At 46.7% G+C, this 121,896-nt stretch overlaps 1 protein-coding gene and 1 pseudogene across 6 annotated transcripts; both read right to left on the reverse strand.

The window, feature by feature from the left end:
• Positions 1 to 38,522: 38,522 nt before the first annotated feature.
• On the reverse strand, positions 38,523 to 120,299 carry CAPN8 (calpain 8). 6 transcript variants are annotated; one of them, XM_077938433.1, is made up of 21 exons: positions 119,988 to 120,299; positions 109,088 to 109,157; positions 84,301 to 84,419; positions 83,650 to 83,783; positions 82,628 to 82,796; positions 81,440 to 81,523; positions 78,806 to 78,891; positions 76,165 to 76,239; positions 75,266 to 75,426; positions 71,980 to 72,155; positions 68,260 to 68,271; positions 65,172 to 65,383; positions 63,348 to 63,384; positions 58,287 to 58,355; positions 55,123 to 55,180; positions 53,460 to 53,524; positions 49,382 to 49,450; positions 48,922 to 49,000; positions 48,217 to 48,333; positions 47,253 to 47,311; positions 38,523 to 38,697 (listed from the first exon to the last, which is right to left on the reverse strand). In XM_077938433.1, exons 1-21 carry the CDS (start codon positions 120,222 to 120,224, stop codon positions 38,668 to 38,670), a joined length of 2,118 nt encoding a protein of 705 aa, XP_077794559.1. In that variant the 5' UTR covers positions 120,225 to 120,299; the 3' UTR covers positions 38,523 to 38,667. The 6 variants fall into 6 exon arrangements, 5 of the variants coding, with proteins under 5 accessions (XP_077794559.1, XP_077794573.1, XP_077794589.1 ...); XM_028825909.2 differs by lacking the exon at positions 38,523 to 38,697 and adding an exon at positions 45,782 to 46,025 and having other exon boundaries at positions 119,988 to 120,298; XR_013395205.1 differs by lacking the exon at positions 38,523 to 38,697 and adding an exon at positions 45,946 to 46,025 and having other exon boundaries at positions 48,175 to 48,333.
• Positions 98,622 to 99,184, reverse strand: LOC703285 (small nuclear ribonucleoprotein E pseudogene; annotated as a pseudogene).
• Positions 120,300 to 121,896: the final 1,597 nt, after the last annotated feature.

The following is a 121,896-nucleotide window of genomic DNA, read 5'->3' on the forward strand; positions in this document are numbered from 1 at the left end:
GGGCCTAAGAGTGGCTGGCACTTACTGAGCATGTCTTATGCCCCAGGTCAAGCTGGTCCATGATCCAGCTCATCTACTCCTCACAACAACCTGTGCAGTAGGTCCTTTGTGAACCCACTTACAGGTAAAGAAGTTACTAAGGCTCTGAGACAGTAAGTGACTGGGCTGACAGCCAGAAAGAGTCAGGATGAGGATGCACCCCTGGCTCTCAAACTCCTACCTTCTACATCCAGACAGGTGGGGCAAGGATTCTAGGAGAAAAACTGAGCAGAAAGAGGGGTTGTCGAGAGTTGTTGTTCAAAGGGTATGAAGTTATACAAGACAAGTAAGTTCCAGGGGTCTGCTGTACAGCATAGCACCTATAGTTAATAATAAGGTACAGTATCCCCCCCTTATTTGTGGAGAATATGTTCTGAGACACTCAGTGGATTCCTGATATTGCAAATAGTACTGAACCCTACACATATATTATGTTTTCTCCTATACATCTCTATGTATTACAAAGTTTAGTTTGTAAGTTAGGCACAGTAAGAAATAAACAAAAATAATAATAAAATAGAACAAGTATAACAATATGCCAGAATCACCACTCTTGCAGTTTGGGGAATTTATGAAGTAAAATAAGGGTTGCTTGAACACAAGCACTGTGATACTGAGACAGGTGATCTCATAACTGAGACAGCTACTAATGGCTAAAGGGTAGATGAGGTAGACAGCATGAGTACACTGGACAAAGCAATGATTCGTGTCCCAGGTGGGATGAAGCAGATGATAAGAGACTTCATCATGCTACTCAGAAGCACGATGAAAGGGTGCACAATTTAAAATGTATGAACTGTTTATCTCCGGAATTTTCCATTTAATATTTTCAGACTACAGTTGACCGTGGGTAACTGAAACCACAGAAAGCAATACGGCAGATAAGGAGGGACTGCTGTATTTTTCACCTAAAAATGTGTTAGAAAAGGGAATCTCAAGACAAGCACTCTTAGCATGCACTGAAAAGAAAGGAACCCAAGGAAACTTTTGGAGGTAATAGCTATGTTTATTATCTTGAGTGTGGTATGAGTAACATAAGTGTGTACATATACACTCCCCAAACGTATACATTAATTACGTGTAGTTTTTTTTGTATATCCATTGTACCTCCATAAAGCTACGTGGTGACTAAATGGCCTGCCAGACATGGAGCTCTCAGCAGGCCCTTCCTTTAGCTCAGCATGCAGGGAGTTAGTGGCGTATGTGTGCACTGGGGAGGAGAGGAGTAAAGATCTCTTCCTGGAGGGCAATGCTTCACATCACTGGTTTTCCAGTTAGGGTCTCATGCTGCCACCCAGGTTGGAGTGCAGTGGTGCCATCATAGCTCCCTGAAGCCTCCAACTCTTGAACTCAAGCAATCCTCCTGCCTCAGCCACCCAAGTGGGACTACAGGCGTGCACCCATCATGCCTGACTAATTCTTGTATTTTTTGTAGAGATGAGGTCTCGCCATGTTGCTCAGGTTGGTCTCGAACTCCTGGGCACAAGTGATCTTTCTGCCTCGGCCTCCCAAAGTGCTGAGCGCCTCGCCAATCCTTCACATCTTCCTAGACTTTGGACTGCATGGTGGAGTCTCAGGAGGCTGCCCAAATGTGGTCCTGTCTCCTTCTTCTGGACCTTCCCTCCTTATCTCTTTCTCAGCGTGTGTGCAGCCTGAAGCTCCACACCATTTAGAGCTCAGCAGAGCTCGTCTTCTCTGGTCTTGGTGTTATATCTGTCCTGCTTGCCTAAGATTCCAGGCAGATAATGTCCTCACTGGGACTGAAAATACCCTGGGCACTGGGGCTCTTCAAGGGCCTTCTGCAGGCCTGAGTCTTGGAGCTATGGCCCAAAATAAGAAGGTGTGAGAAAGGCTGAACCTCTACCTTTCCTCCACACACTGGCCTCCTCAGGGAAAGCAGAATTTTTCCATTTGTTTTTCTTTTTCTCGTTTTTTTAAACACTTATGTCTTATAATAGCTGGTATTCTTCAATGTTTACTTTCATCATTATAAAGCACTTATTCCCTAAATGTTTGCTTAACATTTTTTGTAGAGCAAAGGAGGGGGAGCTACCGGCCTCTGCAAACAGATGCTTCTCAAAGGCAAGGGAGGAATGTGCTCACGGGAATCTAAATCCAGAGGGTCTTATCCCTGAGCCCTTGGCTGAACCCTGCAAATTTCTCCGGGCAGTCAGAGGGCTGCAGCTCATTGTGGAGGCTGCAACATTGCTGCCTTCAGAACCACTAATTGACAAGCCGCTAGGGCCTGTGAAGCCCATGGAGGCTTTTAGAGAAAAGGTCATCCCACCTCCCACCCAGAAGCACCACATGGGACGTGCCTGCAAGTGGCTACAACAGTAGGATGGTTCCAGTGATCCATATCCCAGTGAGGCCTCTGCACTCAGGCCTCAGCACGCCGGAAGGTTATTTGGGGAGCTCTGAGACCAGGGCTGGCTCAGGTATATCTCAGATGGTGCCCCAAGCCAGGGATCTCCAGCAACGTCTTGGCTGTCGGATCTGTGACCTCTCCTGTGGCCGCTTCTCTTTGCATTAACTCCCTATATTCACGAACTCCTTGCAGTTTTCAAGACACTCTCACTCACATATTTTATTTGATCCTCACATTTCCCTGGTGGAAGGCAGGTATGGGTGCCATTTTGCAGATGAGTAAACTGAGGCACTGAAAGCTTAATGGCTCGCCTAAGGCCATTTGGCTTCTAAAGAGAACCCTGGGACCAGAAGCTAGGCCTTGGCGCTGCATGCTGGTGTTCTCCCCACCGCACTGAGTGCCTCCATGCCGCCCCAGGATTTATGGCCTTGTTCCCTTTCAGTGAATGGTAAATGGCCCCATTTACCAGCCCCCAAGCCAGAAAACTGGGGATCATCCCCACTCCTCCCTCCTCACCCATCTACCCTAAATATCTCTGCAGTCCATCCCCTGCACTCTGTCCCTGCAGTCACTGCCTAAATTCAGGTCCTTATTTCTCACGTAGAGTAATGCAGCACCTTCCTCACCATCCTCCACCTGATAGTTGGAACACAGACCTGGGTAGGTTTCTTCCTGAGCAATCCTTCAGTGATTCCCCACAGCCCCTAGGAGAAAGCCTACTTCCAGAATAGTCTTCAAGGCCTGCTTCTTTCTCCTCCATCACCCAGCGATGCAACTGCTGATCCTATCCATTCCCTGTGCTGGACAGGCACCCACCCACTATCCACCCTGCTCTCAAAATCTCATTGGACAGCTCCTAGTCAGCCCTCAATGTGGGCCTTGGCCTCACCTCCTCTGGGAAGCCATCCCAGACTCCTCCAGCCTCTGGCAGGGGCTCCCACTGCCCCAGGGGTCTCCCCCGGTTATGAGGCTGCTTGTGCTGTGACATCACTGTGGACGGTCGTTTCTGTCTCTCCTACTGGACCATGAGCTCCACTGTGGGGGCTCTAACCTCTGTATCACCTGGGCCTGGCTTAGGACATGTGTTTAGAAGCACTAAGTAGGTCCAAGGACTTCCATTGGATTACTGAGATGCAGACTCTGTTTAGTGTTAGGATGTTAGAATCCTTCCTCAAATCTTCATTCTGTCTGGGTCTGACTTCGCTTCTTTGAAAAAGTGCTGATGCTGAAGCCAGCCAGCTTCCCAGCCCCCAGCAGCCTCATCCTCACCCACACCCCACCAACCTCCCAGGAATGGACAGAAACAACGCTCCAGGGCCCAGGTGCCACCCTGAGAACAGCCCCGAAGATATACCCCAGGCAACTGCTAGTAAAAGAACACTCAGCTGCTTGGAGATGGGGCTAGAGATAAGAAATGACAATGTCAGCCCAAGTTGACCACTCAGGACCAAGGAAGTGATAAAGGAGTTCAAAAGAAATTATTGAGGCAGGTAGTGAGGGTAAGGAAGTCCTCAGTAAGGTTTTTCTTTTAATAAAAAGCAGCCCGCAAATCATTTTCTTTTCTAACAAAGAGCAGCCAGTAAAATCGAGCTGCAGACATAGACAAGCAAGTTAGAAGCTTGCACTCGCGAATGCCAGCAGTTGTGCCAGTAGGAAAGGGGCTACCTGAGGCTAGGCATGTCCAACATGACGGCTCCATCCTCCCTTCTCTTTGCCAGCCCTGTGTACAAAAAGGAGCAGACAACATGGCGCCCGCCAAGTGGAAAGCCCATTTGCATAATAAGATTATGGTGGGGTGGCCAGCTTCACAGCATGCTATGTAAAGTCACACCTGGTCCAACCAATCTGTGGGCCCCACATAAAGCGGACACCGCTTCCTCAAGCCTGTCTATAAAGTCCGGTGCACGCCGCCAGCCAAAAGTCCCATTCGGGCACCCCTCTCTCTTGCAAGAGACGACGTCTCTTGGCATGAGAAGACAAACCTCAGATATTACCCCAGACAATGATGCTGCTTCAGAAGTGGGGCCAAGTTGGGAGGCCAACATGAAGCCAAGTTGGGAGCTGTGGACCACCTGTTTGAGGATCTCCCTCCACTCTGCAGAGTTGAGGCTGCCTGGTTGGGGACCACATTTCCAAGTCCCCTTTGCATCTCAGAGGAGGCAGTGACCGGGTTCTGAACTATGGAATGAAGATAGAAGTGGTGTTCCTTGTTGGGCCCTTAAAGCCTCCTGCACAGTCCTCCACGCTCTCATTTGCCTCATCTGCCAGCTGGATATTAATACCCAGGGCTTCCATGGGGATGTGCTGGGAGGAGGGCAGACCCCACCAGCCTGGGGCCCTGAATGACTGTAGGACACCACCTCCTCCCCTACCACTAATTGGACTTTCATGTGAACAAAAAAGAAACTCCTATTGTGGTAGGCCCTGGGGATTTGTGGGTTTATTCGCTACTAATGCAGTACAAAAAGCCGGAGCCAGGAAGGCAGAAGTACTCCCAGAATCAGCCACAGCTCCTGGAATGAAGCCTCCTGTCTCTAGTAGTGTAGGAGCTGGTGACTGGGGTGAGCCTGGGGTAAGCTGGTGACAGGGAGGGTCAGGATCCCACCTCTACCATTTACAGAAAGTATGTCCTAGGGCCAGGCACTTGCCCTCCCTGGGCCTCAGTCTTCCTCTATAATGTGGAGATAGTGTTAGAGCATACCTCAGAAGAATGTTCTAGAAGATGCCAGTGAAGGCCCGCCAAGACACCCTTTCTCAGTCTGGGCTGCTAATAGCCCCCAGCCGCACCCTTCTCTGGAAAATTGCCTTTGCCCACTTAAGCCAACTCACCTGGGGATTCCTGAGAAGCTCAGCCCCCAGCCCTACACCCTGCCCACCCATCCCTCCCTCCCACCCACTACTGATAAGAGGAACCAAAGCCATTGCCTCAAGGCAGGGCAACTCCGAGATATCACCCAGGCTGCAGGTTGCCCGGTTGTGTGGGGCTGAGATGAGACTCCAGACGTGGCTCCTCTGTGCCTGGCCTCATCGCCGGTTCTTTCTGGCTTCCCTCACTTTCATGTCAGTTTCTCCTGTTAGCACTCACTCACTCACTCAGCAGGCCACCTGCATGAGAATCTTCATTCAAATCTGCTTCTGAAAAACCCAACCTAAGACAATTGTGAAAATTAGATGTGATTACATGGGTCAACCAGTGCCTGGCATATGGAAGGTGCTTAATAAAAGTGAGCGAGTATGGTTATTATTCCTCCAAGAGGCAGGGCTGAGTTGGAGAGCCTAGCAGCCTCGGGCTGTAATGGTATTGACTGCACCACCCCTGGGAGAGCTCACTGTCAACATTCATTTGTAATGAATGAATGTAAACCCTCAGCGAGGAGGAAAGAAAAATGTGAAACCTGGGTGTCCATGGACACAACTGGTCTCACGAATAAGCCATCAAGTATGAATGATTTGAAGGACTCCAAACTCACAACTTTCTAAAGCCACAGCTTGCCCCAAGCCCCCTACTGTCTTCTGACAAGGTTCCTGAAATGCCTTTGGTGTTGGTAAGACTGGGGTAAGCCGGTCACCAGGATGAGACAGGCAGGGTCAGGATCCTGCCTCTACCACTTACAGAAAGTATGTCCGAGGGCCAGCCACTTGCTCTCCCTGGGCCTCATGTTGAAATGATAGAGGTAGGGCCTCATGGGAGGTGTTTGGACCCTTCGTTGTATGTCTTGGTGGCCTCTTCTCAATAATGAGTGAGTTCTTGCTCTATTAGTTCAGGAAAGAGCTAGTTGTTTAAATAGCCTGGCACCTCCTCCCCTCTCTTGCTCCCTCTCTCACCGTATGCCACACCTGCTGCCCCTTTGTCTTCACCATGAGTAAAAGCTTTCTGAGGCTTCACCAGAAGCCAAGCAGATGATGAAGGCATGCCTGTACAGCCTGCAGAACAGTGAGCCAAATAAAACTATTTTCTTTAAAAATTACCCAGCCTTAGGTATTCCTTTATAGCAACACAAACTAATACAACCCCTGTTCAAGATTGACTCTTTGGAGTTTTGGACATGGCTTTCGAATGAAATGAACCTGGGTTCCACTCTGGGCTCTGCCATCCACAAGAGAAGTGTCAAAATCAAGCTCATGTCTTAAGCAGAACAGGGCTTGGTGCCAAGGAATCTCCATGTGGTATGGGTGGTCTGTACCCTGACCCAGGCTCACCCTGGGCTTAAGTACTTTTGTACCTTTGTACCATTAAAAGAAGTAGCCACAAATTCACAGTGACAGAAAGAACCACAGTGGTTGCCAGGGGCCTGGGGGGAGGGGGAAACAGGGAATTGGTGTTTAATGGGTTTCACTTTAGTATAAATAAAAAAATTCTGAAAATGAAGGGAGGTCATGATTGGACAACAATGTGAATCTAATCAGTACAAGTGAACTGTACACTTAAAAATGGTTAAGATGGTCAATTTTACGTTATGTGTATTTTACCATGATTAAAGAGGGGGAAAAAAAGAATACAATCTGCCAAAGACAAGGTGGCTGTGATGCATGACTTACCGGAGTGGCCCAAAAGGGCATGGCTCAAGGCTCCGGGAGTCCTCAAGGGTAACATCAGAAGCAGCCACTGGGGCCAGGCTTGCCACCCTTTCAGAGGTGCGTGAGGTGCAGGGCAAAGGGTCTGTAAAGGCTGGCAGGGAAGGGGGAAGCAGTGGAGAGCCAGGACCAGCCCTGGGCACCCAGAGGGGTTAGGGACCCTGCCAACCCTCCCAGGTTTCCAAACAAAATGAAGCATCCCAAACAAGGCAGCTGTGCGAGGAGACGAAAAGGAAAAGACCTGGGGCACACTTTCCTGATTTCCTCCAAGGACACAGGACAAATTGCCTGGGGGCTGGGCCTGTGCCTGCCTGGGCTCTGACAGTCAGTCAATGAACAGGCATTTCCAGGTCTGTATCATGCCCCAGGGATACAAGAGCAGTGAGAGTTCCTACCCTCCCTGGATCCTGTGGGGAAGGCTGACAGATACACCAATTCTATGCCATGGGAACTGGGGATGGGGGGAATGACAGGCGGGGGGCATCAGGGTTCTCTGAGAAAGCTTCCCAGAGGAGGTGGTCCCTGGCAGAATTGAAGAAATTGCTAGGAGCTTCTCAACGAGAGCATTAGAAGGGAGTTGGGGGCAGGAAGTGGGTGCTCGGGTCAGGAGAAAAATCCACAAAGGCTTCTCACATGCACTCTGCGCCCTCCTCTCATTTTTCCAGGGTCCTGCTGCCAGCTGTGCGAGCTGCAAGGACGAAAGAGCCCCCTCCTCCAAGGCCTCCACGGTCCACTCAGTCGCCCACTTAAGTATTCACCAAATAAGTAATGACTAAGTCTGACTGGGAGACAATGAAAACTCTCTGTGAGGGGAAAACAAGTTACTCATGCAACCAAGAGCATATCCTTGGCACCCTCCATGAGTGGAGCCACTGCAGGAGGGGGCAGAGAGGAACAAACGGTGGCCCTGAATCATGCAGTGTGCGAGCGCCTTTGTTTCTAAGGCATGTGGTTTCCAGAGAGACCAGGGAACACTGCCTTCAGGTAAACACGCCCACCCACGCTGCTTGGAACAGGCTCTGTCTTCCAGGAGCCCCACTAAAGAGGCCCAGCTGCTTACATTTGTCGTTTGTACCTCTGCAGGGGGGATTTCAAGTGCTAGCTGGCCAAGTCATCCAACGGGTGGCAATGGACCTGCTAGTGGCCAGGAGCAACCTGCCCCGTGCCAGGTCCCTGGCCCCACTCTGCCCACCACCCTTTCACCCCCAGAAGAAGACTCCTCTGGTTGGTGAGTTTGGAAGAAGAGAATTGGTTTGATCAATTCAGCCCTTCTGCTCATGCTGACTCTCCTCCTCCTCCTCTCCCTCCTCCCCTTCTCCTCCTCCCCCTCTTCCCCCTTCTTCTTCTCCCCCTCCTCCTCCCCGTCCTTCTCCTTCTCTTTCTTCCCTTCCTCTTTTCTCTCCTCCTCCTCCTTCTCCTCCTCCTCTCTCCCCTCCTCCTCTTCCCCCTCCTCCTCTTCCTTCATCTGCCCCTTCCCAATTTACTGTCATCAAGTTTGACTTCCCCAGTAGAGAGCTTTACAGCCATAATAACACAGTCCATCTTCTGGAGCTTAAGGCACTTTTACATATTATCTCATTTGTCACATATTATCTCATTTGTCTTGGCAGCGTCTCCGTAAGGTGACGACTTGACACAAATAGTAAAATGGTGAGGGCAGGCTTGGGGCAAGAGCTGTAAAGAGACTTATGTGGGGTTCAGTGCCAAAGCAGGGAAGGACTGGGGGGTCATGGGACTGATGCTCCCAGAGGACCTACTGAGCCAGGACACAGAGCTCCATGACCCCTTCCAATGAGCCTAGGAATGGGCTGCTTTAAAAACAGAAAACGTGGCTAGGCGCGGTGGCTCACGCCTGTAATCCCAGCATTTTGGGAGGCCAAGGTGGGTGGATCACCTGAGATCAGGAGTTGGAGACCAGCCTGGCCAACATGGCAAAACCCCGTCTCTGCTAAAAACACAAAAATTAGCTGGGCATGGTGGTGCGTGCCTGTAATCCCAGCTATTAGTGGGAGCTGAGACAGGAGGATGGCTTGAACCTGGAAGGGGGAGGTGTACAACAGCCTGGGCAACAGAGCGAGACTCCATCTAAAATAAAAGGAAAAAAAAGAAAAAAACAGAAAACGTGCCAGGGAATCAGGGTGAAGGAGGGAATTAACTCTGCCTGCAGCATGCGCTCTGAAATGACAATGTGACATTTTTGCTCAGCCTCGAAAGATTAGTAGTATTTTTCCAGACAGACTCACGGAAGAACAGGAATGCGCTCGACAGAGAGGTGCCAATGTGCCTACTTTTTTGGGCCCCTGGGGCTAGATCATCAGGTGCTCGATGGGGGCCGTGGCCAGTGAGAGGCGTGGCAGTCAGAAGACATGCTCGAATGTCAGTCTGCAGGAGAGAGGAGCTGAGGGAGGATCTGAAAAGCAAAGAGGTGGGACCAGAGGTGTGCTTTCTTTTTTTTTTTTTTTTTTGAGACGGAGTCTGGCTCTGTCGCCCAGGCTGGAGTGCAGTGGCCGGATCTCAGCTCACTGCAAGCCCCGCCCCCCGGGTTCATGCCATTCTCCTGCCTCAGCCTCCCGAGTAGCTGGGACTACAGGCGCCCGCCACCTCGCCCGGCTAATTTTTTATTTTTGTATTTTAGTAGAGACGGGGTTTCACCGTGTTAGCCAGGATGGTCTCGACTCGATCTCCTGACCTCGTGATCCGCCCGTCTCGGCCTCCCAAAGTGCTGGGATTACAGGCTTGAGCCACCGCGCCCGGCCAGAGCTGTGCTTTCTGCTAAGTGATGTGCCAGGAGCCAGCGCTGCCCTGGCCCAGGGAAGACACAATGAGGGCCTACATTAGGGCAGGCTCATGGGAATGAAGATGAGATTCTTCACAGCTCGATGCTGTGAACATACCGCAGGGTTTAGGAAATGGCCCTGCCTACAGGGAGCTCCTAACCTGGGGAAATGTGAGCTGTAAACAGTGACCCATTCAAAGGCAATCAACTTAGCGGGGGTAGCCCTGAGTCCACCTGAATTACAATTTCAGAGAAAGGAAAGATCAAGCATGGGTAAGATAAGTCTAAGAAGTCACATCAGGGAGAGAGGTGAGTGTTAACCAAGTGGGGAAGGAAGGCATTTCTTTCTTTATTTGTTTTACTGAAGGATATCAAGTTGAAATGAAAGCATTTAGATAGACAAAAATGAGGAAGGGCTTTCAGGGGAATAGGGAAGGGGCTGCAGTGAAGGACCAGAGGTGGGAGCAAGTGAGATCTCTTCTCTCAGCATCACATGTGTCCACGAACGGCCCCTTTTTCCTATCCGCCTGCCCTCTATCACCCCATCTTAACCCACACACCTCCCTCTGTTGATATTTGGTGGAAAATAATGAAGGCCATTACGTGTATATGTGTGCGCGTAATATATATATTTTAGAGATGGAGCCTTGCTCTGTCACCCAGGCTGTAGTGTAGTGGCACTATCACAGCTCACTGCAGTCTTAACCTCCCAGGCTCAAGCAATGCTCCTGATTCAGCCTCCCAAGTAACTGAGACTACAGGCATTAGCCAACATGTCCAGCTAATTTTGTTCTTTTTGTTTTTCCTTAGAAACAAAGTCTCACTTTGCCACCCAGGCTAGTCTTGAACTCCTGGCCTCAAGTGATCCTCCTACCTCCACCTCTGAAAGTGCTGGGATTACAGGTATAAGCCACTGTGCCTGGCCTGAAAGTCATTATACCACACATTTTTATTAAATAGTCTACTGTGGTTCCTTTCTTGGTGAAGGAATATGTGACTCATTGAGCATAGAGGGGGCCCAGGTCCCTCAGGAGGAAGATGGAAATTTTGAAAGCCCCCAAACCCGAACTTCTACCTGCCTAGTTCTTTCTACCAGCAAATTTAAGCCCCAGCCTTATTTCTCATGCCTGGAACCACTTGAGAGACACCAGCTGACCCAGGGGACCTCAGAGAACTTGCAACATATTGGTCCTCAACAATTAGTTGTTGAGAGAATGAACGAATGAATGAATGAATGAATGAGTGAATGAATGAATCAGAGCCCTTTCTCTCCCTTCCCCTGCCCATCACAGGCAACTCGTAGTGGTTCTGCCTCCCAGCTGGAGGGTGGGGTAGGGTGGATAATATTTTTATAGATAACAAAATGGGCTGGGTGTGGTGGCTCATGCCTGTAATCCCAGCACTTCGGAAAGCCAAGGTGGACAGATTCCTTGAGCTCAGGAGTTCAAGATCAGCCTGGACCACATGACAAAAAATCCATCTCTACAAAAAATTCAAACATTAGCCTTGTGTGGTGGTGCACACCTGTAGTCCCAGCTACTCAGGAGGCTAAGGTGGGAGGATCACTTGAGCCCTGGAGGCAGAGGTTGCAGTGAGCTGAGATTGCGCCACTGCACTCCAGCCTGAGTGACAGAGCAAGACCTACTCTCAAAAAAACAAAAACAAACCAAAAAACCTCCCACAAAGTGATGCTGGTAATAACCACCCTCATCTCAGGACTAAATGGAAATGACTCTATGTCCTGGGCTGCGGTTTCCTTATTGATAAAGTGGAGGTAATTATGTCTACATACTACTTGGGTTAACGTAAAAGTCAAATGCGAAAATAGATAAGAAAATGACTTATAAATTAAAGGGCACACCCTACATTAGAGGGATTTTCATCTTGGTATATGCCTGGTACAAGGCCCTATTCATTTGCAGAATTAAAAAGTATCTGTGAATGCAGTATAAATTATCCTTTGCTTCACGGAGCATGCTTCAGGTGATAGATACAGTTACAGTTACTGCACTGTCTCCAGAGACCTTGTCTTACTTCTGTGTCCCCAAGATTTTAAACAAGCAGTTAACGAATGCACCTGAATGAATGAAAATAATGAAAGCCATTCTATCTACTCAGCTCTGGCCAAATGCTCTTCTAGGTGCCTTACTTACATTATATCTCACTTCCTCAACAGCCCTGTGCATAGGGGTGTCCACATTTCAGGTCTGAGGAAATGGAAGTTCTGAGAGGTTGTTAATAATATTGACGTTAAGAATATTGTCAATAATAATATCAATGGATGCTAACTCTCACTGACCATTGATTATGTGCCAGGCACTGTCTGAAGGGTGTAACACATCATCCCATTTAATCACAGCAACGCTCTGAGGTCGTGCTAACAGAATTCCCGTTTTAAAGATGAGGAAACTAAGACACAGTCAAGTAATGCATTAAGTTCACACAGCAAGTAAGTGAATGAAGGAGAGAATGAATGGGCACTAAGAAAGCATGTGTGATCAGCAGAAATAGGAAGTCCTTTCAATCCCCATCTTGCACAGTCCAATCCCTGAAGCAGAGGTCTGTGGCCCTGAGTGGTCCTGGACCCCAGCCCCTTCTCCAACTCATGGAGGAAATCATTGCCATTGCTCATGCCTCATGTCCTCCCACCATGGGCACAACCCCCAATGCAGAGCTATAGCTCTTTAGATGACGAAGGGCTCTGGGAACAGCTCCAGGGGAGGAGAGTTAATTAGTTCACAGCAAACAGAGCAGGAGCCTGATTACTCCCACTGCAGGAAGTTGATGGCTTGTGATAAAGGCTGAGCAGGCCCCAGAAAATTCTGTCCTTCTGCATCTGCGCAGGTAGGAGGCGAGGGGCCTCTCATTCCCCCAGGGGCCAGAACCACCACCCAGACAGGGATTAAAGGAGCCTCCCTTGAAGTTGCTCCTGAACCACCCAACCCACTGTTAGCTGGATTACATGGTGACCATCAGCGATCTTCATATGGGTTCCCACCTCACCCTCAGGAGTGGGTAGAGGACAGAAGGCTGAGTTGGCCATCAAGGCACTGGGCTTCTTGTCCTCAATCCTTTTTTTTTTTTTTTTCCTAAATAGAGACAGGGTCTCACTCTTTCACCCAGGCTGGAGTGCTGTGGCACGGTAACAGCTCACTGCAGCCTCGAACTCCTGGGCTCACAGGACCCCCTGCCTCCGCCACCCTGCCTCAGCCTCCCAAGTAGCTAGGACTATAGGTATGCACTATCATGCCAGGCTATTTTTTGTTTGTTTGTTTTTAATTTTTGTAGAGACAGCGTCTCGCTATTTTGCCCAGGTTGGTCTCAAACTCCTGGCCTCAAGTGATCTTCCCACCTCAGCCTCCCAAAGCACTGGGATTATAGGTGTGAGCCACCGCACCCACTCTCCCTGATTCCTTGACCTGATACTATAAGAAACTTATTTGACCTTAGAGAAGGCACCAGGAAGGGCCCAGGTTTGGAGGAAGACAGTCTAGGCTCAAATCTTGGCTTTTCATTGACTAGCTGTGTGACGTTGGCTACATTTCTTAACCTCTGAGCAGATGTTAAATTTTCTTATTTAAAAAAAAAAAAAAGGGGGCCAGGTGCAGTGGCTCACACCTGTAACCCCAGCACTTTCGGAGGCCGAAGCAGGTGGATCACGAGGTCAGGAGATCGAGACCATCCTGGCCAACACAGTGAAACCTCATCTCTAATAAAAATACAAAAAATTAACTGGGTGTGGTGGCGCGTGCCTGTAATCCCGGTTACTCAGGAGGCTGAGGCATGAGAATCACTTGAACTCAGGAGGTGGAGGTTGCAGTGAGCCAGGACTACGCCACTGCACTCCAGCCTGTCGACAGAGCGAGATTCCGTCTCAAAAAAAAAAAAAAAGAGTAAAACTAATGTTGAAAGAACTCAGTAAGACAGCATATATAAAACTATCCAACACAATATTACTCAAAAAAAATTTTCCCTTCTCTATCTATAAAATAGGATTAACCTTGCCTGCCTCTTCCTACCTCCCAGAGCCTGGGTGCTAGTGAACAGAGGTATGTATCCAGCATGCAAGTGCTCTGTGACCCATTATTTACAGGGAGCACAGCTTCCCCACCATGCTTCAGGAAAGTACAAGGTGGACCTCTCAGCACTGTCTGGTGTCTCATGTGTGTGAATGACAGAGGGCCCTGCGGGATAATTTCACCAGTCAGCTCCAAAGCAGGGAGGACAGTGAGGTCTCCAGACTTCTTCTCCAGAAGAAGATGGAGGATGGGGATGGATGGGTTGGAACGAGGCTGATCATGGAGTTCAGAGCAGGAACTAAAAAACCAGAGGGCTCAAGGCCAGAGCAGGACCAAGGTCAGACAAGTGCCCGCGTCCTGCTCCTCTCTTTCTGACAAGCCGTTCTACAACCTTGGGCAAAGGCACTCACCCTTGCCTCTCAGCACCATTTCCTCATTACAAGGCCCGAGAAAATAGTAATTATCTGCTTCAGTTTCAGAAAGTCTTTAAATAATTAACATTTGTGGAACGGCTTTGAACTCCTCGGATATGAGCTGCTGTGAAAATATTATTATTGTTTAAAAAAATAATATGTCTCAAATCATGAGCTGTTGCTAAAGGCTCTGTTATCTTATCCTTGGGGGTAGCTGTTTGCAAGTTGATTAATTAGAACTCAATTTTTCAGACTTTTTAATTTAGATGTTAATAAATTCAATAATTTTATCCATTTATTGTACTAGATAAGATCCTTTGGGAATAACTTCTCATTTACAATAGTGACCTGGGCAAGAAGACTCAGAAACTGTTTTATAAATGCCTGAGATAGGAAATGATGGTGATTGCACTATGAATAAGCAATCTTGAGGCTTCCAAATTATCAGACCCACTACCCAGCCCAAATACCACCACCAAGTTGAATTAATATTCCTACAAGAAACGTAATGCTTGCATCGTCTGATTTTCTGTTTAATTTCTCAACCCAACCGTACTGAATTTTGCATTTCATTGGCTTTGCCTCAATCTTTATCCAAAGGAAGAAATGCATAGAAGCAGAGGGAAAATGATTTCAGTTGTGTCTGTCTCCCCTTCCCCTTTGTCTCTGTCTCCTGCTCCCAGGCTGAGAGGCAGGCCTTCTGGAAGGAGAGACACCGCCCCAGCCATCAGGGGCCTTGGGCGCCAGCACAGGAGGCAGGGAAGAGACCAGCCTACTGCCATGTGAAGGAGGGAACCCTTTCTCTGCATGGAGAAGTATGGAGATGGTGCCTGGGAGCTGGGGATGGTCAGAGATTTGGGGAAGGAGAGGGCATCTGCCACATCCAGGAGGGTTAGCTCACAGCCCACTGTAAGCTCCAGCCCAGAAACTCTCTGGTGTTGACTCTGTCTTAGGACAAGCCAGCAACACAGATCTGCAGTGGGGATGTTCTCATGGGGTGTAATCTTTCTCAAAGAGCTCAACTCCAGGGCCATCTGGGTTGCTAGGACTATTTAGAGAGGACCCCAGCCCTCCTCTGAATGTGTCTGTCCAGCCTCAAAACCTCTGCATGGAGCTACAGGCTGGGGCTTCCATCCAGGGTTCCCCATCCCTCTCCTGTCCTCCAGCCCTCTCCTCCCTCCTGTCACCTGGCCTCTGCTTTCATTCCCCTCCACAGCCCCTTCTAACCTGCAGGCTCTCCTAAGCCAAGTTTGGTTTCTCTTTCCAAGTAGACCTTAACTCCCTAAGCCACAGTAAAGATATGCCCATCAGCTCTCAGTTACCTGTGCCGAGATGGGAGGCAGTAGTCAGGACTCACTTCAAAACCATAGGCTGTGCTATCTGGAATGTGTTGGCAATGGTTTTATAATCTCTACTCCCAGCTGCCTGTGTTAGGTCACTATTAAAATGAACTTCATTCTGCGAGCATGGCCGTGGTATGAGGTAGGTGTTTTGTGGAGATACATGGGGGCCACGTGGCACACCCCTCCCACTGAGTACCCTGTCACAGGTGGGTCATGGAGCCAGCTCTACCCAGCTATGTTCTTCCTCTGGTCTGGTTTTCCTGGGGAGGAACGAATAGCACCAACAGACCCAGGATCCAGTTGGATGCAGAGATTTTCTCTTGAAAGTGAGCAGTAAAATCAGACCATCTGCTGAGAAGAGAGGTGAGAAAATAAATCCCCTTGGACTTAGACACAAGAAAGAGCAGCAAGCATGTTTGGAGCAGAAGGCTCGGGATCTCAGTCACACAGCAGCTTCCCCCAACTGGGTGTACAGAGCCTGCTAACTCATGTCATGGGATGAACCCAGTAGTACCTGCACCTGCACCCTGGGCCACTCCCTACTTCGGGCCCCCACCTGTCACATCTTGGTCTCCACCCCAGCCTCTCTGCTCCCTGTCTCACCTTCAATTCGGTCTCCGTTCCACTCTCACAGTGAACATTCCAAAAGGCAGACCCCACCTTTCCAGGGTACCTTTCTAAGGCTCCATTTTCTTCCAAATAAGATGTAAACTCTCCAGTCATCTAGTGCCAGGGCCCCTCAGGCATTTCCCTCCAGCCATTCTGAACAAAGTGCATCCCCCAAACACTCATCCCTGTCCACACTGTTCCTTCCCTGCCCCCTGCCTGGCTAATTCCTTCTCACCCTTCCAGATTCCCCAGGCAGCCTTCCTTCTCCCGTCCTGAGTCTAGGCTCACTTCCACCTCTCAGGACTCGCTGAAAGCCCTGCAAGGGCTTGAACTCAGAAGTTCGTGACCAGCCTGGGCAACAGAGTGAGATCCCATCTCTACAAAAAATAAAAAAGCCAAGTGTGATGATGTGCACTGGTATCCCAGTTACTCAGGTGGCTGAGACAGGAGGATTGTTTGAGCCCAGGAGGTTGAGGCTGCAGTGAGCCATGACTGCACCACTGCTCTCTAGCCTGGGAGAAGAGCAAGGCCCTGCCTCAAAAACCAACAACAGCAACAAACTATGACTCAATTGACTCCTTCTGAAGCTAACGAGACTTTCTGTCTCATACGCATTTTCATGGCTTTTCTGGAGACACCCTAAAGCTGGGGGTCTCGTGCCATCAGAGCCAATCCCAGTGCAGCAAAAACTTGTGCTTCAAGGAGGCTCAGACCCTGGTCAAATGTGTCCCCCAAACTGCAGGGAAACCATATTGAACTTTCTGGATGATCTATTTCAAAGTTTTCCATCTTGACTTGAGGAGAAGAAAGATGTGCTTCCCATGCCTTATCATATAGGAAAATAGAACCCACTTGTTTTGTTTTGTTTAATTTTTAGACACAGAGTCTATCTCTGTCACCCAGGCTGCAGTGCAGTGGCACAATCGTGGCTCACTATAGCCTCGAACTCCTGGGCTCGCCTCAGCCTCCCTAGTAGCTGGGACTACAGGCACACACCCAGCTTATCACTTTAATTTTAAAAGATGAAACAGTAGAACCTTCTCAGGTTGGCAATACTCCATGGATGTTGTCACGCATCAATACCAGAAGACTAATGCATCCTGACTTTGGGAAGAGAACAGAAGCTCTGCATTTGGAATGTTTCTGGATTCTTCTTTTGACCAGTTTTAATCTGTATCTTTTTCCTGTAATAAATCGTAACCGGGGGTCTAACAGCTTTTCATGAGTTCTGTGAGGCCTTCTAGAAAATAATTTGAGGATTTTTTGGAAACTCCTGAATTTGCGATTGGTGTCAGAGTGAGGGCAGTCAGGCAGGCTGTCCCCTCTAACTTTGCAGTTGGGAGTCAAAAAACTGAAGAAACTGCTGCTGATGTTTGCAGCTGCCCAGCAACCCTAAGGCAAAAGAGTGACTGGGAAAAAAAATGCACTGGAAGAACTCATGTTGGCCAGAGTTAATACATCTGCCACCATGCTGGAAGAGGAAGAATGGCTCAGCCTCCACTCTGGCTTCCTAATATAGCTTCAAGGCACTTGTTGGCAGAATTAAACCATACTCAACACTCTGCAAACAAGGGAGTCCGGGAACAGGCTCCTGAACAGGAGAGAGGTGGAGGAGGTGAACCAATCCCCCATGGGGCTCACCAGGACCCTCTCTGAAAATCCACTTCCTTATTTTCAACTCCGAAGCCTTTGAGGTCCTCACTAAGGATGAGGGGTTTGAGATGTATGTGATGGGATTGTGGAGAGCTCCATGGTAAATTCTGCAAAAAACCTCCCTCTTCCTTTGAATGATGTATTATCCAGGAGTTTCAGCCACAAGCACCATTTTATCATCCCCTTACACCAATCACAGCTAAGGCTACAATAAACACTTGGAATACTAAGATGCAGACACAATTACATGCTTTACCCTTGTCCGGTCTTTGAGAATAACAGACATGGTCACAGAGCCTGGCATTCAGGTGGGGCTTTCCTGAGGACCCTTATTTCCAAAATCTGAAATTACCAGAAGGGTAAATTAAAGAATGAATACTCATTTGGTAAAAAGGATACCTTGTTTACAAAATAATTTTACTTTAATGGTAGGGATTTCCAGATATTTGCCACTTGTCAAACCAGAAGAAAGAAACTCCAAAGTGTTAGGAGCTATTGTTAGTTGAAGACCAATTAAGAATGTAGAAACCGCATCTCAGAAACATTTATGAAATTAATGGAGAATTATAACTTGTATCACACACTGTTTCTATGAATGCATCTCTTTTCTAAAATAAGACCCAGCTGTAAATTATGGGGACCGCGTGGACTGGTAAATGCTCTTTCAGATGCCTGATGGGTGCATTTCCTGTCTCCCCTGGGTGTTAATCTCCTACGTGAGAAGACTCTGTTTTCTGTGTGTATCACCTAGGATGCTTTTGGCTGTGAGTACAGAATATTTCAACTGAAACAGCTTAAACAATAAGGACATTTATTATCTCACAGGTCGAGCTGTCTGGAAACAGGAAGTTCTAGGCTTGGTTAATTCTGTGTGATTAAGTCGTCAGGCACCTGCTGCCTCCTCCCTTTGTACTCTGCCATCCTCAATGTCATCTGATCCCCTCAAGGTGGCCGGATGGCCGCTGACCACTGGTCCTCACACAAGCCCATCAGAAGGAAGGGAGCACAACCTTTCTTTTACGTTTCTCTTGTTGTCAGAGAGATAATCCTCCCTAGCAGTTCTCTAGAAGGCTTCCCTTGCTGGTGCCTTAGTCAACGCTGGGTTCGACGTGCACTCCACGGCTTTGAGGAAGCCTGGAAAGTGAGATGGCATTTGCAGCTGCCTCTATCTTGAGAGTGACGCTCTCAGCCAGAAAGGAAGAAGGAGGTTGGGAAACACTGTTGGTTCAGAAACCAAGTATATCTGCCACAACACCCTGACTCTGCTCTCCACTAAAGCCTTAGGCGAAGGTTCTGGCACAGCAGGTGTTCAGCAAACACAAGCTAAGAAATAAAACATCTAAGAGCCAGTGAAAACCAGTGCTCACTCAATCAATCTCAATTTCCTAACGGGCATTTCCGCCTTTGATATAGAAGCCACCTACACAGACACCAAGAACCGGTCCCCCTTTGCCCACCTCTTGTCCAGGAAGTGGCTGGTCAGGCCAACCCACACCACAAGTAAGGGAGCCTTTTCAGGTTTTGTTGTTATCTTGTTCTCAAGTCATGCCAGAGACGGACTTTCCTGGCAGTGGAAACCTGAAGACCCCCGAAGGAGAAGAGCCACTGCCAGGAGCAAAGCTGTCCCCGTAGAGATGAGAGCCTTTGGATCTGGAAATAGAAGGGTCTTGTTCATGTTCCCAAGGAAATTGAGGAGAACACTCGAGTTAAAACAGATGCTTCACACAGGGCCCTTTAGAGGAGCTAAAACCAGATGGCTTTCACGAGAAGAGAACAGTAGTTCAGAGACAAACTTTGTCAGACGCTTGGAGAGCCCCATCCCCAGCAGGGACCTGTGGGCCAGGACACTCCCTTTTTCCTCAAGATGGAGCTGGGGACTCACTGAAATGTCACAGCCTCTTCAACTTGCAGTTGCGATAAAAACTCACTGATCTCAGCGGCCCCGTGGCCTCTTACCAGCATTCTGTCTGTGCACTCAGCTTCTTCCAGGAAAGCAGAGAAAAGGTAAAGGCTTCACTAGAGATCATATCAAGTGCGGAAATCAGAAAGGGGCTTTGCCACAGATAATTCTGAAGTGAATGCTGTGTGCCTCCCAGGAAGCCACAGGCCACTGGGGCCGGAAGAAATACAAAAGATACTCATTTAATACCTGAAGAAACTGAAGCCCCAGAGAGAGACACACAGTTACTCCGGCTCATTGGAGAAGCTAATGAGCCCACTCTCCACTCCTAATTAGTTGTATCATATTGGACAAGTTGATAACCACTTTGAATATTGGTTTCTTCGTCTGTAAAATGGAGTTAATAACGTTGGCTGCACAGGGCTGCTGTGAGCATCAGACAAGATGAGGCGTGCAGGGGTGGCGCATCCCGGACCGGGAAGTCTCTGACCAGCTTCCCTCCCCCGCCACCTCCCCACACTGCCTCAGGGCTCCTGGGGGTAGCAGGTGGCTGGGCATCCTCACTGTGTGGACACTATACTCTCTCTTCACCCAACTCAGAGGCTGTCAGCACAGGGAGACCAGGCAGGCAGGGGACCCACTCCCAGGATTCCCCACACGGGACTGTGGCCGCCCTGGCCAGTGGGGCTGAGCCCTCTGAGGATGCACAACTCCTCCCTCTCCTGCTTGCTCGGAGCCATCTGTCCTTTGTCCCCATAGAGAGGCCAAGTCCCAGAGCCACGGGGAAGATGGCAGCTGCTGCTGTAAGGGCTGGGGCTCATGCCTCCTGCCACTTCCTTCCAATCCCACCCTGGCCTGCCCTCATGGGGGCTCCTGGGCCTGTTCCCAGGCTCAACCACATGTCAGGAGCAAAGCTGGCCCTCATGGACCAGGGACAGCCTCTCCACCTCCCTCATGCCTACTCCTGGGAAGGGCTGGACAGGACCCATCCTTGTTCTGGGTTCTGGGTAGTCGGTGATTATCTAAATGAGAACAATAGCCACATGGACCATTCTGGAAGAATGTCTTCAGCAAAATCATTGTTCATAGCGACCAGCCGTTCTGCCCCACAGCTCTCCTGGACTCTGGGCACAGGTGGGAAGGGCCTTGGGGTGTCCTAAGCACTATGCCCTGACCAAACACCAGCTACCCGACTTCTAGGCCCTTCCATTCCCTGCTAATCCCTCATTTGAATTGGAAATGACTCCTGCAGAGAAAGCTTCCAGCACAAATAGAGACATCCAGAGCCTGTGGGCAATCCTGGGGTGGCAACCCAGATTCCTACTTGCAACTTCTGGTGGGACATAAGCACGAAGCATTATGCCTCCAGATGCTCTAAAGCTTGATGTGGAGACATGGTCTGCCTCACAAGGGATTGGTAAGGAATAACTGAATAGCAATTGTATTTTTAAAGCACTTTGCAAAGTGCCACATAAATAACTCCTTGTGTAAACGATTGTCACATATATAAAATGCTATCGATGGCAGAAAAAATTATCTCTGGCAGCAGAGACACACATATCTATGCCAGGAAAGCAGGTTTCCAGTGGGGAGGCACCTGCGGTGTACTGAGAATTAAATGTCAGCAGTGACCTGTCCCGTTCTTGATCTCCCCATTGCCACATGCAGACCACAGGAGATGTGTTTATGTGTTTTTTAAATCACCAGCAATGAAATTCACTTAAAATATTGCAACAGCCCTGATGTGGGGAACTTATGATGACATAGATCACACTGATTCCTGCCTTTGATTCTTTGAAGAGTGTGAGAGACTAAAACAAAACTATTATTTTGCAATCTTATCTGTGTTTGCGAATTTTCTTACTCACTCCACATCTACAGAGGCTTCTAAAGGGGAGTAATCCTTCCCCTAATAGCATGGCGTTTGTATTCATTAGACAATTTATTTAATACAAAGGCAGCTTTTGAAGGCCAAACAAGGCTGGGCACCATGGCTCAGACCTGTAATCCCAGCACTTTGGGAGGCCAAAGCAGGTGGATCGCTGGAGCTCAGGAGTTTGAGACCAGCCAGGGCAACATGGCAAAACCCCGTCTCTACAAAAAATACAAAAATTAGCCAGACATAGTGGCACATGCCTGTGGTTCCAGCTACTCTGAGGGCTGAGGCGGGAGGATTGCTTGAGCTTGGGAGGTCGAGGCTGCAGTGAGCCCTAATTGTGCCACTACACTCCAGCCTGGGTGACAGAGTGACCAAAAAAAATGAATAAAATGTTAAAAAAAACAAATAAATAAAGGCCAGACAAAACCACCCAACACACACACACACACACACTTCCCTCCATTTCTGTAGGACGGTTGGGATAGCTTTATTCTTAGGGTGAAGAAAATTTTCAGAAATAAAATACAACAGTGTAAAGCCCACAATCCTTTAGTGTAATAACTTTAGTGTTCTACCTCTGAGCTGAAAACAAGCAAATAAAAGAGTCAAATGCAGAGCCCTGTGACAAGCCAAGCCTGTTCTAAAATAGGGACAAATAGGCCAAAGCTTTGAAACACTGATGATAAAATAGGGACAAGACCCTAAAAAAGTGATCAAAGAGAGAAAGCACAAATAAAATATAATGGAATTAAACAGGCTTTAACTACAAACACAGCAGAGTTGTAAGCATTGTAAGAAAATATAGGAACAACAGCCTTGCGGTGGCTCATGCCTGTAATCCCAGCACTTTGGGAAGCCGTGGCAGATGTATCACTTGAGGTCAGGAGTTCAAGACCAGCCTGGTCAACATGGTGAAACCCCATCTCTACCAAAAATACAAAAATTAGCGTGGTTGGTGGTATGCGCCTGTAATTCCAGCTACTTGGGAGGCTGCGGCATGAGAACGGCTTGAACCTAGGAGGCAGAAGTTGCAGTGAGCTGAGATTGTGCCACTGCACTCCAGCCTGGGCAACAGGGCAAGACTCCGTTTCTAAGAAAAAAAGAAAAAGAAAATATAGGAAAAATTTTGTCTCAATAAAGTTAAAAACGTAAGTGAACTGAAAAATTTCCTAAAAAACCTAACTCACTGATTTAGAAAGAAATAAAAGGCAGGTGTGGGAGCTGGGAGGAGGCTGGCTTTCCTCCACTTCTCTGACAACCTGCTTGACTCAGCAGAGGCAGCCTTAAACCTACTAGGTGAACAACTCTGGTGACCTGGGAATCTCACCCCCATCCCCACAAGACCTGCCTGAGGAGAGTCTGGTTTAGACACACCTAGCCCCGCCCCCACCTGATGGTCTTTCTCTACCCACCCTGGTAGCAGAAGACAAAGGGCATATAATCTTGGGAGTTCTCGGGCCCCACCCACCATACTACCACAGCCAATGTTCTCTGGAAAGCACCACCTCCCAGCAAGAGGCCAACCAGCACAAAAATAGAGCATTAAACCACCAAAGCTAAGAATCCTCATGGAGTCTATTGCAGCACACACACACCCCACCCCCCGGCCCCTGCCACCTCCACCAGGACAGGCACTGGTATCCTCCACGGCTGGGAGACCCATAGACAGTTCACATCATAGGACTCCATGCAGAAACCCCCAGTACCAGCCCAGAGCTGGGTAGACTCACTGGGTGGCTAGACCCAGAAGAGAGACAACAATCACTGCAGTTCAGCTCACAGGAAGCCAAATCCATAGGAAAAGGAGGAGAGTACTACATCAAGGGAACACCCCATGGGACAAAAGAATCTGAACAACAGTCTTCAGCCCTAGACCTTCCCTCTGACAGAGCCTACCCAAATAAGAAGGAACCAGAAAACCAACTCTGGTAATATGACAAAACAAGATTCTTTAACATTCCACAAGAATCACACTAGTTCACCAGTAATGGATCCAAACCAAGAAGAAATCCCTGATTTACCTGAAAAAGAATTCAGGAGGTTAGTTCTTAAGCTAATCAGAGAGGGACCAGAGAAAGGCAAAGCCCAATGGAAGGAAATCCAAAAAAATGATACAAGAAGCAAAGGGAGAAATATTCAAGGAAATAGATAGCTTAAAGAAAAAACAATTTAAAATTCGGGAAACATTGGATGCACGTATAGAAATGCAAAATGCTCTGGGAAGTCTCAACAATATAATTGAACAAGTAGAAGAAAGAAATTCAGAGCTCAAAGACAAAGTCTTTGAATTAGCCCAATCAGACAACAAAGACAAAGAAAATGAGTAAAAAATTACGAACAAAGCCTCCAAGGAGTCTGGGATTATTTTAAATGACCAAACCTAGAATAATCAGTGTCCCTGAGGAAGAAGATAATTCTAAAAGCTTAAAAAACATATTTGGGGGAACAAGCAAGGAAGACTTCCCTGGCCTTGCTAGAGACCTAGACATCCAAATACAAGAAGCACAAAGAACACCTGGGAAATCCATCACAAAAAGATCATCACCTAGGCATATTGTCATCAGATTCTCCAAAGTTAAGACAAAAGAATCTTAAGAGCTGTGAGACAAAAGAACCAAGTAACCCATAAGGGAAAACCTATCAGATTAACAGCAGATTTCTCAGCAGAAACCCCACAAGCTAGAAGAGATTGGGGCCCTATCTTCAGCCTCCTCAAACAAAACAATTATCAGACAAGAATTTTGTATTCAGCAAAACTAAGCATCTTGTATGAAGGAAAGATACAGTCTTTTTCAGACAAATAAATGCTGAGAGAATTTGCCACTACCAAGCCACCACTACCATAACTGCTAAAAGAAACTCTAAATCTTGAAACAAATCCTGGAAACACATCAAAACAGAACCTCTTTAAAGCATAAATCAAACAAGACCTATAAAATAAAAATACAAGTTAAAAAGAAAAAAAACAAAAAACAAAAAAACAAAAATACACAGGCAACAAAGAGTACAACGAAAGCAACAGTACCTCACATTTCAATACTAACCTTACATGTAAATGGCGTAAATGCTCCACTTAAAAGATACAAAACCGCAGAATGGATAAGAACCAACCAACCAACTATCTGCTGCCTTCAGGAGATTCACCTAACACATAAGGACTCACAAAAACTTAAAGTAAAGGGGTGGAGAAAAGGCATTTCATGCAAATGGACACCAAAAGTGAGCAGGGGTAGCTATTCTTACATCAGACAAAACAAAGTTTAAAGCAACAGCCGTTAAAAGAGACAAAGAGGGACGTTATATAATGGTAAAAGGCCTTGTCCAACAGGAAAATATCACAACCCTAAAGATATATGCACCTAACACTGGAGCTCCCAAATTTATAAAACAATTACTGATAGACCTAAGAAATGAGATACACAGCAACACAATAATAGTGGGGGACTTCAATACTCCACTGACAGCACTAGACAGGTCATCAAGACAGAAAGTCAACAATGAAACAACGGATTTAACTATACCTTGGAACAAATGGACTTAACAGGTATATACAGAACATTTCATCCATGCCCAGCACAAGTTATATTTTTAAAATCTTCTAAAATCTATGAGGAATAGATTGTGTCTAGCTTGTTTGCATTTACAATTATTATATTTGGTGAATTAGATGTAAACGAGCCCCTCTTCACACAATATTTTTTAAATGTAATAGAATTCACTTTAAGATGTTTTCAATTTTCATTTCTAATGGAGCTCTAGGCAACTGAATTCTTCAGCAGTCTAGCATCTCTTAGCTTTTATCAGGTTCTGAGAAAAATGAAAAAAAAAAAATTAGAGAGTAGAAGACGTCAACAACATTACCATGACAAAGAAAGTCATATTTTTCTGGACTAAGTGCCTTCTAATGTCAAAAAGAGAAAGACAATGTATTTTTAAAGAACAAAAACATTTCTAGGCTGGGTGCAGTGGCTCACGCCTGTAATCCCAACACTTTGGGAGGCTGAGGCGGGCAGATCTCAAGGTCAAGAGACTGAGACCATCTTGGCCAACATGGTGAAACCCCATCTTTACTAAAAATATAAAAATTAGCTGGGTGTGGTGGCACACGCCTGTAGTCCCAGCTACTCAGGAGGCTGAGGCAGGAGAATCACTTGAACCTGGGAGGCGAAGGTTGCAGTGAGCCAAAATTGTGCCACTGCACTCCAGCCTGGTGATAGAGCCAGACTCCATCTCAAAAACAAAACAAAACAAATATAAAGTTTTTGTATGTGAAGTTTACTTTTAATGCTAAAACCAAGAGGAAGAACTGATGCTTATGGAGTGTGGGCCCAGTGCTCCTCCCTGAACTCAGTGCTGGATGTGCATTAATTCATTCAATTCTTACAGTAACTTAGGTCAGCAGGATCCACTACTAACTACCCCATTTTACAGATGAAGAAATTGAGGGTTGATGACATTAAGTAACTCATCCAAAGTCCCATGGCTAGTAAATGGGTATCCAAAATTTGTCTGACTCATAGCCTGAGTTTTAGCCACTACACATCCTGACTTCTTTCTTTTTCATTTTTGTTTGAGACAGGGTCTGGCTCTGTTGCTCAGGCTGGGGTGCAGTGGCGCTATCTTGGCTCACTGCAAACTCTGCCTCCCAGGCTCAAGTAATTCTCCCATTTCAGCCTCCTGAGTAACTGGGACTACATGCACACACCACCATATCCAGTTAATTTTTGTGGGGTTTTTTGAGTTTTGTTCTTGTTGTTGCCGTTTGTTTGTTTGTTTGTTTGTTTCAGACAGGGTTTCACCATGTTGCCCAGGCTGGTCTCGAACTCCTGGGCTCAAGAGATCCACTCACCTTGGCCTCCCAAAATTCTGGGATTACGGACATGAGCTACCATGCTCGGTCGTATCTGGACATTTTTCTGGAATTTTGTCTACAATTTATCTATTTCTGCTGCCTCTAATACTTCATTTTTTCCAGGCTTAAGGAAACTGAACTTCTGCCCAGACAAAGGAAGAATTTTCTGTCCTTTCAGATACTCCTTTTATTTCTTGAGTCAAAGTGCAAACTTCCAGAAATCGGTTTCTCTGCCAAGGTATGTCAGAGCCCTAAGCACCCAAGCCTTGTTGCCGAATGGCATCAGGATTAAAGACCTGTGACAGTCTAACCATCCTCGTTGTGCTTTCTCGAGAGGCCTATCCTAACACTTTTTCATTTGGCCAACACTGAGACTGAGAAGCACTTGCTGAACTTTAATTAGGGCTTAGGGCTGCTCTCCTGGGATTCTGTTCACAGACAGTCCTTCCCTGGCCTACAGCAGACAGCTCACCCCTCTGGGCTTAGTCAGTGCCCTGGGTCCCCCAGAACACCCTACTCTCATCCTTTCTGGGCACAAAGAAACCTCCCAGGTCATCCATGACCAGCAGTTACCAAATGGGGCCCTAGCAGACCTCCCTACTTTGAGTCCACCCCCCCGCCCTTTTAAGTACTCCACATACCGCAGATAAAGCTGCCACAGTTGCCAGCACATCAGCATAGGAACCGCCGCAGTCTGTCCGCCTTCTCCACACCACCCACTTTGACTGTCCATATCACCAGCTCCCGTTAAACTTGGCTCTTCACATCACTCCTGGGTTCTGCCTTTTCCATCTAACTACGTGATGACCATCTGTTCAACTCAGGCCCTGGCCCCCTCAGACTCTGTTTCCACTGTTTGCTCATTGTCTCTCCTGCACCCCAGCCTCACAGGGCACCCCCACAGCTGTGCAGCCATCCACAGGCCCTTCCCACCTAGAGCGGGAATCCGACAATGGAATCCCATTGGGGAGAGCAGGAAGGAGGATCCATAAAGTGCTAGACGCTTGGCAATTGTCACTTAATCCTCACAACAACTTGTAATTTATTTATCCTCCACTTTATTCCAGAAATGGGTTAAGAAGCCTTATGAGACTACATAAAAGACCAACTTAGCATGAATTAAAAGCAGAATCAAAAGAATAAAGAGAAATAACAGAGCACATAAACCAAAATTAAAGAGCAAAATGTGCTACATAAATTCTTCATTGTGTGTGGCCATAACTTTGTCCCTGATATCCCCTTGTAGCCAAGAAGGGAAGGGGAGCCTGAGTGGTGCCAGGAGGCAGGTATTACCATTTCTGCTTTACACGTAAAGAAGTAGGCCAGAGTTTGAGAGGTTTGCCCAGGGTCACACAGCTGAGAGGTGGCAGATGAGACTTAAATCTAGGCTTACCCAGACAGAAGGCACTGCTTTTTGGGTTTTGTTTTTTTGTTTGTTTTGGTAGAGACGGATCTTGCTATGTTGTCCAGGCTGGTCTTGAGCTCCTGGTCTCAAGCAATCCTCCCTCCTCAGCCCCCTAAAGTGCTAGGATTCCAGGCATGCACCACCGTACCCAGTCTCTGAAGGCATCTTCTAAGTCTTGTATTAATATTTAGGCTCTCCTGAGCTCTGTCCCAGGGGCGCATCTCAGATGTTCTTCTAGGGCCAGAACTTCCTCCCAAATGAGAGGTGTCCATCAGCTGCCATGGCTCTTCTCCAGTCACCGTGGCATCACCTGGACAATGCAATAGGCTTGTCTCTCCTGGGACTGTGGACAGTGGCAGTGGCAGTGAGGGAAGTGGGCTGCTATGGCTGCTCTGTCCTAGTCAGAGCAGAAACCCATCAACCTTCAGCTAAGGCAGGGCCAAGGGAGGGAGAGATAAAGGGGAGGCCCTTCAAGACACCCACGCTTCTGTGTAACGGCCCTGCCCCCTGCTCCACCCCAAGGGCAGCATACAACTAATAGGCTTGTCATCTGGGGCGATAACATTAGCCTCATCATTACCATTTTACTAAATAAGTCATTTCAAATTAATTACCTTGCACTCTTGAAAGAATTAGCTCTGGTTGACTCCTCCATTCCTGCTGATTATCACATTGGCAGAATTCATTAGTGCTGTAGATAAACCGAAGTGGTTGCGTGTGCCCTGGGTACAGACGAACTCTTCTTCCCTGGCACATGTGCCGGGGAGCCCACGTGCATCCAGGAGGCTCGAGTCTGCAGTTCGGCAGCATGGCCATGGGCCCTTTAGTGACATCTCCCAAATCTGGGACCCCTCAACGCTAGGCATTACCTTTGTAGGTTGCAGCAGCCTGTGAATAGCCTTGTCACTAGTTGGCTTTGTCCTTTGCCTCCCTCTTGGGTTCCACGGGAAAATCATGTGAATGAACGTATCAATTGCTTTCTTCTCCATTTGAGAATCTCAAAGAAGGGCCAGAGATCTGAGGGAAGCGGGGAGAAGAGGAGGCATGCATCTTGGGCACCCCACTTTAACCTCTCTAAGCCTCAACTTCCTGAGCAGTCAGTGGGAATGATGGCATCTATCTCATAGGATTATTGTGAAGACTATCATTTGCAGTGTTGATAGCTAATTAACAAACAAACAAACAAAAAAACAGAGATGGGGTCTCACTATGTTGCCCAGACTAGTCTTGAACTCCTGGGCTCACACTTGAGTTGAGCCCAGCAACCTGCCCATTTTAGCCTCCCACAGTGCTGGGATTACAGGCATGATCCACCATGCCTGACTGGCAGCTAAATTTTAATGGCATATTTACCATATTCTGGACACTGTTCTGAACACATAGACCAATTCACTTCATCTTGACCATAACACAGAGGTAGGTACAATAATTATTCCCATTTTCATATGAGAAAACTTAGGGACAGGAAGGTCAAAAATAGCCAGTTGGCCCATGGCCACACAGCCAGTGAGTGGCAGAGATAGACTCTGAAGCTGGATGGTCACCTTTACAACCCTGCTCCTAGCTGTTAAGCTTTGTGGATTAAATGAGATAATACATAAAACATTTAGTAGACATTCTGGCACTTAGAAAAACTCAGTAATTGTCAGCTATTATTGTGGTTAATTATGCATAATAAAAATAGTAGGATGGAGGTAAAATAGCCAAACGGGGGTAAAAACACACAAGTTTTTGATTGGAAGAGACCTTGATGATGCAGGGCAGGTAAGCCTCATTTTTGGGCTCAGCCCAGGAGGGCTCTTGGCTTCTCTCAGGAAAGGATTCAAGAGCAAGCTGGTGGTAGAAGAAAGCAGGTTGACCGAAGAAGCAGCAGTGTACAGTGGCTGCTCCCTGTGGAGTGGGGTTAACCCATAGGCAGTGCACTCAGAGTAGCAGCACACGGACTGTTAGCTGGCAATGTTTATACTTACTTCTTGATTATGTACTAAATATGTGGTGAACCGTTCATGAGTTTTCTGGGAAAGGGGTGGAAAATTCCCAGAGTCCTCCCCCTTTTAAACCATGTATGATAACTTCCAGACGTTGCCATAGCATTTGTAAACAGTCCCGGTGCTGGTGGGAGTTTCCTTCAGCATGTTAATGCATTATAATTAGCATATAATGAACAGTGAGGAGAACCAGAGGTCGCTTTCATCACCATCTTGATTCTGGCTGGTCTCAGCTGGCTTCTTCACTGCATTCTGTTTTATCAGCAGGGGTCTTTGTGACCTAAGCCTTCAGAAACAAGTTCTGCCAAATCCCTGTCTCATTACACCCTAGGCTCCTAGCTTTACGGGCTTCCCGTTTTTGCCCAAGACATCCCTGTTGAAAGAGGTCATAGTATTGAATCCCATTTCAGAAGGTGCCCCCTTCATAGACACTAGTAATTTTCCCAAACACAGATTATTAGTTTTGGAGAGCTGGAAAGAATGCTGAGTGACCATCTAACCCAACTCCCCTTACATTACAGATGAGGAAACTGAGGCCTGGAAAAGTCACTGAGCCTGTGAGAACAGAGCCCGGCAGGGAGTCTGAGTCCCCTGACAGTTCAGAGTTTTTTCTCTACAGCATGCTGGAAATCCTACACTCTTATTTGCATGTCGCTTTCCATAAATTTGCATGTTGGTCTCCAAAGACTCAGTATGTGAAACAAAATAAAAGAATGTGGGCACTGCATTTAAACTTAATAATCAACACTCTTGAAATGCAGAACAGAGCCCCAGGCTTCAAGGAAGGGAGGACAGCAGCTGGGATGCAGCCTCTCTCAATGTACAAGCAGGCAGGTCTTTATGATGGAGGGAGCCAATCACCTCGGTGGCCAGCATGACCCAGGAGCTGCTACAGGAGCCACCAGAAGAAGCCCTCCACAAAGCCCACCCAGAACTAGAACACAGGTCCATGACACAAGGTCTCCGAGAGCAGCCTTCACCGGCACTGTGGCCCAGAGAGGTGAAGGGACTTCCCTAAGATCACTGAACTGTCAGCAACACAGCCTGGACCACGATCCACATCTCCTAACTCCCAGCCTTACAAATTGTTGCCATCTTCAGGGTGAAGCTGCCTCAAGGCCCTACTGAAACACACTCTCCTCCCTAGCTGGACAGGAGGAGCCTCAGGATAGCCACTAAGCTATCTGTATTGGCTCAAATCTGTTTCTCCTTGGAAAACCCAGAGGCCAGGAGCAGCCAGTCCCAAGGACAGTAGGTGCTGGGGCTGTAGGGACATATCCTGGGTGGTCCCCGGGGGCATATCCCTGGGGTGCATAGGCTCTAATCCTGGTCTGCTTGGTCTGGCGGATAGGAAGTGAGGCAGGGGGAGGGAGAGAAATAAAAATACCCACTAAAGTGCAAATGGGGAAAAAAGCCAATGAAGCAACCACAGCTCTGGCTGGGGGAAGAACAGCCAGGACTGGGGGTCCGGGAGTAGGCAGCTCTCTCCTCCGGAGCCCCAGCAGGAGCAGAGATGACAGAGGAACACAAGACTGGGCTGTGCCCTGCCCCAGCTGGCAAAAGAGATCCAGGGAAGCTGACCTGAGAGATGTGCTAAAGAGAGGCTGGATTGGGGACCTGGGGACACCAAGAACTCAGTAGAGGCTCTTCTCCTTCTTGAAAACAAAAACTGAGGTCACAGCCAGCCTGGAAGATGCACCCTTCAGTCTGCAGTGGCTTGGCTTTGCAGATACTTGGCTGAATACAAGGAACTTAGCGGTTAATTCCATACAAAGGCCTGCCCATTGCAGACTTCAGGGAAATGCCTCCTTCTCCAGAGAGGGTAAGGGACAGGATAGAAAAACCCATCTTTCCAGATGGGACTGAAATTGTGCCTGGGGTGGGCAGATGGGTCTTCACTGGCTCAAGTTCAGGGCCCTGCATGCCCCTCCTCTGGTCCAGGGCCCTGTTCTCTCTCTTCCAGACTGGGGGGCTCAGACTGAATAGGACATAATTGGGGTTTTAGCATGTTGGAAAGAAGTAAAGAAACTCTTCCTTTTCCTTTCTGTAGTGGGTATGGGAGGTATAGGGGAGGAAATAATTTTTCTCTACCCTTAAAACCCTTTAACAAAAGACAGATTAACAAGAGAAAAACAAACAGAAGTTTATTAACATGTATACCTGGTAGATAACCAGGGAAAACAGGAAATCTCCAAGAGGTGACTTTAAATTCAGATTTAAATACCATCTTCAGCAGACACAAAGAAAGAAGGATATGGAGGAGGCAGTGATGGAGGGGAGGTAGCCAGGAAAAGCAGGGTAAACAAGGCTGAAGTTTGTTACGCAGGTTTAAGGTGGTATCTTCTCCAATGATAAGAGTCTCTAGTGATTTAATAGCATTCTTTTCCTTCTGCTACAGAGAGGGAGATACCCTTATAAATGGAGATTTTCTTTATAGTTATAAATTTTTCCTACAAAAGAATAACTTTTACTCTGTTTTCAAGGGCTTCTCCTATGGCTGCTGAATCTTAAAATAATCCTCGTGCCACAGAGGCATATTTTGGGATTGCATATTCTGCTGTGCTACAAAGGTGATGTTGGCAGTGTGGATAGATAATTTGTAGAGGATGAAGAAGGAGGAAAGGAGGGCACAGTTTGAAGGATTAGTCCCAGCAAGGGTGTGGGTACGTGTCTTAGTCCATTTTGTGCTGCTATAACAAAATACCTAAGACTGGGTAATTTGTAAAGAAGAGAGATTTATTTCTTATGGTTCTGGAGGCTGAGAAGTCCAAGATCAAGTGTCTGCATCTGGTTAGAACCTTCTTGCCATGTTGTGTCATAACATGGCAGAAGACATCACATGGTGAGAGAGTGTACCAGAAAGGACAAGAGGAGGCTTACCTCATTTTTGTAACAAACTCACTCCCAAGATAATGACAATCTGTAAGCAGATAGGGAGGGTCTTCAGGGACCATAGAAATTCATCTAGTTTGAGCAATCCACTTGCTTTACAGCTTCCTGTCTTATAGCCTGATGTTTTCAAGCCCTGTGTGGAATGTGGTCTCCTAGTCAGCTGAAACCAGCTCCTGACAGAGACCAGCGACTTACAGATGAATCGGAGTAAACTTTCTTCATTACCATACTAAAGTCTACACCGCAGGAGGATATATAGCTTCATTATCATAACATACGGTTTAGTGCCAGCATGATGACTCACTGCACCTACTCCAGTGAGACCCTCCTCTACATACGATGATGCATCTTCTCCCCTCTCCATTGCCCCATTAAACCCTCTGTCACTTTCCCTTGGAAGCACTGCTTTGGAAAATCCTCTTCCTACCTGTGACAAATAATTAAATTCCTATGGACCAAAACCTGCGTTCTCGTGGAGAGTCATTTGGTACTTGCCAGGCAAATGGACTCCAGTTTTTTGAGTAACAAATCCATTCATGAGGGCTCTGCCATTAACACCTCCCATTAGGAGCCACCTCCCAACACTGTTGCATTGGGGATCAAGTTTCCAGTACATGAATTTGCAGGGACACATTCAAACCATAGCAGCACATTGGTGACTTTTGTTAATACCAAGTTTTATCCTGGATGATTAAAATACAGCAATGAAGCTGGAGAACAGTCTGGAAAAATGGCTTGGGACCCATTCAAGAGGGGTCTTGAGCACTCTCCTAAGGAGTCTGATGTTCATTCTGTTGGCAACAGGACACCACTGAAGGTTTTGAGAAGAGAAGAAATGATGCACCTGGTGCTGTAGGAAGCAACTTCTAACACAGGAGACAGAGAAGCAAGAGTTTGAAAAGAGAAGGATTTGTTAGGAGGCCTCTGCACGTGAGCAGGTCAGGAGAGACAGAGCAACAGCCTGAATTCCACTTGTGGGGAGGATAGAGGAAAGCAGAACAGAATAAAAAGAGAACTGACAAGAATCAGCGATGGATTAGCCACAAGGATGAGGAAGAGGAAGAAGTGAAAAAAGAATGAGTTTTGTAGCCCAGATAGCTATGTGGTAACATTAAGTGGCATCAAGGACCTGGGGAGAAAAAAGAGGTACAAAGGAAGAAGAGTGAGTTCAGTTGGGGACATGGAGAATCTCAGATATCCTGAAGACAACTTTGTGGAAATCCCCAGAAGACAGATGGAAACCCAAGACCACGTCAGAGATATTTGGGCTCAAGAAGAGGTGGGGATTTGCGAGTTGACAGCATCAGGGAGCCTGAGAAGGAGACTGAGAAGGAAACCCAAGGGAATGCAGAGCTGATAACAGAGAGCACAGACAAGTCCTTGACAGCTAAAGATGGCGAAGCCACCCATAGGTAATCAGAGTCAAAAAAAAGAAATCTAGGAGGGATGGGACAATGAGAAAGTGGAGCCCCAGAGTATACAATGTTGCTTCAACTCCCAGGGCCTATGTGGGAAATAAGAATTTCTACTTCTGTGAGAGGCATAGGAGTGTTGAGAAAAACAACATGCGAATATTCTGAGTTATTCAGAAAAGATCAGATGCTCACGCTATAATCCCAGCACTTTGGGAGGCAAATGCAGGTGGATCACTTGAGGTCAGGAGTTCAAGACCAGCTTGGCCAACATGGCAAAAGCCCATCATTACTTTAAAAAAAAATGCAAAAAATTAGCCAGGTGAAGTGTCATGCACCTGTACTCCCAGCTACTCAGGAGGCTGAGGCACAAGAATTGCTTGAACCTGGGAGGCAGAGTTTCCAGTGCAGAGAGAGATTGCTCCTCTGCACTCCAGCCTGGGTGACAGAGTGAGACCCTGACTCAAAAAAAAAAAAAAAAAAAAGATGCATTCAAGGTGGTATGACTGTAGACTATTCTGAGTTATTCAAAAAGAAGATTTATATACCTCAGATCATTATGACTTTGCTCTCTTCAGATTAATCCTGTCCTAATGAAATAAAACAAAATCTTTTTTCATCACTTTATAATCATAGATATGTGAAAGGAAAATAAATCTTGGGACCCCAAAATCACTAAGCCAAAGGGAAAAGTCAAGCTGGGAAGGGCAAACCTGCCTCTCATTCCATTCCCTAAAAAGATAGCTACTAAGATTAAAAAGCTATATACCTACCTCACAAGGAATTTCCTTGTGGACAAAGGAAAGACAGAACTCAAAATCATCTCTCTGCTCACTGAGGTAAGTGCATATCTGATTGCCTCCTTTTGAAAGGCTAATCAGAAACTCAAAAGAATGCAACTGTTCATCTTTTATCTACTCATGACCTGGAAGCTCCCCTACCCACTTCAAGTTGTTCTGCGTTTCTGGACCAAACCAATGTTCATCTTACATATATTGATTGATGCCTCATGTCTCCCTAAAATGTATAAAACCAAGCTGTGCCCCAACCACCTTGGGCACATGTCATCAGGATCTCCTGAGGCTGTGCCAAGGGCATGCATCCTTAACTTTGGCAAAATAAACTTTCTAAATTGACTTAGACCTGTCTCACATATTTAGGGTTCACAGATGGTTGAAATATTATAAAGAAATAAAAACTTCCATTAATATAACCTCCATCCTTCATTGGTTCCAGCCAAAAACATTGTCATCGTTGTCAACTCCTCCCTCTGTTTCTACTGCATATTTAACAGAACCACAAAGCTTATAAACTCTCTTTGCAAATGTGTCCAGAATCCAATTCTTCCTCACAATGTCTGCTGCAGCCAGACTGGCCCATGCCTCTGTCCCCTCTCACCTGTGCGTGGCCACAGCCTCCTGGCAGTTTCACTGCTGCTCCTAAAAATCACCTCTCCACTCAACAGCCAGAAAGGTCCTAATAAAATGCAGGCAGGGCCTTGTCACTCTTTAGTTCAAACTCTGACTGACTTTTGTCTTAGTCTGTTTGTTCTGCTATAACAAAATACCTGAGATGGTATTTTATATATAATGGAAATTTACTTCTCATAGTTCTGGAGGCTGGGAAATCCAAGATCAAGGCCCTGGGCAGGTTTGTTGTCTTGTCAGGGCCGTCTTGCTATGTCCTCACATAGCAGAAGGGTAGAAAGGACACGTGAGTTAGTTCCCTCCTATCATTTTATAGGCACTAATCCATTCATGCAGGCAGAGCCCTCATCACTTAATCACTTTCCAAAAAGGCCCCATCTCTTAATACTATCAAAATGGGGAGTAAGTTTCAACATGAATTTTAGATGGTACACCATCATTCAAACCACAGCAACTTCCCATCTCACTAGAGTAAAATCCAAAGTTGTTCAAATGACCTAAAGGCCTGACATAACCCAGCTCCTGCTCTCTCCCTCCATCTCTCTCCCAGCTGTTTCTAAACTTCTCATGTCTGTGTTCCTGTGCTTCCTCTCCTTACCTGCTCTCCTCCTGAATATCCACCCAGCATATTCCTCTACGTTTTTCAGGTCTTTACTCTAAGGCCATATTCTCAGAGAGACCTTTTCAGACCTTTCAATTTACAATTGAACCCTTACCCCTTCTCTACACACACACTTCGTCTCCTTATCCTCTCCCCACCCTCTGCTTTATTTCTCTTCTTATAAGATGCTGTTGATACTACATAATTTACTCATGGTATTTGATTACTTTCTGTTTCCCTAAACTAGGATGTTAGTCCGTAAAGACAAGGATATTTGTCTTTTTTGTTCACCGGTGTGTCCCGAGGACTAGAAAAGTCCCTGACACCTTGTGGGTGCTCAAACATCTATGTAGAATGACTGACTGCAGCCTACGGGATGATGCCACCTTCTATGGCAGCTGTGATGAGTTGCCCCTCGTTCCATGCCAGGTTCTGCCAATAGAGGGCGCAAGCAGCAGTTGAATCCACTTTGCAGTTTCTCCTGTATTTGTGGAATCAGCCTTCTCCTCGTGGCATAGCTTGGTCCTCCCCAAGACACCAATTCATCAGAGGTCTGAGTTTCAGCTCGACAGGGTCTCTTTTTAAAGTTTTAATAATTCCAATTTCATCCCTTTGTTCACTCAGCCCCACAGGCAGTGGCTTCCTCCTACAGTTGTTAACTCCGTGACACCCTGAAGTGCTTTTTTTTTTTTTCTTTTTTGAGACGGAGTCTTGCTCTGTCGCCCAGGCTGGAGTGTAGTGGTGCGACCTTGACTCACTACAACCTCTGCCTCCTGGGTTCAAGTGATCCTCCTGCCTCAGCTTCCTGAGACAGGCGCATGCCACCACGTCTGATTTTTGTATTTTTAGAAGAGATGGGGTTCGCCATGTTGGCCAGGCTGGTCTCGAGCTCCTGGCCTCAAGTGATCTGCTTGTCTTGGCTTCCCAAAGTGCTGGAATTACAAGTATGGGCCATTGTGCCCAGCCTGAAGTACTCTTTTTATCCATTCAGTTACTAGTTACAATGTTATACTTTCTTGACAATTTGTTGCATTAAATTCTTTCTGTCCAAATAACTGGTGCAGTTTTAGTCTCCCAATGGATGGACATGGCAGATACAAGCCACCATTCAGGATAACCACCTGCGCCTACAGCCTTCCTGCCTGGCCTCATACCTGTAACGCAGGCACAGAGGATGAGCAAGGGCTCCCTGGCCCTCCCAATCCAGCTTCCATTGGAGGCAACTCCTGTTTCACACTCTCCTCTGTTCCACAGACCCTCTTCTGAACCCCAACATGAAGCTCGTGCTTCCCTGTACCTTCACCACTCCCTACACCTGTCCCCACCATTGCTCCTATCATCTCATTCTGAAGCTGCTTGTTTTTACACCTCTCCATCTCTTCAGACTGGTGACGCACCCAAAGGCAGGGCCATATGTTATTCATATCTGTAGCCCTACTGCCCTGCATATTTCACCCTTGCCCCACTCATAGTAGCTGCTCGGTAACATTCAATGAGCCTAATAAACATTTGACAACCCAGATATTTCAACAGGATATGAAAGCCACTCATTTTAATGAACAGTCCAACCTGACATAAATATTTTAAAAATCCATATGGCAGTAAAAACCAAAAAGAAAAAGAAAAAAGAGAGAGACAGAAAGAAACCAGAGTCTTTGCTTTAATCACCCCCATGCAAAACCAAACCTTCAGATAAAAAGAAATATGGCTAGTCTCCAGTGAGTCTCTTTCTTCATAATGTTGGGCCGTAATTATGTTTCATGAAGTCTGCATGTTATTATTTATATTTCTGTGTTGATATTTGCACAGTTGTCAGAGTTTTTGAGGAAGCCTTTTCTCTCTAAGCCCAGAGATGGCTGCACATCTCTTGGAAGGGATGCTGAGGTCCCAAGACAGCCAGCGTCCCTCCGGAGACTAGAAAGCATTATCAGCCAGGCTTTTCTTCTCAGTCTCAATCTGTTCATCTCCCTCTCTCTCCCTCTCTCTCTCCTTCCCTCTCTTCCTTTCCCCTCCCTTCCTCCCTCCTCTCCTTTCTGATAGAGCATCTAATAGAATCACTTGTGCAATAGATAACAACCCTGTTATAGCTGCTGGTGCTTCCCCTGTGTAATTAGGAAGTGTATTGTTGTGTAATTCAGAAATTAATTAGTAGTAAATGTTTCAAGAATGCAGGTGGAAGTGGGAGCCGACTGCGTTCCATCAGCCTTGCATCTGGATTGCTTTCCAGCTCCAGGGAAGCATCTCGGGCTCACCCAGGGACATCCGCCATAAAGGACGCCACCTGGCCTCTATGGTTCTGAGGGTTGGCACTCCCTTCTTCACCCTCAGCGGTGAGGATATAGCTACAAAGGCCACAAGCTGGCTGCATATCAAGGTGCTCTGACCCACTGCTAGGCAGCAGCCATCGAAGGTGTCTCTTGCTGCCCAAAGAGCTCTCAGGGTCCTTCCAGCCCAGGGAATGGATGGGGTAGATGTTACCATGCAACCTGAATCTTGGAGAGTCCAAAGATTTTCTTCTATCTGGGGAGTAGCCTGAAATTATTTCTCTGAAATAGAAAGGAAAATTATCACATTGGTAACATAGACAGGATCATGGAACAGAAGACAGGACTAAGCAAGGAAGACGACTGCTTCCTGGCCCTGGCTGTCCTGTTGGGGCTGCAGTGACAGCCTCAAAGACAAGGTGAAGCTCAATCTCCTCCAGAAGATTGTGGGCTTCCCCACGCAAGCTCCAGTTTATCCCATCCTCTTGCCTTCTCTCATGCTGTTCCCTCTGTCTGGAATACCTTTCCCTCTCCTTTCCCGGGGCCTCACACAGTACCTAGACTATAGCTGATGCTTAATAAATATTTACTGGATGAATGAGTGAAATTCTACCTGTCAAATTTCTACCCATCTTGCATGAAGGCTGCTTTGTTTCCTGAGTCAGCATTAACCTCTCTCTCCTTTTGGCTGGCTTGATTTTTCTGTATGTCTCCTATAGCACTTACGCTATGCCTTTTCAAATTACTACTACCTGTATATGGACCTGTCTTCTCCATTCAATGGCAAGCTTACTGGGGGCAAGGACTTGTCTTATTCATCTTTGCATCTCTTTTCAGCAACTCTCCGTGCAAACACTGAGCCTGACATGTAGTTGGTGCTTAAGAAATGTTTATTGACAGAATTACTGAGCAGAATTAAAGACAGTGACTCAATCACCTGAGAGACTGTCCGCTCCCCTCGGGGTGGTGGGGGTTCCCATTTCAGGTAGCCAGGAGAAGCTGAAGAGCCAAGCAGGAGCAGCCCATGCCTGCTGGGTAAATCCACTGTGCAAATCCACTCATTTGTATCCACGAAGTTCTGGAACAGACTCCCCAGCAATCCCTTCCAGAGCATACACAGGATAATTTTGACTGCGGGATGATTTTTGGCTTGAATTTCATCACCAGATCATGCCTCTCATCTCCTAATCCTCCCTTCCTTGTTGAACTGAATTCAATTCAACATGCCTAAATTGAAGGCTTATAATATACACAGAACCGCAGAACCTTCTAAAATCCCGGCGAGTTTCCATCTGCTTTCCTCTGTTTTTACTAACAGAGCTATTCCCTTCCGTGGAAATTGAGAAGCTGATTCTCTTTGGCAATGCCCTTCCCCTGAGCCTGGCATCTTCAGAGCCTCAGACAGGCCAGGATTAGCACAGCCCTGCCCCCACTGGCCAACAGGAACACTTGATAGTACAACTCTGAGAATATCGCTGAACCTCAAGATCCTCCGTCTTATATTGAAAACTGATCAGGACTAAAGGGAAGCCCAGCAGACAAGGCTCCATAGATGCTAAAGAGACCTGAACTCTGCTTCTAACAATAACTACAAAAGCAATAATAATAATCACTGATATTTATGGCGTAAATCCTGGGGAATGGGCACTTTCTGCATGCCTTTGTACAGTGTCTCACTAATCCTAACAACAATCCTATAAGGTATATATCTATTACTATCTCATTTTACCAGTAAGGAAACTGAGGCACAGGGAAAGGAAGATGACAGTTGAGGAAATCTGTAGACATCTTTTTGAAGAGGGGGGAGGTGGTAGAAATCAAATGTTTTAATAGTGAATGAATCAATGAAATGAAATTTCAGCCCAGGGGAGCCCTTTCAGGGACTGTAAACTTTCTCTTCTTCTCCTCTCTCCACCAGTGAGCTGCTTCTTTAATGGGCAGCGTAATTCACGATGGACTCAAGCTTCCTTCCCTCTGCGTTCAAGTCAGCGGGTGGTCAAGCTGTGTGCTCTCTGGCCTCAGGGGACAACATAACCAAGAGAAGCAGCCCGAGGAGAATGCCTTTGGGATTTTTCTTCTCTCAAAGCTGAAGCTCTGGGAGGGAGTCAGGAGTAGTCAGGGAGGAAAGATTCAGAGGAAAGGGGGATTCTTAGAGTCCAGGAAAAAGATTCCCACAGCAGAGACTCATTCCCACAGCAGAGACTCGTTCCCACACCCAGGCAGCAGCTCCCAGCCCAGTTAGTGTTGGAGCCCATGGGGCCGAAGCAGGAGATGGCACCTCCAAGGACAGGCAGGCTTCGACAGCAACCACGGCGGAGGGAAAATTAGACACCCTTTTCCCATTTTGCTGCCCCTGTAAACCATTCTGTGTAGCCCTGGGGAGAGGGAGGAAGCTGGGTAGAATGGGAACTTCGCGTGAGATTTAATTAGACTGAGAAACATGTAAAGCACATTCATATTGCCAGAGCCCCTTTTAAAAGGTCCAATTATTTGTTAATCACTCAATCTAGATTGCTCTAGATTAAAAGGTGCAAGCTGGGGTCTTCTTTGAGTCATCCAAATAAACCAACTATAAGAGTATATTTTGAAGCCAATCAAGGAAATTTGAATATAGATTGGTTATTCGATGTGATTAAAGAATTCTTGTGAATTTTGTTTAGCTGGAGAATGATGCTGTGGTTGTGTCATAAAATGTCCTTTCCTAGACATCCATAATGAAGGGTAAAATGTCATAGTATCTCTGATTTACTTCAGCAAAAAACGACAAAATAGGTATGATAAAATATTAACATCTTTTTTTTTGAGATGGAGTCTCGCTCTGTCCTAATTCATAATGATGGGACTTCAATATACTGTTCTTTTACTTTTACTTATATTAGATTTGTATAATATAAGTAATATCTGGGCCAGACGCAGTGGCTCACACCTGTAATCCTAGCACTTTAAGAGGCCAATGCAGGAGGATCACTTGAGGCCAAGAGATGGAAACTAGCCTGGGTAACACAGCAAGACTGTGTCTTTACAAACAATTTCTTAAGTAGTTGGGTGTGATGGCGCATGCCTGTAGTCAGTCCCAGCTACTTGGGAGGCTGAGGTGGGAGGATCACTTGAGCCCAGAAGGTCTAAGCTGCAGTGAGCCAAGATCATATCACTGCACTCCAGCTCTGGGCAACAGAGCAAGACCATGTCTCAAATAAATAAATAATATCTAAATACATAAATAAATATATAAATTTGTATATAATTTGACAAGTACATAATAAACAAAATGATTTATATAGAAATAAAAATGTTAAATATAAAGATATAAATATAAATGTTTTCACAAAGAAAAAGAAAAGTGTCAACAGATGGTGGTTAATGAAAGGATCACCCCACATTCCTCCAGCCCCTGGCTCTGCTCCAAAGCATAATGAGGGAGTGAGAGATGCATCGGCAGCCTTCAGCAGACCTTAAGGAACTCAGTGACCAGAACCATGCCTCTGCCTTATTTCCATTCCCCATAAGGTCCTACACTTAACTGATGAACCCTTCCAAAATTGTGAAGAGCCAACATCTGTCTTCACAGCTTGCAAACTCCAAATGATCACCCTGTCCCCCATTAGTGAGCCCTCCTTCTCCATGCAACTGCCACTAGTAAGTGACTAACGTTGCCTTTTCCAAAGACAAAAGCCAATGGAATAAGCTCAGACATGGAGTGCCACACATCAGACCGGATTCCTGGCAGAGGACATCCAGGACGCGTCTCTTCATCCTTGTTGTCTTAGTCCGTTCTGGCTGCTGCAACAAAATACTGTAAACTGGGTGCCTTATAAACAACAGAAATTGTTTCTCATAGTTTTGAAGGCTGAGAAGTCCAAGATCAAAGCACTGGCGGATCGGGTGTCTGTGAGGGCCCCCTTCCTGGTTCATAGAGGGCTGTCTTCTCACTGTGTCCTGGAAGGGTGGAAGGGACTAGGAAGCTCTCCTGTGCCTTCTAGAAGGGCACTAATCCCATTCATGAGGACTCCACTCTCATGACCTAATTACCTCCCGAAGACCCCACCTCCAAACACCCTCACAGTGGGGGTTAGAATTTAATGTATGAATTCAGGACTGGGTTACCTAGCACAAACCTTCAGGCCATAGCACTTATTGTAACACATAGATGGCCTCTATAGTCACACCACTTACAACCTACGCCAGGCGTGGTAGCTCATACCTGTAATCTCAGCACTTTGGGAGGCTGAGGTGGGCGGATTGCTTGAGTCCCAGAGGTCAAGACCTGCCTGGGTAACGTGGTGAAACCCCATCTCTACCAAAAATACAAAAAATTAGCTGGGTGTGGTGGTGCATGCCTGTAGTCCCAGCTACTCAGGAGGCTGAGGCAGGAGAATCGCTTGAGCCCAGAAGGTAGAGACTGCAGTGAGCTGAGCTCACGCCACTGCACTACAGCCTGGGTGACAAAGCGAGAGCTTGTCTCAAAAAAAAAGAGAGAGAGAAAGTGAAAAGGTGGCAGAGGGGTCCATCTCTAAGTGAGTTCTTTCTGATGCTATCTTTTCTGAAGTGGAGAGGTCAGTGGGCGTCTTGGTTATTCACCATCAATGATGTCAACTCCCAAGGTCAGCCAACCTCATACGTAAATTGAAGGAAAGGGTTAACATATGGATGGAAGACATGGTTGGGAGACTGAGAGGAGAGCAGAAAAGAGGTAGGTTAGGGTGTGGTGGAACTGCCACATCCCAGAGCCAGAGCTAGAAGCAATGACAGGGGCTGGGGCTCAGAGGGAATTAGAACATCCAAAGCTGCAGAGATGCTGGACATCGGAGAAGCTGGCGGGCTGAGCCTGCCCCGACTCAGAATAACAGCTGGTATGAGAGAGAAGCCAGTCAATGAGGCAGACAGAGACCACCCAGGCAGGCGGGGAGCCTGTCTGCCAGTTGTGCTGGGCCCTTGTGCATAACCCCGCAGAGCCGGGCTGCTGAGACATGGCTGTTGTCAGGACCTTGGCCAGGAAGAGCCTCCTGTTGCCTGCGGATGGGCTGTCTGCCTGGCTCTCCCAGCCCTGCTCCAAGCTGCTTCTGTGATTGTGCATAATTACAAAAAGTCCTGCCTGGGCAGGTGGATGTGAGGAGAAAGCTAATCCACAACTCTCAGCAGGAAACGGGAGCTCACTGAAGATGGTCTTGTTGTGGTGGAATTACCTAGAATATTTCAGACACCCCAAACACCTTTCACCGAAATGTCAGCTTCCGTGTTCCAGAAGGTCTCAGTTGAGTCTGGGAGTTGACGGTGCTTGTGTTTCTTCCTATTTACTAATAAGGAAACAAACTGTGCCTTTAAGAGGTGACACGAATTGACTCTGAAAGCTAGGGAGGGTGGGAGTGCAACAGACGAAGACCCCCGTGACTCCAGGCTGACTTCACCCCACCCCTACTCCCACTGGGGGAATCAGAGCTCCCTGGGGTTCTCTGAACAAATCAAAGACCCCTGACATGGGAGGCAACCACGGCTTTCTCTCCTCCTGGAATTGTCAGGGTGGGGAGAAGCTTGGGGAGGGACGGGCTCAGCAGGACACCCTGCAGGGGCCACATCTCCTCCCAGAGCTCCACAGTCTTTCAACTCCCAGCACCTCCCTGCCAACAGAGACCCAGCTTTGATGAATCTGCACATCAATGGCAGTCCCCACTGGGGCTTCTGCTGTCAGGCGCTGCTGTGTCATCTGTGAGGGACCAGTGCAAACACAGCCTCTCTGCTGGGAAAACACAGAGAGGCGCCTGCTCTGCAGTCTACAGAGCCTCCTCTTCTGCAAAGGGAAAGACAGAGTTCACATTCATTAAGCGCCAGGCATTGTTCTAGGTTTTGAGGGAACACGGAAAACTCCATCTCTGCATCCACAGACTATCCAACTGGAGTGGGGAAGACAAGCAAGTCACCATATTAATGCAGTAAAGTGTGGTGCCGGCTCCCGGAGGGGAAGTGCCGGGCACTGTGGAAGCTGTGGATTCCAGGAGACACTGAGCTTTCCCAAGATGCAGCCACATCTAGGGGCAAGGACGAGGCCATGACTAAAAGCATCATCTCCCACAGCCTTCATCTTTGGGGAGAAGGAAGCAAAAGGCACAGTCTCATGCGTTTGAGAGGGAAAGTGTAGTGCTAGGATCTTTAACCTGCTTCTTGGGCTGTATTGGTAAGGAGTCCCCAGGACAGTCCTTACCTCAGACCCAGGACCCTGAAAGCAAAGGATGTTTTGTAATGAGACAGTATTTTATTTATTACCAGACTATTCCCTCAAGTAGTTAACCCTGCAGGGCTTCAAAATAAAACTACCTGTTGCAAGTTGATTATAACATAGCACTTTCTACTTAGGGAGAATTGGTTGTGGTCCTCTATAGTGGGTAGAACAAAGACCTGTTCCTGGTTGGCATGTCGATGAGCATGAGAATCACACCAGCTGGGCACAGGAGCAGGCTGCATGGCCTCTCCAGGCAGCCGGAGCATGGCGGGGCACACACCTGCTGAGTCCTGCTGCCGAAGCGTCTCTGTCTTATCCCTGACTGGACGAGGAAGGACCCCTTTTCTTCTGGGACCCGCAGGCTGCTAAAACAACTATATCTCTTTCTCTCCCATCACATTAACAGAGCCCTCCCTGCAGTGGTGTGATGGCACAGCCCCTCCCTGATCAGTGAGGGCCCAGAGCTTTTACCTCCTCTCTTCAGTGAAGGGCCTGCCCCTTCCTCCCGACTGGGTCTTGGGAGACTCAAAGGCAGCATTGAAGCCAACTAGTGCTTGCCATACTTAGGAGTCGTATTCCTATAAGGAACATTCATCTACATCTACTTCCAGAAAGAGAAAATTAACCCATAATCAATCAGACTGATCCAGGGCCAAGGCGTGTGTGTGTGTGTCTGTGTGTGTGTGTGTGTGTGTGTTCTCCTTGATATTTCGTGTCTGCATAGAACAACCAGCCCTGTCCCCATTCCTCCCTTAGGACACCATGGCTGTGCCATCTATTTTCTTACCAACAACAAAGATGCCAGCGTTCAGCTGTGAGCAAAACTAACCTGAACTGCCTTTCCCCTCTAGCTATTTGCCAGGTAAGAATTTTCCTCAGTACAGTCCAGCAGCCTCCCGTGTCTGCAAATAAGGAAGAAAGCCCTGTTCTCCCAGCATCCCATCCCTGCTCCCTTCCTGGGCTCCTTTCCTGAAGGTGGCCTCCGGATGCCTCTCGGTCCACAGAAGACCTCTCCTCTGAGAAATTAACCTACATTTTGTATCTTTCAGCAGTTTTGTATTGTGCCATTTCCCGAGAACATCTTCTTTCCTAAAGCATAAAAAGCCCAGGATACAGCCCAGATAGCATATCACGAGAGAAAGGCGGAAACCATTCTGGCTCACAACTTTAATTGATTGCTTTCCCTCCGCTGGGCCCACCGGGTCGGCTTACATAGCTCATAGCTCAGTGCTGCTGAAAGAGACCCAGGGCAAGAAAGCTATGAACAACCAGTGAATGCCACTGGAGCATAAATGTTCACAAAATTGTAGAGAAGGGGTGACAAGAGGCAAGCAGTGGGGCAGGGAGTGTCACTGATGTCCGAAACCCCAGGTCAGACCAAGACGCAGCACAGCCACTGCAAAGGAAAAGGATGAGACTGAGTTCTTGGCTTCTCAGGGGCTGGGGTGCTTTCACCATCAATGCTCTCCTGCCTCACATGGCAATGATCTTTTTGTCTCCATTCTCCAGTAAGTGCCTTGCTCAAACATGGGAAGCAAGGAAGGCCTTCACTACGTCACTAACTCCTGAACAAGGGCACTACAGAAACGTGACTCAGAAAAAGCTCTAGACCCAAAGGGAGCTCCAAAAATAGGTATGTGCATGTATATTCATATACACACACACATATATACACACAATAGTGTATACTAATATATACACACACATATGTACACAATAAATGTGTGTATATATCTCTATAGATTCCTATATATGTGTATATATCTTTTCTTATGTATGTATTTGTTTCTATATGTATATATATATTCCTATATATGTATATTTGTGTGTGTGTGTATATATATGTATATTTTATGCACCCACACAACCACACTCCATTTTAGGTTCCATACTATTGTCCAGGTATCTGTAAGAATCCACAGGTCTATTTCTAGGAAGGCCTTTCCTGGGCTACAGGAAAGAGGTCAATGGCATTCCCACTTTAGAGAAGAAAAGAAAGTGGATGGGCACAGACAACTGGGCACAGCCAGTAATAACCTGGTGCTCTAGTTCTAGCGCCTCAGAAGCAAGTCAAAGGCCAATGTCTTCCCCTGCCTGGACCCTAGAGATATCTCCACACTTCCTGCTGTCCCCTCTGGCCAGTAAAGGCCTCTGCCATACAGGGATGCAGTGTCCACAGGGGAAGTACTCTGATTTTTTCTGCAAAAACATTATGTGGCTTGTACACAGTAAAAACACTCATTCATTTTGCATCTTCATTCTACCTGTTGCAATTTCGTTTTTGTTTCCTACATCCTTCTATGGGTCCCTCTAGGACAGCTGGTCCTAGAAGCCAGATACTTTATATTGTGCCCACCACCCACAGCTCCATCCAAATTAACAAGGGCTTGCATCTCTGAAATTACCTGAAATGTAGCTATAGCTTTATGGTTACAATAACAATAATAATAAACAAAAATGTTTGGAAAACTGTATAACAGTTGCCTTCCTTCCCCCAGTGCCTGCCACAGAATGTGCACGGTATTCTCATGGACCTAAGACAGTCAACAGGAATAAGCACCACTCGGCAACTACATGGTCCAAGAATTTCAGCCAGCAATTCATCAAACCTCAAGACACTTACCTCAGCCAGAGAGAGCTGCACCATGCCGTCCTTGTCTTTGTCCAGAAGGCTGAATAGTTCTAAAACACCAGAGAAGGAATGAAATTAGATAAAGCTGTTCCTGGACTTGGGAACAGTCAGAGAGCTGCCTCTGTCTACCCCATCCCCACCTGGGGAACTCCCCTTTCGCTTACAACCCCTTCCCCTCCAGTCCCCACCTAGCCCCAGGGACCTCAAAAAGCTAGATCCAGGGCACACGATGAGCTTTTGGGGGATCAGATGCCCCCCGCCAAAACAGACAAACCCCGTTGCCAGCAGAGATGGTCCCTTTGGCATCTCCATCCTCAGAAGCTTTATATCAGAAACGTGCAATTACTTTATCAAGGTGCAGTGTTGTCAAACAGATGGTGGTTGTCTTGCGTGTGGGTAATCCAGCCCCTTAGCATTGTCTCTGGCTAACTGACCTTGACTCACTAGAACATAACACCTACCAAACCTCAGTGCAAGGAAAAAATCCCTCTCTAATAAGATATCTAATCTCAAGGCCCAATATGGCAGGAAAATGCCTATTGCCTTCCAGAGGGCCCCCTCCATCCCTTCACTAGGAGGAATGCTCTCAATATGATCCGTATTGAAAAACAAATATAAATAGACATTAAAAGCCATCTAAGAACAATTACTGGGACTCATTCATCTTGGCCTAGTGACTGCACACTGTAGATACACGATAGTCTGGATGGCAGCTTTGTAAGTCTCCAAAAAAAGGCAGCCTCCGTCCTGGATCTGGCCAGGCTGGACTTCCTCAGCCCCTTCAGGTCCAGTTGCCCTTCACCCACAAGGTGCCAGCATTACAGAAACCCTGTCTATCGTTTTCTGGGCCCCTGGCCTCCTAAAAGCAATGTCTGCTTCTGCCCCTTGGTCCTGCCCCTGCCCCACCTTGCACCTTGGGATTAGTAGGATGGCGCTGGAGGACAGAGTGACTCACTGAAGAGGGTCTCTAGGCGGATCATACAAGCCACGAAGCTGTCAAAGTTGATGCCAAGCTTGCTGCACGCATACCGCAGGGCAATGGTCTGCTGCACCTGGCTATTGAGGGTGAAACCTGAGGGCAGAGGGGGCCTGGGTCACGGGTGGAGCGGAGGACTCAGCACTGTCTCCCATAAACACTCAAGGAGCTGACATCGCAGGGGCCCCTCTGTGGTTCTGTATCAATCTGCAACCCAGGTCTGACTCTGCCTTCTCCAGGGGATCCCGGAAGGTGTCCTGCCATCCATCCCTTTCCTTGTAGCCACTCCTCATCAGGTTCAGCCTCATTCCATGTCCAGCACTAGCACCAGCACCAACTCAACCATGGGTGACATCAGCAAGCAAAAGCAGAGAAGGTGAGGCAGCTGCCTGTCTGGTCAGTTCCTCTCTGTCTCCTTCATAGCCCCATCCTCTGTAATTGCTGTCACCTTCCCAGTAACAGGCAGATATCTTGGAAAAATTCTAAAATATTATGCTATATGGAATCCAGCAATATTCTCCCTTTCCTGGACAGGGAAGGTACTCAACAAAGCTCTGTTGTTGCCTTGATATCCCATATAAGATAGCTACAAATGATGATCACTAGCAATCATCATCATGAGAATAAATATTTACAATGTGCACACCTGGATCCCAAGACCCTGTCTACAGGATGTGTCCTCACCTGCCTTCCTGAGGGCTGTCCTCATCTCGTGGGCATCAATGGTGCCCGAGTGGTTATAATCAGTTTCCCGATAGATCTCCTAAAGCAGGAAAGAAATCCCAAGTAGAAAACAGCCATTCACAGCCCCTACCAGAATCATCTCCCTCCACCACACTGCTTCCTCAAAAGGCCAGGGACACATTCAAAAAGAGACCCTATTGACTCCTCCCAAGAAGGTTTCAGAGCAAAGATAAGAGCTTGGCCAATGCTGGCCCCTTTGCTGTCTGAACAGCAGGGCTTTCAGGGCAGTGGTTGGTATGAGAGTCTCTCATTGCCTTCTTGTTCCTTCATGACCAGTGTGCCCAGGTCTCAATAGTTTTGACCATGATTAAGGATGTGGTCAGACTATGATGGACCAGGAATGAGTGTAAGTGAGGATTAGAACAGAAGAGAGGATGCCCAGAAGGAAGAGAAGAGTTACCAAATACTTCTGAATCTTCAGCCAGAGCGTCTTGAATTCCACCGGCCCCAAAGTGCCCGTTCCATTGCTCTAGGCACGTTAAAGACCAACATGATTGAGTCCAAATTCTACATGCCTTAAGGATTTCTTTCTCTTGTGAGCTTGCACGAGTGCCTTAAGGCCTTAGTGAACCTTCCATGTCTGTGGCAAGCAAAGCAGTAGGGGTGACAGTGTGTAACAGGTTCAAATAAAGATTTAAAAGTCAAACACGCACCAAGACCCTCCTCTGAGGCCAAGCGCAGAGCTAGGAAAAAAGGGCAAGTCATGAGCTGGCCAATCTGCAAAATCATGAATACCCTAATCATCCTGGTTTATTTACAGGGTGGAGCTGTATGATTTGTAAATTCGCTTCTAGATTTACATTTCTGTGATTGATCATTCAGCTAATTAGAGTTTATTGGAATGTCAAAATATTATGGGAAAAGACATCAGGAGCCAGGAACCATGGGATTGGGAGTCTAAGCCACAGGATCTGCCGATAGGCCAATATACAACCAAACAGGAGGATATTATGAGGGATTTTCTGTGTCCAATTTACATTTACTCCACAACATTTTTTTTTTTTTTTTTTTGAGACGAAGTCTCACTCTGTCGCCCAGGCTGGAGTACAGTGGTGTGATCTCAGCTCACTGCAACCACCGCCTCCAGTGTTCAAGTGATTCTCTGCCTCAGCCTCCCAAGTAGCAGGGATTACAGGCGCCCGCCACCACACTCTGCTAATTTTTTTTCTTTTTTTTTTCTTTTTTTTTTTTTTTTAGTAGAGATGGTTTCACCATGTTGGCCAGGCTGGTCTTGGACTCCTGACCTCAAATGATCTGCCTGCCTCAGCCTCCCAAAGGGCCACAACTATTTGTTTTTTTAACACTGTGCTAGTCAACAGGGGTTTCGTTTTGAACTGCACTTACGCTCCTAAAGTTAAGTCTCTTAGAGACTCTGCAATTTTCTCACCCATCACAACTAATCAATAAACAGTATGTACATTACAGCACCAATGTTAAAATTTTGCAATAGCCCCAGATACTCGGGAGGCTGAGGCAGGGGGATTGCTTGAGCCTAGGAGTTTGAGGCTGCGGTGAGCTCAGATCGTGCCTGTGAATAGCCACTGCACTCTAGCCTGGGCAACATGACAAGACCCCATCTCTGAACAAATCATTAGAATTCTAAAACAGACTGTCACTCTCACCTCCTTTAACTAGCCAAACAAAAAGTCTTGTAAGCCTCATCCTTTAAGAAAGTCGGTGTTATTGGATCTATAATCTGCACTGAGTGTTGAATGCATCATAGCCTTCAAATCCTTACTAATAATTCAACCAACACATCTCAGAAGAGTAGTGGGCAAAGGAAGCTAACACTAGAGTCTAGGTACTCTACAGACTTGTATCTCATTTCATCCTAACAATAGCCACACAAGCTAGGTATCATTATCCCATTTTCCAGGAGAAACTGAAGTTCAGAGCATTTAGCAACCTCCTCAAATTTATACACCTCAATAAGTGGTAGAGCCAGAATTTGGACCCCTGTCTGTTTCTAAGCCTTTGTCCCAGAACACCAGTGGTCTTCAATTCCAGACAAAATTGCTTGCAGAGACCACACCTACGGAATCAGGATCTCCAGGAATCCGGGGTTTTTGTTTGTTTGTTATTGTTGTTGTCTTTGTTGTTGTTGTTTGGGACAGAGTCTCACTTTCTCACCCAGGCTGGAGTGTAGCAGTGCAACCTCCGCTCACCGCAACCTCTGCCTCCCAGGCTCAAGCGATTCTCGTGCTTCAGCCTCCCGAGTAGCTAGGATTACAGACATGTGCCTCCACACCCGAGTAATTTTTGTATTTTCAGTAGAGACGGGATTTCACTGTGTTCCAGGCTGGTCTCGAACTTCTGGCCTTAAGTGATCTGCCTGCCAATGCCACCCAAAGTCCCGGGATGACAGGCATCAGCCACTGTGCTCAGCCAATTTTTATAATTGTTTTCTATCACTTTGTAGGACATGTGAAAGCCTGTATTTTTAACTGTATTTTTAACACCCCATGGGTGATAAAGTACTGATACATGCTATAGTAGGTGAAACATCATGTTCAGTAAAAAAAGCCAATCACAAAGGACCACATATTGTATAATTTCATTATATGAAATGTCCTCAATAGGCAAATTTACAGAGACAGAAAGTAGATTAGTGGTTGCCTAGGGATGGGGGTGGGGGTTGGGGGAAATGGAGAGCGACTGGTAATATGAGTACAGGGTTGCTTTTTAGGGTAATGACAATGTTCTAAATTATGTGATGATGGTTGCACAACTCTGAATGCATGAAAGCCATTGACTGATATACTTTAAATGAGTGCATTGTATGGTATGTAAATGATATCTCAATAGAGCTGTTACTTTTTTAAGGATTCCATGGGTATTTCTGCTGATTCAGAACCACTGCCCCATACCACCTAAACTGTGGAACAGAAACTCCTGAAGAGTGGCAGAGAGTCACACTCCTCTTGGAACCATGAAAGACACAAATACCGTTGGGAATAATGAATGGGTAGATTACAAGGCAACTCTCAAATCTAAACTGAAGTCAACAGACAGGGTTTGATGACAGTGATTCAGAAACCAAGGAACTATTTGCAGTAAAGTGAATCAACACTTAACAGTTCCTTGTGGCCCACAAATTAAATTGTTAAGCATGGAGAAAAGACACGAGGGCTAAAGAGCCCCAGCCTTTTGCAGGGAGTGGCAGCCTGAAGCTCAGAGGCCAAAAGATAGCACCAGCCCTCCATGGCAGATCAGCCATGCAGAGGTGGGCACACACGCTCTGTCATCCAGGACCACTCTGCATGACAACCACGCAAAGGAAAATCCTTCCTCCCCCGCAGTTAACGAAAGAACCCACAGTAAAGATCATCATGGATTAACAGAGCTCGTCATGGATGCGGCCCCAAGGAACGGAGAAGGACCCTCCAAGGCTTCAATTTTTAAAGAAATCACCTTCACCATCAGCACTGTGACGAATGGCAACCTGGACCCACCGTAGGCAAAGCTCTAAGGAAGTGATGTTACACCACTCACCCTCTGTGCCTTCACACCTAGAAGGTTCGTTCCACCTAGAATGCCTTAACCTTCTCCATTCCTCCCAAAAACTACTGCCCATTTGCTATAGACTGAGTGTTTTTGTCCCCCAAAATTCATATGCTGAAACCCAATCCCCATGTGAGGGTATTAGGAGATGGGGCTTTGGGAGGTAATTAGGTCATGAGGGTAGAACCCTCAGAAATGAAATTAGTGCCCTTATAAAACAAACACCAGGAAACTCCCTCACGCCTTCTGCCATGTGAAGTTATAGCAAGAATATGCCATCTATGAACTAGGAAACCAGCCCTCATCCACCACAAAATCTACCAGCACCTTGATCTTGGACTTTGCAGCCTCCAGAACAGTAAGAAATAAATTTCTGTTGTTTTTAAGCCACAGAAATTTGGTCTCCTGTTATAGCAGCCAGAACAGCCTAACACATCATACTTCAATATCAAGTGAGGGTTAAATTAGATCAGGGAGAACAAATAGGTTTTATCTTGTGTGATAATTCTAAACTATCAGTAGTGGCTGTCCACAAGCCATGTTAACATTCTGAAGCAAAGATCAGATAGTGATGTGGATAGCTCAGGAAGCAGGGAGCAGTAGAGGGTGGGGGTGGGGATGGGTGGAAATGAAGGAGAGGAGGAAGATGAAGAGATGAACAGAGTGTGGAGGGAGGAGGTACGCAAATGCCCCATGCTTGCTACCTCCAGATTACATGATTTTAAATAAGTCACCTAAACACTGCACACCTCGGTTTCTTAACCTGTGAAACGGAGATAATCTCAAGCTTTTTGAGGCACATCCATGATATGATACATTTTTCCTTTGAGGCTTCAAGTACAATCCCTGACATATGCTCCATGCCTGCTCATTCCCCTTCTCATTTTTTACCCTTCCCTTCCTTCTAGCTGGAAAAGGTGGAGGAGTCTTTAAAAACAGGACGAAAGTAAAAAAATAATGCAACATTTAAAGGATACATCCAACAGACTGATCATTTCTCTGCAAGTGTTGATGTTGAATCCATCGAACGTTATGTCTGTTCCTAAAGATTTAAATAGAAAAGGAGGGTGGGAATTGGATCATTTGAAGGTGAGAGAAAGAACCTCCAAGGTAGAAGACCCCCAAAGATACCATCCAAGAGTGTGGAGTCAAACTTGGTCTCTGCCAAATGAGGAGAGCGTCATGGCAGGCTTGTGGGCAGATATGCCTGAGCCTCCTGGTGCCCTGGGAGATAGGACACACAAGCACCAGCATCCAAGTACAGCATCTGAACCTTGGCTTGGCTCCCTACAAGCCACAGACTTCAGCAAATTAATATCTTTGTGCTTTAATTTCCTCCTCCATCAAATGGGAATAATCATAACAGTAACAATAACCATAATTGCCCCAAAGACTGGTTGGGTATTAATTGAGATAATAGAAGTGAAGTTTTAGCCCAGGCTTGATATATGATAAGTTCTTAATAAAACAACTAACTTTTTATGGCTAGGTATTGTTATAAGCACTGCACAGCTACTCTTCAAAATAACTCCATGTGGTAGATGCTATCATTATACCCATTTTATAGATGAGGAAACTGAGTCCCAGAGCAATTATGTGATTTGCTCAAGGTCACAACCAGTAGGGAGCAAAGCTAGGAGTTAAATGCAGGCCAGCCATCTCCACAGCCTGAGCTTTTAATCACAACATACAGCCACTCAATGACAGCTGCTGCCCTTCCTTACTAAATTGCAGGCATGTCACTGGAGCTCCAGCCATCCCTGGCCTCCACCCTCACCTTCCATATACCTGGGAACCAAGACAGGTGCCAAAGACCCAGCAACCCCCTGTCTTTCTCTCCACCGTTCCACAACTGCAGGAGCAAGAGTGGTTTGGAGAGGAGATGGGCCTGTGCTCTGAGCTCTGGGGATCCATCTGCTCAGCCCTGGGTTCGTCCCTGTGAAGGGTATGACTTGCTTCCTGGGCCAAGCCTCTGCTTCCTGAATTCTCAAGCCCAGTCCTGCTGCAGTGAGTGAATGAGAGCCCATCAGTCACTGGAAGACCTAACCTGGCCCATCCCTAGACTCGGAGAGAAACCAACTCCCTGTGGCCTTCTATGGGCTGGGGCTCAGAGGGGAGATGCAAATCTTCCCTCCTGAGTGCAGTTTGACCCTCTGACAGCTCTGAGGCTTGCAAAAATCTAAAGATGGGGAACTGAGGACAGTCTAGGAGAGTCAGAATCATCCCTCCTTCCTCCTTCCCCCAAGATGCGCTACAGAACTGGATCTTTCATCTGCAGAGGTTTCCACAATATCCAAGTTATTAATTTTGTGAAAAAATTTCACTTAAGTCAATCCCAGCCCAGCTCTTTTTCTCCTGGGACTCAGCCTGCAATTTCATTTGACACTATGGAGCTTTGTTCCCGCAGGGGCTGGCTGGTCGCCAGCGCCAGCCCAGCCTTCAACTCCACCTTCGTCTCCCCGTCTCCTGCCTCTCCTTCTTCCCCTCTTGTCTTGCTGGACTGAATCAGAACCCTGGAGTCAGACACCAAAGCCCTTTCTCCTATCTGTGGTGCTCCCAGCCCAATGCCTGCCTGCCCCTCCCTCACCCTGTCCCAGCATCTCCTACAGATTTTCTGAAAGACCCCAAGAAGGAACTTACGTTTGGAAAATGCCTCATTCAAAAGCATCTTGAGTGCATTGGCAGTAATCTCAGAATCCTAGAAAGAGGAACCCAAATGCAAACCATGTCAGGCCCTGACAAGTTGTTTCAAGACAGTGAATTAATGTAGTGCTTCCTCACAGTCAGACACCGGGTCCACTGGCCCTGTGACTTTTGTTTTGTTTTTGTTTTTGAGACAGTCTTGCTCTGTCACCCAGGCTGGAGTGTAGTGGTGCGATCTCTGCTCACTGCAACCTCCACCTCCCAGGCTCAAGCGATTCTCCTGCCTCAGCCTCCTAAGTAGCTGGGACTATAGATGCATGCCACCACGCCTGGCTAATTTTTGTATTTTTAGTAGAGACAAGAGTTTCACCATGTTGGCCAGGATGATGTCAAACTCATCGACATCATGATCCGCCCGCCTCGGCTTCCCAAAGTGCTGGGATTACAGGCATGAGCCACCGTGCCCGGCCAACCCTGTGATTTTAAAAGCAGGTGACATCTATAAAAACTCAAATTCTCGGCCGGGCGCGGTGGCTCAAGCCTGTAATCCCAGCACCTTGGGAGGCCGAGACGGGCAGATCACGAGGTCAGGAGATCGAGACCATCCTGGCTAACACCGTGAAACCCCGTCTCTACTAAAAAAAATACAAAAAACTAGCCGGGCGAGGTGGCGGGCGCCTGTAGTCCCAGCTACCGGGAGGCTGAGGCAGGAGAATGGCGTGAACCCGGGAGGCGGAGCTTGCAGTGAGCTGAGATCCGGCCACTGCACTCCAGCCTGGGCGACAGAGCTAGACTCCGTCTCAAAAAAAAAAAAAAAAAAAAAAAAACTCAAATTCTCCTCTTCTTTTGGGGACCCCAGGAGCCTGGCCAGAGGTGTGTTAGTGCCACGAGTGTGGTATGCAGTGTGGCAGAAGACTGCCATGCCAGGGCGCTGCTGCCTTTCACAGGGCTCTCTTGAACAGGGATAAAGTAACAGGAACAGCAATGATAGGATTGAACCAGATGTGCCAGAGCCAGTGTGGAAGATCCTTAAATCCTCATAACAGTTCCACAGCCATTTTCGAGTTAAGGAAGTCACGATTTTGTAAACTGCTGAGCACTGTATACATACAACATCATTTGCCATTTTCATGTGATGTAATTGCTTGTGGTTTGTAGCTACCAAGAGGCAGAGCTGGACTTGGAAACCTAAGGTTGGTTCACCCCAAAGTGCCAGCTTTCCCCACTGCACCTACAGGAATTGGTATTTCACACAGTAGCCCATCTCAAACCGGGGACAGAGATTGAGAGAATAGGATATTCTGTGTGCATCTGGGATAAACACTGAGTCAGAGGGAAGAGTCATCCCTTAACTCTCAGACGGAGGACAGATCTCAGGCAGGATGACCAATGAAATGCAGAGAAAGGGTGCTGGGCTGATGTTTGGGTCCCAGTCTGAACCCAGTCCCTTATTCATCATGTGACTTTAGCCCAGTCACTTTCCATCTTCCCATCCTCCACTAGCCAGACCCTGGCAATTCTGCTGGAAATGAGAGAGGCGAGAGCTGCACAAAGCAGTGTATCCTCTGAAGACAATTGGCCTCACCCCAGCACAGAGTGGTCAGTCCCAATAATAAGGCCTGAGGACCTGGGCCGGGCACGGTGGCTCACATCTGTAATCCCAGCACTTTGGGAGGCCAGGGTGGGTGTATCACCTGAGCTCAGGAGTTCGAGACCAGCCTGGCCAACATGGCAAAACGCTGTCTCTACTAAAAATGCAAAAAGTATCCAGGCGTGGTGGCTGGCATTAGCTACTTGGAAGGCTGAGGCAGGAGAATCACTTGAACCCGGGAGGCAGAGGTTGCAGTGAGCTGAGATCACACCACTGCACTCCAGCCTGGGTCACAGAGCAAGAGTCCGTCTCAAAAAAAAAAGAACTGAGGCCCCTTTAAAAAGCCTCTGGGGTTAGAAGACCACCCCCATTAGCCTGCCAGGAAAGAAATGGGATGTCGAGAGTCTACATTTGGACCTTGACCCCATTTCTCATGAGGCCTTGTTCTTCAGCCAGCTCCTTAACCTCTCTGTGCAGGTCACTTTAAAAGCAGAGCAAGGAGAGTGACCAATACTGCCCCATGCAGCCAGAGAGAAAAGTAAGATAAGGTGCATGAAGAACTAGGCAAATATGAGCTTTTCCTTTCATCATTCTTGATGTTCTTAATAAAATATGACCCCTTGGCAACTAAGGAAACAAGGTTTTGTTAGCAAAAATACTGGCCTATAAATCCATCTAAAACATAAATTGGCTTATCTTTGCAAGGGTTTTATTCAATGGCTATGCAAAGAAACTGTTCCCAGGTTTTATTTCCTGCGAGGGATTCTGATGTCTTTTCTTCTATTTTATCCTTAAGTCTAGAAAGTCACCCTGAGCTTCCCTGGGGGGGGGCGGTGGAGACCATTGTTTTTTTCTCTTCAGGGTCCTTTTCACACTTATTATCCTCCAAAGAGCAACACATTCGCTGTATTTATGGGGCCGGTTTTGACATTTCAAGTCCTGGCTATGCTTTGACTTATGGCCCCCACCGGGCTGCTACCAAAGTGAATGCAAGGCAGGGCGGGGGAGAAGGATTGGGGGTTCTTTTTTCTCTGCTCCAAGTGCCCAAGTTACATTCATGTCAGGCAAAGCTTGGATTCCTCAGGCTGCTGGTCTCCCAGAGGGCAGGTAGGGCTGCAAGACAGTGACAGGGAACAGGGCTAGTCCTGCACACTAATCCCAAGCCAGGTTAGCTGAGCTGGCTTCCACTTTGACTGGGCAATCCCCACTCTGAAGCGTATCGATTTGGAGAGGTTTTGCCGTCTCAGCTTTTTATTCAGAGGCCCCAGTCTGACAGGGCCAATTTGCAAACAGAAAGCATTTGGCAGGACCTGGAGATCTGGCTTTTCTATTTTCTCAAGAATCAGTCAATGCAGCAAGAAAAGTGGCCTCAGTACCAATTCCCAAGCAATGTAGGAAAGGTCCTCGATCTTAAGACAGGATGGTGATAGACACAGAAGCTGGGGACCCCTGAGATCTGAGTCTCACCCTTTTTACTCCTAGAGACCTCCGGGAGTAAAGATTGAAGTGACCCGAACATTCCTGAATATTCTCCTGCCCACCTGGGAAGCCGTGTTTGCCCTCCACTCACCTTCTCTGCCAGCTTCTCAAACAGGCTCTTGAACTGGCTGTCTTCCTGATCCACCTCACTGGGATGTGGCTAAAAAGAAGGACATTTGCAAAGTTAAAATGGGAATCGTCAAGGAGAATGAAAGACAAAGATTTAAAATTCATTCCTTCATCCATTAGTATCTATGATGTACCTACTGTGTGCCAGGCTTTGGGCTAAGTGGGGGCACATGGTGGTAAACCAAGAGACAGCCAAGGTTCCGGCCCCCGGGAGCTTACATTCCAGCAGGGATGAGCAGGGAGGCAGCGCTGGGGCCTAGCAGTTTTCTCTCTAAGTGACTTGGGGAAGTGAGCCCCACCAACCCAGAATTTCTGAATTCCGGTTACCACCTGAACCACTTTCAGAAAATGACACCGACACCAGAAAATCTTGGTGTGAATCTGTGGACTCCTAAGGGAATCACTGATAATTTTCCAAGGAGTCTGAACTCCAGAAATTGCGTGAAAACTTGGGGTCATATTTAAACGCATTTTTGGCTGGGCACGGTGGCTCACGCCTGAAATCCTAATGCTTTGGGAGGCTGAGGCAGGCAGGTCACGTGAGCCCAGGAGTTTGAGACTAGCCTGGGCAACACGGTGAAACCCCATTTCTACAAAAAATTCAAAAATTAGCTGGGTGTAGTGGCGCACACTTGTAGTCCCACTACTTGGGGGTCTGAGGTAGGAGGGTCGCTTGAGCTCAGGAGGCTGAGGCCACAATGAGCCAAGACTGTACCACTACACTCCAGCCTGGGTGACAGAGTGAGACCTTGTCTCAGAAAAAAAAATTTTTCTTAGCTTTCATCAGATTCACAAAGAGCAACATGATTTCAAAAGTAGTTGAGAACATGGCCTAGTAGAAAGAGCAGAACTAGAACCCAGGAGTTTTAATAGCAGATTGGCCCCTTACTGGACACTATCTCAGGGCTCTGAACATCCATGGCCTCTACTCTAATATTGACTTAACCTGACCATTTTCATGGGGCCATTTTGGGAATCAAATGAGAGCTAATGTGAGTCAAAGTCCTTTGGAAATTACAAAGCAATATCTAAATGCTTCTGCCCAGAGACTTTCTGATGTGACAATGGGCTCTGCCCAAAATAGAACAATGCCCAGCTGTCACCACAAGACAGAATGGAAAAGTGACAGCTTCCCAGATGACATGAAATTTCTAGAAAGCCGGGTCAATTTCTTCCAAAACTATCACTAAGATGAGTACAAAAGGCCCAATATAGCTTGATGATGCTGTACTCATAAGGATAACCACTGTAGTGATAATACTTGTCTTTGTTGAGTACTTACTACCTGTCAGGTACTTTGCATGGATTATTTCATTTAATATTCATGACTGTCCTGTGAGGTTCGTCTCATTACGGTCCACACTTCACCAATGGATAAACTGGAATTTTAAATGTTACTTCATTTTAAATGTTATGTAACAGGCCAAGATCACACAGCTAGCAAACAGTGAAGCCAGGATTAAACTCCAGCCTATGCGTTTCTCCACCACCCTCTGGAATGATCATCACAGAAGATGCTCTCTGCATCTGACTACTCGCAGCCTCTCTGCGGCTGTTTCCTCACGTGTAGAATGAGGATATTAACGTCTACCATACTGTTTTACATAGAAGATGTGCTAATCCAAAAATACATCTAGATTTTTAGAAGAAAACATGATAAACACATCGTATCTCATCACACATCTATGATTTTAAAGTGGTTTTGTAGGGGATAAAACAACATTATATCATTCATGTAATACAGTATACCAAAATCTTGTGAGATGTCCATAAATTCTGGACATGGAGTAATATTCTATTATTCTGGGGGAAAAGCATAAAGTTGCATATAAAAAACCAACAACAAAACAGTATACGGATATGGACACACACAGGCGCAGAGCAGGCACCCCGTCACTATTGGCTATCATTGGACACGAGGGAATTTTTGGACACTGGGAATGAGGGAAACGTGTGTACATGGTTGCAACTGTGGTTCTTCACAATTTGTTCATTCAAAAAAAGATTTACTGAACACCTGGCACATGTTGGGAACTGTTCAGAACCTGCATCTGAATGCAATGGTGAACAAGGCATAGTTTTGTTCTCAAGGAACTTATTATAGTGGAATTTTCTATTTCCCTGATACGATCTATATGAAAATGCTTTGCAAATGGTATGGAAGCATGGCAAAAGCAAGGAATTATTTTCTTGTTATTCATTATATCACATGTTGGGAATATCTTTACAACCCTGCTCAAAGTGAACATGTCTAAATTCCAAGAGTCTGTTTGTTCACCGTGTAATTTTTCCTTCCCTCATTCAAAGCAGGTGATTCTGCTCTTCAAATGTCCAACTGTTCGTGACTTGAAGATTTCTGCAGGGAGTAAAACAGAAGTTCCTGAAGGCAATAGCCCTTCCTGTCTCCTGTTAAGTCCTGAGTCCCCTGAGGACATTATCTGTGTATTCTGGAGTGTGTGTGTGTGTGTATGTGTGTGTGTGTGTGAGAGAGAGAGAGAGAGTCACAGCACAGTGGTGCCCTAAAGAGAAAAAGCAGGGTTTCCCTGAGACCAAGAAGATGTTGAAGTTTGCAGGATCTTGAGGATATGGGAACCCTTGAATGGCTCCATAACCATGTCCTGGTACCTCAGCAGGGGAGGCTGGACCATTGGCCTGAGGACTCCCAGTTCACCAAAGATTCTAGGCCCCATGCTGAGCACAGAAGCCCAAGAGCTGTCAGTCATAAAGGAACCTGTGAGCTGACCACAGGCTTAACCAGTATGGACCCAGGACCAGAAGAGACTTCCTGTTGCTTGGGGGCTTTAGAAAACCCCAATACCATAGGAGGTGGAGATGGGAAGTCCCAGTAGTGACTAAGATTGAACTCCTGCCAACCTGGTGCAAGGGGGGCTTAGAATCAGTTAAAGTTGATTTAGCAGAACCCTGCCCTTCCCACACAAAAAAGGAGGGAGAATAATTCTTAGCACCTGAATTCAAGCTCAGCTCCATACTCTACACTGGCAAACGGCAGCCTTTCTAATATGCCTGGGACCCATAGAAAGAGATACCACTGTGAGCGATAAGTCCTCCTGGGAGCAGTGAGAAGGCTGAGCTGGCATCAGCAACTGAGGCGAGGGGTAGGAGGGAAAATTCTGCCCAGCTCAGATCACCAAGAGTCACAAGCACAGAAAAGGCCTCTGGTGCCAGGTATTGCCACCGACTCGAGGCAGGGGCCGCTTTTGACCACTGGCTGAACTACAGTGTGCAGGGAAGCAGTCACACCAGTTCAGAAACTCACTGGAATCACTCCCCATCAGAGAAATGCAAATCAAAACCACAATGAGATACCATCTCACACCAGTTAGAATGGCGATCATTAAAAAATCAGGAAACAACAGGTGCTGGAGAGGATGTGGAGAAATAGGAACACTTTTACACTGTTGGTGGGACTGTAAACTAGTTCAACCATTGTGGAAAACAGTGTGGCGATTCCTCAAGGATCTAGAACTAGAAATACCATTTGACCCAGCCATCCCATTACTGGGGATATACCCAAAGGATTATAAATCATCCTTTGCACATGCACACGTATGTTTATTGCGGCACTATTCACAATAGCAAAGACTTGGAATCAACCCAAATGTCCATCAGTGACAGATTGGATTAAGAAAATGTGGTATATATACACCATGGAATACTATGCAGCCATAAAAAAGGATGAGTTCGTGTCCTTTGTAGGGACATGGATGCAGCTGGAAACCATCATTCTCAGCAAACTATCGCAAGAACAGAAAACCAAATACCGCATGTTCTCACTCATAGGTGGGAATTGAACAATGAGATCATTTGGACACAGGAAGGGGAACATTACATACCGGGGCCTATTGTGGGGAGGGAGGTGGAGGGAGGGATAGCATTAGGAGATATACCTAATGTAAATGACGAGTTAATGGGTGCAGCACACCAACATGGCACATGTATACATATGTAACAAAACTGCACATTGTGCACATGTACCCTAGAACTTAAAGTATAATAATAAAAAAAAAAAACCTTCAAAAAAAAAAAAAGAAAAAACAGACATGGGACATGCATTTTCTATCTGATAAACTCGCAGTAAAAACCCCCAGGGCAAGATGGATCCTTATTTGGCACCATCTCATGCATCGGCAGAAACAGGAGCCTGTAAATTTGACACATGTCAAATCACAGAATATATCTGCCCTTACCCCCATTCAGCCGAAGATGCCAAGCCCAGCAGCTGGGAGCACTCCGTGTGGCATCTGCAGCCAGAGACACGTCAGTGTTGGACGGAGGGGTGCAAGCTGGGCCTGTGCCCCCATGTAGGTGGTCCTGCCCCACCCCAGGCCCACTGGCCACAGACACAGCATGGCTCTCAGGGAGCAGCAGCACCCAACATACCCATCACCCGGCACACCACCATCTGAGGGCAAGGACAGTACATTAAGACACAGTGAGGGATAAAGGGAGTCAGGTGGTGAACCCACACCGCAAACCCTACATATTTCTTCCTCCAAAGTCGGCTCAGAACTATCTCCTCCATGGGGCTTTCCCAGACTAGGCACTCCCCCAGCACCCCTCAGACTACACGTCCTTAAGTTTAGATGGGTTTTCTGGTGTGTTCTTTTCTTCATCTTTTGTGTATATTTTCATCATTTGTCCTCCAAAAGACTGAAGGTCAATCCAAGAGCAGGACACTGGATCTGTTCTCCCGCGGATTTCTCTATCCTTCACAGCACAGCTTAGGCACAGTGGGTGCTCTATCTGTGGGTCCTGCTTATCAAACGTGGAAGACGACGTTAAGACCTCCCCCAGGGGATAGGGATGTATTACAAAGCCTGGGTTCCAGGGCTACTTCTGTCTCATCTTCATCAGGAAGAGACAGGGACTAGAAAATGTTGTGGCCCTAACTAATAAGAAGTTACCATCCTTAATACATAAAGAATTCTGAGGAATCAATAAGAAACCTGGAATGACTGCTATGCAACAGTGTCAGAGTTTGGCATACAAAAAGATTGCATACCTCATGTGGGTTTCCAGCTACCACATCCCCAATTTCTCTGAAATACAAAGAAAGAAATAAACCTAACATGAGTACAGAAAGTACAGCTAATGGCTGGCTTCTTCGAGGAAGATTTTGGCCCTTCTGAGAGATTGGCCTCACACCCCAGACTTCATTTCCTACTAAAAACTGCATAAACAGAATCTTTAGCCAGGATTCGTCTCCCTCACCTCCTCAACCTCCACCCCACCCAGAGTTTTTCATCAGAGACAAGAGCTTCCCAGTGCAATTGGCCCTTCAAGGATTCCAGAGTGTTCACCCTGATGGGTCACTCCCAGGGACAAGAATGGTAACTGGGGTAAGGTAGGGAGAGAATTCCCCAGAAGGATGATCCCTGTTGACATGTCCTCTGGGGACTGAGCCAGCAAGCTCACAGTCATTGCAGGGGTGCATAGATGTTGTGTGTGCTGTGGGGGGTGTATGTGTGTGTATTGTATGTATGTGCTGTGTGTGAATGATATGTATATAGTGTGTATGTGGTATGAGGGTGTGCTGTGTGATTGTGTGGCGTGTACACTGCATGTACATGGTGTGTGTGAGTGGTGTACAGTGTGTGTACTGTATGATGTGTGATGTGTGCAGTGTCTACGTATGGTGTGTGGTGTGTTTGGTGTGTGTGATATGTAATGTGTGGTGTGCATGTGCTTATAGTATGTTTGCTGTGTGTGTGGTATACATGTTGTGTGTGTGATGTATATGTGTGGTGTGTATGTGTAGTGTGTATAGTTTGTGTAGTATGTGATGTGTGTGATATGTAATACATAATGTTCATGTGTGTGTGGTGTGTGGTGTATGTGTGTGCATGGTGTGTCCATGGTGTGTGTAAATGGCATGTGTATAGTTATGTATGGGGAATGTATGTGGTATATAGTGTGCAGTGTATGACTGGTGTGTAGTGTGTGTATGTGTGTGTACATGGTGTATGTGTATCATGGTATGTTGTATGTACATGGTGTGTACATGTGGTGTATACCTGGTGTGTGTGTGTTGTGTATGTGTGGTGTGTGTGTGGTATGTATGTGTGGTGTGTGTGCATGATATGTGTGGTGTATATGTTACGTGTGAGTGGAGTATGAGTGTGGTATGTGGTATGTATATGTGTGTAGGTGGTACATGTCATGTGTATATGTGTGTGGTGTATACATGGTGTGTGTGAGTGGAGCATGTGTGTGGTGTATGTGTGTGAGTGGAGAATGTGCACATTGTGTATGTGTTTGTGGTGTGTATATGTGGCATGTGGTGTGTATGTATGTAGTGCATGTGTGTGGTGTGTACATACATGGTGTGTGTGAGTGGAGTGTGTGTGTTGTGTATGTATGTGGTGTGTAGTGTGTGTGTGATGTATGTGTGTGGTATGTGGTGCATGTTTGTGTGGCGTGTATGTGTGTGGTGTGTATGTGTGTGGTACGTGGTGTGTATGTGTGTGGCATGTGGTGTGTATGTGTGTATGTGTGGTGTGTATATGGGGGGTGTATGTGAGGGGAGGAGGGGTTCTCCGGTCCAGGTCCCGCTCTCAGGGCCTCACTTGCTCCTTCTGCAGGGGTGGAAGCCCCAGTCCAGGCCGCTGCTGGTCTCCTGGTTCCCTTTCTCTCCTTGACCTATAGAGCAAGGTGGAGGGGTAGGAGGGGGACACCCAGCGAAGGGTCCTTTGGCCTTGTAGTTTCTTAGAGCTTTTTTCTGGGAATATGTACTGGGAACTGGGATGGGTCCTGCACCTGCATGGGGCCACTTCTCTTTGTGGGCCCACAGACAACTGTTCCCCACCATGGAGGGAAGGAGACGCACAGGGCCTGGGCCTTCTTCTCCGAGAACACTCTCAAGCAGAACTCGCCGTCTTTGAAGGGCTCAAACGTGGATGGCACCACCAGGTACTCCCCAGGGGGCAGCCGGGCCCGGCCAGAGACCTCCCGCAGGTTGACATAGGTGCTGGTGCGCGCCAAGGGCTGGTAGTCCAGGAAGAAATCCCGGCCCACATGTGCATCCGTGTGGCTCTCCAGCTGCACAAAACAACAGGCAGAGTCAATTTATTGCTAAATCCTAGAAGATGAGAGCCCAAGAGTTCAGCTTTATCGTGCTGATTTAGGAATTATTGATTTTTACCATTGCACTAAGAATCAGGAGGCCACGGATTCTGTTGTGAACTCACTGTATGTCAATCATCAAGTGTATTTTGAGTGCCTTCTGGGTGCCAGGCCCTGTTTGAGGCATTGATCTTGCCTTTGTGACCTTGACCTGTGGGCCTCCCCAGTTAAACGAAGGTTGAGTAGCAGGATCTCTAGTGTGCGCTCAGCTTCTGTCTGGATATTTTTCCTCTCTAATCCAATAGACTCTTTTATTCTGCAGCTGTCTCTGGGAGTGTGGCATTGACCTTCCCAGTATAGGCCCAAGGCTGGAAAAAAGAGCTTAAATCCTAGTCCTCAAGCAAAAGCTGCCACAAAAACTTGCTCACCTTTGACTATCTGGGAAAACTGCTCTGCAAAGAGACTACAATGGTCAGTCTGGGAGCCCAGGGAGGCAGCTCTAAAAGAGACAGGCAGAGGGGGCAGCCACAGCTAGGCCTAATCCGGAGTCCCCCCAGCCTCCCCAGGGCCTCGACTCTCCTCAACAGGCGATGATGCTCTCCAGGACCCACTTATTTGTTGCGGGGAGGTGGGAGGCTGTTGGTGCATGACACAGGCTAATTAGTGTCTGCAGAGTGCTTCCAAAACACAGGTGCCAACATTATTATTGCTGTAATTAAGCCTCCCCATAGCACTGCGTCTTTACGATCAATCTTCATCAAGATGCCTGTGACAGAGGCCAGGTGCTGATACGCTGCAAGGGCTATAACTTCTGTGTGACCTGGAGCTGAAATGTCCACCCCAGAGTGGACAGTGTTCACTCGTGGTCATCAGACCCTCTTTGGATTACAGATCTGCTAAGCAAAGAAGGAAGCAGGCCACCTGCCCCCACTACCCTAGCCAGGACTCCACATAGAGCCCCCAGGAAGTCCTCACTGACCCGGCCACTAGGGTGCCCACAGTGCTTGAGATTCTCCCTAAAAATGCTTACACTCTGGGCAGGAGAATGCTGGCGGTGTGGCCAGTGAGGTCGTGACCAAGGCCTACACGTCATGAGTTAAAGGTCATTCTTGCCATACCTGATGGTAGCAAAGGGAGGAGACAGGGCACTGGCAGGAGAAAACACTCAGGAGAGTTGAAGTAGGGAAGCTACTCTAATTTGGCTTGGGTTGGGAAGGGGGCAAACTGAATTCCAGCAAGAATCCAGGGTGGAGCAGGTTAGAGAAGTCCTATTTGGGAGGCCAGAGTGGGGATTGAAGAACACTGAGGCAAGATCTAGGTAAGACTCTGTCCTACCAGGAACCCCAAGTAAGCAGGTGCCACAAGGTCCCTGGTCCCCACATCTGCCCATGACATAGCACAGCTCAAAGTGACAGGATGGAGGTTGGGCAGGCTTAACTAAGGGTGGCTGTCAGTGTGGGGTCAGGATCAACAGCAGCACCCCAGGGTAACTTGTTAGAATGCAAATTCTCAGGCCCCACCCTAGACTGAAAGAATCAGAAACTCCAGGAGCAGGGCCCAAAAATCTATGCTTTAAAAAGCATTCTAGGGGATTCAGAAGCACATTCTAAGTTTGACAACTGTTGTCCTGAAGGCCCCCTGGCACTTGCAGAGCACAGGATCCAGGGTGACACATTGAGGGCACTGTGAGGTGCTGCTGGAGAAAGCTCCATTGTGTGCGTATGTCACCTCTCACTCATAGAAATGGGGCATTTCTGATGGGAACCACCATCACCCAGACTTAACTCAGCTTTGGTTTTATTATTTTCTGGTACTAGTGAGGTAGGAGGTAAGACTCAACTCCTAGCAGGAGGCTGGACCAAATGGAGCACTAGCTGAAACAGGGAAGAGGTGAAAGCACCTCTCCATAAGACATAACCACCAGTGTGCCATATCAGTTTACTGTTGCCTTGGCAACATCCAGAAGTTACTGCCCCTTTCCATGGCAACAACCTGACAACCCAGATGTTAACACTCTTTTTCTAGAAATTTCTGCATAATCTGCCCCTTAATTTGCATATAATTAAAAGTTGGTATGAGTGTGGAACTGCCTGTCAGCTGCTACTCTGGGCTCACTGGCTATGAGGTAGCCCTGCTCTGCAAGGACCTCTGCTGCTGCTCTACCCTGCCACTTCAATAAAAGTTGCTGTCTAACACCACTGGCTGGTCCTTGAATTTTTTCCTGGGTGAAGCCAAGAACCCTCCTAGGCTAAGCCCCAATTTGAGGGCTCACCTGTCCTGCATCGGTAAGAGGTATTTGCTCTAAACCATTCACTTGCTTGTCTGTTCCCTCCGTAATAATAACATGCACTTTGTGAGCCAAGGGCAGGCGGACCAGTAATCTGCAGCCTTGGACCAAGGCATACACTAGACTTGATGAATTGAGCCTTGTTGGCACATGCTTCATGGCTAGCCAAGCTTGAAAACCCAGAAGAACTGGGGTAAAGCTGCAGCAGGGTGGATACACCTCTACCTAATTAGTGCAACTGACTCCAGCTGGAGGAAGCCCAGATAGAACACTGGTTCTCAACCTTGGCTGCCCATTGGAATCACATTGTTCAGACCACCAGGGTATGGGGGAAAAGGTCACCACTGTTCCTTCCATGAGGGCCTGACAGATGGGACTTGCAATGGTCCTCACCCACTCTCAGAGCTACCAGCCTACTCATGTGGTTTGATTCATGACTGGATCATGTAAGAGCTGTGGAACAACCAGCTTCTATCACAGGAAACAGATGCTGCCGGCTGCCCATCCTGAAGGCAGCCAAACTATTTCTCACCAAAGGAAGGAATTTCTGTCAGCACTCACATACCTCCTTGGGAACCTGTGGGGAAGAAGAAAAGAGCAGATCACCTGAGAGCTCCAAGGTCCTCCCTCTGCTCCTTTTCCTCCCTTCCTATGTCTTGCAAACAGACTATGCAGTCCTGGGGCCACTGAGGAAGACGTTTGTGCTAAAGTGAGAAGCCAGTCAGCATTTCTGAAACTGGAACATTATTGATGAATTTCAAGGCCATCTATAAACAGGATCCTAGAAATCTGGTGGGGGCCCACCAGATTTCTAAGTTCTACTTTCATACTTTTCTAGTTGTAGAATCTACCAAGATCTCAAATTCTTCAAGAGTAATAGCCTTGGGCTTTCAATGAGAGCTAATCTCTTCTTATAGACCTACAGACCTAGAGTCCAAGATCAAGAGCTTGACCAGAGTGAGGGAATCTCACTTAACCTGAGCCATAGTTTATTCTGCCCTTGGCTGTGGTGAAATGGGTCAAGAATAGGCACGTGACCCAAGCTGAGCCCATCAGAGACTTACTTCTCTGGGATTTCTGAATCAGAACTAACAGAAGGGGCTCCTTTCTTAATGCAAGTGATATTAGGGAATGAAGAAATCTAGACTAGCACAATGTCATCAACACTAGGGAGGCGATGTCAAGAGAAATAATCCTGGTAGTATCTAAGTCCGTTGTCCCAAGCCTCCATCTCCTTCCCTTGCTTTGGTTTCATGAGCTGGTACATTCTTTTCACTACCCTAGCTCAAGTTAGGCTCTATTTTATGCAACTGGAAGTGTTGACCCCCACAAGAGAGTAGCTCTCAGATCCAGAGTAGGAGCTTCCCCATGCCTGGGGTTCCTATGCCAGGCTAGAGAAGAGGATTCAAACCCCCCAATTTGTCCCTTTCCATTCTTTGTCCCTGACACATAGGCCCTTTTGACCAGAAGACCAGTATAACCACTGTTTGTGACTTAGGTCTATGGTCAACTGCCGATAACTCTGAGAAACAACAATATTAGGGAAAATGCTAGCATGCTCACTTCTGGAGCCCCCTGTGCCATTGGCAGCAGAAGCAGAAGAGTCCAGGGTCACAGTCATTCCTCTAATTTTGAGTGTAAAACCAAAATCACCCATGCAGAGGCCTCACAAGTATCTTCCTCTTGGCTCCTGGCCTAATAGCCTTTACACACCCTTGGCAGGGGCTTTCCTAACCACGTGGGCCATCTTTTCACAAACAACTTGACCACCTCTGCTGCCATCAATATGCTCCAGATTCACCCTGCCAAGAATCACCCGACAGGAACTGAGCCAGGCAGGTGGGGCCTCTTGGTGGCACAAATCCAGAGCAACGAGGTAAGGGAGCAGGCCTTAGCCACTGCCCATGGGTGGATGGAAAGAAACAGTCATCTTTGAAATGCAGGATCCTGACTGCAAATGACAGGCTGGCCTGGCATCACTGCAGGAAGATAAAGAGGAGAGAGAGGAGCCCAGACAAGGAGGGCTCTTTAGCCTTTGGAGGCGCCTGGCTGCTTCTCAGTCAGCAGCAGGTTTTCATCCTCAATCCAAACTCCAGTTAAAGCAAGAGGAGAGAAATACAGGAATAAGAATATGGCTCCCACTCCCTGCAACCCCAGCTACTCCCTATAACCCCAGCTACTCCTGATACCCTCTTAACCTGACTTTTAAACTGTTTTCACTTACGGATGTCATGCTCTAAATCATATGCCTCTGGCCAGATGTAGAAGGACCACAGATCACATACACTGGAATATTTTTTAAGCAGCTGTAATCCGATGACTAAAAAACTGATATGCTTTATATATTATTTATAAGTGCAAATGTCATGCCACACAAAGCTATTTCAGTCCCTTTGAAATAATGCTTTGCTGGTCTGGTTATATAAGGTAGGCCTGGCCGAGTGCGGTGGCTCACGCCTGTAATTCCAGCACTTTGGGAGGCCGAAGAGGGTGGATCACCTGAGGTTAGGAGTTTGAGACCAACCTGGCCAACAAGGGTGAAACCCCATTTCTACTAAAAATACAAAAATCAGCCAGATGTGGTGGCACGCACCTGTAATCCCAGCCACTCAAGAGGCTGAGGCAGGACAATTGCTTGAACCTGGGAGACGGAGGTTGCAGTGAGCCAAGTTCACAACACTGCACTCCAGCCTGGGCAACATAGTGAGACTCCATCTCAAAAAAAAAAAAAAAAGGTAGACCTGATGGATGAAGAACTGAGTAGCCCACCTTGCATCCATGCCCACCTACTATCGACTCTCCAAAACCATCACTTAACTTTCAAGCTGTCAAGAAATGTCCTTCTGGCTGGAATGTTCTCCCTTGAAGTCCAGCTCATCTTTCAAGGTTCTCATCAAAATCTCCTCCATGAAGCTGAGGTGACCCCAGCCCATTGTGTCTGGTCCCCATCACAGCAGATCTGCCCTGCTCTGTTGCCAGTGGAGTGTGCATCTGACTCTCCACTTCAGATTGTGAGCACCTTGAGGACAGTAACTATGTGATATTCCTCCATGTCCTCAGCTTACAGTACAGCACCCAGCACATAGTAGATGCTCATTAAAGTTTGTTGACTTGATTTGCATACACTAAGTGCCTAAACAGGTTTTTATCTCTTCAAACAGAGTCTGGCTTTGTGCTACTAACATTCTAGGTGGAGATGAAAGAGCTAAGCTGGAGTAGAGTTGGAACTTATTTATTTGCAATTCCTTTCTCCTGCCATCAATTAGCAATTATTTTCCAACTCCCATTCTTCAACATAAAATACACTCGCGTGCCCGTGCATGTGCACACATACACATATACACCCTAAACACTAAAGCCCTAAATTCCAGAATATGAGAAATAAAGGGTGGGATGCAGATAGGATCTTGACAATTGCACTATTTCCTTACTGGTTTCTTATTACAATATTTTTTATACATTAATTTATACTGAGATATGGGCCGCCAGTCAGCTCTTGGTCTTCCTGATTAGAATTGTATTTTTCCCAAGAAATTCTTTTAACAAAATTGTTTTTAAAAACAACCACCATAAGCCCCGCTGGAATTTGCTAAAAGAAGTCTTTGCCTGTATAAAAAAGTGGATTCCAACTTGTTTCTGGCTAGACTTGTCAAGACACAAAGGTCTTACTTTAATATATCTGTGAGGCTGTTAAGTCTGTAGAGGGGTGGCTGCCAGGAAAACTGGCACGTTAGCCAGGGACTGCAGCGTGAGCCCAGAGTCAGCTGTATTCCAGAGTCCAGAGACACCAGAACTGAAAACGGGCGCGTGGTTTCCATCACCCCAGCTCATGCCCAGTGTGCTCCAAGTGTCTCAAGGCCTCCCAGGGAATAGTTGTCTTTGGCTCCCATATCCAGCCTCCTTCCCTGACTCAGTGATGCCCCTCATCCTCCTTGTGCCACCTCAAGTGCCTTATGCCCCCATGTTCTTGGCTCTTGTCCCTGGGGAAGCCTGTACTTGGAAAAGAGTCCAATGAACACCTGTACACTGAGCCCTCAATGACAGGCAAAGGTTAACGTGTCACACATCTCAGTGTTAGCAGCAGAGACTTAAGCCATAGCAATGAATCTCTAATTGTGGAATTCAGGCCTCAGTAAGGCCACTGGGATTGTTATAGAGGGGAGCAAGGACACTTCTCGATTAGGAATACTCCAGCAATAAGAAAGATGTGCTACAATGACTGGCCAAGATATTCAGCCCCAAAACATCAAGTGAGTAATGAAGGACAAACCCAGCACAGCAGTACCTGGTAGACAGCATAGCCGATGCTAAGCATGCCCTGTCCTATCCTCTTCCGTTGCCTGCGATTTTTCTGCATCAGACCCAGCAGCACTGTACAGCAGGGTTCACCAATGCTCTCCTCCTGGTCCTCATCCACTTCATCCAAATGGATTTTGAACTGAGGATTGGTCCAGTAAGTGGCTGGAAGTCACCCAGGTGATGGTGGTTCCCCATGTAGCGGGTGAGGAGATGAAGAAGAATAAAGTAAAAGGAAGAACCTTGATCATCCCAATGAATGCACAGCTCTGTCCAAACTGTGCCTAGTAAGCAGGCCTCAGAAAGTGTCCTTTACAAGGTGGTCAGGCATTTCCTCCTACCTCCCTACACATCCACACACACAGACATATCCCATCGCATTTGGAAATGTGTGCTTGTCCATTTGATCAACGAGGAGCCCAGAAGCGCTTGGCTGGGACTATTCAGGATCCCGTGATCCGAGGGCCACACTGGGCAGCACTGCCTCCAAGTCTTCCTGGGGAAAGACTTAACATCACCTTGCTCTCAGCACTTGACCTGTGAAGGCAAACCCACCTTCTGGAGGAAGGGAGATCTCTGGGTAAAAACCATGTCCCCAGGACAGAAGAGGAGAAAGTCCCAGAAGAGACTAGCTACGAAAGAGGTCTCTGCCTGACACTATCAAGACAACTGCTCTTGCCATCTGATTGACACCTATTCTCCCTCTGAGAGGGCCCCAGCTGCAGAGCACAGCTGGCAGCACCCCTGAGAACTAATCTGCCGTCTATCACCCCAGGGTCCTTACAGGATGGCTTCAGTGTCGCAGCCTACTGACGAGACACACTTTCTTCAAGAGAAAGTCATTTAATAATGCATGAGGAATCACAATTGGCAGTTAAGAAGCAGTCCTGTCACACCACCTATGGATATTGAAAAAGATTCCTTCATTTCAAAGATGGCTTTTTAAAAATCTCTCAGAATAGTAAGTACACAAGCCAAGCCACAGAGAGGTTAAAAGGATCATCCGAGGACACGCAGCAAGTCTATGACAGAGTCCAGTGGCAGAGCATAATTGCAGAAGACATGCCTGACAGGTGTCTCCACTCTAGGGCCTCAACAATTTCAATAATCATGTGCCCTGGTGGAAAAAAGAAGTGGAAGGGCATGGGATTTTTCCTTACATCCTTTAAAGAGGAGTCTAACTTGAAAAATAACAAGGCATTCACAGCTGACCAAGAGCCATTGATTATCACTCTTCTTTACAGTAGGATTTCTTATTCAATTCCACCTTCCCAGAATCCCCAATTCCAGGTTTGTTTGTTTGTTTGATTGATTGAGTGATTGATTTTAGGGCTCAAGTGTATGGATTTTAAAGTCAGATATCTGTGGATTCCAGAGGAGACAGAAAAAATTCCGTAATCGCCTATACTTCCATCACTACCAAAGGGCAGGAACTATCCATGTCTTCCTGACAGCTAGTTGGCGGCAAGGATGGGATTGTGATTTGGTGTTTGCAGATACCTTGGGCACCCCCTACGGTTCTGAGCTCCGAAAATGATCCATGCAAATCTCCTACACATTTTCTAAGAGCTTGCTAATGGTGAGCAGATTTTAATTTCTCCCAAATGCAACATTACTGCAATCCACACATATTTTGTTTACTCCTTAACAGTACTGGAGGAAGAGAATGGGCCATAAAACAATGCGTCCCGTTTACATAATGCTACACAGTTTACAAAGTGCTTCCCTACACACTGTGTTCCAAGGCTCACAGTGACCCAGTAAGGTTCAAAGGTCGAACCCCATCTGGAGGATTAGGAAACTGAAGCTCAGAAGAGGGAAATGCCCTTCCCAGGGTCTAAATCAAACAACAAGGGCAGGACGTGGACCCCTTTCCTTCCTCTCTGTTCAGCACTCTGGTCACAGCTGCCTGAACTGGGAGCTTTGGGTTGGATGGGTGATGAAAGAAGAGAGAACTTGTCAAGAGCCAGCATTGCACCCAGATGGGGTTTTATTTTAATGCTGCTTCCCTAGCACTGAGCACAGCCCTGCAGTGAGCTCTGTTCAAGAGAAAAAAGTGACTGGCCCTGCCTCATGTGCTTACAGTTTAAGTCAATAAACACATCAACAGCAAACCAGGCAGGGAGCATGGGGAGCAGGAGGTGAAAAGTAGAGAGAGCAGGATTTGCTTTTCTTCATTTCTGCTTAGAGATGTGGGGCTGTTTTCCCGAGTTTCTTCATCAGGTGCTGCCTCAGCTGATTCAACCTAGGAGGAGCCTACACAGGGGACACATTAGTGATCTTCTGTGAGCCAGGAAAGCTTCCCACCTTTCATCAGGTGAGGACCCAGGGTTAGTGCGGAGGCCATGCTATATGCCTATACTATCACCATGCTATCTCCACCAGGGACTGAGTCCCCATGACATGCATGCCCTGCGTGTGGCCACCATGGACCACGCTGTCTTTGCCCCTCCACCTCCAACTCAGGCACAAACACACAGTGAAACAGCAGCTCTAATGGATGCAGTCTATTGAAACAGCAGATGTTGTACCCGTGTTCCCCTAGCACACCATCAGCCACTCTGTCCCAGAGCTCAGCGGGATGACTGTTAGCCAGCTGGGTTGGGGGAGTGGGGAGGAAGGGGCAAAAACCCAAGGGAAGAACAGGAGGCCTTAGCATAAGGTGCCAAGAGCAGCATTAGCGTGGAAAGCGCGTCCTTTGGAGGAGGGGAGGGTGGGCGAAGCAGGGATGGTTTGAACACACAGTTCAGGCTGCAGCTGAGCGGCTGCAGAGCCACTGCCCACCCTCACAACCCTGGCCCCCAAGCCCTAGGAAGAAGCAGGACCTCCAGAGGGTGCCCAGAAGTCAAAGAACGAAGTCCAAAGGCTTTATCCAAAGATTAACATATAGGGCTGTGCATAGCGGCTCACAACTGTAATCCCAGAACTTTGGGAGGCCAAAGTTGGTGGATCACTTGAGCCTAGGAGTTCGAGACCAGCCTGGGCAACATGGTGAGATCCTGTCTCTACAAAAAATTTTTTAAAAAATTACCCAGGCCTGGTGATGCGTGCCTGTGGTCCCAGCTACTAAGGATACTGAGCTGAGAGGATCACTTGAGCCTGGGAGGCAGAGGTTGTGATGAGCAGAGATCGCACCACTACACTCCAACCCGGGCAACAGAGCGAGGTCCCGTCTCAAAAAAACACACAACATACCAACAAAAAATTATATAAAGTGACCCAGCTCAGGGAGGATAAGCTGGAGGAGGTTGGGCCGAGGCAGCCCTTCACCTTACCTGGGTAGTTCTGGCAGCCCCCAGCTGTGGAGCCGCGGGTCCAGCGGCCATTGAACAGGACCAGGTTCCATTTGTGCACCTCCTCACTACTCAGAGAGTCCGGGGACAGGTTGCAGATCTCCAACCGAGAGAATTGCCTCACGAAATCTGAAAATGACATCCTGGGGGCAGAGGCCCCAGAGGGCTCTCAGTGAAGAGGGCTGGGTTGTGATTAAAGGCACGCATACCGGGCACGGGAAGGAGCCGTGGCACAGGCCCTAGAGGCCGTGGGCTAACTTGATCTTTCCTGCAGCACACTGATCCAAACACACAGAGATGACGGTCCACATTCTTCACTAGCGCTAGCTTCTTGGCTCTTATAGGGAGCCCCCCTCACGTATCTTAACAACCAAGCAAAGGATCTGAACTGTAAACTGCAAAAGACCCCAGGAGGTCATCTCAACAAAGCCTCTGCCTCTAGATTGGGTTAAGTCTAAGCTCACAAGAGGTTTATTTCTGTTTAATTCAGAGTGATGTACAGTTAAGTCGTACCATATTCAAGGAGTATCCTTATTATCTTCCTTAGCTCACTAGCAAAGGAAGTTATCCCATATTGATGGTAGGTAAATCTTAGCTTAAACAGATAGAAGCAGTGCTCTCAGTTCACTGGAAAGATAGTAGAACTGAGAAAGACAGGCTGATAGTTAAGCCAGGCTGAGGGCCCAGATATCATGGTTTCAGAGCTTTAGACGTGCTGGTATAGAGGTGGAATTTTACCAGGACAAAAGGAGGAGAAGAATGAATTCATCATGGTCAGGAATCACGTTGCCTTCCTGGAAGACCTAGAGACTGGCTGCACCCACATCAGAACGGAAAATGGACCCATCACCAATGGGACAGCGCTTCAGCAGAAAACTCACCAGAATTCTCCATCCTCAACTTTCTTGTCCAGTTCTTCCTTCCGCTGGGGGTCTATATGATTCCACTCTGGTGCACTGAGGGGAAAATAAGCAGAGGTGGTCGCTTCTGAGGGGTTCTACACACAGGGCAAGTGTTTACTGCACCCAAACTTCCCCCTAAGAGCCAGAAACAAAATACCAAAAGCACCGCATGCAGACAGAAAGGCAGGATGGACAGTGTGGGGTGAGCACACTGTCTAGGGAAGGGACACAGACCCAGGACATGGACTCCATGGGTACTAGCAGGATGGCCTTGGACATACGACAGGAACATTAGGGCTCAAACATTATTCTCTAATTTTTACTCTCCAGACACATTTGACATTTCTAATTAAGACTCCCAGGCCCCTGTTCTCAGGAATGGGGAGGCACAGGAGAGGACATGGATGAGTTCTTGTCACTAGAAAGGCAGGCACTCCAGTACCCATTAGTCACTTGTCACTCTGGCTTATCCAGCAGTATGGGGTGAATATGCTGACAGAGTCTAACCGGCTCTGGGGACATGGACTTGGTTCACTTCCTTCCACCTGCAAGAATGATCATCCAGCCCAGTACTACGGCAATTTCCCAGAAGTAACATCAACCTGTGAGACCTCCTGCTGGTGGCCTTTCAAGGGGAATATCCATGCACTTTGTTCGAATGCCATCTCCAGCTTCCTGACCTTTACAAAGTTAGGTTTTCCTGAAATAGGTATGTGACATCTAAGTAACAGAGCAGCAGCAAGATCCATCTTAAAAAATAAAAATAAAAAAAATAAATCCCTGCTTGAATACCTTCTGCAAAACCTAAGCGCCTTCTCTCCCCAGCATAAAGCTGTGGCGCACTCCAGCCCAGCCTCTCCCTCCAAGCTAGGCGTTAAGACCCCGGGGCTCAGCAGGACAGTTCCCAGGGCCTCTTCAATTCACTGAAACATTAATTTGATTAAAACCAAATCTCAGAATGTGCTTGTTATAAACAAAGATTAGGGCAGGAGTTGGAAAATTCTAGATCTGACCTACTGCTCCAATTGGTTTTTGGTTTTTTTTTTTAACTTTTTTTTTTTTTTTTGAAATAAAATCTCACTAATCCCTGAGCTGAGCTTAGGGATGTCACCTTAGAGATTCAGCGCCCTCCTTCTCCAATAGCTGATACATGTAACTATCCCAGGTTGCATCTCCAGTTGGTGGGGCCTCCAGGCCTTGACAGTCACCACCTCCCACCTGCCAGGCAGCGGGTGCTCAGGGAAAGGAGAGAAAGTCAAACAAGCCCTTTGGACAGCTCGGTAAATGACTTTTGGTAAGAATGACCCAAATTCAGGGCTTCAATTTCACATAGCCCTGTCATCCTTTTAGGGAAGTTGGCGGAATGGAGGTTTTGGGTTTTGCTCAAACTTAGGCAGTGGAATGAAAAATCCTTCCTACAGGAAGCTCATGTGTGGCCCTAGAGACACGTGTTTCTTCATGACACAACCCTGAAGGGAGTTACTACCCCTCTGTGCAGTCATGACCAGTCATGATGCTGTGATTAAATGTGGCGATGCCCTTCGAGAGCCCTGGTGGCATCACAGAGTACCGACAGCACTTGAGGATTAAGGATATATTGGGAGGGGGCATTATTGTGACCAATTTCATTTCTGGTGGTTCTTTGTCCATGAGACTGGCTAATTATTATTATTATTATTATCATTATTTAAACGGAGTCTCGCTCTGTTGCCCAGGCTGGAGTGCAGTGGCACAATCTCAGCTCACTGCAACCTCCGCCTCCTTGGTTCAAGTGACTTCCAGCTAATTTTTGTACTTTTAGTAGAGACAGGGTTTCACCATGTTGGTCAGGCTGGTCTTGAACTCCTGAGCTCAAGTGATCCACCTGCCTAGGCCTCCCAAAGTGTTAGGATTACAGGCGTGAGCCACTATACCCGGCCGAGACTGGCTAATTCTAATTCCTCCCCCACACTAACCTGCCTCCCCCAGGCCAGCTGTGCTTACTGGACAGAAACCATCCTATGCTTTCCACCCTCCTGCATCATGGGGACATAGATTCCAGGGCACAGCTGTCCTGGGACATCACCACCTCTGACCGACTCAGCAAAGAGGCCTGCCCAAGAGGAGTCTCTCCAGTCAGTGATGAAACCTGCACAGGGCAGGAGCGAGTGCCGCTGCCTCATTCATCACTGCTGCCAGGGCCCAGGGCTCCGAGGGTCAAATTTCATTTTCTCAGCATCCTTGTTTCTTCTTGGTGCTGAGGGGTTTGGCCTTTGTCAGAGTGTCCAGTGTTTGTGGAGTGGAAAGAAACAGACTGTGAGTGATCGATTTGACCTTTGGACCAGCACGGTGTGTCAGGTAAAAAAACACAAAAACCTTTCAGCGCGAAGCAAAATTCCACAGAGCCGCCAAACTTTCAAATGCCAAAGCAGAAAGCCAGAATCGAAGACTACAGCCCAGTGATTTTTATTTTGCTTTCCTCAGCCTGGATCCATTTAATACTCTTTGCTGAACACACTGTGTGATCTGCAGACAGGACGTGCTGCTGAACTCACTGTGACATCGATCTCATAATTGTGTGTTTTACACGACACCCTTCCGCAGAGGGAGAGAGGATTGGAGAAGCAGGGAAAAAACCTACTCATCGCTCCAGGCTCCCGACCACTCCACTTCACCCCATGGATTCCTGAGTCTGATCAGCCTCTCTGGATGGCCCTGGAAATCCACCTGCAAATTCCACACAGAAAAGCAGCTGAATTACTATGTTCCTGTTGCCTTGCAGGCATGTCTGCACCTGAGAGGATCTGCACTAAATTGTTCAAATGTTCCTAAAGGACCACACTTTTATTTTCCCTTAACGCATCTTTTCAGGCTTGAGCCAAGTACTCTATTTTTCATAATTTGTTTGAATAAATGAAGAGTGAGTCTAACCCAAAAACAAGCTTATGTCTGCTTTAACTCAGATTTAGATTTTATAGTTGACTAAGATCGACTGAGCTCTTAATACATGAGGCCTAATGATAATAAATGCCCTCCCAACAAACACCAAAGCATGGCAGTTAACATTTATTGAGCAGGTACTATAGATGAGGTGTTGTGCTAAGCATTTAAGATGTGTTATTGCCTCATTTAATACTCACGACAATCCTGAGAAGATAAAGAATTATCTTCATTTCATAGCTCAAAAATCTGAGACTTAAAGAAGTTATGTTATCCAAGATTATCTAGTTAGTAAGTGGTGATCGCAGGCTGGGAACCCAGGCAGTCTGTCTCCAAAGCCCACACTCCTAAATCCACATATACTGCTTTCCCCTATTTATTGAACACTCAAGCATAAGCCCCTTGCGCCCTGCACACACACCTGCATTCACATATGCACACACCAACTGCATAAGCTGTTAGGTCCTCATTGTCTTCATTTCCTGTGTATCCCCCAACTCGCCTAGCCCAATGTTTACATGTATATGTTCAATTCCCCTTTATGAGATTATCTTCATTAAAGAGCGTATTTGGGCCGGGTGCAGTGGCTCACGCCTGCACTTTGGGAGTAATCCCAGCACTTTGGGAGGCCAAGGCAGCATATCACGAGGTCAGGAGACTGAGACCATCCTAGCCAACATGGTGAAACCCCGTTGCTACTAAAAATACAAAAAAAAATTAGCTGGATGTGGTGGTGCGTGCCTGTAATCCCAGCTACTCAGGAGGCTGAGGCGGGAAAATCACTTGAACCAGGGAGTCGGAGATTGCAGTGAGCCAAGATTGTGCCACTGCACTCCAGCCTGGCAACAGAGAGAGACTCCATCTAAAAAAAAAAAAAAAAAAAAAAAAGGCGTATTTATGAAACACAAACACATGTAAAGAACATATATTTCATTTAACACTATTTATTTATTTATTTGTGAGACAGGGCCTCTCTCTGCCACCTAGGCAGGAGTGAAGTGGTGCAATCACTGCAGGCTCAACCACCCGGGCTCAAGCGATCCTCTTACCTCAACCTCCTGAGTAGCTGGAACTACAGGCACGCTCTACCATGCCTGGCCTATTTCACTTAAATAAATAACAAGAAGTGGGACATTCACTGCATTTCCCTTTCTGCCTTGGCCATTGGGAAGCCCAAAGCAAAATTAATTTCTCAATTATAGCGCTGCCTTCAGCCTGGATTGATGTATTATACTGTATGGTTTTATTGTGTCTATTCTTTTAATGGTAAACCATCAGCTGGGCATGGTGGCTCAAACCTGTAATTTCAGCACTTCGGGAGGCCAAGGCAGGAGGATCGCTTGAACCCAGGAGTTCAAGACCAGCCCGGGCAACATAAAGAGATGGTGCCTCTATGAAAATTTTTAAAAATTAATAATTAGCCAGGTGTGATGGCACTTGCCTGTAGTCCCAGCTACTTGGGAGACTGAAGCAGGAGGGTCACTTGAGCCCAGGAGGTCGAGGCTGAGCCAAGATCATGCAACTGCAGTCCAACCCAGGCAAAGTAGCAAGACCCTATCTCTAAATAAATAAATAAATAAATAAATAAATAAATAAATAAATTGTAAGCCACCTTAAATCCTTTTTGAAAGAAGACACAATGTAGAAAATAAAAATAATGAATAGTATAGCCCTTGTTTTTTCCTTGGGTTGGAGAGTAAGGAATACTTGCTTGCCTTTCCATGACTCTACTCCCCACTAAAAGCTGGGACTACTGCCCCTTTTCCCATTTGGGGATTCTGTGAGTTCCCACTCTTTTGCCCACACAAACATATTTTTTCGAACGTCTGTAGAATCTAACTGAAAATCTCTACAGCTTTCCTGGCCTCATCTAAGGAGAGGGCTTGCATTTAGTTAAAACCTGTTGAGCAAAAGCTCAGAGAGGTTATGTTGTCCATCTTCAAGTGAGTAAGAGTCAGAAGAGCCTTTATTTATTTTTTATGTTTTAGGGGAAAAAAATTACTTTTTTGTAGCGATGAGGTCTTACTATGTTGCCCAGGAATGGCCTTGAACTCCTGGTCTCAATAATCTTCCCACTTCAGACTCCCAAAGTGCTGGGATTACAGGTATGAGCCACCACATCTGGCCAGAAGAGCTGTTCTAATGAGCAAGAGCTAATGCACATCTGTGGTATCGGGGTTCTGCACAGGCAGAGTGTACCCCAACATGACAGTGAAGCTCAAAAGCCAATTCTGAACCTTCTAGTAGTAATCACCCCTTTCTTCCTGCCAGGATGGCTTGGATTCATGGAAATATTATCACATGTTACCTTCCCCCTACACACACAAAATTTTACCTCTTCAACTCCAGTGACAGAGTATGCGTGACTCTTAACCAACTTCCGGCTGGTGATGGCTTCTGCTTCAGCTGCACTGGAGACCTAGGTAGAGGAGAAAGTTCATTCAGAGTGGCTGACCCTTACCTCTCAGTGGCTGGCCATAGAATGCTTTCCAAGGACACACTACACAGCCACTGGGGGCTTCAGTGTGGGACTAGGGGTGCAGGAGTGGCAATGAACCTCAGGTAAATAGAGCCATCTCCAACCAGACTCCCTCTTTAATTAGGCCTGCAGTTCCGGGCCAGTGCAGGTGCCTGCCAAGCCTGAAAGACAAGTTACCAGCCTTCAAAATGCCACCAAGAAACTGGGAAGTCATTTATTCTCTAAGAGTGACCCCCGGCTGCCTGAAGAAGGCTAATTCTCCATGCTGATGGCTCTGGACAGGTCCCAGTCCTCCAAGGTTCTCCCTGAGCGGACTCCTCATTATCCTTCCCATTTCCTCAGCACGCTCTCTCCCATGCCCCGTGCCACCCCTCCACCAAAAACACACATCTCCTGCTGGGGTTTGCAGAGAGAGGAAAAAAGGAGGATCTTCTCACTTTGTCCTTCACATTTCTAAAATCACCAGGTGAGGACAAGAGAGGAAACAGAGCAGCCAGAAGGCAGCTGGTCACAGGAGCCTGAGGTGGTGATAGGACCTCAGGGCTGGGGGCCTCCAGCCTCTGGTTTCCACAGCCACCTTGGAAATCCACACAGCTCAGCCTGGTGTCCGGCCACAGCCTCTGGTTTCAGAACTTCTCTTTTCTTCAGGGATCTCAAGATCCATCAAGTATCATCAAGTATCACATTTGTTTTCCAAAACCTCAAGATTATTTAGCAAAAAGGACGTAGAAAACAGGTGGCCAAGGATCCAGGGATCCTAAACTATGTTCTTAGGGCCATTCCAGCAGTACTGAAGGGGCTCTAACAGCGAGAGGGAAATTGGGACTCCTGCAATGCAACTAACCCCAGTTCCTACCTACCAATTAGGTCTACCAGCCCCTACATGTGCAGGCCTATGTGTCACCAGACTTGCCCACTAAGCCCCAGACTCTGCTCTGACCCAAAGCCTTCCTATGCCTCTTTCCCGCTGTCTCGTCCCTTCCCTACCACACAAGGGGTGGCGGTGGTGGGAAGATGGGGCAGTACACAAGCCATATGCCTCACATCAATGGAGCAGCCCAGCAGAGACCCCGCACGGAGGGCCTTCCTGATGATCTGATATAGATTGGCTGGTGGTTTCTTCAGGTCATAAAACTCAGAGATGCCACCTGTGAAATCCTCAAACCCCTCCACTGTGGAACCTCCAGCGAGAGCCTCATAACAACCATTGAGCCTATTGGAAAAGAAAGAACACATGCCCCATTAGCACCCCCAGCAAGGAGACCCAGGGATTGGGGACTGGGACAGTGCTAGGACGTACTGTGGCCTGGAAGATAAAGGAGGGCTCTTTGCCAATTTTGCCTTTGGGCCAGGAAGGTGCTTAGGCCACTGTTTCGTGTGCCCAGCTCAGCACTTCACTAGGAACTGACCTCAGCCAACCTCTCTCCAGCCACCCTCTCCTTTACAAAGCCAAAGGCAATTCCTCCAGAGCTGGCCCCAGCTGCTTGGGTTTCTGGGGCTGGGGCCACAGATGGGGAGAAGGAGAACTTTCCCTCAAGGCTGAGAGGCATCTGCTGAGGCTTACTGGGAAATAGGACTAGAAAGGAACTGGGGTTGCAGAAAAGGGTATCAGTAAACAAATGTAATTAAAAGAACCCCAAAGAAGGTTTTGAACATCAAACGCCGGTGAGAAGAACTCCTGAGGAAAGAGCAGACACTTTGTTGAGTTTGCTATCTAGTACATTTGTTTTATTATTCTTCTTCATTCTTTCAAACATTTACATTGCCCCAGGAACCTACCTTGGGATTTGAAAGAGGAAAAGCTCAGGCCCAGAGGAGCAGGGAGGCTCGCCCCACCACATACACATTCACCCGAGGCAGAGCTGAGATGCTAAACTCCCCGCCCAGATTTCTGTTTCTGTTAGTTACTGAAAAGTGCTCTCTCTCCAGCTCATGGGGGTCTGGATGCTGGGAAAGACGTGGCCATGACGCCCTGAGTTTGGGGTGGGGAGGCAGACGTGGGAGGGACAGGTGAGAGCTTTCAGGGAGGCTCTGGTGTCTCCCAGCTCCTGGCTTCCCCCACTTACTTGGCATAGGCTTTCTCCAGCAGGGCACTCCAGAATTCATTGCCTTGCTCCGAGTGTAGGAAGAGCAGCTGTCCATTCTTGGTGGGCAGCCTGTCGTCAATGACCACTTCCACCCACTCTCCGTACTGCCAGAACTGGGGAGAGGCGACACAGTGGCAGCTCACATGAATAAGCAGATGTGTAAAGGGAGTCCCTCCAGGGGACCTCACGTGGGGACTCTGTGCCATCAGTGTTCAAGTCTTGGCTCCGTAGGAGCAGGACCTGTGTCTGCCTTATCTGTGCACATAGGAGATGCCAGATGAACCCGGGAACATCTAGTCTAGGGTCTGCGTTTGTGCACCAGAGAACTTGCCCAGCACCACCCAGTGGCAGCAGGAAGTGATTCAGACCCACACCTCCTGACCCTCAGTCCACAGTGCTTTCCTCAAGGCCACCTGGCCTGGGGGAGCTGAGAACGGGGTGGATGTGTGGATATCTGGATGGATGCATTGAAGCAGGTACTTAGACTGAAATGTGCATCAGAGTCACCTAGAGGGATTGTTAAGACATAGATCACTGTGCCGCAAACCCAGAATTTCTGAGGCAGTGGGTCTGCGGTGGGACCTAAGGGTACGGAAAGCAGCGACAAAGGGCCTGAGCAGAGCATAGTACCTGAAAGTGAAAGATTCCCGCATAGTTCTCCTGGAAGTTCTGGTCCCTGGGGACCACCCGGTAAAGCAGCTCTTCATTCAGGGTCAGGGAGGCAATGGCAGCCAGAAGCCAGCAGTCACCTGCACAGTGTCACGGGGGACACAGATTGGTCAGGCCCAGCCTGCAGGGGCCCTGCGTTCTCTGACCCTGTCCCATTTAACCCAGAGTCCACGTTGCCCCATTCCCTTCTAAGTCAGGCAGAGTCTCCTCCTCCGGTGCTGGAAATGCACCTGCAGCCATCAGCTTCCCCTGCCTCCCTGGGATTTGTTTACTGGGAGTCCATCCTCTGCTCCTCCCTGTGGCTGCCCCTCTCCCACATGCTGATCATTTCCCCGCTCCTACACACTCAGCCAGTGGAGTGGAAGAGAAAAGAAAACAAAGAAAAAAGAAAAGAAAAGAGGAGAGGAGGGAAGGGGAGGGGAGGGGAGGGGAGGGGAGGGGAGGGGAGGGGAGGGGAGGGGAGGGGAGGGGAGGGGAGGGAAGGGAAGGGAAGGGAAGGGAAGGGAAGGGAAGGGAAGGGAAGGGAAGGGAAGGGAAGGGAAGGGAAGGGAAGGGAAGGGAAGGGAAGGGAAGGGAAGGGAAGAGAAGAGAAGTCCGTTTGGCCCCTTATTAGCAGCTCTGATTAATTTGGTTGAGGGAAACATTGAAGCTGTTAATCCAATCTACGATGTATACATGTAAGAGTGTGTGTGTGTGTGTGTGTGTGTGTGTGTGTGTGTGTGTTCCTTGCCCCTCCTGACCTTGGATAATGGAGAGTTGGCTCTGCATGGTCTGTTTACAGTATTGCCCTTTCTTGTTTCAGAGTTCACCAGGAGAGCCTTGATGCCTCGTTGCTTAAAACTCCCTTGAGATATTGCTTAGCATTAAATCATCATAATTTGAGGCAGAAGAAATAAAAGTCAAGAGAGGTTACAAATCCTGGGGTTTGGTGTTGGTCACATTGGAGATTCAAGGAAATGCAAAAGAAAAAGAAAACCCCTTTCTGTGCAAGTTGGGACCCATCACACTGATGCCACTGAGTGGTGCTTCCCTGGGAGGCATCATTGTCCCTTGCAGTGTCAACTTCAAAAGAAGCAGCATGGGCTCCAGGCACCGCTGCCTACCTTAGCATCCTATGGTGAATCTATCATCTTGGAAGTGATGTAACTTTGCTCACGTCTACTTATTTGCTTATTTCACATCAACCTCTGAGGTCTCAGTGTCCTCAAGTGTGCTTTTCATCGTGTGAAAGGCTATTGCATCTTTCTGGCCTAGTACTGCTTCTTTCCACCTCCACTGTAGATCCCTAGCTCTAGTAGTCTAAGATTTGGTGAACAAGTCCCTATTTCTCCTATTCATTCCATTCAAACAGCTCCAAAATCCTGCCTGTGCATTTCAGCCTTTATCTTTTCCATATAAAAGATCTGAATCTTTTCAATGTGTGTTCAGATGTAAGGCCCTTCAACCTTTTAGAGACCATCTGTGGACCTTGTCTCACTCTAAGTTTTCTTTTAACACTGTGGCCAGAGCTACATACATATTGTAAGTGTGAACACATTATGGTTTTCTCAGAAAACCTGTTGCCTGAGCAAGCAGTAAGCCAGGAACCCACATCTGAGGAGCCATCACCTTCATCATCACTCAGAATTGCTGCATCACCAGGTCGTCCTAGAAAGCCCCGGCCTCTGTCTGCCTGGATCTTTCCCAACAAAGAGGTTCATGATCTGACCCCAAATTAATTAATTCCTCTCTTTCTCTCTCTCTCTCGCACTCTCGCGCTCTCTCGCTCTCTCTCTCTCTCTGTCTCACACACACACATACTCATTTACTTTCTTTTTCTTCTAAGAGACAGGGTCTTGCTCTGTTGCCCAGGCTGGAGTACAGTAGCACCATCATGACTCGTTGCAGCCCCAACCTCCTAGTCTCAAGTCATTCTCCCACCTCAGTCTCCTGAGTCACTGAAACTACAGGTGCATGCCATGCCTGGTTAATTTTTAAAAATTTTTTCATAGAGACAGGATCCTGCTATGTTGCCCAGGCTGGTCTTGAACTCCTGGACTCAAGTGATCCTCCTATCTTAGCCTCCCAAAGTGCTAGGATTACAGGTGCAAGCCACCATGCCTGGCCATATTACTTTTTGAAGAGCTTTTCTGATCCAGGAGGCAACCTGCTTCCTGCCTCACTCTCTCACCAGGCTCTCCTTCACAGACAAACACTATCTTCCTAATGGCAACAGGGCTCCTAGGTGAGACTAGACCTGGTAGTCGAGGGAAACAGAGTTAATGTGGTTGGACTGGCATGAGTTATGTTGCTTCTCACCAAAGAAGCCTCAAGCAGGGCAGTATCTTATTAAAAGGCAACTTCCAAAGGTTGAGCAAAATAACAGAGTTTCCTCCTCCCACCCAACTCCTCTCAGCCCAGTTTTCTTCTATGAACACCTGTGATCATGTCACTCCCCTGCTCGAAATCTTGCAACTGTCCTCCATTGCTCACCAATGAAATACAACCTAACAGGGCACCAACACCCTTCACAATATGACTCCAACCTACTTCTCCAGTCTTTTTCCTATTACGCTCCCCGCTATGAATCTAATCTCCCAATCAAACTTGGATATGTACAAAACATACCCTGGTCTTTTTCATTGATGTGGTTTTTCTTGTTTGTTCCCTCTGCTCGCAAACTTCTTGCTGAATCTTACCCCTTCTCCATGAAGCTTTCTCTGATACCTCCTACCCTCCAGCCAGAAGTCACCTCTTTTCTGTATGTGTCCTAAAGACCTTATTTACGCTTCTCTTGCAGAGTTATCACAAGCTGCCTCAGATCACGATTCACACCCAGAGTGGCCTCAAAACCCCATTTATGCATCAACTCCTTGGCAGAGCTTTCCTTACCCCTGCCGCTGGCCTGTCTCACCGGCGCCAAGCCCTTCCTCTTCACACCTCTCCAGCAAGTTCTAAGGCCACTTGAGTACATCTGTTTGTCTCTCTCCCCATCGCTCTCTCTCTCACTCTCTGACCTCTTCTTGCAAAGCAGCAATGTGGATTCCCTCATCTCGGCATCCCCAGCAGGCGGCTGACACATAGAAGCAGCTCAACAGATGTTTGATGAATAAAAACAAATAAGCAGATGACCACATGAATCAATGAATCATATTTTGTTCTTCTGCAAATCTCCAACAGCATCTTACATATATTTGCACCTCAACCTCCCAGGTCTGTAGGGAAGTGACATTCAACAAGAATCTGCATCGAACCTGACAGATTTCACTTCCACCAGCATCAGGCAGTGGGAGATAAACAAGGTAAGCCAAGCACGGAAGCCCAGTCTTCTGGGGAGTGAAGGGGGGCGACTGCTCTGTAACACGTCTAAAGCAAGTGGCTTCTCAAAGAGATCAGAGCGGCCATATAGCCCTCATTACTGGGCGTGGTCCTGGTTCCCTTCTGATGTGAAGTTCTGGCTCCCTGTCTAAGCTTCTTCCGACAGCCCACCCAGAGCACTCCCTAGATATTACAATTCAAGTCACGGCAACAAAATGTCCCTCTGTTGCTGACATCAAACGAGGTGGCCCAGCTGGAGGAGAGTTTAATTTTCTCTTCATCTACCTCACACCTGACATTTCACAGGGTCTACCCGGCTCTTGCAAGCAAGCACAGAGGCTCGAGGAGATGCCGTGGCTGTGTAGGCTTTTGGATCCTTGTCAGTTACTGCATGAAGTGTGAATGGATTGTCATGACGAGAATGCGTTTTCAAAGGAATATGTCCAAATGTGCTTCCCTTCAGAGTCCTCTGGAAGATGGACATTTACTCCGTTGTTTACATTTCAGAAACTTGTTTGGGGACCTGCCAGCAGAAAAACAGCTTTGATCTTGGAGCATAGGTTTTGTTTTGTTTGTTTTGTTTTGTTTTGTTTTGTTTTGTTGTTTTGAGACAAGGTCTCCCTCTGTTGCCCAGATGAGCAACCACAGCTCACTGCAGCCTTGACCTCCTGGGCTCACGCAGTCCTCCCACCTCAGCCTCCCAAATTGCTGGGACTACAGGAATGTGCCACCATGCCCAGCTATTTTTTAAAAATACAGAGATGGGGTCTCACTCTGTTGCCCATACTGATCCTGAACTCCCAGCCTCAAGCAGTCTTCCTACCTTGGCCTCTCTAAGTGCTGCAATTACAAGCATGAGCTACTACACCTGGCTAATTTTCAATTTTTTAAATTTCAAAAGCGGTCAGGAGGCTTTGAGATACTAGTTAGGTGGTGAATAAGGCGGACAAAAAACACTGGGAAATACCTTGATAGACAAGTCCCTCCTCCCAGCTACCTTCCAGCTAGCGCTGCTCAGGAGTTAGTCCTCACTCATGCGCTTTAAGCAGAGATGCACTCCGTGGGAATTTAGGGAAGGTTTCCATGTCCTGATGAAGTGGGGCAGGCTTGGTTGGCAGTATTTTTTGCCCATTGCCCTTCCCCCTTGTCCCCATCTGGAAAGTCCACATTGTGCTTGGAGGTGCAGAGCCAGCTTGCAATCCCAAGGCTGCAGGTGCAAGATGAAAGTCAGCACAGGAGAGTGCAGAGCAGAGCACAGTGTGAGTCTAGCTCTCCAAGGGCATTATTAAAGTTATACTAGCCCCAGGCTATCTACCTCTAGTTTTCTTGTTATAAAAGAAGAACTTGCCCCCTATTTGTCTGAACCACAACAGTGGGTTTTATGCTTCTTGTAGCCGAAGGTTTTTCTAACTGATATTAGAAGCATGACTACAGAGTGATTTGGTATGCCCCATAAATTGGCTCTGAAAAAAGAATTCCACAAAAGGAATTCCAAAATAAGGTTGGGAATAGCCTTTCAAATACACACATTTTCCCATGCACTGGGTTAAATTTATTCTAGGGAGACTAGAAGACCTGAATGGGAATGCCTGTGTCTGGTCCCCAAATGGAGATAAATGCTCTCTAAAAAACTATAACAAGGCCGGGCGCGGTGGCTCACGCCTGTAATCCCGGCACTTTGGGAGGCCGAGGCGGGCGGATCACGAGGTCAGGAGATCGAGACCATCCTGGCTAACAGGGTGAAACCCCATCTTTACTAAAAATACAAAAAAAAGCTGGGTGTGGTGGCAGGCGCCTGTAGTCCCACCTACTCAGGAGGCTGAAGCAGGAGAATGGCGTGAACCTGGGGGCGGAGCTTGCAGTGAGCCGAAATCGCACCACTGTACTCCAGCCTGGGTGACAGAGCAAGACTCCGTCTCAAAAAAAAAAAAAAAAAAACTATAACAAAAGCTCTCTTTTAAAAAAAATGTATTTGAGAGGCCGAGGTAGGCAGATCACTTGAGGTCAGGAGTGCAATACCAGCCTGGCCAATATGGTGAAACCCCGTCTCTACCAAAAATGCAAAAATTAGCCAGGCATGGTGGCAGTCACCTGTAATACCAGCTACTCGGGAGGCTGAGGCAAGAGAATCACTTGAGCCCAGGAGGCAGAGGTTGCAGTGAGCCAAGATCACACCACTGCACTCCAGTCTGGGTGGCAGAGCAAGATGCTGCCTCAAAAAGAAAAAAAAAAAATTAAAATCCACCAGGAGACAATAATCCTGAATCAAACATTGTTTAAAAAAAACCCCTTAATTCAAAAATTCCCTTTACACATTAAAATCAAAGCTTAAAGGTCTGGATGTCTAATGTTATTATAAACTGTAGGTAGCAAGAACTCAAGCTATAGCTTAACGGAATTTCCCAAACACCAAGGGAAGAAATGGAGATGCTTCTGGACTGCAGATAGAAAGAAAGAGGAAGGAAAGAAGAAAGGTCAGACATCGGAATCCCTACGGTGGCCCCTACCTTACCTTGAGGTTGAAAAATGGCTGAAGTGGAAACAAGAGTAAAGCCTCAGATAGTTGGAAGCAGAAGTCAAAGCAGAGAACACATATGTCCTGCTTCCCGTTCAGGAATCCAGGAACAGAGTAAAGATGGCATCATGGAGCACTTAAGAAGAAGATGAAAGACAATGGAAGTGCCCCCAAGTCTCCCTCAGGTATTACGTAAGATTGAGCTGAGATTGACTAGCGGGCTTCTCCCATTGGTGGAAGGACATTGTTTGACCTTCCTTATGCCCAGGTGCCATCCTGGGATGGTGGAGGAGGAACCAGACTTTACAAAGTGAGAAACCACCTGTCTTCATCCATTCATGCTGCTATAACAAAATACCATACACTTGATGCCTTAGAAACAACAACACAACTCTGGAGGCTGGAAAGTCCAAGACCAAGGCACCAGCAGAGTTGATATGTGGCAAGAGCCCACTTCCTTGTTCATAAATGGCTGTCTTCCAGTTGTGTCCTCAAATGGCAGAACAGGTGAGGGGGCTCTCTAGGGCCTCTTTTATAAAGGTACTAATCCCATCGATGAGGGCTTTGTCCTCATGATTTAATCACCTCCCAAAGGCCCTACCTCCTAATACAATGATATTGGATGTTAGGATTGCAACATATGAATGGCGGGAGGGGGGACAGACACAAACATTCAGTCTATAGCACCACTCAAATAGAGTAATTAAAAGCAATGTTTATCCAAAAGAGAGAAGAACTTGAAACAGGGAGAGGCATAATACCTTTAATCGGCTAGTTTATGTTTCCCTCCTACTCATGGTCCGTGGAAATTGGGGCTCCACAGCAAGCTGAGAGTAGTTGAGCAAAATAATGAATGCTGTGCTGATTGCACATCTGAGTGTAATGTAAAGATTTTGACCCTGCTAATATATGCTTGTTTTTTAAAAATCCATCTTCAATATTTTATCACAGCTGAGGCATCCTTAGCCTACTCTTCCACAGAAGGCTGCTCTAAATGTTTTTATACACAGGGAGCTATTTCAGCTCTGTACATCACCACGAAGCAGTCACAGAGCCTCCCTTCCCCCACTTGGTGAACATGCCTTTGGAAGCCCTTGGCGTTTAATTCATGCCATTTTGACTACCTTAAAACACACACACACACACTGACTTTTTTTTAAACCACTCCTTGTGGAGCAGGGCTAATTCATAGGCAGTGTGCCCAGAGTCGACCCACACATTGACTTTTATCTCTATTTGCTTCATTGACAATTCCCATCTCTCTGGCTAGACTTGGAAGTTGCCTGGAGACAGACAGTGGGCATAGTGGTTCTAACAGACCCCAGCATAAAATGCTTACTGACTGAACTCACCTCAATATAATTGTGTCAAAGGTGATTTGAAAATTCAGATCTTGAGTAGCCTGTCACTAGTAAAGCTTTCTGGGACTCACTTTCTGCTTCCCCCCTTTTTCTCTCACTTCTGCCTTCTCTGGCTAAAAGCAAATTTTGACATTCAAAGAAAGGCTCTGACTTGCTTCTCAAGCTAGGTCCCCATGCCTCAAGTAGAGCCTCATCTCCCCCACCTTCTGACACCCACCTCTCTGAAGACTCTATGTGTATCATGGTTAGACTCAGGTCTACCTGGATTTGAGAGACTGACCTTTTGACTTCCCTCAAGCCATGTAATTATACCATTCTTCCTTCCCTCCAAATGATACAGATGCCCACCCTTACCCACTGTGACCAGAGGTGAACCTAGACTTTTCTAAACCTGGCGGACACCAGCTCAACTGGGTCTCCTGTGCCCCCGCCCTGTAGCCCTAGCACTATCTGTAGCCACACTCCACCTCTGCCCTCTTCCCCAGCCCAGCCCTGGAGCACAGATGGCTCCAGCTCTGCCATGGCCTCTTAGCATCCTCAGGTACTCCTGTTTGCTCCTGTCACCTGCTCCCCTGATTCCCATCACCATCCAGCAGCAGCACCTGGGCAGGCTGGCCAGGTGGCACATGGGACTGGGGAGTGAATGAGTCAGCCATGTTCCTACTCCTGAGCATCCTAAGCAGGATCCTCTGTTTAAGTTCCCATCTTCTTAGAATCACTTAGTAAATCTCCCCTATCTTGCACCAACCTCCAACCCTCCTGGAGGTCCTCTCCCTTCAGGCTTAAGGGGTAGCTCCTGTATGCCATCATCACTCACCAGTGCTTACCAAGTATCACCATGTGTGGGGCCATCTGCAGGACACTAGGACAAGAGAGACCTAAAGGACACTGTCTCTGCCCTTGAGAAGGCTACAAACTTAGAAGAGTAGAAATAGCACAGGTTTTGGACTCGGAAAGCCTGTGTTCAAAGCCCCGGCCCCTTACTTATCTGTTGAGTGACCAGCAGCAATCACTTGACTCCTAGGATTCTCAGTTTTCTAATCTGTAAAATGAGTTTGGACCTCATAGTTTATTGTACAAGATCATCTGATACTGAGCAAAAAGGGCGTATTTGTAACAAGAAAAATGTTTAGGGATATCTGTATATATCTCCAGTTGACCTTCTGTATCCATGGGTTCCATATTCATGGGTTCCATATCCATGGGTTCAACCAACTGCAGGCTGAAAATATTTTTTAAAAATGGATGGTTTGTCTGTACTGAACATGTACAGACTTTTTCTTGTCATGATTCCCTAAATGATATCATATAACAACTATTTACATAACATTTACACTGTATTAAGTATTATAAGTAATCCAGAGGTGATTTAAAGTATATGGGAGGATATGCATGGGCTATATGCAAATATTACATCATTTATATCAGGGACTTGAGCATCTGTGGATTTTGGTATTCACGGGGATCCTGGAACCAGTACGCCACAGATACAGAGGGAAGACTGTATGGTGGGGGTGTGTGTGTGTGTGTGTGTGTGTGTGTGTGTGTAGTCTCCAGTTGGCTAGGGAGGACATCATGACATAAAAGATATCAAAGATACACATGAGTGTATATGTAACAGCAGGTATGATATTTTTAGAGCGCCTCTGGAGTATCTTGATTAATGTTCCCCCAAGGGTAAGCCAGCTTCTCTCTCCCCGACTGAGTACAATCTCTTCCAATAAGCAACTGCTTGTTTGCTGATAAGGAACAATTCCCTGGCCTTTCCATATTCAGGACAAAATAGGACCTTCAGTGCCTCTGGGAATTGTAGGCAGGGCCTTCTGCTGACACCCCAGGCTCTGTGGTCCCTACTCTCCCTCAAACAAACAACGTAGAACCAAAGGAAACAATCTCAGGCAGAAGCTCACATGCACAATTAAAAACATGAGTCGCTATGCTGGGGCCCTGCTCTGTCCTAATCCATTCACCCCATTACCACCTGCCTGCTCTGAGTCAGGTTTAAAGCACCGTTCTCTGCACCTTCTTTGAACCTGCAAATGTACTTCAGCCTAATGGACTTTGCACATCTGGAAGTTGCCCACAATAAATCCTGCTAATGTAGAATTAAAGTAGGTTAATCTGACCAGGTGAGGTGGCTCACGCCTGTAATCCCAACACTTTGGGAGGCCAAGGCAGGTGGATCACCTGAGGTCAGGAATTTGAGACCAGCCTGGCCAACATAGTGAAACCCCATCTCTACTAAAAATACAAAAATTAGCTGGACGTGGTGGCCCGCACCTGTAATCCCAGCTACTCAGGAGGCTAAGGCAGGAGAATTGTTTGAACCCAGAGGGCAGAGGTTGCAGTGAGCGGAGATAGTGCCCCTGCACTCCAACCTGGGTCACAGAGAAAGACTCTGTCTCAAAAAATAAATAAGTAAATAAAATAAAGTAGATTAATCAGATGGCTTTTGGACAGGGTAAGTTCCTAGAAAGTGCACATGAGAAAAAAAATGTACTGTAGGCTCAGCCTTTTACCCTCCAAGAGTTGAAATCACATAAGCCACACCCTCATCAGTGTATTGCACAAGGAGAGTGGCTTCTGTTACAATCATTTTAATTGGGAAGCCATTAGACTGGGGCAGCTAAACCACTTTAAGTTTTTACCTAAGCAAGCCAAAGCCCGATGCAAACAGTAAAATGAAACTAGAGACTTTACCAATCAGAAACCACCAACTAATCCCTAAAACCAGTCTTTCCATGTAATCAATCAAATGTGTTGTATTTCTCTTACTTCCATATTCAGCCTCTAAAAGCCCACGCTGCTGCAGTGGAGCTCTCTGAATCTCTTCTGGTTTTCAGGGCTGCCCAAATCACGAATCCTTCTTTGCTTGAATAAACCCTGTCACATTTATTTTGTCTAAAGTTTTTCCTTTAACACTTCCTGTATTTGAATCTGCCTGTGCTTTGCACAAGACAAAGTGGCTATTTAATGACCATTTGCCAGACAAGTAAAGCTGAGGCTCTGAGCTCAAGGGACCCCGAAGGCCGGACAGTGTCAGCGCCAGGACTAGTTCTAGCAAGATGATGAGTTTTCTGCCTTCCCAAATCTTGCAGTGCCACGTGGAACCTGAAGTAAATACATTCACATCATTTGAAATAAATGCCCTAGACCTCTGTACAAGAGAAAAAAGAAATTTCAGGAGCAGTCCCTCCTCCTGTAAACCTACACATAGCTTCTCATCAGCCCCTTTTCATCCTCACTTTCCAATTGCCACCAACCACCCTCTCTCCCCATCCTTTGCTAGCATTTGGTTCACCCTCTGACTTACCTCATGAAATAGCATCTCCTTACATTGCAATAACATAAAACAGCCTGACTCCTAGAGTTGTTATAAAGATAAAAATAAGATAAGATACACAAGGTGCCTAGCTGAGTGCCTGCCACATAGAAAGCCCTCAATAAACCTCCTTATTATTCACTGTTATCACCCAACATACAATTAACACAAACACCAGGGAACCCAAACAAGTGAATCAGCAAATGCTTATTGAGCGTCTACTGCCTATAGGAAAACAAAAACTGAAATGATACCAGGAAGTTGCTGGTGTCCTTCCGTATCCACCCCTGTGTTTGGTATAGGATGTAGGACTACTATCTCACTCCTACCACCTGCCTTCCTGCCCAGGTGTCCTGTCTCAGGCATCAGAATCACTAGTTTGTCAGTTGCTGAAGCCCAGGAGCCATTCTGATTCCTTTTCTTCACTCCATTCGTATCCAATTGCTTCCCAAGTGCTTTTGATTTTTATTCCTAAATAGCTCTCAAATCCTATCCTCCTCCCTAACATTCCTGCCATTGCCTCCACTCCCAGTAAGACTATAAGGGACCCTCTTTCTCCAAATAGTCATTATCCAGGAGCAGTAATTAGGAGGTTGCAAAAAGAAGCAAAATTGTCATGATGTGAAAATATTCATGAGTTTTCACCCAACCATCCCTCCCCACCTAACACTAGACACACTAGAATTACCAACCATGCCCACCTCACATGCAGATACAATGCAAGGTGGTTGCAAAGTGACACTGAACATTCTGCTCAAATTGCTGGATTTCATGAAGTCGATGAAAGTGATACTGGAGATCTGCTTCAGTGCCACTGACCAAGAAGAAGTTGGCAGAGTTAAAGCGGTTGCAGCTGAGGAAGGAAAAGTACTGAGGTTCAAGGCAGGACTGGTCCTTGAAAAGGGAATGGTTTGAGTGTCAAAGTACTGAAGGAGGGCCTTAGAGAAACTAGTGAAATCTTTGAAAGTTTTCATGATTCTTCCTCAAAACTCAATCGGGAAGTGAAAAGTGTTGCATCCTGATGTCTTGTCATCTTTTCAGCATGAGTTCTCCCTCCAAAAAGTCAATAACTGATTCATTCCTTGTTCTAAGAGCTAGCGCAAAGCTGCAATTATTACATAAGTATCACGAAATATGAAGTCACATGAAAATTTTTTATATTTGTTTGTATTTTTTTCAAAGTAAGATACTAATGAAACCTTTTTTAAAAAACTGTTTACTAAGAAATATGGGCCCCCATTTTACTTTCAGTGGTCCCTTTCCAGTATCAGTTATCTGCAAATAATGAAGGTTTCCTGTCTTGCAATTGTCTCTTTCTGGTGTCTGCACTCTCCACACTGCAGCAAATCTGGCTATAAACAGCCCTGCTCTAAAATCTTCCATATTCCCCATTGCCCTTAGGAATAAAGTCCAGAATTCTTCACACAGTGCTGGAGCCCTGCGTGATCTGGCCACTGCCCCCCTCTCCACTCTCAGCCTTTGCACTGACTGCTCCATGTTTGCCCCAGTCCTACCACTACTTTGCAAGTCCCCTGCCCCAGTGCTATGCACTTCCTAGCCAAAGGACCTTTATCATCTCCTTCCTGCAGCCTGGAACCCTCTTCCCCGCCCTCTTTCCCAGAAGAGGAAAGAGTGCCTATTTGTTCTCTGCTGTTTCCTGGCATGAAGAAGACACTTGACAAATATTTAAATGAGTAAGTGGGCTGTGAAAGTTCTTCCTGATTCTGACAAATGAGTATGTCAGATAAACCACATGTTTCCTCACTCCTATAAGCATCCACAACCAACCAACAGTACTTCAATCCACCACCATTCAACACCGTGAGCCCACCTCCTACTGTACCTGTAAATTAAGAACCTGGCACACCTTACTAGAACATCATCCTCCTTTTAGAGTGGATGATAGCAAGTTACCAGTGTTCTAGAAGCAAGATTATAGAGAACACCAATCCTGGGCATAACAGATACCCAGAAAACTCAAAAGGGCCCAAGTGCTGTGTTTTCAGCAGACGGTGGGTTATTGGGGTCACCCAGGGAAGAAAGTCACTAAGAGTTTCAAAGATTAGCCCCAAGTCTGGTATTTTTCTGAAACAAAGAGTTTCAAAGATTAGCCCCCAAAGTACTGGTGTTTTTCTGAACAATGGTAACATGACTCATTTATGGCAACTATATTTTTTATAGCCTCAAAATAACTCTTTGGAGTCATGCTACATATAATAAGGCACACTAAATAATCCACTTCTGCTGCCCCCCAAAGGTTTCCCGGCACCTCCACTCCTGGTTCCCATGACGACCCAGAAGGGGCCTCTCAGACCTGATGTCAGACCTGATAGCAGCGTGGGGGCCAGCTCCACAGGGAAGGCAGCTATCACACATCACTACATTTGGCCGAGGACAATTCTGGGCCAGGGGGGTCTTTGGCTTCCAGGAGCTACAGAGCACCCCAGAGAGTTAATGTACTTCAAAACAGAGGAAAGAACAGGAAAGGCTGGTGGGTCATCTTTGAATCAGAAGCCATTTTTGCCTTACCTTCTAAGTTTTCAGTGGATAGGGAAAGGCAAAAAAAAAGCAAGCAAACTCTTCACAGCTGAAGAAGCTTGTTCAGATTATTTCAGAGCTCCTCCTAGTTGCTTATGAAGCCCACCAAGCCAATTCTCATCCATCTTGTTTCTGTGATTGTGGAAGGAATAAGACTGAATGGCATGAAACAGCTTCAGGACTTTCTGCCTCACCTCCAGCTTTAAATCAAACCTTTAATGCTGCTTAGAGGGAAAAATTTTTCTTAGTAAATTAAAAAATGGAATTGATTCACCAGAGGGGGAAAAAACCCACTGAGTAAATATATTTGAGGCTTATGTAAATACATCTCAGAGCCTGTTTCAAGGGAAAGCAGCTTGCTTACTGAGTTTAATTATAATGCTCTTTGGTTTCAAAAATAAGACAAAAATGCTAGAAGTCAGGTATAACAGGGAAAGAAATGAAAAGATGAGCACTGAGATGGAATTGTTAGCTCCAGCCACAGCTGAAATACACATGATGAGATACAAAAATGGCACGTTGTCGTTATTGCTGGGGACAGTCTTGACACACTGTCAAACGTCCCCTCCAAAAATGATCCTAAGTGGCACGGCAGTTCCAACTCCGGGCTAGGTATCCTGAGGTTTCCAAATGTACAGAGATCTTTAAATTGCATCGAATATTAAACAGAGATAATGGCATCTCCTAGCAAGATGAGAGTGGTCTTCCAGGCTCAAATATACTGAGATGAGATGAACTGCCCTCAAATGTTAAAATGCCAAGGAACCCAGTGGGGTGATGTGAGCAGAAAACAAGATATTTTGAGGCTGGGAAAATATCCTGAGTACAATGCTGAAGAGCAAAAATATGTGAAAGGAAATAGGAAGGAAGCAAAACTCTTAAAAGGAGTAGTAGAGGGGACCCTGGCCAGGCTGGTGGGCAGGGCAACTGCAGAGAAAGCCTTCTGACTGCACAGAAGCCTGGAACACAATCTACAGAAGCACAGAGTTTCTCTAAACACCAAAGTGAGGACAGCTTGCAGTAGCTCAACGCAGATCACAGGTGAAAGCTGACTGGAATGTAGAAAGTCCCCAGGGTCCGCACCATAATTCAGGCCCAATAGGGGCTTGATGTAGACTGAAGGCGATAAACCTGTCCTAACCCGCTTGCAGATCTCGTCTGTCCAGTGCATACAGTCCTGGCCAGCGTAGTGATTTCTAGATTTCTAGAAAATCTAGACTCCTGATTTCCTTTTTTTTAAAAAAAAAATTTTAATACAAACAATCCCACAGTACTTATTGTCATCTTGTAATAACAAAAGGGTAATCAAAACATATGAATAAATGTTCATATTGGACAAAGGACACCTAAAAACAAACTATATCCTTCTCAACAATTTCTCACTTCATTGATCATTTCTAGTTGGAGACACTGTGTAGCTGAGTAATATTATCTCCTTTTAGCATGATCCAACCCAGTTGTTTTCTTAACTTTGTTTTAGAATAAATCTCTTCTGCATCAACTAATACAAAGTTCATATACTCATCAAAACCAGTGATACAGCCTTCTATCCAGATATTCACTTGCTCATAGAGCCATACCTGAATCTGGAATCTATTTTGTAAGAATCTGAAGATGAGATCGATGGGCTCTGTCACAGCCTTCTGCACTTTCTGGCCCTGACCATAGTACACCATGATGGAATTTCCTAGATTTCTGATTTCTTAGAAAAACTGCAAAATCTGGCCAAAATTTCTCTCTTTACTTATTCTACAAATGTTTACTGAGCATTCACTCTGTGCCAAGTATTCCAGGCCCTAAGGATACAACAGTGGGGAAAAATAAAATCCTTGATGTTATGGAGTATACATACTAGTGAGAACGGCAAACAATACATAAACGCATGTGGCAGGTGGTGGTAAATCCTGTAAAGAAACCAGAGCAGGGTGAGGGGAGTGAGAGTTTCTAGGGGAGCGCTAGGAAATGCAGGGCAGTCTGGGAAGGTCTCCCAGCTCCTGCGTGGTGACATCCAGCTAGAGTGAGGTGACTTCCTTGCTCGTGGTTCCTCCTCCTCTCTCGTGGCTTCCTCCTCACACAGTGCATGCTCTCTGGTTTGCCACAGTCCCCACTGCTCTCTCTTGTTACCTCCTCCTGGACTGTTTTACTCATTTATGTGGCCTCTGTAGGCATCAGAGTTGTGGCCCCCAGAGTTAATCCTTCCCTAGATCTGTCTGTATTAGTCAAGGTTCTCTACAGGGACAGGACTAATAGGATAGATATATATATGAAAGGGAGTTTATTAAGGAGTATTGACTCACACGGTCACAAGACGAAGTTCCACAATAAGCTGTCTGCAAGCTGCGGAGCTTTGCAGTCCCCAAACCCCAAAAGCAGGGAAGCCAACAGTGCAGCCTTCAGTCTGTAGTCAAAGGCCCGAGAGCCCCTGGCAAACCACTAGTGTAAGTCCAAGAGTTCAAAAGCTGAAGAATTTGGAGTCCGATGTTCGAGGGCAGGAAGCATCCAGCGCAGGAGAAAGATGAAGTTGGGAAGACTCGGCAAGCCCTGTCCTTCCATATTCCTCGGCCTGCTTTTATCCTGGCCATGCTGGCAGCTGATCAGATGGTGCCCACCCAGAATGAGGGTGGGTCTGCCTCTCCCAGTCCACTGACTCAAATGTTAATCTCCTTTGGCAACACCCTCACAGACACACCCAGGAACAATACTTTACGTCCTTCAATCCAACCAAGTTGACAATCAGTATTAACCATCACACCCTCCAACTCTGGATACCCAGGATCCAGCAGAGGAAGGAGACACTGCTCCCAAGCTGGCATGCAAAACAAGTCAGAGCAAATGGAATTTGAGGAAATATGAGCCTAAGCCAAGTCTGAAGGGGATGGGGGGACCACTCCAGGCATTGTCCTGTTAAATGATGGAGAAACACAGTTTTTGAGTCCTGAACACATGTACAGAAGGGGCTCCAGATGCAACTGGGGAGGGATCCCCAGGTCTCTCTCCCACTATAGAGTGGAAGGCTGGGGTCCCAGGTGGCAGAGCATCAGGGACCAAGGTTGAACAAGAATGCAGACCAAAGTAACCAGGTACTGGGTCATGAAGCCAGAGAACACATCCCAGGGCTGCTTAGCTACCCTATGGGACCCCTGAGGGAGGCACAAAGAGGCCTCCCAGAGCAGAAGGGAGAGGGTAAACCAAAGTGCTCCACTTTCAAGGAGCAGGTTTGGGGCAAGATATGGAGTGGCTTCATCCCATTCCCTAAGCCAGCAAGAAATGCCACCTGTAAATTTACAAGGTGACTATGGGAGTACTGTGGGGAAAATAGACTGCACTCTGTACAGGGAAGACCCAATCCACTTCTGCCAGCTGGCGAGGGATTGCCCAGCCCAAAGCAGCAAGAACAGCTGAGACAACAAGAGGGAGGTGACACAGCAACCACAGGGCCAAGAGAAAGCACTAGAGAGAGAACAGTGTCTGCACAGGACTTGTTAGATGGGACTTGTTTCCATTCCTCAGGTTCATGGCCTCTTAGAAGGATGTCACCTGTCCTTTCTCCCATGAGCAGGTGGTATGGATTTGCTTCCAGAAGGATCAGCCTTTTCTGGGAGCATCCTGCTCTATTCCTTGGATGGCGGGAGCCAGCCTACTGAAGAACTGAGGGTGTACATCTCCCAGCCAGTGCCAGATGCTGCTGCCAGGGCTTCCAGTAAATGCCCAGAGCTGCCCTGAATGTGACAGAGGCCTTAACACAGCCTGTAACCTCACGCTTCCTACTTCTGCACCAGCCTGCCTCCACCTTTTTCTCTTCAACCACATCCCCAAGAGAGCACGCATAGGCTCCCTTGAGCCTTGGGGACTGGAACATTGCATTACTGATGCTTAATCAATGGCATTGTCTTCAGATCTCTTTTAGTTGTCCCCTTTAAGAACCATCCACAAGTGCTGGAACTAATGGCTGAGGCGGGGCAGCAGGGTACCCCTAATAAGTCAGAGAGAGCTGAAGGAACCCAAGACTCACGGCCAGTCTGTGACAGAGAAATTGTCCTTCGGCCCTGGGATGATGTCTGCAAAACTGAAGGCACAGGCAGAGAGCAGAGCTGGTAGGTGTGAAGTCAAGTCCTACCACTGGGGTCTGTGAAAGGTGTTAAAATAATTATCCCCTAGAATGCAGAACAGATTCATTTTAACAAGCAACCCTCTCAGTAGGAATCAGGAACACTCTAAGACTTGATTTTCAGACCCAAACCTCAGGCGGCCCAGTTGAGCTGGAGCTCAGAGAGCATCTCCTGGCCTGGGACCACCTGCCACCTCCCATAAGGTTCAGAAGGTGTCTTCCTGGAGACTCAGGCTCATTGGCAATTTTGCACTTTTCTTACAAAGTGAGGAATAGTCAGGTCACCTCTGAGTAGGTGAAACTGGAGAACACTGACAAAATTCTCTTCTGGCAAAAAGAAGTCTCCCCTGGCAGAAGGAGCCCAGCATGCCTGTAAGGCAAGATTCTTAACCTTTCCTGTGCATTGTGAAAGAAAAGTGGAATCTTGGGACCCCAAACTCATTATGGTAAAGGAAAATTTAAACTTGGGAATTGAGTTGCCCAAAAACTACCTTTCTTTTCTTCCCAAACAGATAGTTGTAATTTCACAGGCTTGCTTTATCCTATGTAAAATGCAGATTTACTGAACACAAGAAAAATGCATCAATGACTTTTCCTCTACCCACTTCTTTTCACATGTAAAATGTAGATTCACTGAGCACTAATCAGAGCCTCACAAGAATATAACCACTTGCCTCATTGCCTACCCTCTCCTTTTTTTTCTTCCCTCCTGCTTGCTGTTTCCTCTTTAAATGTTGAAGTTCCCAAAACCCTCTTTGGAAAAAGAACAGGTCACAGATCCTACTGTGACTTGTGTTTCTTTTTCCCAGATGTGTCCTCAACCTTAGCAAAATAAAACCTCAAATTGATTGAGACTTGCTGCGGTCACTTTTTGGTTTACAGGAAGGACCTCTTTGGCAAATGCTTCAGACTAAAAATAGGGCCATAAAAACAATTATACTGAAAGTTATCAAAATATGTTTATTAAAAAGTATAATAATGCTATGCTTTTCTATTAATGTCTTGAACAAAAGATTTGGAGAGGGGCCTGATAGACAACATAATTATGAAATGGCAGTGAGCAGACGTGGGGTTTTGGATATTTGCAGCAACTGTCATGTGATATGAAAATTACCCCGGATTTCCATGACTGTACTTCATCTCCTGCAGTAATACTGCAAGGAGCTAAGTTAGTGAAGGTTTGTGGAACTCTCCACGCAAAGCAGAATTCTTTCGTGCTCCTGAAATAACGCGCAATATGCAAATCCTCCTGTAATCCACGACCTCAAACTCTCATTAAAGTGGAAGGAGTTGTCCTGGACCCTTTGTTCAGAGTAGAAAGGAGAGTGGTGTTAGTGTAACAAAACCGGAGGGGGATGAGCACCAGGACCCAAGATGGAGGTAAAAGATGTGCCGCGGAGAAAGGGAACCACTGCGGGTAGCAAAGTGAACTTCCCCTGAATCAGTTAAGCCCCCTGGATCGCATGGAGCTGTCATCTGCAGTTTTTCCCACCTGCCGGAGGCCTGACCCTGTGCTCTCCAGAATCAATGAGTAGATTTGGCCCTTTACGTTCCCTGAGGTTTCCCTGATTGCTCATTAAAAGTATCTGCTCAGTCCTAGTGAATTGATTTACTTTGCCACAGTCCTCGAAGGATGCTACAGATCAAAAGGTGTCCAGGAAAGTGATCTTAAAGATGCTGACTCTACTCTCAATTACTGACTAGAGATGTGCACGCCAGGCCCCTGTTCCAGGAGTCCAGGCCTGGCTCTGTGGGGAAGCGTGGACTCACAGAGGAAAATCAATGTGCTGGATGCAGAAGAGAAGGCAACTGGATTTAGGTTGTTGCTGTTGGTTCCTTGTTTGCCTTTAGAGACATATGAAAAGGTCCAGTCATTCTTTTTACAAAACAGAAATACAGAATATAAAACTCTACTCAATAAATGCAACAAAAATGAAAAAGACATCCATTTCATAGAGGTGAAGAGAAAAATCAGGTCAATAGAGAAAAGGGGGTTAGAAGAGAAAAAAACACACAAGCACAAACACACGCAGTATAAGACAGAGTGAAAAATAGATGGGTAAGGCAGGAGATAGAGAAAGAAACCCTGGCACTTACCAAACCCTTAAGGCAAAGCTCATCTCACTCATGAATCCCAGTGGAAAATAAACCACCCACTAGATTCAAAGTTTGGATAAACGTTTTAGCAATGTGTTACTCAAAAAGCACTCTAATTTCTTTCTACATTCTGGAAGTCTCTGGTCCTCATTTAGGAAAGCAGAAAGTCTCTTGCTCCCCATTCCTGAAAGCAGCAAGCATCAAATTTCAGTTTTTAGAGACCAAGTTCTTCTACTTTTATATGTAGCATTGCTCATGTGGCCTCTGGGCCTAGTTACACATAAAGACGATTCAAGTCCTGTGGCATTTTCACAACCATAGGCACAAATGATACCATGCCTTAGTGTTTCCCTACCTGTGGATGCACTCAGGTAAGAACTGGATGGAGCTTGCATGGCAGGTAGAGTTAGCAGTTACTGCTGAGCCTGTGAGAGACAGGCTTACTCTGAGAGTCCTGCTGGGGTCCCCAGGATGCAATGAGCACTGTGTTCCTTTATCCACAGCCACCATCACAGGCTGGGGACAGTCTCCTTCATGACCTGTTCCCAGGACATCCTTCCACTGTCAAGGATCAGCCAGCACTTCCAACCCCCTTAATGTACCCACCCAGCAGTGTCAGCAAGCTGGGGACAGACATGTAGACAAGCTGGTTTGCATGAAACTCTGAAATCTTTTGAAAATAGAGACACATAGGAAACCTCAGGATGGAATTTTTATTCTAAATGCCTGATCCAGCCTGATTGCCAAGAGTGATACTGGCAAAGGAAAATGAAAAATACAAAAACCCTTGGATTTAGGCTGTCTGTGTTTTCAAATGATTTAATAACGATGACAGGCAGAGGGTTTACACCAACAGATCAAAAGTGCAACAGACATTTATGGAGCCCTGCTAGGCACCAGGCACCATGGATATATCAATGTGTAAGACAGTCTCATGGAGTGCACAGTCAGGACTCCCAGGGTTATTAACATCCCCCTCCACCCATGGGAGCCCCCATTTCCTAGAGGACAAGGAACCAAGTGTCAACTCTCTACCTATCACAGCCACCTGACCAGCTGGCTTTGATTATATCCACACTTTACAGCTGTGAAATCTGAGATGGGGAGGGCAGAGGTGCAACAAGAAGACTACCTGTGCATACTGAATTAGATGCTGCTAGTGGTAGATCAAGAGAGAGAAAGGAGGGGCCCTTGGCAAAGACATTTCCAGGAGCATTGCAGAGTGATGGATTTAGGAGAGGGGGAAAGATGCCAGGGCCATGGGGCTCAGAGGGAAGAGGTGGCCTTGGAGAGGGAGAGTGCAGGCTGGACCAGACCTGGGATCCCCCTCCATTTACATGTACCTGCCTTATTCTGTCTGCCCAGAGCCATGGCCATGCCCCTTCTTTTGGATAGTTCTCCCTGTGGTTTTAGAGAAGGTTCCCAGTCACAAGAGCCTCCCAACAACAAGAATGGGCCCCTGATCCAGGCTGGGCTAACCATATGGCACCTCACTGCCCTGGCTGCAGTAACTGGCTCAAGGAGTGGCAGAAGACCCAAACCATAACATCACAGTCCTTTTCTGAGATCAGTAAAACCAAAGCAGGTTTACAATTATACTGAGAGAAAGTCTGGAATCATTAGTGGTCCTGTTTCCTGCCAGATAGGTCCTGTCTGCCATGGAAGAGAATGAAGCCAACCTGTAGACACCAACAGAGAAGAGAGATGGGCAGAGAGTGTGCCAGGAACATTTAGATCCCTGGAACCAGGCTTCGAGGCCAACAATGCTGTTTGCCTTCCATGATCTAGTTGGATAAGCCAGTAAATTCTCCTTTTCCTTAAGCTATTAATAGTTGGGTTGGACTTTAAAAGCCAGTGACCAAAGGAGTTCTAGTTGATATATGGGTATGACTTATAAGGCGTTGCACAAAGCCAGAAATGGGTACTATATTCATAGGACAAAGTCTATTTCAGTGGCCACAGAGGTCTGGAGATGCTCTGAAATGTGCATAGGCCAAAATGCAAGGGAGAGAGACTGTGATGGAACGAGCAGTGGAGAGACTGGCTGGGTCCCTGCAGTTTCCTGAGTGATGTGCACCCTTGAGCGTCCACTGGAAAAAGCACCCACAGACATGACCCACAGGGGACCACACACTTACAGCTTACTCCATCACCACATGGGGCAGCCCTGAGTCTGCCTCGCACTCCAGTAAGACACTGAGTGTGGGTGGCCCTTGCTAGACATGGTGAGAATAGGCTCCACTGAGAAGATGGAGCAAGGAAAGGCTGGGATTGCCAGGAACAGCAACTTTGAAGAAGAACTCTCCTTCTCAGTGTGCCAGGAGGCCTGAGTGTTGTGGGAGGGCTTTCATTTGAGGGCTGTTTCAACAAAGGATTAGTCATTTAATTACTTAAATGGAGGTAAAATCATACTGTCCTCCTTCGGGGACTGAGCTGCCCAAAGAAAAGTCATATTCTACAGGAAAAAATCACTTGAAACAATTGGATCCTTGGCATTCAGCTCCCTCAATCTTTATTTTCCTAAAATATGTCTTCAAGGAAGCCAGCTCCTGGGCTCTATGTAAGCATAAGATCTGATGGTGGCCAAGAGACTCACACATTTAGGATGAAAATTTGGCTTAGCAAGGACAGTAGGGAGGAAGGGACAACACATAGCCCACCCTGACAGAAGCAGCCAGACTTCGGACCTGCTGGCAAATAGCCTCACACACCCAACATGAAGTGTGAACAAGGAGATCCACTGCCACGTGTTCTATACGAATGCAAGAGAGAAAATAACTCAAATGTCCATCCTTTGGAGACAGGATAAATCCACCACAGTGCACACTCACGACGGAGTGCAACACTAGGAATGGTTCACAGAGAACCAAGTTCTTTATAGACTGGTGTGGAAAGATCTCCCAAATACTTTATTAAGTGAAATAACACCAAATAATGGCAAGGTGCCAAACAGTGTTGATAGTGTGCTGCCTTCAATACAAGAAAGGGATATTTAGAATATGTGCTTAGATTTGCTTGAATTTGCATAAAGAAACACGGAGGAAATTTTTTGAGTGGCTGCAAGGCAGTGAGCAATGGAGTCAGTGGAGACAGCTGGGAAACAGACTTCACTGGGTGTTTTCAGTTGCTTTAATTTTTGTATTGTGTGTATTCAAAATAATGATGAAATAATAACACAGAACTCTATGAAAAAGACATCATTTTCATCATACAAATAAACTGTTTTAAAAAAAAACCCAGCCTGGACAACACGGCAAAACCCTGTCTCTACAAAAAATACAAAAAAATTAGCTGGGTGTGTTGGTGCACGCCTGTTGTCCCAGCTGCTCAGGAGGCTGAGGTGGGAGGATCACTTGAGCCCAGGAGAAGGAGGTTGCAGTGAGCTGAGATCGGGCCACTGCACTCCAGCCTGGGAGACAGAGCCAGGCCTTGTCTCAAAAAAAAAAAAATACATATATATATATAAAAATATATAAATATATATGAATGTATATATTTATTTATATTTATATTTATTTATTTATTTTATATATATAAAAATATATAAATATATATGAATGTATATATTTATTTATATTTATTTATTTTATATATATATAAACTTTTTTTTAGAAACCCTTAGAGCAGATTACACTGTGCTGTGTTGTACTCTGAAAAGCCAACAGAACATTTAACAAACGTTAATGCGTATCAGGCCCCAATTCAACAAGTGCTGTGTGCTGCTCCCTTGTTCTTTGGGAATACACACAGCATGTCGAGTGGGAAATCTCTCCTCTTAATCTCTCACAATTTACCCACTGTTCAGGACCAGCCCTGACTCAGATCCCTCAGGCCACAGAGGCTGTTGCAACTCAGCCCCTAGCTCCCCACCCTGATGCTCTGGGTTATAGCCTTGGCGCTGTGAATCTTCTTTTCTACTGGCAGAGGCTCAGTCTGCGCCTGGCTCCTTTCAGGAGGTTGGACTCCCTAGCCCCTTTCCACTCTGTTCATTAAAAACCACCGCAGTGGCTGGGCTCCCCGGGGCAGCCACCACAGAGGCTGCCCCATTTGTTCTGATGTGAGCTGGATTCGGAGAGCTGGTTGGGTTCATTTCCTGTGCTTCCAGCCTCCGTCTCCATTGGCAGCACGCACTCACCATGGTAACGCTCAGGCCGCTTTTTGGAAACCCTCACTTCTCCTTGCTTAAACCTATTCAAAGAAAAATCCATCCAAGCCCATCAAGGAAAAGGTACTTATTAAATACCTTTCCCACAGTTAACACATCTCCAACAAGGAGCTGTTTGGGGCGCACTCGAAGTTGTGTGTCCCTGAGACACAGGCATAATTAGGTTAAACATGGAGCTGGAAGTAAAAAGGCACCACACTTACCCAGAACAAGAAAAGGTCAGAACGCTACCCCTCTGTGAGCCCTCACACAAAAGCTCGGGAAATGGAGGCTGTGGTTTTCAGGGAACCGGGCACGCGCTCGCATGTGGCACCCCGAATCATTCCCGCTGCTTGATGTCACGCTCTGTGAGCTCTTTCTAAGGTGTATTTGCTATATTCATTAAAGGAGAGAACATTGGAAGCATTTAAAATAAAACGCCTTGTGATTTTCAAAATCATGAACATTTCCAGCAGGTTGAAGAGAAAGGGCTTTCCTGGTGACAATAAGAATAAGAAAAAGAGAAAACCTCCTGAAAAAAATAAAGGGGGGGTGGTTATGGGATCCATGTGATGCTGAGGTTTCTGTTTGTGTTGCCGATTTTCAGTGAGCAGCATTTGTTTCTTTTCCGCCTTCATTTCCAGTTCTGTATTTTGCAGCTGTCACTGGATGGTGGTTTGGAAGCCCCTCAAATTCAGTTCAGAGCCATGTTGTCCATAAAATGTAAGGATTGTCCAATTCAACACAGAAACTCCCATCTGTGAGGCCTTGGTATCAGGAGGGCTTATGAGATCAATAAAGCTCGTCTGCTACCAAGGAGAGCCTCGGTTTCTGACAATGGAGGCTAGAACTTACAAAACTAAATGAAATTATGTCTTAAACTCAACTGCCCCCAATTTAAAAGGAGCATGATAAGGTCAGAAATGAAGGCTTTTGATTACAGGATCCCAGGCCTATGAAAGAATGCCTGGCTAGAAAAATAAGATTCTTGTTTTCCTACTAATTATAAAAGCACTTATTATGACAGCCCGTCATTCCATAGGACAAATTATGCCTACTTAAAGGAAACTACAACAAAAACACGGTATAGCACAGATATGTACTCTACGCCTGTAATCCTGGCTCCTTGCTCTAGCATTAAAGTGGTTAAATGAGCTGGCAAAATCTCTCATTAGGGGGAGCCAAGAGGTAGTTCCAGCATTTGGACCCACAGTGAAGGATGTAGTCTCAAAAAGCACAAACCCAGACAGACACATCAGGTACCTAATTCACTCAGTGAAGTCTCACAGCTTCATCTGATGTTTACTCATGACACATACACACCCACCCTCTCCCAGAACAAATAAGACTCTCCCCGATTACTCACCTAGACCGCCCTGACAAATGTCTGTGCGCGTGGCTCCACCAATGATAAACTGAGGGCTGGGACACAACTCCTGAAAGCAATTTGGAACAAAACACAAGTCACAAGGTGCTCAGTGACGGTGGCAGCCTGGGGAAAGGAACATCAGAGTCCCAGAGTGCAGAGCAGGAAGAAAACCAGGAGATCGTCTACTGCCCATCACATTGTTTTATTGCTGAGGACTCTGAAGCCCAGAGAGGAGACGAGCCCTGCCCACAGTCACACAGCCGGGGATGAACAGAGCAGGAGCTGGAGTCCAGAGCCCCTGCCAGAACTAGTGTTTTCATTTTTTTTTTATTCTTATTATTTTATTTTTTTTTGAGACAGTATCTCGCATTGTTGCACAGGCTGGAGTGCAGTGGCATGATCTCGGCTCACTGCAACCTCCGCCTCCCAGATTCAAGTGATTCTCCTGCCTCAGCCTACCACATAGCTGGGATTACAGGCATGTGCCACCACACCTCGCTAATTTTTTTTGTTTGTTTGTTTGTTTTTTGGTGTTTTTTTTGTATTTTTAGTAGAGACGGGATTTCACCATTATAGGCAGGCTGGTCTCGAACTCCTGACTTCAAGTGATCCATCTGCCTCGGCTTCTCAAAGTGCTGGGATTACAGGCATGAGCCACAGCACCCGGATAGGACTAGTGTTTTAATACTATATGTGTGGTGTGAGTGTGTGGGTGTGAAAAGGTGGTGAGGAACACGGAGGTAGGAGAAAGGCAAAGGCTGAGATAATATGTGATGAAAAATGATATCACCTATTCAGAAAACACCCCTATTTACATAAAGAGAAGATTAGAAGAATATTTAGCACACTGCTGTGCACCCTGTGGGCACTCGTTAAAGTCTTGACTAAATGATAATGACTCCATGTGCTGATGGACACACTGAGGTGTCAGAAGTACCATGTATCCTGAGAAGAGAACTCATCTCTGATACATTCACACACCTGACCTGCACTTCCTCCACTCACCTATCTCAACTGGCATCTGCCTACAAGCAGTCTCATGGCCCTGGTGCTCTGTTGGGGCACAATGACACATGCTTTAGTCATCCTTTCTTTGTTTACCCAGCAAGGATTTTTTGAGTGCCCATTTTGTATCCAGTACCCTTTGAACCATGGCAGGCAGGGGAAAGAGGGAAACATGGTGAAATGCAGAAAGAAAAGAAATAAACCACATAGTTCTTGGCCTCAAGGTGCTTGTGGTGTATATAGGAAACCAAGATTGACATTATGAAAAAGCCAGAGAAAAAAGGCTAGTGCATAATAATAGAATGTAGGCTATATCCACAAAAGGAGAAAAAACACAAAGAGAGAAAAATGAGAAGGGCCCAACAAGGATGATGGCTGCGAGATTTAGTGGGTGGGAGACGATGCCTGTCCGTTAGAAAGGTAGGATGCAGGAGCAGTCTACGTACTGGTTCCTAAAGAAGAGATGGGTCTACCTGTTCACCAGGCAAACTACAAGGGGAAAAGGACAGGACCTCAACGGACAAAACGGAAGTCAGCCTACATTTAATCAGAGGCATCCTGGGCTGCACTACATCAAAGACTGTCTGGCCACAGAGAGAGAGAATCATTTCGTTCTTACTTCATAGAGGTGAAGAAAGGGCAGATCAAAAAGGACCGGGAAGCAGGAGGGTGGGCTGAGGGCAGACGCTTGGGGTCTGGATGGAGCTGGCAACAGGGATTCTGGGATTCTGTTGTGGGAGGTGGAGCCTTCCAGGTGGCAGCCCCATAGCCTCTATAAGGTGACAGCTCCTGCTGAAATGGCAGAAACAGTTCCTGTGGGCTGACTTTTTTTTTTTCAAGTATTAAAAAAATTTATGCCGGGTGCAGTGGCTTATGCCTGTAACCCCAGCACTTTGGGAGGCTGAGGCGGGCGGATCACCTGACATCAGGATTTCGAGACCATCCTAGACAACATGGTGAAACCCCGTCTCTACTAAAAATACAAAAATTAGCCAGGCATGGTGATGCGCCCCTATAATCCCAGCTACTCAGGAGGCTGAAGCAGGAGAATCCAGGAGGCGGAGGTTGCAGTAAGCCAAGATCACACCATTGCACTCCAGCCTGGGCAACAAGAATGAAACTCCGTCTCAAAAACAACAACAACAACAACAACAACAAAAATTTATTTACCTGTTTTTCATTGAAAAATTAGTACATGAACATGAGAAAATCCCCAACAGTAAATAATGGTGTAAAACACACAATCCCTTCCACCTCAGAGTCCGCACTGGTAACGTTTCTTAAGTGTCCCTCCAGAAACTGTCTTCTGATATAAAAGCACATCTATATACATACACACATTTTTGTCACATATGTCTTGTACTTGCGTCTTTTCTTAGGACATAGAGAGTTTTGTAACTTCATTAAAAGTATCACACGTTATTTAGCTTGTTTATTTTGTTTCTATTTATTTATTTGTAAATAAAAGTTCTCTAGTGATGGACCTTTAGTTTTTCATTTATTCATTCGCTTTCAGTCTTTTGCAATCTCTGGTAGCAACTTAAAGAGAAAGGTGGCACCAGCCAATCTGGGTGTTCTAAAAGTGTGTAGCTGCAAATGTTCACCCTGGGTGCTCAAGAGCTCCCAGTCTCCAGGCAGTCATTTTTTGGCAAATAAAATGCAGAGAGATCTGAAAGAGTAATAAGTAAAAAGAAAGAGAAAAAAATTTTTAATTTTAATGTTGTTTTAAAAACAAAAGAAGGAAAAGGCTGTATTGTCAAGAGGGAAGAAAAGACAGCACACTCTATAGAGGTTTGGAAGAATCTCTTTTCTTAAAAACTCTCTTAAAATAGGTTCTTGGCTGGGCGTGGTGGCTCATGTCTGTAATCCCAGCACTTTGAGAGGCCAAAGCAGGTGGATCACCTGAGGTCAGGGGTTCCAGACCAGCCTGGCCAACAGGGCAAAACCCTGTCTCTACTAAAAACACAAAAATTAGCCAGGCGTGGTGGTGGGCGCCTGTAGTCCCAGCTACTCAGGAGGCTGAAGCAAGAGAATCACTTGAACCTGGAAGGCAGAGGTTGCAGTGAGCCAAGATTGCACTACTGTACTTTAGCCTGGGCAACAGAGTGAGACTCTGTCTCAAAAAATAAATAGATAAATAGGTTCCTGTTCTTCATTCTCCATTCATCTGTCAGTCTCCTGAAATCTGACTTCTACATCCATAGCTTCATGAAACTCCTCTCACCCATGTCACCAATAACTAACCTCTCTTTGGATTTGGTACCATTGGCTATTCCTCTCTGAAAGTTCTGCTCCCTTGACTTCCATACCCTTACTCACACTTGATTTTCTCCTCACCTCTCTGAGCATTTCTTCTCAGTCTCTTTCATGCGTTCCTCCACTGTGCTTGCCCCTAAGTACCAAGGAACCCCTGGCTCTTGGTCCTGAACCCTCTGAGATTATCCCATTTCATACAGCAGTAACACCCCTAAGTATTTTTGCTCGGTGACATCATTCAACCCCATGGTTTCAACCATTAACCGCAGAAGATGCTGATGCTTCCAAAATAACTCCCTGAACTGTATCTTCAATTACTTGTGTCACAGTGCTCATGAGATAGAATTTCATTAGATTCATATCTAATAAGCTTCCCAAGTTCTATTAAAATGTTGAGTTTGGGTTGGAAGACAGAGTGATTGGCAAAGGCTACAGACAACTGAAAGTGAAATATACAGAATGGTGCTAAGTGATTTGTAGGTAGATGGAATGTCCATTTTACTATGTGGTACTCAGTATAATTCAAAAATGTCCCCACCCCAGAAAAACACATACACACACACCAAGAAATGTCATGACTAATATGTTGCATGAATCTTTCAGGGACCACAGAAAGTCCCCAGCTTTGGGCTGGGCATGGTGGCTCATGCCTGTAATCTCAGCACTTTGGGAGGTCAAGGTGAGCTGATCACTTGAGATCAGGAGTTTGAGACCAGCCCGGTCAACATGGTGAAATCCCGTCTCTACAAATAAAAATGCAAAAACTAGCTGGGCATGGTGGTGTGCACCTGTAATCCCAGCTACTCAGGAGGTTGAGGCATAAGAATTGTTTGAAACCAGGAGGCAGAGGTTGCAGTGAGCCACGATTGCGCCACCGCACTCCAGCCTGGGTGACAGAGTGAAATTCTGTCTCAAAAAAGAAAAAGAAAATTCCCAGCTTTGCAAGGAGATTGCATCTCACTATGATGCCCAAAGAACTTACCCCAAGTCTTCTCTCCATTCCTAAGTTGCTGTTGAAGCACAGATCAGAGATACAAAGTAATTGGCAGTCAGAGAGGTTTTAAAGAGGCAGAATTCTGTAAAGAGGCAGCCTCACACCTACCCACACTTGGAACCCTTTTTTAATCTTTCCTAATAACAACCGTGTCTTTTTAGTAATACTGTTTTCTATTACTCAAGTGAAGATTTCAAAACACTCCATAAATACAAATTACTCTAACCTAGGATCAGCCTCTGATGACCAGGCCTAAGGAAATACAGGTATCAGTTAAGAATCCAAGGCAGTAAGTGACTGAAATCCACACTGTCTCAGTGATGCTGACTACTTGGCCACACTGCTCTCCTAGAGCGTTACCCATGTCTGATAGCTTTGGTTTGCACTTTAGGAGCCCTGGTTTTTAGAACCCCCAGAGATGCTGCCATCTTCATCATCATCACCTTCAAGGAGAGCCACATTGCTTGACCCAGAACTTCCATCCCTCTGTGATCTGGCCCCACTGGATGTTTCCAGCTTTGTCTGTCAGTTTCCCACAGTGAGTGATTACGACTCTCCTCCCATCACGACAGACTCCCACCTTCCTCTGAATACACTTGCTCCCGATGCACTGCCACAACCCAGTGCCTCTGCCCACACCTGCGCCTTCTCTTCAGTCTCTCTCCCGATTCTCTTCCAACAATCCCAACTCAAATGTCTCCAGTAATTAACCTGCCCCAATTTCACTGTCAAATTTAACTGCTTCTTCCCATGAACTCCCATGCATTTTGTTCATATTTCTACTTATTTCACCCTCTGGATATTCTGTCTTATAATAATAGCTAGATTTCCTCATTCAAGCCTCCCAAAAAACAGTGGGTGGGTAATATTATTATCCCTATTTTATGGATGAGGAAACTGAGTCTTGGGGTGGTTAGTAACTTCTCCATGGTTCCTCAGCTAGCAAATGGCACAGAGGGGACCAGAAACCTGATCTACCTGACGCACGAGCTCATGCTCTTAACCACTCTGCAGCCTGCCAGCTGTCCATATGTCTCTCCCTGAGGAGCCAAAGCTCCACAAAGCCTCCTCTCCAGCATCTGAACACAACCAGCACGCAATAAATCATGGCTAAACTGAAAACTCCAGATTCACTAATCCAAGACATAGCAGCTGAAGAAAGAGTCGCTCCAAGCTGAGGCCTCTCACCCTCATCCTTATCCTAACCTCCCAACAATTCATCCCCTTGACATTTCTCTTGAACTGGGTCCTTACTATGCAGCTGACATCACTTCATTGCTGTCTTGCTGTATTTCTCCTTAAGATCAATAAACCACTTAATTGCCAAAAAGTGGACACTTCAGGGAAGAATATCATTGACTGCGCTGCACCAGGGCCCGCTCATGCTGGGCATTCCTCAAACCACAGGACCTGGGCTGGGCATTGACCAAGCACAGAGGGGAAGTCAGAAAATAAGGAGGCAAAAATCTGTCTGCTAAGAACACCCCCTGATCTCGCATAGCCAACCATGCTGTTTGTGATAGGATTGTTCTTGCCCAACCCTAAATAGTCTCAGGATTGTGAATAACCAAAAGCTCATCCTGAGAACCCATGCTTGACCTTGAGCCCTTCCCCTGGGCAAACTTGTCCTGAAACTTGACAAGAGCCCAAGCAAATCTTTGCCCAGTTGCTTATGAACAGGCAGAAACACCCAGCAGTGACAAGATGTCAAATGGTATGATTTCAGAAAACATCTCAGTATCAAGCTTTATTTTATTATTGAAAGGAAAAAAACATGTGTACATATACGTTCAGCACATCTCATCTCCTTTCCCCCAAAGGCCGGTAGAAGTTAACGTCTGTTTGGGAACCAGGATCATAGGAGTCACATTTAGTCAGCTGACTTAAAGCCCCCAACACTGAAGAAGTACAAAATCACCCTCAAAAGCAGCAATGAAACAAAAAAGCAAATGGCACAATTAAAAATAGGCAAAGGGGCTGGGCGCAGTAGCTCACACCTGTAATCCCAACACTTTGGGAGGCCGAGGCAGATGGATCACTTGAGACCAGGAGTTTGAAACCAACCTGGCCAACATGGCAAAACCCAATCTCTACTAAAAATACAAAAAAATTAGACAAATGTTGTGGTGGGAGTCTGTGGTCCCAGCTACTTGGGAGGCTGGGACATGAGAATCACTTGAATCCGGCAGGTAGAGGTTGCAGTGAGCTGAGATCACGCCACTGCAGTCCAGCCTGGGCAACAGAGTGAGACTCTGCCTTAAAAAAAAAAAAAAAAAAGGCAAAGGACTTGGTTAGACATTTCTCCAAAGATAATCTATAAATGGTCAATAAGCACATGAAAAGATGCTCACCATCGCTGATCTTTGGGGAAACACAAATCAAAACCACAATAAGATATTACCTCACACCCATTAGGATGGCTACTATCAAAAAACAGAAAATGGCTGGCGCAGTGGCTCACGCCTATAATCCTAGCACTTTGGGAGGCCAAGGGGGGCAGATCACCTGAGGTCAGGAGTTCAAGACCAGCCTGGCCAACATGGCAAAACCCTGTCTCTACTAAAAATTTAAAATTCGCTGGGCATGGTGACGAGTGCCTGTAATCCCAGCTACTCAGGAGGCTGAGGCAGGAGAATCACTGGAACCTGAGGGGCAGAGGTTGCAGTGAGCCAAGATTGCGCCATTGCACTCTGGCCTGGGTGATAAGAGTGAAACTCCACCGGGAAGGGAAGGGAAGGGAAGGGAAGGGAAGGGAAGGGAAGGGAAGGGAAGGGAAGGGAAGGGAAAAGGAAAGAAAGAAAGAAAGAAAAGAAAGAAAGAAAGAAAGAAAGAAAGAAAGAAAGAAAGAAAGAAAGAAAGAAAGAAAGAAAGAAAGAAAGAAAGAAAGAAAGAAAGAAAGAAAGAAAGAAAATAACAACACTGGCAAGGATGTGGAGAAATCAGAACCCTGTGCACTGCTGTGGGAATGCAAAATGGCACAACCACTATATAAAATAGTACAGCGGTTCCTCAAAAACTTGAACATAGAACTACCATATGATCCAGCCACAGGTCATATCTTTTGGGTATATAACAAAAAGAACTGGAAGCAGGGTCTCAAAGAGAAGTTTGTATACCCATGTTTGTAGCAGCATGATTCACAATAACCAAAAGGTGGAAGCAACCCAAGACCAAAAATGGATGAGTGAATAAACAAATTGTGGTCTATATACACCACAGAATACTATTCAACCTTCAAAGGAAGGAAATTCTGACATATGCCACAGCATGGATGAATCTTGAGGATATTATGCTAAGTGAGTTATGCCAGTCACAAAAAGATAAATACTGTATAATTCCACTTATATGAGGTACCCAGCACAGTCAAATTCAAAGAGACAGAAAGTAGAACAGTGGTTGTCAGAAACTAGGGGAATGGCTAGGCGCAAAGGCTCACACCTGTAATCCCAGCACTTTGGGAGGCCAAGGTGGGCAGATCACTTCAGGTCAGGAGTTCCAGACCATCCTGGCCAACATGGTAACACTCCATCTCTACTAAAAATACAAAAAATAAGCCAGGCATAGTGGCGGGCGCCTGTAATTCCAGCTACTTGGGAGGCTGAGGCAGGAGAATCGCTTGAACTCGGGAGGCAGAGGTTGCAAGTGAGCCGAGATTGCGCCACTGCACTCCAGCCTTGGCAACAGAGAAACTCCATCTCAAAAAAAAAAAAAAAAGAAAAAAGAAAAGGAAAGAAATTGGGGGAAGAATGAATGGGAAGTTTTTAAATGTGTATTTAGTTTCTGTTTTGCAAGATAAAAAAAATACTGGTGATGGAGGGTGGTGATGGTTGCATAGCAATGGGAATGTACTTAATGCCACTGAACTGTGCATTAAGAAGTGGTTAAGATGGTAAATTGTATGTTATGTGTATCATACCACAATTTAAAAATAAATAAGTAAATGCAACAAGTAAACTTATAATGCACCACATTTCTGGATACCCCAATCTGTTTGCAAACCCCTGAAAGGCCTCTTGGGAGGAAAAAATAATAATGAACCATTTAGGAACAGGCTAATTTTCTCAGCGTTCAGTGTATGTTCCTCATAGAGACAGGATCAGAATCTTTACTGATTCAGGAGTCTATTCAATAACTTGTAAGATCTTAGAGGATAAGTCTGCATTCTCTAATGTAACCTTGTGGTATATGAGCATGAGCCTGCCCAAAAGCAGCTGTGTGATCATTTTTCACTGATGATTAGGGATGGAGAGGTTAAATTTTGACACACATTTATTTACTCAACACACACTTGAATACTCCAGATAGGAGCCCTTCAATTGCACCTTCCACATTACTCAGGTTCCACTGCCTGATGCTCTGAATTTTACTTCCTCCATTGACAGCCACAAATCAGCACATCCAGTCTACAATTACCGCATTTCCACAGACTATGAGAACAGGTGAAGACACGGTCTGGGGAAGAATAGGCTATGTGGTTAAGGAGGTAAAGTCTCTAAGGATTTCAAAGAAAGGAGAAAAATTAAGCAAAGGTTAACTGAAACCTGACTTTGGTCTCTAAAGGAAATTTTTCTCCCCCTTCTTCCCCTACCCCAAGACCCTTGGGATCTGCAATAGTACCCCTCCCTAAGGCTTTTCACCACCCAGTGGTGACAACCCAGGTTCCCATGGCCCATCATTTATGCCTCTGTAGAGTTCTTACTTCATTCTGCCTTGGGCATCAGTCCTTTATTCACACCTGTGTCTCCCCACACTTTCCATCAGAGCTGAGACCACAGCTCACTCCTCAGTTTCTCCCTGACCACCTTCCCAATCAGTGCAGAGCCCATGCCTGGCACAAAAAAGAAGCCCAAAAAAACTGTCCGTTGAAATGAAATGTGGCCGTCTTGAAATTAGAATATAAAACCATAACTCCCAATCTGGATTTTATCAACATACCAGGTAACCTCATAGATTTCAGAGGAGAATGGGAAGATGAACCATGGTGTGTGGGAGGGCAGCATGGCCAAGGAGTTATTCTCAGAGATGAAAACTGTTGCACAAAATCAACAGGATCAAAGCAAAAAGGGTAGAGGTAGCTGGAGTTAAATAGTGATTTTGACCATTTTAGAAGAAGTGCTCTCCCTTTATCTTCCTGTTTCAACCACTGCCAAGAAAATAGGAACCCTGACTTGATTTCCCTATCATGGCTTAGAAGACAAAAGGTGCCCAGGTCGTTTCATAGTCCCGCTCCTGAGACATTGCTATGAGCTCTGTTGAACAGAGCACTTTGTATAGATGAGCTCAATTCTCACTCTGTATGGGGGCGGTTCTCAACCCTGAGGTTAAATCACTTGACAAGGGTCACATAGTGATAGGTCATGGGCCGAGGTTTTGGGAGGACCGTTCTCCACCCCTTGCCCTTGAGCTTTGGGTAGTATCAGTAACTACATTTAGGAGCCCCTGCCTTCCATCCGCATCCCCAGAGCCCCAGCTCCCACCTCTCCACTCACCAGCCCTGATGGAATGTCAATTCATGACCTTGAGCAACCATGCACCTTTCAGCAATGATGTTGTCACAATTTACCAGCGGGCTAACTGTATCCAGCACTGAGTTGCTCCATTGTGCACTGGTCCAGGGACCATATGCATTAATAACAACTATGTATTCTGCATCTATTATGTTCTGGGCACTATGCCCCGAGATTTATCTCCAATTCTCATACCAACCCTGAAAAATAAGGTTCCAGTAAATGCCATTTTACAGATGAGAAAACTAAAGCTCACAGAGTTTACCTGCCCAAGACAACACAGGCAGGGCTAGGATTCATATCTAACTTACCTAGTTCCAAAGCTCATCCATGCTCTTCTCTCTATACCTCACTGCCTCTGAACAAGAGTTCAGGCTGGCTATGGTGGCTCACATCTGTAATCCTAACACTTTGGGAGGCTAAGGTGGGCAAATGGCTTAAGCCCAGGAGTTCAAGACCACCCTGGGCAACACAGCACAATCCTGTCTCTACAAAAATATATAAACATTAGCCGGGTGTGGTGGCACATGCCTGTAATCCCAGCTACTTGGGAAGTTGAGGCAGGAAAATCACCTAAGCCCAGGAAGGTTGAGGCTGCAGTGGGCTGTGATCGCACCACTGCCCTCCAGTCTGGGTGACAGAGTGAGACTCTGTCTCAAAAAAAAAAAAAAAAAAGAGTTCAAAAGATGGTGGGGGGGTCCAGGCGCAGTGGCTCACACCTGCTATCCCAGCACTTTGGGAGGCCAAGGTGGGTGGATCACTTGAGGTTGGGAGTTTGAGACCAGCCTGACCGACATAGAGAAACCTCATCTCTACTAAAAATACAAAATTAGCCAGACATGGTGGCACATGCCTGTAATCCCAGCTACTCGGGTGGCTGAAGCAGGAGAATCACTTGAACCCAAGAGGTGGAGGTTGTGGTGAGCTGAGATCGTGCCATTGCACTCCAGCCTGGGCGACAAAGCAAGACTCTGTCTCAAAAAAAAAAAAAAAAAAAAGGTGGTGGTGGAGGGGTCTGAAATGTGAGATCCAGACACTTAGGATCCACAGCCTCAACTTCTCCCTCAGTTCCTCCTAATCAGATGTAAGGCCCCTCCACCCTGTATGTCACTCAACAGCAAGCCCGCTTCCTTACCGTGGGCCGCTTCCAGATGATGCCTTGAGTTTGCGGAGAGCCTGGTCCAAGATCCTTGTAGCCCAAAGCTGATGGACATGCCGGGAACTTGGGGTCCTTAAATAGGACCCCTGAGTCCAAGCACTGTTGCCTCAGGGTCTTGAAATCCTGGCCCAAGTATTTCAAAGCCTTTTGGTTGGAGCCAAGACCTTGAGCAGCAGCCCGCTGCCTAGATACACCAGCCGCCTGGGCTGCCATGCCGTGGACTCTGTAGGGTGGACTGAAGGGCAAGGCTGCACCGTACTCTCAGACACCTGCTCCACTGGGAGGGGAGTTATAAGGCACTAAGGGAGGTGGAGCAGACAAACATTTCACCTGAGGCCCTGTTCCAGAAGGAAGTGAGTCATGGTTAGGGACAAATATGTACCCAAGGTCCAGGCCAATCTGCCCCACCTTCTTCTTCTGCCTTTTGCAAATCATTTGGGGTCTGGGAACCTTCCAGGGCCCATCCCAGGCCATTAGCCTAAGAAATCCATTAGGATCTTTACCCCCACCCCGGCATCCCCTCCACACACCTCTTTGCAAGATCCGCTTGCCTTGCATCAAGCCCATTGACTGAGATAAGAAGGCTCATTGTGCAGCTTGAAGCAAATATTCACCAAGGAATTGGAGGCATGGCTCTGAGCAGGAAGAAGGCAAGTGGTTACTACACGGCCCTCTTCCTGCCAGAAAAGTTTGGGTCCATATTTCCTAGGGAAGCAAAAAATATCAGAGAGTGGTGATTCATAGGCCAGATTTGGAATAAGCCCTGCTGGAGGAGGTTCCACCTGTGAGTGAAGGCTTTGGCCTCTGACTGCCTCGGTTTCTATCCTGGCTCCCCCAGTAATTCACTCTGTCATGTTGGGCAAGTTATTTAACCTCTTTTATCCTAAATTTTTTAATGTATGAACTGGAAGATCATAGGAGACCCTACCTCAAAGGGTTGCTTGGAAGAGTGATGAGATAGTACATGTCATCTGCTTAGAACAGTATGGAAGTAACATTCAGTGAATGTCAAGTATCACTATTCCTTGGAGCCAGGATTCCCAGAGAGGCCTTGGAATCAGAAGCCTTGATTCCAATCTCAGAAGTGAGTTACAAGCTGTATGACCTTGGATTAGTCACTTCTCTCTGGGCTCCAGTTTCCTACATCTGGTCTACCTGAAGGATATCAACCACATCAATGCTTTTTGAAGTTCAGTGTTTGTGGCACACTAGAAAATGGTCCCACAAAGATACCAAGTCCTCATCTTGAGAACCTGTAAATAGTCCCTTATCTGGGAAAAGGGTTTTTGCTGCTATGACTAAGTTAAGAATCTCGAGATGGGAAGATTATCCTGACCCTAAATACACAAGTATCCTCATAAGAGGAAGGCAGAGGAAGATTTGACAATAGACAAAAAGGAGAAGCAATGAGATGAGGCAGACAGAGGTTAGTGAGATCCTGCCCCACTCCAGGGAGCACCAGCAGCCACAGGAACTGGAAGGGGCAAGAATGGATTCTCCCCTAGAGCCGCTGGAGGAGCGTGGGCCTGCCGACATGTCGACTTCACAGCCTTGGGACTTCTGGCCTCCAGACCGGTGAGAGAATACATGTATGTTGTTCTGAGCCACCACATCTGTGGTCATTTGTTACAGAACTTGCAGGAAACAAATACAGTGTGCAGAAGAATCCCCCGGAGCACTCGCTCAAAATGCTGATTCCTTAATAGGTGCTACCACAAATCCTCCACCCCCATCCCCCCCAAAAAAAGAGTTATAATTCAGAAGGTCTGAAGTAAGACCCAGGAATCTGTAGTCTTCAAACCATTACCCCAGAGATGATGCTAATACAAGGATCCAGGGCTGCCCACTGAGAAGCTCTGGACCAGCCGACCTCTGAGGCCTCCAA

This window comes from Macaca mulatta, chromosome 1 (assembly GCF_049350105.2).
Source record: "Macaca mulatta isolate MMU2019108-1 chromosome 1, T2T-MMU8v2.0, whole genome shotgun sequence".
Taxonomy (NCBI): Eukaryota; Metazoa; Chordata; class Mammalia; order Primates; family Cercopithecidae; genus Macaca; species Macaca mulatta.

Bases quoted from the DNA above. Each gene is read 5' to 3' on its own strand.
- CAPN8 (XM_077938433.1), bottom strand. From the start codon at position 120,224: ATGGCAGCCCAGGCGGCTGGTGTATCTAGGCAGCGGGCTGCTGCTCAA. The intron at 84,420-109,087 runs GTGAGTAATCGG...GACACTGTGCAG, and splicing joins CATTTGTCAGGGCGGTCTAG to GTGACTGCTGGCTTCTGGCT. The intron at 83,784-84,300 runs GTACTATGCTCT...GCCTCTCCCCAG, and splicing joins CGGGAATCTTTCACTTTCAG to TTCTGGCAGTACGGAGAGTG.